The 136,392-nt window shown below is 41.1% G+C and overlaps 5 protein-coding genes across 7 annotated transcripts; 1 reads left to right on the top strand and 4 right to left on the bottom strand.

Annotated features, from left to right (window-relative positions):
- Window positions 1–8,222: 8,222 nt before the first annotated feature.
- Window positions 8,223–30,743, bottom strand: LOC309876895 (uncharacterized protein C1orf198 homolog). The gene is made up of 4 exons (XM_082757756.1): window positions 30,348–30,743; window positions 22,350–22,400; window positions 12,643–13,194; window positions 8,223–10,678 (listed from the first exon to the last, which is right to left on the bottom strand). The coding sequence occupies exons 1-4, from the start codon at window positions 30,693–30,695 to the stop codon at window positions 10,622–10,624; spliced, it is 1,008 nt and encodes a 335-aa protein (XP_082613882.1). The 5' UTR covers window positions 30,696–30,743; the 3' UTR covers window positions 8,223–10,621.
- A 5,387-nt stretch (window positions 30,744–36,130) lies between these two features.
- On the bottom strand, window positions 36,131–74,711 carry TTC13 (tetratricopeptide repeat domain 13). Of its 2 annotated transcripts, none has more exons than XM_082758079.1 (23): window positions 74,515–74,711; window positions 72,406–72,500; window positions 71,058–71,133; window positions 68,209–68,279; window positions 66,037–66,102; window positions 64,562–64,654; window positions 63,812–63,928; window positions 62,907–63,017; window positions 61,188–61,270; window positions 58,746–58,887; window positions 57,266–57,440; window positions 56,715–56,871; window positions 55,509–55,639; window positions 55,060–55,192; window positions 52,145–52,237; window positions 47,806–47,889; window positions 46,183–46,267; window positions 43,888–43,994; window positions 42,481–42,616; window positions 41,704–41,783; window positions 40,491–40,569; window positions 38,414–38,493; window positions 36,131–36,556 (listed from the first exon to the last, which is right to left on the bottom strand). In XM_082758079.1, exons 1-23 carry the CDS (start codon window positions 74,708–74,710, stop codon window positions 36,433–36,435), a joined length of 2,514 nt encoding a protein of 837 aa, XP_082614205.1. In that variant the 5' UTR covers window position 74,711; the 3' UTR covers window positions 36,131–36,432. The 2 variants fall into 2 exon arrangements, with proteins under 2 accessions (XP_082614205.1, XP_082614204.1); XM_082758078.1 differs by having other exon boundaries at window positions 43,888–43,997.
- A 162-nt stretch (window positions 74,712–74,873) lies between these two features.
- ARV1 (ARV1 homolog, fatty acid homeostasis modulator) lies at window positions 74,874–97,210 on the top strand. The gene is made up of 5 exons (XM_082757948.1): window positions 74,874–75,002; window positions 87,959–88,078; window positions 89,077–89,230; window positions 92,241–92,465; window positions 92,961–97,210. The coding sequence occupies exons 1-5, from the start codon at window positions 74,904–74,906 to the stop codon at window positions 93,065–93,067; spliced, it is 705 nt and encodes a 234-aa protein (XP_082614074.1). The 5' UTR covers window positions 74,874–74,903; the 3' UTR covers window positions 93,068–97,210.
- On the bottom strand, window positions 84,191–87,941 carry LOC309876996 (uncharacterized protein). Of its 2 annotated transcripts, XM_082757950.1 has the most exons (3): window positions 85,348–87,941; window positions 84,889–85,169; window positions 84,191–84,562 (listed from the first exon to the last, which is right to left on the bottom strand). In XM_082757950.1, exons 1-2 carry the CDS (start codon window positions 85,759–85,761, stop codon window positions 84,933–84,935), a joined length of 651 nt encoding a protein of 216 aa, XP_082614076.1. In that variant the 5' UTR covers window positions 85,762–87,941; the 3' UTR covers window positions 84,191–84,562; window positions 84,889–84,932. The 2 variants fall into 2 exon arrangements, with proteins under 2 accessions (XP_082614076.1, XP_082614075.1); XM_082757949.1 differs by having other exon boundaries at window positions 84,191–85,169.
- Window positions 97,211–107,982: 10,772 nt separating the features above from the next.
- FAM89A (family with sequence similarity 89 member A) lies at window positions 107,983–113,068 on the bottom strand. The gene is made up of 2 exons (XM_082758444.1): window positions 112,780–113,068; window positions 107,983–109,231 (listed from the first exon to the last, which is right to left on the bottom strand). The coding sequence occupies exons 1-2, from the start codon at window positions 113,029–113,031 to the stop codon at window positions 109,073–109,075; spliced, it is 411 nt and encodes a 136-aa protein (XP_082614570.1). The 5' UTR covers window positions 113,032–113,068; the 3' UTR covers window positions 107,983–109,072.
- Window positions 113,069–136,392: the final 23,324 nt, after the last annotated feature.

Here is a 136,392-nt window from a genome sequence, read left to right on the forward strand (position 1 = left end):
TGCAGCTTGTCCTGCTGGTGCTGACCTCCCTGCAGAATCATGTCCCACAACTGCTTCTCTGAGAGCACCATGGCAGAGCTAGCACTTGGCACTCGGGGACCCCCATTCACCTGGGTTGGTGCACCCAAGGTCCATTCTCCTGCCAGGTTTTTCTGTTTAAGAAACAAGGTGTCCCTTAAGTGACAACCCATTGGAAGAGTAGTTTTGCTGCTGGGATGCAACAACCTGTGTCCATGGGTCCTGGGCATGGTCCCACACTCCTGGGAAACCTGCTTGAGCAGGGGGTTGGACCAGATGATCTCCAGAAGTCCCTTCCAGCCTCAATCATTCTGTGAAGTGGCCTTTTACTCCAGCCACCCCAGTAAGGATGGCTTGACTGAGGGAGCAAAGGGTCTGGGAGGGCAATGACTGGATGACTCTGCTGTGGGTAGATGAAGAGGTGTATCCAGAATACCCACAGCACCAGGACAATGCGCGTGTTTAAGGCACTGTCCTTATTTCCCTCCATAGACTAGAGCAAACCATCATTTCTCCAACGAGGTGCCATTATCACCTAACACCTGGACCTAGGACATCCCAGAAGGCACGAGACAAGTGCCAGTGTCACTAGATTTTGTGTTCTCCATAAAGCTTCAGCTCCAGATGTTGCATGAGAAAGTGAGAAGTCTGCCATAAGGTTTGGCTTTTATGGCAACAGATAAAATCTAAAATGGTACTTGAGCAGGTTAAATGTTCAGAAACTGAATATAAACAAAGACCAACCCTATTTTATTACTTTTTGAAGTTCAGACCATGTTGATAATTTTAGTGGCCTTAACTCATGACTCATGAATGCTTTGATGTGCTGTTACTGCTCCCGGTATAAAATAACCCTGTGCTGGCTTTGTTTACAGACAGGGATTTCCTTCCCTAATAAATGATTGAAAATGTTCTGACAATTAAGTCTCCAGAGCTGTTAATTTTGTAGTTTCCCTGATTACTAACAAACAGCTCTTTAAAAACATTAACACCAAACAGGAATTAGTGATTTAAAGAGCTTTGGAGATGTAACATTAGTTTTATAACGCTGCAGTTCTGCACTAAGCAGAAACACATTCCTCCCTGCAGTCCTGTTGCCCCTGTGCATCACTCAGATGCATAAATGAAGGCAGAAGTGGAACACCATCATTTCAGATGCATATGAATATATACATGAACTTATGTTTATATACAATAAATAAAATCTGTAACATATATAAAAATTTATTTTATATACATGTGGGCCAGTTTGTGTAAAAGTCTTCAGCAAGAATCCCCAGCAGGGGAGTGGCTGGTCCCCTACACTGACTGACAGCCAACTTCTGACTCACCACACATGGATTGTACAGTTTTAAAACTAGCTGGCCAAAAAAAAAAAAAAAAAAAAAAGTTTGTTCTGCAGAGGCAATTGGCTGCAGTCACAGACCTATCTCTGTCCCAAGGGCAAATGCAGGTTCTCCGATGAATTCAGCTTCACTCAAAACTCAGTTTTGAGTGATATGGATCTCAAGGGCATCTACACTGAAGGCTGCTTGGGAAGCTGCAAAACTGCACGTCAGAGGGACATCCCCAGTTCCACGTCTGGCCTTGGGGCCGAAGCTCTGAGGTTGCTTTGTGCATTGGATCTGCTGTGTGCCTAGCTTCTCCCGTGGTCCAGGATTTTGCAGGAATTTGGGGGAATTTGCAGGAATCTGTTCAGGTATTTCCAGAAATTTGCTTTCCTGTCCCGGTGTAGTACTGTGGCATTTCTGTGCAGGACCCAGCATGAAGCCTGTTAGAGCATGGGGACATTTATTCCTCAGCTAGCCCATGCTTTCAGCTAGGGCTCACAAAGGCATCTTTCCCATCATCTCAAGTGCCTTACAAATGTCTGTTCCTTGCACTTCCCACCGTGAGATCGCTTCCACGTGACTTCAGCTGATGCTTTTTGCTTTTAAGGAGGTTAAGATGATGCTTCGAGCTGTGTGCAGGCATTCAGCCTAGGGGCGAGCATTGCCATTTGATATTAAGATCAGTCAATGGCTTTCATTCAAAGTCTCCAAAGAGGAGTCTCAGCATACTTTCTGATATCCAGTGAAAATCTGAAAGAGTTCAGTGTAGAAAACCTCTTTAGAATAATTTCAAAGCTGGAACAAAACGATGTCCTGTAATTATGAAACTTGCAGCTTCATTCATTGGGCTACAGTTCATGCAGTACAAAAAGCTGAAAGGGCGTCTTCTTTAGCTCTTAACAGTGAAGAACTGTGCACCATGAGCAATTTGTAAGAGGAAATTCCGCAGCCGAGAGTCTCGCCGAGGCAGAGAAATGCCACAAGTGGCACAAGCACATGGTCTTCACCATTGTTATTTGCAACCACTTTTGCAAGGAAGTTGCAATTTTATTTATAACAAACTGAAGCACTGAGCCGATGCACAGGCCCCCATAGTCTTTGTTTCACCAGTCCTTGAAAGATAACAACACCTTTGCTGACATACAGGGGACCTGCACCCCCTCAGGAAGTCTCATGAGGGCATCTCAAGGTGGCATGCGGTACCTGAAGTCACACAAAGTTTGACATCAGGCAATGATGCCCTCAGTAGAGGGCATCCACCGCGGCTGCGGAGCTGGAGGAGGTTCTGCTGTCGAAAAGGCCAGCAAAGAGTGGGCTGTGCCACAGTCTGCTCCGAAAAAAGTGTGACGGATGGAGCTGGCCCTCAGGGCATCCCTAAAAGGGGAAACACTGGCAGATCTTCAGGGTTTCGATTTCTGTTAGCAAGAGCCTGCAGTTTTCAGCCCCAATTTCTTGAATTTAAAAATATATGTGTATATAGATGTTTGCATCCAGTCCACACTGTGTGTCCTTGAGGACTTACTAACACCCCATCCCCACAACCACCACCAGTGCAGGGCCCTGCTGCCTCTTGCACGGACTGAGAAGGAAACAAAAACCCAGAAAAAGGAGATGGGTGCTGGGGAAGCAGTTTTGAAATGAGAACATTTTGTAGGTCTCTGGTTGCGAGTGCTGAGGCTGTTGAAGTCAAAAGGGATTTCAAACATGGCAGAAATAACTTGAAGCCTATGAATTTTTGAAGAGCAGAGCTCTGCATAACTCAAAAATCTTTTCCCGCACCTCTCCAGTTACAAGTTATTTGTGTGCCTCACGCTTTTCCTCTCTTTAATTAGATTGTAATTACTCTGTTTACATTGCTGTGCGTGGCGAATACATGTGCACGTCTTGCCTGCTCTCCTGGAGGCGAACCAGCCACTGGGAGCCTTCTCGGATGAGAAGGGGCCTCCCCTGAGGCAGGCAAGAGGCCTGGCTCCCCTGGCTCAGCATGGGAGGCTGCTTCGTCATGGGCAGGAAGGGCTGGGGCTGGGAAAAATGCGTGGTTTGGGTTTTACCCACGCCTGGACAGAAGGGTGGGCACAGCTGTGGCTGGGGGGTCTGGAGGTTGGTGGCCTTATGGAGACCGGGATGAGCTCCACTGACGAGAGGGTAGATGGGCGCTGCTGGACGGGCAGAGGCTCCCACGCGATGGATGCACTGAGGGGAGTGCGTCTGAAAGGATAGATGCAATGCATCCTGCAGTATGTTTCTTAATTGGAGGTTCCATCATTTCTTCCCTAAGTGTTTCCACTGCCTAGCTGAAAATGGTATCTAAAATTAGCTCCCCCAGATAAAGGCATTTTTGTCATATTTAGTACATTCCTATAAAAACACTGAAAGCCAGCTGTTTGCACTGGGTTACAGAGACAAATCTGTTTGTAACTATAATGATCTGGCATTGTTAGTGCTGGAAATAATAGTGTTTTTTTTGTTTTGTTTTGTTTTGTTTTGTTTTGTTTTGTTTTATCTGTCTACATCCTATGCTCATTTTTTCCATACTGAGGTAGTGCCAGAGGAAGCATTATAAAGGCTATATAATTAAAACCAGAAGTGCCTTGCAGTGAACTTAACAGTAAAAGCTAATGGAATTTCTAGCAAAAAGAAATGCCCTGGAGGACTAGTTGGGAAGGAACTCGGAAGGACTCGGTGCTGTTGCTGTTGCAGATTTTAGCTGAATCTGTACAGTTGAAAGGAGTCAAGATTGCGATTTTTCTCATGCCAGCTGAAGTTCTCTGTGAGTGCAGTCACCGACTGCTGGATGCGGTCTGTGAGGCCGGGGGCACCGAGCCAGGACCCACCTTGCCAGTTCCCAGTTCCCACTCCATCCATCAGTGCCAAAACCCCTACAGCCCAGGAGAGCCCAACCCATAACCCAAATGGACTGCTGTCTGCTAGCAGTGACCTAGACCAGGGGATGCCGGGCCTGGGAGACAGGTCTTGGTCACCAGAGCACAGCTGTAGGCCTGAGACCTGGCTCAGTGACTCTTTGGGCACTGGCTCCCTGTCCTGAGCTTGGGCAAGTTTCTGCCACACAGGGAGCTGGTGGGGAGCAAACTTCTGTTCCTCACTGAGCGGTGTCACTTGTGTCAGTGACAAGGGGCTACAGGGCCCTTGTTTGTTCGTGCAAGTCATAAGAAGCTTCACGTGCTCCTAGACAGGACTGGATTTGAACTGGCTGGTGGAAAGACCGTACAGGAACACACTTTGCCAAAATTGTTCTTAGTCATCTGTGCTCCTGAAACATTACTGCTGATACCTCAGTGGCCAGGAGCTTGCCTTGCAGGACTTTGACACCATCAGCTCAGCTGATATCAAATTTAGCCTGCCATCCTAAAGCTTGGGTCCAGGCTGGTGGTACAGATGTGGTACAACTTGGCCAAGAACTGGGCACTCAAAATGGTTTGATCTGTGCGGAAATACACAGGGGTCTGTGTGAAATTTAACATCAGGTGTGCCTCAGGGAAAGCAAGCACCTGATACGCTGATAATAAGACACTGCACGACTCTCAGTGACAGCAAGACCATTCCCTTGGTGAGACGAGAGCCAGAGCAGACAAAACAGAGGACACACAATAAAAAACACTCCTGTGCTGGCAGGGCAGTGGGCCAAGAACCTCTCATCTCCCTGTGGGATTGCTGTGACTTTGTCCAGATGCAGTTTGTGGGGCCAGCTGAGCGTGCCTCAGGCTGCGGGTGCAGAGCTCGGGGGCCGCTGCGAGGCCTCGGCAGCAGCTCACCTAGGTGGGCAGGAGCTCGGTTCCTCTTGGGGCTCTGGATCGCCAGCAGCAGCTCAGTTTCTCCAGAATCCAGGATGGAGTAGTGAAAATAAGCTGTAATTAGTGGCCACAAGTATTTGCCGTCCTTCTCTGCTCCAGAGGAACTGGGCTGCAGCCAAGCGAGAGTGGAAGCCAAAGGGTTCAGCACAACGCAGAGGCCCGAGCAGTTTCTTAAACATAGGCTTATAGGCACACACCAGAAGTTTCCTTCTTGGCAGATACAGACCCTGAAAAATGTGGCAAGGAGAGCAGGATGTTCAGTCAGCCCTTTAATAACAAACAGCTGTAATAAAATCCGGGCTTCCTGCAAGTCAAAATAAATTTTGCCACCAAGTTAGCTGTAGCCAATGCTTCAGCTCGTGTAGCTGGAACACGTCATGGTGGAGAGGAGCAAAGTGGTGAATTTTCTACTTCCATTTGGACTTTGCTCCTTCTTCTCTCATCTTTTTCATCTGGTCCTTTACGACGATGCTGTGTGCCACTGCACCTTTCCATAGCAGCTGGCATCTCGCAGCAGCAACAGCAATCCCTACAGAACACTTTGTGCCTGGCTGATGGGGGAAATTTTCAAAGGCTGCCTTCACTCTGCCTCTCTGACTTCAGAGCACAAACCCAGGAGGCAGATGGCCAGCTTGACTTTGGGGTCACCGGCACTCTTGCCACTTTTGGTAAGAAGGGAAGTCAAGGCTGAGGGCAGGCCCCTGTGTAAACCTCTGGTTGGTTACTGAAATGTTGAGCCATCCAAAATACACAGACGACTCCCCTCTCCCTCCCCCCTTATTTTTTTTCATTCCCTCATTCTTTCTGGAGACAAGCATTAAAGGAAAATTGCAGCATGCTATTTTCAGAGCAGCTACATGTTTTTTGACTCGTTGGCATCCCAGTAAAGCACCGACCTGCCAAGGGCATTTATCCCTGTATCTTGGCTCCAAAATGAGGTCCAAGTTTCACAGCGATTAGGCAGCAGAGCCGATAAATGCTGTGATTTAGAAGTTGCTTAATGGAATCTTTTGCCCCAGAAGACATTTGGAGTAAAACCTAGAGTGATGCTTAAGGCCAAACAGTAAGCTTTCAAAGCAGTGTGCTGGGCTGGAGGTGAGCAGGGAGAGGGCTGCCAGGCTTTCAACCAAGCTGGCCCGAGGGATAATGGGTGGCTGGCCAGCCCGCAGCCTGCTGCCCTAAGAGTGGGTACCCGTACTGTGTAGGACATGGGCGCTCGTCCTAGCAAGAAGTTCAGGGTGCTGGTAAGGAGCAGGATGAACTGTGGCCTCTCCCCTGGTGTCTTCACCTTGGACAGAAGGTATGAGGATGGGAAGGACCAATGCCCCTGGGAAGGGGATCCAAGGGGATGAAGGGCTGAAGGAGAGGGATGAGTAACTGGGAGATTTTCTTCTCACAATAATACCTCACAATCGACCTCAGATCAGCATCTCTTGGATGCTGTTCAGTGCTGAAAGGAACTGCTGGATCCAGGCTGCAAACAGATCTCATGGTCATCTCTCACCTCACTCTGACTCCAGAGGGTGCTGCCAAGGCTCCCCTGATGGCGGGAGGTCAGATGCAAGTGCCAGATCCTCGCTATGAACTACAAGGTTATATTAAGTACTGAGATGTAAAGCCTACTTGCAAAAACAGGACGATAACAGATTTTAATGATAAATCTAGAGTCCTGTTGCAAAGAATCAGGCATGCCAGGCTCGCCTGCTCTGTAGAGGCTTTCACTAACCCATAAATGTAGGACAGCAAATTATGGGCTTGTCTCAGATATGCAGTCATAATTCTTTCTCACTTCTGCTGCATTTGTACCTCATGGTAACAAGCACATACTGCTACAAGTAGGTCATGAGCAAACTTGGGCAGCGAAGTCCAGGGGCCTGTCTGTGAACGCCTGCAGAGCTGGGTTTTGCATCTCCTGAGCGTGACTTGCCAGCCCTCTGGGGGTGCTGCTGCTGAGCAGTGAACAGGACTCACTGCTGGGTGCTGCTACGGTACCCACAGCCGTGACCTGGAAGCCAGCTCTGTGCTGCCTGAAGCAGGGGTGCCACCAGGGTCCTCACTGACTCTCAGCAAATACAGCAGGAGTCACCAGTAGTTAACCTGATCTACAACCTGCTGGTCACAGGCAGATGGCCACAGCCTTTTCTATGCTGTCTTTATTCAGTTATGAGACCTGCTGACTCCAATCACCCAGACAACCCCCAGAGGCTGCAGATTTGCCCTTATTAGAATGGATTTTTTAAAGTTAAGATGGAGCTTAAGCAAGGCTGAGGTGAGCTATGTGTAAGCCAGATCCTAAATATAGTTGGAACACCACCCCTTAATTGGCTGTCGAGTCTCTCCAAACCAAATTCTTCTTCAAATGCCTTTTTAGTTGTTGATAGAAATTTAGCTCAAGCATAAAACAAATTGAGCTGCTTTTCAAAATACACTTCTGTGAAAAGTGGAGGTGGGCATGCAGAAGAACCAGCCTTGTAGCTAAGTGTTTGAGTCTCTTATGCAGCAGGTTCTCTAAGGGTAAGACAGAATGCAGCAAGTGAGGCTACCCAGTGGCCTCTGCCAGCATCTTTTTGTGACGTGCTTTAAAACCTGTAGGTAACCATCCACTGACAGCACAACTGCATGAAACAGTTGATGCTATTTCTGGTCATATCCACCAAGTATAGTTTTCAGACTCCTCCTACAGTATTGCTCCAGATACTGATTTGGACTACCTGAAGATACCGGGTTTGTGTGTTAAGTTCAAAGTCCATTATAGCAAAGTTAAAATAAATTACAGTCTTCACAGAAGTCCCAAATCTCCTGTCCCCAGCTGTCAGGTAAAACGATAAAGCAAATTATTTCCCCAGACAGTCTCACTTAGAAGTTTGAAAAACGGCTGTAGTGTAGAGATTTATTTTTTTATTTTTTTGATATGAAAAACTTGGTTTCTAAATTCTAGACCAGATTGTTCTTGACTGCCTCTTAGGGAAATTCAAGATGTACCAAACAACTCCAATGGCACTGAGGAGAGCAGGGTGCAAGCGACAGAACACAAAGCAGTACAAAAGCCTTGTATGTTCTATTTAAAGTGACTTTATTAAAACATTGTTAATATAAAATGTGACCAAGTACAATTTTTTTTTGTAAGAATGTTTAATAAAAACATATGAAAGAAAGAAGGAGCATCAACTCTTGTCAAAGCACAGGAAAAACCTACCAGGATAAGTAAAAAGTTCTGCAGCATGTTCTACCAGCTGGTCCCAATGTGTATTAGGGTAGAGTTAGCCAATGGAAGAGACAGACAGCCCAGGTTCTTCTTTAAGAAGCTTCAATGTAGTCAGCAGAGATTTAATGTAACGCTCCTCAACAGTAGGAGGCTTTGCTTTAAGATCTGCCCCTATCAAAGTAAGATTAGAATGCACGTCTTTACACTGGATTTAAAACTTTTCAGCAGCTGAATGCATAGAAAATTAGGTTCAATGGCAAAGGTAATATCCAGGGTTAGCATTCGTCAGCTTCGAAAAGAAGGTGCAAGTCAATACTAATTATACACCTAAGGAGGTTTTGCTGAAGGTGTTCTAAGCTGTATTAATGCCGGATGCTTGTAAGGAATCCTAAAAAAAGGGCAACTAAGAAAAAGCCAGCTGTAAAGCCTAGGCCAATAGAAACAATGAAAGTATTTTGTGAACTGCTGAATGCAGAGACAATATCCCGAATTACAGGAATTTGTACATCTCGAGAAGGATGTAAAGAAGCTTTCAGAATTCTATAAATAAGTCTGTGCAATGGCTTATACTCTGGCAATCTGCCCCCTTAGCTACGAAACCTTTTAAGAAAACACTTACTAGAAAAACTGGAGGTTTGGGGCTTCTATTTTTCAGGGGGTAGGAGGGCAGCTTACGGCATCTTCCTTGATCACCAAGCAAGTTTTTAATGCTCTATCAGCACACAATGCTTGTTAGGAGTAGGCGGTACAGCAATTAGAGGCGAGGACTCTTCCAGTACATTTCCAACCCTTCCTGTAACAGCCTCACAGCAGGCAGAAGGGAGCCCTGCAGCAGCCGGTTCTGCACATGCAGCTGCCACGGGCGTCCAACCAAATGCCAAGCACTAACCCAGGAGAAGCCTAGCACTGGTACGGTCTAGTAGATGGAGACCTTCTTAGGGCTTTGGCGGGGACCTGCTCGAGCCGTTAGAGCCCTGTGTTTTGCCTTCTACCCCAAACAAATGCTACGGGACTATTGCTGAGGTAAAGGGAAGGTCAGACCTTTGGCATCGGAGCAGACCACCCACTGGTTGTGCGTAGGGGAAGTTAAGGCTTCGAGGTGAGGTAAACACAGTGAGAGTCAGTGTGTAAACCATGCTGCATTTCAGAGACAACGGACTCACATGACAGCTAACCTTGTTCTCTACATTTAAAACACCACACGAAGATCATCCGAAAGCACAACTGCTGAGGGCCACCTTGAGATGCCTCTTTGCACCTCGGGAACAAATGTAACCCAGATGTCGAATGCTACCCACCAGGAGGAAAAAGCACCAAAGTTGATAAGTCCTTGAGACGATAAGCTGCTTAAAAAAAACAAAGAAGCCTCATACAGCTACGACCTCCCATAAACATAGTGGTTTCCTGACACAAAGGTAATCCACACTCCAGCAATCACCAATGCTGTGCATCCAGCACTACTGCTAAGAGTTATGCTCTAGCAAGGAGGCAGTGAAATCATTAGGCTTGTGTTCCCTGAAGACAGTTTGTCCCAATCGTAAGGTGTTGTCTCGTTTCCCTTCCACCCCCAAGTCTTTAATCCAAAGACCAGAAACACCCGTCATTTTCCCAGGTCATTTTTCTAACACTCTTCTGGTTAACTTAGCAGATTTGTAGGGTACAGACACAGTGCTTCTTTGGATCCATCATTTTGGCAATGCCTTTGCCCTCTTCAAAAGAAAAGTATTTTCAAAAAAGTGGTATAAAAGTTACTTTCAAACTAAATGAGATAGAGAAATCAATACAATTCTTCTGTAAGTGTATTTTTCATACTGTTTTTGCTAGTTATCTGAAGTACGGAGTTCTTTGCTTATTGGGAACCATTGCATATGCTATGTTATGCCATTACTTACAGGCCATGCTAGCAAAGTTTCACATGAAAATAGCAACCTGTTTCTGTAGGTTCCACTTCTTGGATGTGGAGACTCGTTTATTTCTCTTTAACGAGTATTTGGTAACTTCTCCCACCTTCTCAATACAGTGGCTACTAAAAAAATTTGACAGATTTTAAAAAATAAGTCCAAATGAAACCACACATCTATCACTGTTTAAAAAAACAAAAATGCATCTGGTATTACAAAAGTTTATACAAAGGCAACATTTAAGAGTTTGAAAGTTACTTCTAGAAAAAGACACAAATACTAGTAAATTAACACACAAGGAGAAAGATATTCCACTCCTTCCCAAAATTGGTTTGAACTATTTTGATGCATCTTTTACCAGTTGTCTAGAAAATCAAAGCCAGTCTTCAAGATAACATTGCTTGTACTAGTCTGCAAGAGAAGAGAAAGAAAATGAAATGAGATGTGGTTGTTAATTATGGTATTACAAACTCAGTACTTGACTGCTTATCTGCAAAAGAAAGCTTAAAATGTTGTCTGCCGCTATTTCAAGTCCTTCACCTTGCTCTAGCATGCCTAAGAACCTATGCCAGAAAATGCTAGACATGAAGATACACTCATGATGGCTAAAGAGGCAACTCCAGATAAGAAAAAAATCCTTGTAGTGGTCTGCAGGGAAAATGCTATTTTACTCATGAAGATCAATTTTCAGACTAGAGTGGGAATTGCAGAGAATGAAACAAAACAAAACAAAAAAACACCACAGAGCATAGGCATTACTAATTTAAATGGATTGTCTGTTACAGTGACAGGCAGCTGCTTCCAGAAAACTGCATGTTTTAAACCCTGCTGACAAGTTATTTTACCAGGCTTTCAAGAACATACTTGCTCCTGCAGCACTGCGCTGCCAGCCATGACATTTGAGGCGATTTCACCTTTTAGGAAGACTGCTCCAGGGACACGTCTGAGTCTCTGGAGTCTCTTCCTAGATCATGACCTATCTTCATTTCCTCTTTCTGGAATCACTTCCCTGTTTTGGGGAAAGAATCCAGAAAGGAAATGAGAACTATTTCATGGATCTTTCTCTGCTACTCTGCTCATATTTTGACATGGGAGGATTGTTTCTGCACGGAGAGGAAAACCAGGCTTTTCAAACTATTCCAGTTGGCTAGAAAACACTCACAGAGGAATTAACGCTGAACAAATCATTAATTTGTAGGAAATCATGGCAAAGTCCTTATCTAAAATTAAATAACTACTGCAGTCACAATTTGTGGCAAAACAGCTTCAGAAGAGTAATGCCTTAGCTCCAGGAAAAAAAATAATGGCTAAACATAGGGCTCCAAATGCTGAAGTGGCTTAAGTAATGTTCTCTCTTAAGTGCTGCCACTCACTTTGCTTTCAAGTATGTACCTCAGCCTGCATCTTTCTGACCTTACATCATCTTGTTTGGAATTTAAACAATCACCAGTGTGAAGATATGGTATGAAAAGCTATGTGACATGCTTGAGGTGTACAGCAATATGTCAGGCGTATGCCTGAGTGCAGTGCTACAGGCCCCAAACAGAACTGCACAGCTTTGTTTCAACCACGACTCTCCTTCTCGGCTTCAGTTTTTAGGCTTCACATCTCTTTCTTTTCTTTCCCTCACCATGTCATATCCTGTTGTTCCCTCTCTTTTCTCACAGGTCAGCATCTGCTTTTTAAATAGCTCCAACGGGCTATTGAGCTGCTTGAGGATATTTTTTGTTGTTGAGCTATTTGTTTTTCTTTAAGAAAAAGAAAAACACATTCAGAAGGCTAATTTTGGGAGCTCATTCCATTTCCATTTTGGACTTCAAGAGAAAATACTTTTGAAAGCTGCCCAGCTGCTTGGGACAAAACACTGGGAAGTGGCTGTCGGGCTACTGCTTAAAACAGCTGAGAAACAAGCTCACCATTCACTGCTAAGCTGCGTGTACCAAGAAAGTAGCCTAGACTCTAGCTGATCCACTATTCAAGTTGAGCTTTTTCCAATAAGTGTTCTGCTGTTTTAAGAAAAAAAATAGTTTTATTTATTTATTTATTTATTTGATATAGTAAGCTCTTTACCCTAAAGTGTTAGGTAGCTTGCTGTCAGTCAGCCAATGGATGCCACGTCAGTGTTTCTGTTATCATATCCAAATGATGCCCTCATCCTATGAATTTTACTGTATTAAAAAACACTTGACTGAAACAAACAAGAGCAGTTAACAGGTTGTTTATATAGACTTCCCTAAAGTTGCAGGTTAAAAAACAGTAAGCTTAGTTATGGCTTAATGCTTATGGAATTCCTGATCTTCCAGAATGACCTTATCATATTTTAATGTGCTGTATTTGTTTTCAAATTTAAGGATCATGGATACAGCAGTCCTTACCTGTCCAGGCGTTTGTGGATCTGAAAGTATAGTACCATCGTTATCTTCCTTGTTTGTCCTAGAAGATGCCAGGTACTGCGGCGGGTCAGGAAGAAAGAAATCATCTAGAGAACTAGCAGGGAGCTGAGAGGGTCGAGGTTTCTCCCATTCGAGAGATACAGAAGGTAGACTGGGGGCTACAGACTTCTCTGGTTTAGTTACGCTGGGCTTCTCGGCTTTCACCACCTCCTTTGGAGCAGACTCCTGTCTGCAGAAGGAGGGCAGGGGTTTCTCTCCTTTCTCCATGGACTTGATCTGGCTGGGGGTCAGGGACTGGAACTCAGACTTGTCTCCTTCAAACTTGGAGCGCTCTGCATTTATCTTCCAGAAAGAAGACTCCTCATCCTTTCTGGGTGCTATCAACCCATCAGAGCCAGGGGTCTTGGCAGCCTGAGAAGGTTTAGGGACTTGGACACCAGGTGCTGCTTTAAGTGGCTGCCTCTGTTCGTTTTGCAGCTGGGCGCCACCTTGCTCTTGTATGGACAGAGATGCAACGCTGAACTCCATCTGACTCTGTTCAAGGTTAAAGGAAAGAAAAAAGAGTATTTCAAAGCCCTTCATAACGTCAGTTTTGAACTTCTGATCTTGATGCGTATAGATAACACCTTCACCAACAGCCAGGCAACTCCCACACAGCAGAGCTAACTCATTTTTTCCATAAATGTCTATCTTCCCAGCTACATTATAACAACTAACAAAAGACTGAAATGCAAGCAAATGTAGGAGTCCTAGACCTGCTGTAGAGGAGTCAGGCAGAGAGAAAACAATCATACTTGCGTTGCTCAGTGCCATCCAAGGTAGGAGTGCATAGCTTGCACGGCTCTGAAACATTAGAATAGGTGGGGATGCATCTTGAAAGCTACAGATGTTTTACATGAGAAGATTAAGCAAAAACGCACATGCTTTACTGAGCAGCTGAAAAGGCCGTCTTCCAGTAAGGTCTTCAATATGGTTGGCAACATGTTACAACTCCATCTACTTCCAAGATCAAAAATTAGATGCAATGGGTGTGTGTAATAAGCAACTTTTATGATTCTAATGCCTAAAGTACATCTCTGAAATAAGAGAAACACCTCCAGCAGGACCAATTCAACACTTACTCCAGAGCTGTTTTGCTTTTACTCACAATGAGGATGGCTGTAATCATTTCTGAGAAGTTACACTGGGTCAAGGAAGCAAGTGACCAGAGTTGAGGCATGAAACAGAGCTTGCAAGAGCCGCCTCAAAGTGAACAGTACCACAAAACGTTCATTTTGCTTACCACCACTCCAATACTCTTGATGTCATTTGGCACTGTTTAGGCTAAGAAAAGTTAAGCCTTATTTCACTCTGAGGAACCCCCAAGTGTTCCTGTACATAGGAATACCACACCACAGCAAGCGCAAGAAAAGAGCAATGTCACACCTCGTATTTTGTATGGAAAATGGAACAAACAATGCAAAAAAACCCCCTGCATTTACAGTTAGAGCTGCACTGTTGTCATTATGGGCTTGACTAGTTTTCAAAAAGCCTAGAGGATGTTTCAAATACTGGATTTGGTTATTACCTGCTGATACTTTTGAAGTTCATTACAAATTTGTAAAGTTTTCCCAATTCTCTCTTTTTCTTGTCCCCTCCTGAATAAAATTGCAATAGCATCTGTGGACCTAGGTTTAAAACAAGTCCAAACTGCTTATCAGTTTTACTAGAAGTTGTTTCAGACCTCTGTTACTGAACATGTTAAGTTCAGATGGACTCTAGATCTGGGACTTGCACACCTAGCATTTAATAATCAGAAACTTCTCAACAAAGTCCAAATGTTAACCCTGCAACTCATTATTTATAAACCAAATTTGTTTTGAACTGTCAGCTGCGAGCTATACATAAATGAATCATGAATTAACTTCTGAAGTTTCTAAAGAATTCGATACCTTGGGTGTCTTTCCAAGGTTATGGGCAAGGAAGCAGCAGGTTGCATGCTTCCATTAGGAATATACTGTGTCATCAAATGAGGCAGAACATAAACGCTGTGAGCAATTACAGCTCGGCTGGAATCAGGTGCGAGTCCTTACCAAAGAGCTCAACTCCCTGCTCCACCCTCAAAAAACAGAGAGGGAAACCACAACGCTTTATTTTTTATTTGTCTTTTCAAACCCAAAGTCATGACTTAAAGATAAGAACAGGAGATAAATTCTGTGTTAAACCACCTAGGAGTGCAACGATGCTGAAGATGATTTGCAGTGACTGCCGTTCCCTGTATTAAATCATAGGGATTCATTTCCCCGAGGTCGCTTGGCAATACTGTTGAATTGAGATTTACCACCCTGAAATTAAGATGCATTAAGAGTCACAGCTGACAAAATCCAAGCTCAAAACAATACAAAACAAACAAAACCCCACAACGCAATATAAAGTAGACCTGCATTTCCCCCATATCAAAAGAAAAACATAATTTTTTGGGGTTTGTTTCTATTGCACCTTGTAAGACTTGATTCCTACATGACAATGTACTTAAAACAATGCTACTTTCTGTCCTTCAGGAGTAGCCTTTTCCTTCTTGTGAGCAGCCTGTCCCAAGGCTTACACAGGAGCTGACACTAGCTGAGGGCCATCACAGCAGCAGTTTCAGTAAAACAGCCAAGTGCCAAGAGCAGAGAGGGGCCACCCCAGCCCCACACCTACCAGATTGGTGTTGGAACCAAAATCAGGGCAAAACACTGACAGAAGGGCAGCGGGGGCCTCCTGGATCAAAAATAAGAAAAAAAAGCAAAACCACCAAGATGGCTTTGCTCTTCAGCAGTAGCTGGATACACAAATAACATCAGGTCTCCTGGAAAATCTCTGTGTTGTGGAGCAGAAGCCACTTCCTGTGGTCACGTCGTGTTTTCTTTCACAAGGGCCCAAACGTCAGCTGAGAGCCCTGGTTTGGAAGCAGCTGGCTGCTTCTGGTGAAGAGGAGAGCGTGGCACCACAGGAGAGCCTCGGGCAGTTTTACCCTCTCCAACCCACTCGTCGATGTGTGTCTGGGAGAAGATATGCTTTTGTCTTATAGATGGAAGACCTTGCAGTGGCATGGAGTCGCACACATCTTTGTATTTTCACAGGACTGTGGATGAAGCAGTCATCCCAACCCAAAGCTGCTTCTGGGGAATAATGTACCAAAATAAGACCACAGTTTGAGTAGCTGAAGTGTGAGATTAAATCTAACAAAAAATAGAAGCTTGGTTTGAGAAAGAAAAATATCTGCTTCTCGGTTTGGACACAGCTTCTGTAATTTTGCTCTCAATTCTTGGAGATTTTCATCTTTCATGTGGTGAAGGAACTTTTTGAATATTCATTAAATCCGTTTTCTGTGTAGATGTTCTGTCTAATTTAAACCAAATCTACTTTATCTACCTTTGAAATAAAAAAGAGCTAACCTCCCCTTTCTTGGTCAGTCTCTAATACCACATTCAGTGCACAGCTAAGGGTGACCATAACTTCCAGCTTCACAGGAAAGGCCCACACAACGTTTAAGATCACATATTTGTGTCACAGCCTGGTTTGGAGATCAAATAGTTCCTTCCCAGGAACTTCTGGGGATCAGTCACAAGTTTTCTATTTTCCTTGAAACATACGACATTTCCGTTTGACTTTATAGGTTATTTAAGATGTCTGAACCCCTGAGAAATGCTGCTGATGAAAGAAAACGACTAATACGTAGTATCTTTCAAGTCACAAAATTGGTAATATTGACTCATGGCAGCAGCTGTTCCAAAGAGAGCTGTGCTGTGCGTTTGCTCTCACAAGGCTGATGGTGCTGCTGTCAGCTGAAGCTGGGCAGTTGAACATTTAGCAGCAGAACTGCACTTGTGGTGGTCTACTGACAGTCTTTTTGGGGAAACAAACCCAAAACATTTTGGTAAGATTAGATAATCAATAGAAAATTGACATTGAGGCACAATTTGGAATTGTAGGGATTGGTTTTCAGTCTCTTTCATAGGCTTTGTATGATTTTGAATAAGCTACAATTTTTGGACTTTAATTTCCCATCTAAGGAATAAGATAAAAACACTTCCTTTCCTACCATTTGCCCAAATTATAGTTCTGGAAACTGTTCAGCTCAGAAAGTATCTCAGTAGTTTACAGACAGGCTAATACAGTCCCAACTGCAATTTCTATGTGTTATCAAATTCAAATAAAAGCTATCAACAGCAGTAGTATTTTCAGGATTGCCTGCAAGAGCGAGCAGTTCTTAATGCATGAGACAGGGAGAGAGGGAGAGAGAGAGAGAGAGAGAGAGAGGGAGAGAGAGCAGACACAAACACACAAAGTAGTATTTTGAGGAAGAATAAACATAGAAGTCTGTTGTTATTGTTTTTGTGTTATAAATCTTACCCCTCTGGTCCCAAACACCTGCAAGGAAAGGGTTAAAGTAAAGGATGCTTAGGTCTTGGATCATCTCTCTGTCCAATAAATTAAGAAGAAGAAATATTCAAAACTGTAGCTTTTAGGAATCTGTGTATCCACCTTTCCTTCAAAGGACCATGGAAAGGTATCTATCAATTTTATTTATTGGAATAAAAACACTGAGACCTAACTTCAGCATCCCACAGGGGGGAGGGACGATCCACCAAATCATAAAACCATCTGTGTATGCTCCTGGGAAACAATGCAGCCTGAAAGGGAGGAACCCCACACTTCAGGAACCTAATGATGATTTAATAACACTGTATAGAATCACGTCTCATTCCTAAGTCTATATTATAAACAAGATGACCACAAAGAACCCAGGAGCTTTTTGTTTTGTTTTTAAGCAACTTATTCACTCATCAGGAATGTGTAGTATTTTACTAAACAGACACGCAAACACAGCCAAAGCAAATAGTTTTGCTTGGCAGCCTGAAAAATCTCAATCGTTGGGACAAAGACTGCAGAAATGCTGTCAAAAGCAACTTGTTTCAAGCACAGCCTGATATATGCAGAGGTAAGAAAGCCAAGATAAAAATGATTTAGAAGATGACTTTGGTTTGCTGAATGGACAAAACCAGAATAAACATGGACACGAAGTAGTTGCAGTTTTTGCTTTGTTTCCTGTGCACACAGTGGGTGTTTTCAGGAGCTTTTCAGAAAGAAATCCTTAGGTCAGCAGAGACTAATGGCAAGGGCAAAAATAGAGCAAAAATGATCTGAGTAATTTTAGTCCATACCAAGAGATAATGTGGAAGAGGCACAGCACGTAGCTTCAGGGAAAATTTCCTGATCTGGACTCAAGTTTGTCACTCTTTCTGGTGAGCCTGAGCAAACTCTGAGTATCAGTACCTGGTATGTGCAAGGTTTTATGCTCAAAAACAGCTGTCCAAAGATTGATGCAGGTGCCTGAATCCTTAGCCAAGACCAACTGGCCATGCAGATTAAAATAAACTTTGAACACAGCTCCTATTATCACAGTTTATTTCTTCTGCTCAAGAATTCAAACTCAACAGTAGTCTAGCAGCGCTGTTTTTTTAAATATCTGTAGTCTAGATAAAAAAGGGGAAGCAAAAACCCCAAATCTCAGGCATCACACTTCTTACCTTCCAAGAAAGTATTGGCATTTATGCCAATTAGATAAAAATAATTGCACCAAATTATAGGTTGAAAAATTAATCTAATATCAGGCTACTAAGCAAGGAGGGAAAAATATTTTCTGCTACTTTCTTCCTATTTAAATAAATAAAAAAATTAAAAAAAAACAGCTAGGAGTTGTACAAGTCAGGATATTGAAGACTGCCTTTTAGTTTTAGCCCTTAGATACAAGAAACACAATTTGTATAATACCATGTATTTAATTTATAAGTAGTACATTTTTATTTTCTTTCTCAATCATTGCTGGAATTAGATCACTTCCATAAAGACATAAAAAGGTGAATTCAGACACTGAAATAGCAAACAGATTACTGGAGGGGATTGAAGCTTGATGCTTTTTTTCTTTATCTTTTTTTTTTTTTTTTAATATCACACCTTGAAGGCTTTTCTTTTCAACTAACATCTGAGGGGCTGTCATAAGTCGTAAGTAAAAGAGAGCTGAAGGAGGAAAAGTCAGGAGCTTTTTAAACAAACAAACACACAAAAAAAGCAACAAAAAAAATGAAAACAAAATAAAACAAACAAAAACCCCACACCTATAGAAAGGATGCTCTACAGCTACATCCAAAACTATTCTAGCTGTAGCAAGACCAACATTTTTTTCTGATGAGCATGTTTCTGTTTTAAACATCTGGAATGAAACCTATTTTAGTTAACAGCATGAATTAGAAATAGATTCCAACTTATTCCCATGCTGCTCTATGTGTTCGATGTGTTAGTTGAGGCAGCAGACTGAAATTATTTTTTCTGCCCACTACTAAATTCATTGAAAAACAACAACAGCAAACAACACAGAAAGTTCTGAGTTCAGGAAAAGTTTCACAAATTTTGTTTCCAAAACCAGGCGTGATTCTTGTTTTCCATTTCTGTCTTGAGGTCCATGCCGAGTTTCACTGATTTTTTTACATCAAACAGACCAAGAAACCTCAAAGCCTAAACTCAGCCAGAATGTCAGCTTTCATCTCACTTAAACCTGAAGCCATAAATAGAATGACCTAAATTCACAAACCTGGCTTTAGCTTCAGTTAAAAAAATGTAGCCCACATTTCATGATGTGTTATATTCACGAGGACTCCACCCATGAACCAAATCACTCTGTCCAACTCTGTCCCTAGCTTTAAAATGTCAGCTTATTTGCAGTGCCATGAGAACATGTTGCTTCCTAAGTGATTTTCCTTTTGAGAAGTGCTGCAGTTTTCTATTAAAAATATTAGATCCTTCAAATAGCTGCCTAACAGCTAGCTCAGAAATTTATTGTTTCTATTTTTTAACCTGCAAACAAAGCAAAGAGGTAAGACAAGAACTTCAAATCACTTCAAACAGCTCCAAATGCTAGAGACACTCATAGGAGTATTTGATATGTTATGAACAACTTAATCTTTATCTCACATTTGGGTTTAAAATGAGAGCACAGAACATTTACTTTTGACAGAAGAGGGGTTATCGAGCCCCCCAACTGCATTCTGTCCCAAACGAAAGCAATTTAGCACACCGTTCTCATGGCAAGTGGAACAGCCACAAAATCAGGGAATTTGCTGCACTAGCTACTGTAAGAAAAACGTGCCCATGCCTAATCAGCTGGAAGCAGCACTGTCATCACTGCAACAGCTGAGAGCGGCTCCAACCTGCAGAAACCATCCCCTCCTCTCTTCCCTACTGTTCCCACTACCCTCTCAGCTGTCCTAAAATAGTTGTCCAAAAGGCAACTACTGATTTCGTTACTTTATATTTTTCGTACAGTCTCAGTGTTAAAAATAAAAATCAAGCCTATTGGCTTTACTGATTTAAGTCTCTGTTTTCTCCTCCTCTGCAAAAGTAGACATTAAATGTCACGTTCCCTTCTGTAGGTAACCCAAAGCACATCGTACAAAGCTGCAAGAGAATGAAGGCATTCTGCCAGCACGGCAATAGTGTGGAGAAACAAAACAAAATAAAACAGAACAACTCCTCATGAGCAGGAGATCAGGGAAAAGAATATTACGGAGAGAACAGCCCATCCTGAGGTAGAGCTAATGAAATGGGAAGAGTCTGATAGGCTAAAAAACAGTGGGAGATCTGGCTAGCAAGACTCTGAGCATGCATCACAACACAGCAACCTTATTCAGGCTCATTCAGGCTTTTTTCTGTTTCCCCATGCTGGACTGACTGGGCAAGAATATTTTCTACTCGGGCACTACCTCACGGAGAAATTGTGTTCCAGTATTCTCCTGCTAAAGTACTGGTTAGGGACGAGATCAAAGAGTAAGCATGAAGCAAGACATCAGCCTTTAGGAGCAGGAGAAGCTGAAGGGTTGGGCTGAGACTGCCACAGCACGATGAGGCACTGGGAAGAAAACAAAAGGAGGAACCCACACAAAGCAACCAACCCACATGCCACGAGGCAGGACAAAATGGATTCCCTGGAGCTTTGCTCAAGGAAAAGGTTATTCAGCTTCTCACCCTGCAGCCGAAGCACAGCTTTTATCTCCCTCCGGTCAGCAAGGAGGGAAGGGGAAAGCCAGAAGCACGTTTTGATTAGCTGAGACAAATATTCCTAAAGCAGCCTCCCCCCACTTCACTTTTCTTCAGCAGTCACATGAAGGCTTGCATGTCATTCTGTGATCCTTTGTTTGTTACAGAAAGGCAAGAAACTGGAGCATCATGCTTTCCTCTGGGACACCAGGAGGACAGTAGAAAGAGTCAAAAACAAGACAGAGCCTAGAAATATGATTACACCTGCCATGTTCCCAAGACGGAGTTTTGGGGTTTGCATCAAAAAGTATGGGAGAGACAACATAACTGTCTCCAGCATACGATTCATTTCTCCTTACTGTCAATGAGTTCCACACTCTTCTCACCACTCTTCTTGAGAGATTCACCCAAGCACACACACATTACAACCCTCTACAGTATTCTCCTAAAAGCCCTTGGTTACTTCTTCTAAGAGTCCTGAAAAGACAGGAGGGTTTCACTGACCTAGCAGGCTCCCACCGCCAGAAACCCTCCTGACCCAGCTGGTAACACAGATGGGGTGCTAGCCAGAGGCAGTGACCTTGAGCAGGAAGGCTGACAACAATTTTAGGGCTGGGTCAACTGGATTAATTTAGTGTTCACTGGCATTTCCAGGTAATTACCCTGCATTAGCCTAAGATTATATACATAAGCTCATACATGATAACGACGTATTTCAAGGGCGAAAAAATGAAGGTGGGGGAAAAGCAGCTTTCTCTGGCAGATAAATCCAGAAAATGAAAGGTCTGAAACGTGCGATTAAATTAACACGGCCACCATTCCCAGCTGAGAAAGGGTGCACTGTGTTTTCCCACTGGAAACACGGTACAACTGTGTTTGTTTCCTCACACTTCAAGTTCACAAACATGGGGAAATCTGGCTCTATTTTAGCCTTATGAGAATCCCATTGTAAATGATGCTTTAACAAAATATTGGGGGCAGAGTAAAGTAAAAAAAAAAAAAAAATGTATAAATATATATACATATAAAACCACTACAGGGAAAAAAAATAAATAAATTTTGAAGGAGCTGCCTTTTGGAAAGAACACAATGCTTTCAGCACAGCCCCAGGTTAACCAGTTTCATTACACTCTACTAAATAACAAAAAGATGAAGCATAAGCAAGTCTACAAGAAAACAGAAAATGACCTTCTAATGAAGTTACTAGATACATGTACCCTTCTCACCCCATTCCCTAACTACTTAATTCCTGCCTTCAAAACTGAAATGCAGTTATGCTTTCCCAATAACTGACACGCATTTTCCAGGTTCAATTTCCTGTCCTCACAAAACATGGAAAATGCTTTTGAAAGTTCGCAGTGAAAAAAAATATCAAATAATTTGGAATGAATCAGTTGTACACCTGCACTTGAAGTCAGAACATCAGTGTAGAAAGTACATTTTGTGGTTTTGTTGCCGTAAATCAAAGTACACCAGCCCTGTCCCATTTGAGTACGGTCACTTTACATACAGCTCCCATAGAATCGAGGCGACATTGGCCTAGCAAGTACCAAAATGAAGATAATACAAAAGCAGAAGGACCAGCATCAAATGACAAACCAACATTAAAAATAAAAGTGCTGCATATTCACCTTCGTTTCCCAGGAGAATGGAGCCGAGTGTTCATCTTGCCAAGTTATGTCCTGAAATAAAATTCAAGAATGTAAAAATCAGAACAGCGTTACCTGCTCAGAGAATCACACAGGTTGCATTGTGCATCCATGTTGCACTGCTGGAAGCATCACCACCACGGCAGAACTAGCTCGAAAGTGAGAGCACTGCTTCTAGATATCACTGATCACATTTTAAGACTGACTGAGTTCTCAGAGGGAAGGACTACCGATTAGTATTCCAATTTAACCTGACAATTTAACCCAAGTATATGAAGATTTAATGTGGTCTAAACGTCTGGAAATGATTTCTCTATAAATTGCTTTGAAATATATTATAGCTCCAATTTTCTACTCTACATGCTCCTCGGTAGCTACTAGCAACACGCAGGGATAGAATTAAGCAGAGGAACGGGGGCCTTAGGGAATTAAAGTCCCAATTTCCCCACTCCACAGATGGATGGCGCATGTGCAAGCGGGCAGCCTCGTGGCAGCACAAGAGCTGCACATCCATCCCTCCAAGCCACAGCTGGGCCCGGCCCCGGCAAGATACAGCTTTATGCACGTTAAGAACAATCGTTTTGAAATAAGTATTTGGTGCTGTTTAAGAAAGAGTAAAATCCCAATCTGAATCCAAGCAGTGCCTCTCTGGGAATGTACGGTGAGGTTTCATGAGTATGGGAGACTCTGGCCATGTGCAATGCTGCAGGAGAGGGGTGGGGAATTCCTTAAGAGCTTTAAGTGAACTCTGCTCGTTTTGATCATTACCGTATTCCAGCTTTATTACTAGGGCCAGAATGAGTAATGGGATAAAATTTAGGAAGCTATTAGTATGAAAATAATCCCAGTTTGACAAATTCAGGTAATCTCTTCACACAGAGCATGCTCTCCAGAAAGACACACAACCCACATCAAGAAAGAAGGGGTGAAAAATAAATAAGTAAACACACATTGTGCACGTTTTTTCGTAACTTGCAATAAAATGGTTGCACTTTTAGTTCTAGTCATGGATGAGACTTATTTGTACACTGGATGCTCACGCTCGCAGAGGTAATGAGTTGCAGCCTCCACACCAAGTGTAACACTGCTTTGCTACCACAGGGGAGGCACAAGAGTCGGATGGATGGATGGATGGATGGATGGATGGATGGATGGATGGATGGATGGATGGATGGATGGATGGATGAAAAAAGGCCTGGAGTAACCATGCATAAGGACAGGACAGGACAAGACCTGGAAAGCTTGTTTCGCACTTCTAAATAGAACTAGACCGTGTTTTAAGCTAACTACTGGTCAGGAATCTGCCATCTAAACATGAAAATGTGGCGATCTCCAACTCTTCCTCACTTGTGAAGCACAGGGTTTCTAGCAGCAAAGTGTTTGTGGTATATGACAGTAACCCCTCACTCCTTTGTGAGGATATAAAAGCAAGATTCACCTGCCTAATTCTTTACTGGCCAAGATCTTAGGTGAGGATGGATGAAAATACTTCTGGAATCTAAAGAATCGGGCTGATCAGAGCCCACCTGAAAGGGAAAGCCTGGGCTCTGCTGGACGGGGCATTCTGACCAGAAAGGAAGTTCGACACAGGAAATTGCCACGAACACGGGTGTAACACTAGGTTCTCTCATTCTAGGAAGCGGATACTCTTATTTGTTACTGTTTAAGGGAAACAAAGTGAGTAGAAGTCTGTTTTTATAGTCTGTTTTATCAGAATTTGCCCTGGGCAGTGCTGCTGACCGCACGGGAATGCCACACCACTTCGGGGGGATGCCTTGCAGCAGGTGAGCTGTCAAATTCTTTCAAAACCCTTTCAGAACGGGATCTTTCGCATCTGAAACGGGCAGAGTGGTAACCCCTCTGAAGGATGCCCGACAGGAATCACGGCCCAGCGGGGAACACATGTTGGAAAGAGCATTCAGTGAGCCCAGCTGCCGGATTACGGCTCACGCACTGGAGGTAGGACTACAGTCCCTGTGCCCACGTGGGGTCTGGGCAAATTAGTTCTGGCCTTTAACCGCAGCACTAGAGGACAGGAACAAAGTCCAAACTCCCACATGCTGCCGTGGAGCCTCACAACTCCAGATGTTAACAGAGCTGTCGGTGTATTTTACCTCAGGAGTTTAAAGGAAGCTTCCTCTTCTTGTCAGAAGGCTCACAGTTCATGAGCACAAGCTAGAGAGCAGGGGAAAATAACTTAATATGAGACTGATCCCAATAATAAACTGGGACAGATTGTAGGTCAGCCAGCTGTACACGTATGGGTGGCTTAAATGAACTCCTATTAGCTGTCAGACATTTCCAGTGGAAAATAACAAAAGGAAATCTTGTGTTGGTAACAAAGAGGGCACGTTAAGTCCAAATAGACCTTGTAAAGGACTGTGATACAGGTCCATTTACACAACATGCAAAGCAGCCACAAACCAGCTGGCAACAAAACTGGCAGCAAGGCAGGACCATGTCGTCCTGGATCCAAGACAGACAGTTCTTTCTTTTCCTGTATTTGGGACAAGCATAGGCAGCGCTGAAGGAGACACCTCTTCACCCGAAGTTCTCTGCACATCCTCAACTCAGAGAAGATGCTGGTGCTGCCAGCAGGCCCTACTGACAAAACGCTGCCTGAAGAGGGACAGGAAAGCAGCACGGGGAAGACTGAGTGAACATATAACATTGTCATACACCAGGACAGATCAATCCCTACAGAACGGAGTGAGTCAGCTTTCCACTTACTAGAAATTGTTGTCTTCAACAACCACTGAACTTGTGGGCATATAACCTCAATCTCCAGTTTCAGTAGACAAAACGCTCCTGAAATGAACTAATGGTATCTTGGTGCTGTTGTTAAAAGGTTCTTATCAGAGACAAGACCTAAGACTTCACTGGGTAATTTCTAAAGATGTAAGTACTAGACACCTGCTAGGCTGGAGGAGCTCCCTGAAAGAAAAGCAGATTTTCCTTCTTCCACATACGGTTCATTGTATTTCAGGCTCCACTTCCCAGCACACTTGCACTTCCCAGCCAGTAAATCTGAAGAGCTTTGCCCTTATTGAAGAGGTCTTCCACTGGATCTAGCAATCTATTTCATAACACATGGTTCGAAGCTTCAAGGAGTTGATGTCTGTGGTTACCTGAAGTGTACCTGAAGCTAGGATTAAACAGACAGTTACCAGTTCTGTCCGCTGTCACAGAAGGGAAGGAAGTTTGTGGCCTCCATCTCTTGTGCCTCAGAGGACACACAGAGGACTGAGTGAGCAGCAGGAGAACAGCGCAGTTCTGCTGCTTCCTCTCTGATGTGCCTGATGCACGTCCTTCACCAACTCAATCCCAGAATGAATTTTGCTTTCTGTGCAATAAACAAGTTCTCTCATGCTTGAGGAAAACAGGAGCAAAACCATAAACAATTTTAATATTCACAAAAGTAAATGGAGATTTTTTTCAAAAAAAAAAAAAAAATCTTTGAGGCTATTTAGCATCAGCACGGATTAGAAGAGATCCATATCTGATCAGCTTTTGTTTTCAGCACACAAAGCTCTCTTCCAGAAAGAAGCCAAATAAATAAACTTTTGTTCACCAGTGTTAAAGAAACCATTTGTAAGAAAGAGGACCTCCTGCAACATATTTCATAGCTTAAAAAAAAGGGGGAGGGAGGGAGTACAGAGAGAAAGAGAGACAAAAATCTGGTCATACACTTGATTTCAACAACCAGCTGCAGAATATATTAAAAAGATTCATGTACTATGCTGGCTACATGTAGGCACTGCGTTGCCAAACAGCATGAGAATTTCGAAATGGAAGACACTGGGAGAAAGATGCCAGGCTGTCTGACATAAGCATTGCTCAGAGCAGCTGACAATGACCATGCCATCCCAAAACTACCATGAAATGCGTTCCTGTGCTGGCAGATGCATCTCAGAAGCATTATCGGAACAGGACTTGCTGGTTCTTGTGGTTTAACTGCGCTCAAAAATTGCACTGTGTTTTTTATTTAAAAAAAAAAAAGCACAGATCTATAACAGACATTACATTAGAGCTATTGCTGTCTTGAATACTTGCTGCTTTAAAGCATTTTTAAGTAGGAGATAAAAGGGTTGATCCTTTGGCTTGGTTTCAAACCTCTTAAGGCTAAGTAACACGAATACAGCACCCACCTTCAGGTAGGTAAGTCAAGCTTCCCTATTAAAAGATGGGATGAAACTAACAAAACTCTCTTACCTTTCCTTCGCATAAACTATTTAACATTTTCTAAATCACAAGGCATGTTCTTCAACAAAAAGTTTATTTATCGTTAGTCCAATTCTTTGAATTGCTCAGTACCTCTGAGTATTCAATATGCCTTAAAAAAAAAAAGAATTAAAGATAAAAATAGTCAGAATCTATGTGCACGTCACACTTGTGGATAAACAAGGATGGTATGGAGAGATGGCAGAACTTGCTGTAAGCTAAATATCTAAACTGTCCTCCACCAAACTCAAGGGGGAGGATCCAGTGGCATCAACTATCATCATGTCAGATGCTTAACACAATTTATGATGTATTTCAAAAATACCCCCTTTACATGTATATTACTTTTACATTAAATCCCAAATTCTACTTCCAGATTTTTCTCTGCTCAGTTACCCCTATTTTCTACCAGCTGGGGAAACATCAGCAATTGAAGCCTTCTTAGGGAAGATGAAGCTCTGCTTGAAGGTTGCAGCATCCAAAAGCCCTTGGCCAAAAGACGTAGACTGCCTGGACACAGGCAATGATGGTGAAGCAACAAACAGTTTTCTGTTGTGCCCACATGCAGATAACAAGTCACTAAATCTTCAGCAAACAGGATAGAAAATCTTTTGTGGGGGTGTAAATGACCCTGTTAGCCCGGAAGAAACAAAAATATATGCTTGACCTGGAGCACATGACTCTAGAAAACAGAAACTGAGGGGCAAGAGATGTTTTTTGCGAAGAGCAGGTGTTGGAAAACAGCAAGGTCTGTGACCCCATCAAGGATGTGAAGCTGGTGTACTCTGGAGCCTGTTTCAACTTGCAAGTCTTACTTGACATCGTGAAGCTGACGGCGGACACGTCAGTGGCTGGTGTTTTTGGTTACGTGCATCCTCACCATGAGTGTGGAGCACGCAGGTAGACGTCAACTGTGCTGGGTGCCACCCAGCCAAACTCTGTGGTAGTGAGACAGTAGAGTTAGAGAATCTGGTTCCTGTCCTTCCATTCCTTTCATCGAGCTTTTTGTAACTTTTTAAAGTACACTCAGTTCTTTGACAGCGGGATGGCAGATTAAAAAGCAGCACTTGAGATTCACAGAGCATGCACATCTTCAGGCATTACATTGGGGTCTGGAAGTGCTGCAGGGAGGGTGAGGTAACGAAAGGGAAGGAGCCGTGGGACTCAGGCGGTTCCAGGCATTTGCCAGCAGTCACACATGGTGCCGCAGCACTCTGGCACTACGACACAACTGGATCATGGCTACAGGTTGCTGTGGTCCTGCTACTGCGCATCTATTTTCTGTCACAGCCTTCCCACGCGGGCAATGTACTGAAAGATGTTTTGAAAATGTAAGAAATGGAAATGCTTATACTTTGAGAGCTTGCAGTCCTGCACTAGAGGTTCAGGAAATCGGTTTGGTGTTAGAAAAGATCTATGGGAAGAGGTGGGAGGAGAAAGAGGGAACAAACCGTCCAGAAATATAATATATACCACTAAATATATCCTCCGTACCAGCTTATCCAAGTGGCCACGTGCATTAAAGTGGGAAGGAAATGCTGGGGGTTCTGGATGGGTAAATCAGCATTTTCAGCATTCATCCTTGTTTTGCTTTCTCCCAAGTCCTCCAAAGAACACAAGGAGAAGGAGATTAATATTTCATGCTTGAGCAAGCACAGGTAGATCTCTACAGATTTCAGCACTAGTCACCAGGGAAGAAGAGCAATACTTCTGTGGCCAAATGTGACACCTGTGGAGAGGGCGTCACCAAGGACATTGTTGGACCAGCACGCTCATGCTGTAAGGGCTGCAATATTAATTAACAATTTGGGGGGTATGCAGGCTACTCTCTGCTTCTTTGCCTCAGGATACCCTACACCGAGAGACAGGGGCAGGAGCCAGCACCAACCTAACTGCCCTCTGAGCAAGTGCGAGGTGACCGCAGTATTTTCAGCGGCAACATCTTACGGACAGCAGCAGCACATTCGGTATGCTGTCAGCTCAGAAGGCAGCAGGGTAACAGAGCTCCGTAGGCAAAACGTTTGCAAGCCTGGAAAGTTGACCTGGAATGGCAAGGGACTGGCCGCGGTGGCTCTGTAACAGTAGGACGCGGAGGAGCAATTACTGAGCCAGGGCAAATGTCCAAAACTCAGGTCGGATGCCAGAAGGGGAGCGGGGGGAGAGGAAGCTATCAGATGAGGAGCCAGGAAAAGCTCCGAGGCTCAATAGTGCTATTGGAAGAACTAAAATGGGAATGGAGGATGCCAAAACAAGTGGAATCTCTTTCTTCAGAAAAGCAATTTATATTAACTTCAGCTTGGAAGTCAAGGAGGAAGTCAGTTGAGGCAGATGATTCCAAAATTAAACACTTTGCATCGAGTATTTTGATGAGCCACGATTTCTTTAGTTAATGGTTACAAAAGGGCTAAGAACAACATTGTTTGCTTCATAGCTGTATTTTGGGGGAAGAGGAGAAAGAAAACGACTTGCCAAATTTCAGATGGACTCTCTAGTTGTACTTTTGTTGAGCAGGAAATGATTATTTCCATATGGTGCAGCACAACAACCTACTACATGCTTGCTTTCCTTCTGGATCCACATAATTCAAAGCAGAAATCACAGCGGAGCTGTCTGAGACCGGGAAAGCTGAACGCATTCAGTTTCCACAGCCATTAACCTCAGTCCTTTCACAAGCAACTTCAAGTTTAGGTTTCCTTGCAAAGACTGCTTGTGCAAGCAAATTTGTCCGTGCCCTTCTGTACACTCTTTTTCACCAAAAGTGGTGGTTTATTACCAGAAAATATGTACCCAGAATTTCTGGTATCACTGGCTATATAAATTAAAGATGAGCATACGTTGTCTGGCTCTAGCTGTGATGTGTGTGCTGCACGTTGTCCTACCTTCCCGACACATGAGGCACCACAAAGCCAGCGAGGAACCACGATGCCTCGATCACTTCTTCCAAACCTTAGTGCACAAGATACCGGTGAGGTAGCTAAAAGAAGCGCTGCTCAATTTAGACTGGATGATTACAAGTGCAGGAGCAGACTGCCCTGTTCTGGCAGCAGTCACGCAAGTTGATGAACAATAGGTCACTTGAAGAAATCAAATGAGCAGGAGGGGAGATATGGGCTCTGTAATCACACCAAGACTTGAAAACAAAGCAAAGCAAACCAAAGGAAACCTCACACAAGGAGTAAGAGGGATACAGGGTGTGAAGAGATGATTGTTAGTCCTTTTTCACAGCAGCACTCTCCGTACGGGGACCAGACCGGGCTCCCCGTAGCTGCGCTCTCCGCCACACTCTGCCATTGGGTAGGTGGCTCTCAGGAGCTGCAAAACCCACACTTTTTGTCGCCTGTCTTTCCACACCCCGTTTTTTCCTGGCACGTCCCGCGGAAAAGGCCACATTTTCTGAGGTGTCAGAAACCCCAGGAGCCGGGATGTTTTCAGCGCTGCATTTTTAACCGCGTCTAAAATCAGGCGCAAAGAGGAAGGGACTCAACTCGGGGCAAACACTCCCTGCGCTCCCTTATCCAGCCGGGGATCACACCCAGGGCGGCCGGACAGCTTCGGGAAGGCCTCCTCTCTCAGCTTATTTATTTTATTTTTAATAAAATCCCCTCCGGGATGGCTCCTGCTTCTCTCAGACCAACTCCGCCGGGCCGCCTCCAACCCGCCCCGACCCCCTCAGCTTCCAGCGAGCACCGCGCCCCGTCCCCTCACACACACACAGCCCCTGCATGGCGGATCCCCTCGGGGCTCGTCCCCCTCGGCTACCTCGTCTCCGAAGCGCACCAGCTTCTGGCCCGTGTTGAGGCGGAGGCTGGGGTAGGAGGCGGGCGGCGGCGGCGGGCGGGCGGCGCCGCGGTGCGCGGCGTAGCGGGCCTGGACGTGCGGCTCCACCAGGCAGCGGTCGATGATCTCGTCCTGCTGGCGGGGCGGCAGCCGCTCCCACTCGGGCCCGTAGCGCTCGCGGATCCGCTCCTTCTCCGCCATGATCTTGCGCGCCATGGGGCTGAGCGAGGAGAAGTAGCTGAAGCGCTTGCGCTCCCGCTCGTCCAGCGGCCGGTTGCCGTTCATCACCGCCGTGCGGGAGGCGGCGATCGCCGCCGCCATCGAGGCCATGGCCACCCCGCCGCCAGCCCCGCACAGCCCCGAGCCGGCCGCGCTCGCACGGCGGGAGTGGGAGCCGCCTCCTTTCTCCCTCCCTCCCTCCCTCCCTCCCTCCCTCCCTCCTCCTCTTCTCCTCCCTTCTCCTCTTCTCCTCCCTTCCCTTCCCGGCTCCGCTCCCACAGACGCCGCCTCCCCTCGCTCCCTATAAACGCCGGCCGCCGCCCCCCTGCCCGCCTCCCGCACGCCCAGCGCTGCTGCCGCGGGGCTCCTGCAGGACACGGGCTGGACCCGGGCAGGAGAAGCGCCCCCGGCTCCCGGCAGAGCCCCTGCGGAGCCCATCCGCCCCCTCAGCAGCCCCCCTGCCTCCGGAGAGCCCCCTCCTGTCCCCCGCTCCCCCACACGCACCGGCCCCCTGGCGGAGCCGGCCTGCCCCTTTCGGCCGACCCAACAGGCTCGGCAGGTAGCCGCTGGAAAACAACCGTGTTATGTGGTGAAATAAACCCCAAAAAGTCGCAGCCCCAGTGTAAGGGACAGGGAGCGTGGCGGGGCTGAGCTTGGAGGATGTACCCCAAACACCCGAATAAAGGCATCGCCCACGGACTGAAGCTGTGGTGGCTTTTTGTTTTGTCTTAGGTGTGCTGCCCGGTGAAGAAGAACGATCTCAAAAGATCGATGAATTAGGATAAGCGTGGGGTGGAAAGTCAGGGAAGAACAGTGGCAGTAGCGCATGTTCACTGTGTCACAGCACTCCTGTTACTACCGCCTCTGTCACTGAGATTAAGGAAGACAATTGTGCACTGCTGAGTTTCCACGTGGCACTGGCCTCTTCCATAAATTATAAGGGATTTCTGACAGCCACAGCACAAGTCTGCTCATGAGTTTATTATCTAGAGCAGGAGTGCAGTACAAAACCATCATCTTAAAAAAAAATTACCAAACTGCCCCCCTTTGCTGAAATCTTGCCTTATGACCAGCTTGTGCCAAGAGCATGGTTCTTTCTAACCTCCGTTCTTCTCTCCAAATCTATGTTTCCTACTGCTGTATTTACAGGGACAGCCTGTGTGAAACCAGCCTTCACTCCAGCACCCTGTTTAGTGTTAGCCTCGCTGTGTGCTGCCGGCTGAAGTCTGTCGTCGGCCCCAGCTGGCTGGAGCTGTACACCAGCATTCCCCAATACATCGGTATCCCAGAGGGGAGCCCATCACTGTAATACAACATCTTCAAAATATTCCTGACATAATCAAGAATTTCATATGCCTTTCCCGCAGGCGGATGATAGCTGCAAATTGTAGGTAGGTTGCAACTAAAAAAGTTTGAAATTATAAGAGACTTGATTTTTGTCAATTATGATTTCCAACCTGTTTCAGGTACTTTCAGACATGGAGTTCTCCCTATCTGCTATTCTGAGCCTCATTTTGTTAACCCATCCATAGAACCTGCAAGTTTCATTGCAGGTTATAGATTAGACTACAAACCTGCTTGCCTACCACCACCTTATTTCTCCCTTCCAGAGATCTCTTCATCCTCTGTACAAGCGTACTCTGTATCAAGTCCTAACTGTGTGTGGTAACATACACAAAAAGGAGGCTTACCAAAGACAAGTAAATATATTGAGACTAAATCTGTTTTGCCTTTTGTGCTGGGTAGTCGCACAAGAAATTTTATGATCTTCAAAATATATTATGAAGTCTCACAAATGCTGAGGTTCAGATTAATGGGTTTCCATTGCTTAACCTATTTTTTCTCCTCATACGTTCTGTAATATTAATAGATAAGTGGTTGGGTTGGGCCTGCAACGCATCTGTGTTCCCATTTTAAAGCTCAAACGATAGCTAGACCAGTTGTCTAAGATGACACTGGAGAAGATGAAAAATGATAATTAGATTTCTCCACATATCTACTTCTAAGGAGATAATTACAGTTCTCCACGTCCTCACATACCAGTCCAGTTATATAATCTTGTTCTGTTTGTTAAACTTGTTTGAGAGCATTATTTGACTCCAGCTCACGTTCTTAGTCATATGTATCGCCCAGAGAAACAAGCCTTTGAAGCACCTATGCACACACACGCGGATGCAACACACGCTTTGCCTACCTTTGCCTTCATCTGCCACTAACAATCTTTTTGGCTGTCAGCAGGGGGATGGGTATGAACTCAGGCACATGGGTAAAAATGAATAAGGAGCAGGAAACCTGGACAGCTGTACACAGCTTGTTTGTCCAGGTGATTTTTCCTCTTCCCCACCATCAATTCTCTACTCCCTCTTATCAAAGCCATAAAGCAAAGCCATAAAACAAAACAGCTCTTATTTTACAGTTCCAAGAACTTCCTGGTCAATACCAAAACAGATTTCCCACTTGTCAGTGAATTATAATAAAACGTACAGGTCTAAAGGAAAGACCAGTGTTCGAATACAATCAAGGCATCAGTTTAGGAATCTTTCCCTGTTTTCTGAACCTTTCCCCATTATGTAGAAATGAAATGATTCTTTTCCCCAAAAATGGTATCTAATAGATATTTCTGAAGCTTTTAGACCTTTAAATAGAAGGCATCATAGAAGCAAACAGTGCTTATTTATAATGGGGCAGGGAAAGGTACTCAAGGAAAAGTTTGGTGAAATAACTCAATTCTTTCAATAAAAGCTCACAAACTTTACCCTTCACTTCACAAGCTTTACCTTTCACTTTACCCTTACTTAGAAAGAAATACCTAAGTTAGGCCTTAATGTAAATTCTGACCAAGAAAGTTTAAAATGCATTCCCATTAGTAACCATCAGACAGATGGTCAAATTTGCCTTTATTACAGCTTTGCTGATGAATTTTAGGTCAGCATATGAAATTCTTTTTTTTTTTTTTTTTTTTTTTTTCCTGATGAGTTTCACTTCCTTTCTCAAAGTTATACCAAGCCTTCCCGATGTTTAGCAATACCATGAAGTGCACTAATGGCTACTAACGTGGATTCTAGCCATTTTCTTTTTTTCCTAGATTTGCTTTTTGGATATACACATTTTGTATCCCATTGATCAAATATATGTACTGGAACGTATTTAGTACTTTACCTACAAACAAGCAGGAGCAGAGAATCCTAGGCTTTAAGCAAACTGTACTCAGATATGGGCAGCCTACTTGCCTTCTGATACTTGAGGAACAGATGTTGGCTTCAGGATACTGCACACTGGATTCTTCCCTTAGGTGGGAGGTGGGTCAGTTTTTCCATCAAATTTAACCTTGACATCTCTGTAGCTCCAGCACAAAGCTCCATGCAAAGACTGAAACGGATCCTAGACCTACCAACTCAGACAGACCCAAGTTAGGGTTAAAAAACATCTTTAATGCTACTTATTCCTTCCTCCTGCCTTCACACTTAATTTCTGCTTACATGTATAGTAACAATACCATAAGCTAGCAGAGAGTCACACTGGCCACAGGTACAGATTGAGAGATGAGTGGCTGAGAGCAGCCCTGCAAAAAGGGGGTGGTCAGACACTGGAACAGGTTTCCTAGCAAAGCAGTTGATTCCCCGTGCCTGTCAGTGTTCAAGAGGCATTTGGATAATGCCCTCATCAGTATGCTTTAATCTTAGTTAGCCCTGAAGTAGTCAAGCAGTTGGACTTGACCTTTGTAGGTTCCTTCCAACTGAACTAGTAGTTCTAGTTTGTTAACTAGAAGTTAATACTATAATAGCACTTGTTCTTGGAGACATACTTACTACATGGGCAGCAAAACGTTCTGGCAACAGATGGTAGAAGGCGCTAAGTGGAAGAAAAGCACATTCTTTCCCTACTCTAATATTTTCAATATGTAATCTTAGAATACAAGACTTAATGAAAAAAGTTCCTGTGGATAGATACGCATCACCATTTTAGTTTGACCAGGAGCACACTTTTGAAGTGGATCTCCTCATCTTCTCCACTTACCACATTTTTTTTCCCACCACAGGAAGGTCTCAGAATATGTGTTGTTTCATCCAAGAAGTCCAAACCAGAAGATGCATTGCTAACACGCATTCCAAATGTAGTGAGCAGTCAGTTCACAAAACAGACAAGTATAGAAAAAGACCTCTGAAATTAATAGTGTGGGAAGTGTTCTACTTATACTGGGTGGGATGTGCTGCTTCCTAATGTAGACATAGTACACATTCACTTTTCAGGTTTCATTTAGAAATAGCTCTAGGAAAACCCACATGAACATTCAAGACTCTAGCTACCCATGGTTGTCCTATGCTGCCAGTGATGAAGTTAACAAATATTGAATTTAAATCGAGTCCTCCAGCTGGATGTCAGTACTCAGAGTAGCTCTTGTGGCTTTTCCTTTTTTTTTTTTTTCCTTCTTGCTCCAGGACTTACACACATCTGAGCATACATACATACACAGAGCCCACTTTGAATCCAATACAGAATAACATTGTGTGGAATAATCAACAAGCACTTTCCCTTCAATAATCTACCCTATTTTCAGCCCCATTATTAAAGTAGTTCATGTATATCAACATCCTTGAGGCTTTGCTGCTTTTTTTTTTTTTTTTTTTAATTAAAGAGGGAATTTGGAATGCATCATGCTGTAGCCAGAAAAAAAAAAAGGTGTATGCAGGATATTTTCACCTCTCCCTTGGAAAATAACTTGTTCTTTACACTATCTTGTGCTGCATGATTGGGACAGATAGTTGCTATTGCACAAAGCCCTAAACTCTGGAAAATTGGAAGATCATCAATATTAAACAAGTTGAAATCTATATCTAAAACGGAAAAGTTCTGTACATTTTCAGAAGTGTTGAAAATCAACACAGAAAAAAACCTGAAGTCGCTGAGGAAACTACATATTTGTCCCAACATTGCTTGCCCTTTCTGAGTTCATTTAACCTGAGGAATAGACGTAAAGTCACAGAGCTCAACCTAAAACGAGTACAATACAGTTAAGACTCACTGGAAGTAATACGAGTATGACAATGAGAAATTGGTTCATGGTATTGTCCACGTTGTCTGAACTGAATTAGCTCTACCCTACAGGAAGTCTGTCTTTCCATCAGTCCCCTTCCAACAAAAACAACCCAGGGAGCCCTAGATTGTTCTCCCAACATGCTCTCAAGTTTGTTGATATCTTTTGCCAGATACCGCCACCAATGGGTATATGGAAAGAGAAGCTAATGCACTGCTGCTGTGTTTTTGACATTTACTCACCGAGAAGCTAACCCCGAATGTCATTTGTTTGTTTTTGTTTCCAAATTATGTTCTTCTAAAATCCGTTCCTTTAAGCTGACATCTGTTCCTTCACTGGATTACATTACATGAAATGCCTGTGTATTTACCAATTACTCACACATTTTCTCGAGGTCTTCCATGCAGAAGACAGAGGCTTTGGAAAAAAAAAATTAAAAGGGAAGTCGCACGATGGTATTTTCAATGCACTTTTTTTTTAAAGTAAATCTTCACTTGCAGAGCATTCAGAACATAAGTGAGATGGAAATTTCTTCTTGCTCTTCATTTTGCCCCCCTCCAGACAGCTGTATTTCTTGTTAGAGTATGTCAGGATACAAGAAGTTAACTGTTTTCCTTTTTTTTTCCCTTTTTTTTTTTTTTTTTTCCTTTTTAATATTACTGGTCACAAAGATTCCCTTTCCTAGTGATCATTACTCAAATAAGTTTGTGTACTCTATTTATCGAAAAAACAAACAATAAACCCAGTTTGACCATATTTTCCCCTTCAAAATAATTTAGGGAGCAGCATATCTTGGTCTTTTATTTGTATAAATTACACAACAGCTATAGTTTTTTTTAGACAATAAGACGAGTCTGTATTTAGTACTTCAATCATCGTTCTCAGGGTAGGAAAAGTCTCTGATACTGATGGTAGACTCTTGTAAGAAGGTGAAATACTGAAAAAGGAAAAAAAAATATATTAATTTTTTGCTGCACTAAAAATAATTTCCCTGAAAGTTAACATATTATCTTGTATTTCTGTTCAAATGCTTCAACACATTTGGGACTCAAAGCCAAGAACCTGTTGATCACCACCAGTTCTTGTTTCTCTTGACTCCTCACTTCAGGAGCTGCCCTCACTATACAGAATGAAAACAATCACTAAATAAGAGCCTTCTGAAATGGCAGAACTTAAAGCAGAGTTTTATTGCTCTAAATCTTCAAACCTTACTTACCTTACGCACTATAATTTCTATACCACAGACAAATTAGCTCCCCAGGTTAATTATCATTGTATAATTACTTCCAGCTATTTGGGCTGTGGTTCCACAGATACTTTTCTCAGTATCAAGCAGAACCAGCTTTAGCATTTTCTCCACTCTGGCTCATTCCTCACCCATCTCTCAGTTGAGCCAGCAAATCCTATGCTGTGAAACAGTCTCAGTTAAAAATAACCTTGTCAAAACCAAAAATTATTTTCCTGATCTGGTTTGCTATGAGATCCCACACATAATTTCAGCAGTACAACTGAGAGGGTCAGATACACATAGGTAGGGTTGGAATAGTTTAAGCTGACTTTGCTCCAACAAGAGAAGATAACTTTTGTGTGGTAAAGGTAGTGTGAGGAACTGGAAAGTTCCTGTTAGGCCAAAGCCTTCTCTTCTCCAGGCTAGGTAAGCCCAATTCCCTCCTGTTGAGACATGTGCTTCAGCCCCCTTTACCATCCTGGTGGTCTTCTCATGAATTTGCTCCAGTTTATCCTTCTTTACTGTACCAGCAGCCCCAAAACTGGATGCAGGTGTGGTCTAAAGTACTGAATGGGGCAAAATCATCCTCACAATCTAGGGCAGCCCAGGATGCTGCTGGCCTTCCCTGCTGTCAGCTCACATTTAGTTTGTTTGCTTTCCTAGGGACCAAAGTGTGGCTGACCAGCCTCTAGTTTCCCTGGGTTGTCCTTCAGGCCTTTTGAAGGCAGATGCAAGATTTCCTTTCCTGAAGTTACCAGGAACATCCCCAGGTCCACATGACCTCTCAGAGATTACAGCTGGCCTTGTAAGGACATTGGCCAGTTCTCTCAGCACCCTTTAAGTGACTTGACCCTGTCCTGAAAGATACTAAAACTGTTTTTTTTTTTGTTTGTTTGTTTGTTTTTGTCTCTAGCCCCATTCTTAGATTTTGTATGGGGAATATCCACTAAGGGACAAATCAAATGCAACAGTTCTGTAACACTGACAAGGAATTAGCATGTTCAGTAGTCAAAAACCACTCTAAGAAAAATCAAAACTTTTTTTTTGGCATAATACAGAAGTCATACTGTTATATTAATGTAATACTGCATATACAAAACTTCCATTTACTTTGAAAATACTTATTCTTCAAATTAAAATAGCACCAACAGATAAGTACATCACTTTCAGTGTATAGGTTAGAGATCCATAAGAATGGAAAGAACCACCAAGTTGAATCCTCCCCCCTTTTTCCACTCAATCTCAAGATTCATTAATAATAACTACAGGAAAAAAAGGCAAATGATACCATTGGACAAAATGAAGAAAATATTAATTCAAGGAATTTTCTCAGTGGTAACACATGATGACTGGATGTGTAGACAAATGTTCTGTTAGCCTAGGAAACTGTTTACAAATTAGGATTTGTTAAGACAAGATTTGAAAGTTAAAAATAGACTGGATCATTTGTTAAATTCATAATGTCTAAGTCACTTCTTCAGCATAGGCTTAAATTTGACTTAAAGTCTTTCATATTCTACTACCCCACACCCATCCTCCTCCACCATCAGAACAAAAAAGATTTACCTTTTTAGGTTCATCCAGCTCCTTGCTATTTTGCTAAAAGCCTCAGATCCTGGTGCTGTCATTGCTTCAAAATCAACAAGCTGAAAATGCAACAAAATTGAAGAGATCTTAAGAAATGAGAGAAGTTTCAAGTTCTCTAATTCCAGGAAGTTAATCCCTGAATATTCTTAATAGATAACTTCAATTTTAAAAAAGCGTTTTTCCTTTTGTGACATAATACAGTTTCTCCCTCTAAGCAAGATGTCTATACTACTCAGTTGGTGACAGAAAATACGGACCATCTTCAAAATTATTATAATGTCCAATTAACAAATAAAACTGGGATATTTCACATTTTCACACACTGTATCTGCAAAATATCATACCATAGGAATGGTAGACTTATACTGGATTTTCCAGGCATTCTGTATTATTTCTTTCCACAACAAGTTTTTAGAGTTTAATCACAAACAGCGAAGAACTCTGGAAACTTCATATCTACAGCTCATAGCAAGTTTTCAGCAAAGCAGTGCTCGAAGACGCTGCTTCGTTAAAATTGTTTAGTGAACTCTGGCTGAATTTACGGAAGGGTTCCAATCAAATGTTTCCTCTGTTCCTGGTGGGACAGGAGTAAGCTTGCTAACTAATCTGTGCCCAGGCTATTTTCTCCCTCATCACCAAACAATTTGGAATAGCAGCATGCATGCCAAGCACTGAATCTGACTGTGGGTTTGCATTCCTGTCCACAATAAATAATACGCAGTCCATGGCTACTGCCAGACCTTCCAAGGCAGCAACAGGACGCTTGACAACTACATCCTTGGCTTCAGAGCAGTCTGATATTGCATGCTGTAATAAGCTTGGGACCAGAAATCCCCCTCTAAGAAATCTGTCAATAACTCCAGGTTTCATTCGACTAGAAAAAAACAATTTCTTGCAGCTAGTGAAAACCTTCCTAAAAATGGTTTTGTTTCAATTCAGGTGCTATTTCAGGAAAAAATAATTTTAAAAAGCCTCAAACATAAGAATTGCCTTGAAGTTTTCCATAAGACAGAAATTCTGGTTTTTAGTAAACATGAAACATCGCTTGACCACTTAAAATTGGTCAGCAAAATGCACTACCTTATTAAGTCCTAAGAATATGCATTAAAATAAAATAACAACAAAAAAACACTCCACATAAGTAAATATTCAACCTTAGTTAGGGCTCCTATAAAATACTGAAGATATCAGCTTAGCAGCCCCCTGAAATTGAAGTTTTTTTTGCTATCTGCTCTTAAAAGCAGCTAGGAGTACAGTACACATTCTTTTCATGTCCATGTTTATGTTTTTGCTGTTGTTTTTAATATTATCAGCCTTCTAAACTCAGTACTAAAAGGACAGACGTTATTGTTTTCAGGATTTTCTAGAATAGAAAGGAAAGTTGCTCTTTCTTCAGTTATCCACACAGGGTATTTCCTTCAACACTGAGTCTCACTGAAATTTTGCTGATTCTTTTGACAATACATTAAAGAAACAGAGGTGCTCTCTCTCCTTTCACGCTGAGGAGGTGATACAGCTAACAGACCATTAGCTGAATAAAGAAAGGAAAATGGAGCAAGGTGTTATAATATTTAAATGCAATCCAACCTTTCAACTGACTACATTTTAAACTGCTTTCAGAGGAGGAGGAGGTATTACGAGAAACTGCAAATACGTTTTTTGATTGCTAAGCCCTAAGTACTTAAGAATACATTGAGAGTAAAGAAAGAATTTCTGCTGTGTGTCCAGAAGAGCTGCTCATTCTGCCTAAGTATTCTCAGAATCCTTTTCAAAGAAAGCTGGAAAATGCAGCTCAGCATACAAGAACTGCTTCCCTTCCAAAGGTGTAATTACTGTGGGACACAAGCTGCTACCATTTGACTAAGCAGAGTTACTGTATATACAATTGCTAAATCTCACCTGCTCTCAGTTCAGCAGTGGAATCTTTAAAACTCACTAAGTCTACCTCATCTCCAGTAAATAAACGTGTAACTTCTGTTCATTTTACAGCTCCTTCCTCAAGTTTACATGCATTTCTTCCTCCACCAAGGCTGAAGCAGTGCGCTTTGATACTTGCCTTTCCTTTAGGAATTTTTCCTGATACTTCTTTTCCACTTGCCATTAGTGCTCCCATGATCACTGAATAAGCTATTACACTAAAAAAAAAAAAAAAAAAGTCAAAGATTTCCATAGTGTTATACTAAATAATAGCTTTAAGACTACAAAAAGCACAAATTGCGTATATTGCTGTTTCACAGAAGGTTAGCAAAAGTTACAGATGTGGTTATTTCAGAAATAAAATAAAGTGCAACACACTTAAGAAGTGAAATCACTTATTTTCCAAAACCATTGAAATAAAGATCCTATGAAGTTTAACTACTAAAGAACACTGTTTCTACAGTAGTCAGAATTACAATTTCAGAATTGTGAGTTCTTAAAACTCCACACAGCTGAATACAGAGCAAACTCCTGTTTCCAAGAAGCTTAACTGTAGCCCAGAAGTTTATAAACTTTACTGCAACAGAGCTAGAGGCACTGTAGGACCGAAAGGGATTCCCCTGCCCCATCTGTTCAACTTTTTTTTTTTTTAATTGTGAAACTCAAACAATTTCTTTAATCTTTTCATTCTGCAAGCTAAAGTAAAAGGCTGATTAAAGATACGAAAGTCTCTTGATTATTTGTTTATATTCTACTGAACTGTGTTTATCAATAAGCTTAAAACTCGTAAGTGCTCTGTGGAAAAGAGATTAGTAACATTCAAACCTGGCTACGTGTATGACTTAAACTAGAATTTCAGTTGAAGAGATCAATTAAATATGGAAAACTTTATTCTAATGTTTCATTTGGTGACCCTAACAGCTGAAAAAAATATTAAAAAAAAATGCAAAGTAAATATTATCTTAAGTTATACCAAAGTATATTTCATATACAATACATGTTTCAGTAAAGCTTTGAATTAAATTACAGTGGCCTAACAATGTGGACTAAGAACCCAAATGTTACAATTTTAAAAAGATACTTTTCAATCCCTGAGCTGAAGTCCATAAATACTACTAGCCATTTTAAATATACATGCAGCTATGAATAGTTACTATCAGCAGTTACGTACTAGCTTTTAAAACACTACAAAATCAGTGTTCATCATCATGGCAGCTAAAATAAGAAATGGTACAGGACAGACAGTCCAACTTCTATTTTTTCATATTAAAAGTATATTAGGATACTGTAATACATGGACATTTTACAGTGTGCATCCAAGACAACAGATGTGATAAAAAACAATCACTAACCTAGATCCTCTTGAAAGTGGCATTAAATTATAGAAGTAATAAACTAATGACAGGATCAAGTTGCACACAGCATCTGCTTCCTAAGGAAAGACAAAAAGAGAATTAAAGATGGTCTAATATCCAGATGTTACTATATGTATGAACATATATTTGGAAAAATCTTGTAGCACTTTTAGAATAACTGTTTCAAATGTGAAAAATATCAAGCTGAAGCTTGATTAACATATATACACAACTTATTTTATTATACCTTTCAAATTTAGGTGAAACTATTTACCTATACTGTGTTAAAGGATGAAAAGTGGAAAGTGCAAGCTTAAATCTGGCCAAATTCTCATTACAACAGAAATCAACATGAACACAATTTTTTTTTTCCCATGACTCCACGTTACTTCTCATCTTACATCCAGCAACTATAAACCAAATCTGCATATGATCTTAAGTAGTGCTTATCAGAACAATGAAACAGTGATGACAGACCCGTGCAAACGAAGGAGAAAGAAATATCCACTACTTCTGTAGCAGAACACATTGTGATATCAAGACCTTGTCTGGACTCTCTCCAATTACTGCAGCAAAGCAGAGCAAATTTAAGTAGCAGACAGAATGATGGCAATTTCTTATAATATTTGACATAACTGGATTTAAAGAAGCAGTCTATTTTATTACTTAAGATCTCTGTCAAAAAGTATTAAGACATTGACTGTTAAACACAAGGTATAAAAACATAATAGAATTTTATCAAGGAACTCATTGTTTCCATTAAAACAGTCTTACCCCCAGCTCTGCAGACAGAATTAAAATTTTTCCTTTAGCTGTTAGATCCTTATATAGAGCGTCTATTTCTGCATGATACAGCTGTGTTCTTTCTTCTGTTGTCTGAGTTTCTACTGAAAATAATATGTTTCCAACTCTATCAAACAGATTAAACAAGAACATAATTATTTTTTTTTGCACATACACAGGCTAAGTAACAAATGTGTAACAGTTAAATACTACATCATAACTTTTTCCTATATTTTTCTTTATATTATGTGCATTGTCCCCATTTTAGTTTAAAAAAACACAAACATTGAAATTAGAAACATTTTGCCATGTTGTAAGTTTATCTGAAAGAATACATCAAGATGCTATCCAATTTTAAAACATATTCTTGGCTTTGAGACTCCTGTATAGAATGCAAAATACAGTTTTACAAACTTAAATCTACCAAAATGGAATTGTTTTGGTATAAAAGCATGACTTCAAACTATGGATTAAAACAGATTAATATAGAAGAATATTTGTAAGAAGTAAATGGTATACCATTTTACTAATACCAAAATATCTTTCTAAAATAGTGAAGGCATGTTTTGTTTCATTTCAGCGTATACAGGCTTATGATTTAGAATGTAAAATTAGAAGTTAGGAAATATGTTAACACTTCAGAATAGAAGTTCAATTTCCATGTCCCAGTGTTAGAAGCACTCAAGTTCTGGGAAAAAATCCAATGCACAGAATTTAAAATCCCATAATAAACCAACAGCACGAGCTGTCTAGTCAATCTTTCAGCTGGTAGTTGGAAGGGGTTTCTGATTAGTTCTAATTAGATTCAGATTAACGCTCTTTGAGAAGACAAGGAGTCAGTATCTATACAGTGAGAAATTTGCTATCTCACTCATTGAGATAAGCCCGAGGTCCCACCTGAGCATATCCTCATATAAGAATAACATAGTCTAAACTGGCAGAAATAGGTCTGCAAACATCTCAAAAATACAGAAAATTAAAAGGCCAAAATCCAAATAGAAGAGTCTTTTCCATGCTTTGGTCAAAGAAATTTCCATTCAGGACTTCTCAGCCTCCATAAAAGACAAGGTCTCACAACAAGAAATGTATTTTGATATGGATAAAGAATGGCATTTTTCCTCCTTTAGGCTTTTTATATTTTAAAATGAATAACAAGGTGTCTCTTCACTTATGTTAGAGAATCATCTCAACTGAATTCCACAATTACTGTCCATATTCCCTCTCTGTCAGGGGACACAAGAGGAATCAGAAGTGCTGAAATAAAATTTAAAAATATGGTGGCAAGAACGTCACCAGTGAAAAACAAAAGCCACTTGATGCAAGTAGAAATGGCATTTGCGAAGATAAATTGCCAATACTTCATCATTACTTAAGGTATTTGAGCCCCCGAAAACATACTTATCTCCTGTTATGGTAATCGTGAATCCATCATATTCTTTTCCTTGATCCTTAAGGCTGGGGACTTTTGTGTTCACAGTAAACCCATCTCTTGTTTTACTGTTAAACTGCTTTCAAGAGAAAAAGAGAAGTAATATTAGAGTAAATGCAAAGAGACAGTCTGCCTCTATTGTTTTGAAACACTTAAAACTGGAATAGAAATGAAAGTGGACAAGCTGGGTGAGCAGTACAAAGAGTTACTGTCAACTACATTATTTCATTCATTCTTCATTTGCTACTGGATGGAAATCTTAAGTACCGAATGAGGCATTTTGCCATTCAACTTTAACTATATAGTGAATATAAAACTGCCTCATGTGTGAAAAGCAACTGTAATTTGAACTGTACAGATTTCTCCCCAAGTTGCACGTTGACAGTAACCATTTGGTGTAACAATGTAAATGCAAAAGCAGGAATCTGAAAGTCTGCTTTTTATGTTTACACTAAGAAGTAGTTGTATTAGTTTAACTGTGGATTCCAGAACACAATCTCATAGCAACACTTTGTTAACTATGATCCAATTTCAATTAATGTTTATCCTCATCAGAAGGAAAAATATCACAGAGTTTAAGAATTTTACAAAGCTACATTATCTAAATGTAGCACTGTAGCCAAAGAATTGTATAAACCAGGCAAAACTGTATTTAAGTAAAGCCAAAAGCCCAGCTTTTGACATAAACATTCCTCAGCTATCTGAATAACCAAACTGCGTCAATATTAGCAGGCAGCTATTTTATACAGGCACTATTAATGACTATTGTGCAATAGTGTTGAATGAATTACTAGGACAATTATTTATTTTAAGATAGAACTTGTGATCCAGAATGTTATGTTTAAAGAGAATCCGCATTTATTTTTAAAGAAACAAATCTAAAAGCCTCTAATGAGAAATAGCATTCCACTTAGATGCAATTCAGAATAGGATACAGTTGATTCAAACCAGAGCAAAATGTACAGGTTATGAAAACCAGGAAAAATATTTGCTGCCAGTTCTTAGAAACATTTATAACAAACTAGGTTATGTATAGTCCACTATGTTTATACATTTTCATCATTGTCTTGGAGTAACCTGTATTTTTAACTCCAGTAATAGGATTTCTTTTCTCTTTTTTTCTGGCTTATGATTCTATAGTAGCCATAAGAAGTGCTCTACAGGGCTGTTATTTGCACTTTCATATGGCAGTAGGCAACACAATCACCTATCCACCCCAATATCTACAGTCTCTTCATCACAAGTTTGTTTAGGTTTAGCTGGTATTCATGTGGATTCCTCTTCAAAGGCCAAGGACAAGACAGGAATCTAAAAAGGACAGACTTCCAAAACTATGAATTTTGTAGACCCTTATATTTGTAAAACCTATTAAAAACGCCACAGAAAAATTCAGTGCTTGAGCCATGTGGCTTCTGTGAAGATACCTATATTGCACAAGTGAGGAAATTCAAAACCAGTGTATCAGCAGTAGCAGCAAGGTAAACAAATCTTCTGAGGAACTGTTCTGTGGCAATCAGTCAGAGTGACTGATCAGCAACAGCTTGGTATCTGTCCATGAAACCACAATGCAGACGTACCAACAGAAAGTTAGGAGTTGGTCTCTATTTGGAATACATATTCCTTCCCAAATTTTATTCTATTCTAAATGAAGCTCTGTTCAATCTTTTAGCAATATATACTTTGTAATGGTGTTTCCCCAAACCCAAATACTTACATAAGGGTCATCCTAGAGTAATTTGAAAGGATTGAAGGAAGAGGGGAAAACCTGTTACTTAAATCCAGCTTAAGTCTCATTGCTTAAGTTGAGATCATAATATAACTCATTTGGCATGCCTTATGATCCACTGTCTTTCTGCAGATACCGTCACCAGCAAATAGTAAAAATGCAGGTTTCCCTCACTCCTTTTCCAGAGCACGAGAACGTAAAACACAGTTTCAGGTTGGCTATCAGTGACTACAGGCAACATTAGTTGCAACAGTTTCACATTAGATTCACCAAATGAACTTGTTCCTTCCATGTTGCTCTTGATCTTTCAGACATATCTTCAATTTTTTCCTTCATACTGTACACACATGCTATCAGACCATTACAAAAGATCTGACCACAAACCTTTCTGGCTGGTAAGGCAGAAATACCTTTAATTAGTGTTTCCAGTTTGTCATTTCTAAGTTTATACACGGTTGTTACATTCTGGGGAACTAGATATGTCCCATAATATGCTGTATTATTTTCAGCATATTTTGAAATGTTTTCTTTGATTTACCTTCATTATGGGAAGAAGATCTTCTACTTTATGTACCTTTTCCAAAGCTTCTCGAACCTCCAATAGTCCTTTTGGATTATTAGCACTAGAAAAAGAAATGATCAAATATGGAGTCACAATGGTTGAACGTGTAACAATTCTGGAAATCCATCTAGCTTTAACTTAATTAGCCATACCAATGGTTAGTACAATGAGTTATTGAAAGGTATTTACTTCTTTTCTGAAAAGGAGTTTCTTCATACTTGACCACGTGGTCACCTATTCTAGCACAAGAGAGTCACTTTCTTCAAAAAGGATTTTCCACCCTAGATCATCTCAGCTTATTTTTTCAGTTTCAATCCTCAACTTCAAACTTCAAATTTATCTTATTTGTGGTTGGCCACTCTGGAACACTGAACAGTGCTTGTGTGTATGTGTGGGCAGGAGTTGTTGATGAGAGAAGACAGAAGAAAAATAGTTTTGTTAGAAATGCTCTTCCCAATGTTAGAAATGCTCTTCCCAAAATGAGTGCATTTGTGCAGCCTCAAATGTAACATATATATTACAGGTGCAGGCACAGATGGATAGTGAAGAAACCTATTGAACCAGCTCTCTAAAATTTATCACTGTACACAGATTTTAAGAATTGAAGTATATTTTAAAACCACTGCACAAACTGCTCTGGTTCAAGGTCAAAGGCTACTGGCTCAGCCTGAAAAAGCTTTCAATAGAAGGTAGACTTTTCAGTTAGGACAAAGCTTATGAATCAGTAGCTATCAGAAATGTTCTAAAACTTAAATGTTTTCAACTGTTAAAAAGCTTTTCTGTACTTTTATTTTTGGTATTCACATAGCACAAAGAATAATAGAATGTAATATTTAACAGAAGTTACCAGGCCAAAGAAAAATTAGAAGACCTAAGAGCTTCTTAATTTTTTTAAACTTTGTCAGAACATTGTTGCCACAAATAAGCCACAGGTTGGGAAGACATTTTACGCATAAGAGAGCGATCAAAGTTTGAAATTGATATAAACACCAATTTTAAGATTATCTACATTCTTCTGTTTAAGGTTCTGCTACCATCTTCTGCTTGAGCACTCTACAAACCCATCTATGTAACAGGTAGCAAAGATTTTCTGTTCTGATAAAACTACTTGCCAAACACCAGTTTTATATAAAATTGCTTTTCATATCTTCTATTTTTCCTTCTCCTCACTCCAAAAGGTGGGATTTATCACTCTATTAAAAAAATTAATCTCAATATCCAGAGGAAATTATAGTCTATTTTACCAGGAACTGTACTCCATTCTACCAGGGGGGAAGACATCTTTAATGAGTCATATTTTATAGAAAGAATTAAGACCCACTCATGCAAAAGCTGTGGGTAGAAATTTAATACCATTATTTAATTAGAAGTATACTATAACTGACAATATTTTTCCGATTAGGTTAAGTGGCAAATAATAGGATTTTGCATTTCTATTAGGAAGTATAACAGCTATAGACACTAAGAACACTAGAACATAGAATTACAGAAATGTCACTTGGACTTTCCGAAATTAATCACTATGTAAATTTCAAATCAGTATTACCAGGGGAGTGAAGCAGCAGGCAGGGAGAAGTGAAAAAAAAATCAAAAGCTTACCCATGATAAACAAGGATCCTATCTTTGATAAAATGCAGAATTTTCTCGAAGTACTCCAGGTAACGCATGTTAATGACCTGGCCCCTACAAAACAAAAGAAAAGTTTCTCTTTAAAGTCCTGTTTTTCAACCCAACATTCCAGGGCTAAGGCAAACATTGTTCATTAAAATTTGACAATATTTTATCCACAGATGCTCTTAGATCAAAGTAAAGAATTAGAGTTTTTTTCTGAAATGGCAAATTGCCCATCCACAACTTTGGACATAGATTCCCAATTGAACTTGCAAAAATTCATGTATTATTGGTACAGTTGTTCTCAGATAAACTGCATTTCATGGGTATTCTCCCATTTTTAGTATATCCATTATCTATATGATAATTATCTATTGTAATAGGACAGAATTTTCTCAGACAGTTGTTTAGACTAGTAGAAATTGCAGAGCTGAGAGAATTATCAGTGTGCACACTGATTTACTTTGAGAACCAACATTCCCCATTTTACTTATTTGTGAACAGATGTGTTAATATGCTCTAACATAGTTTTCCATGTACAGTTTTCACATTTCCAGGTACAGTTTTCTTTACTCACCTGAGCACCTACTTACTGAAGTAATTTTGCTTTGACTCCTAACAGGAGTAGTAACTGTTGAATAAGGAAACAAGTTTTTTTGCCCCCATAGAACACAAAGAAAAATTATAAATAAAAACCTGATAAAAACCTGCTAGTATTATAACCACTCTGAGAGGAAAAATTACATACCATTATTGCATTTGTAGGAGTCCTTCCTCTTCTCCCAGTCTACAAAACAAGATTTTATAAAGCAAACGTTATCGCTCTCTGAGGAAGCAAAACCACTGTCAATCACAGGAAGGTGTACACACCTAGCTTTTATTCACTCTGAGTAAGTGATTTTGGCAGCTTAACTCCCTGTCTCACTCCACCACCTCTCACTTCAGCAGGCCTGGTCTCAGAGTAATTGCAGAATCGGTCTTTAAAAACCCGAACAGAATTAGAACACATACATAATCTGCACATAGGAAAGGGAGGGAGAGATAGAAAGAGAAAGGATGAAGATAAATTTCTGTGCATAATTTGCCCTTGTTGTACGTCCCATCATTTTCCATCTGTATAAAAAAAATCTGTACAACAGGCAGAAGCATGTCAGAATAAGGAACTGGATTTTTATTAAGTGGCATCTTGGAAAATGCATCCAAACCAGACCTATCATTCCATAAGGCTACCACCTAGAAGCAGCAGTACTGAGAAAAGACTTTTGGTGGGTGGTCAGCTTTAATTTCTGTATATTAAGCACTACTACCAAAACTTCAAAAGCAGCACTCTTCTAGAGAGTGTCTTTACTTTTTTTTTTTTTTTTTTTTGGTAAGAACACTGAGTGTATCATTAATGTTTAGCTGATCCCAAATCCTTGTTTTGGAAATAATTCAAACTTTCAAGAACATTCACTCTAATTTAAATAAAACTTGGTAACTTTAATCATTTGCCAGAAAAGAGATCAGCCAGAGTTGTGCTTGTGTATAGACCCACAAAGTAGCAGCAATAGCCAATATATTTGTATCTTAAGATTGTTAAGATCTGGAAGTCCATTAAACACAGTGAAGTACAAGACTTCTCTTATACCCTCTATTAAAAGCTCTTCAAATGAAAACAAAACTGTTTTCTGACACTCTTCAATCACTATACCATTCTGGAAAATAATTTTGAATTCAGAACTCACTGAATGCTAGTGCCTCCACATGTAAACATTTTTTTTTTCCAAAAATCATTCAACAATAGTGGACTGTAAATGCAAAGAATTCTGAGGTAAAGAAAAAGCATACGCTAAAAGATATCTAATCCAAGTATTTTTGCACACAGAAACTACTGGTGTACAATTTATATCAAACAAGCTAGAGACAGCATGAGCTCAGCCTGACTACATCTGTCATGAATACTAAAACAATGAAAGAAAGTTCCACTTTTCAAATCGTTCAGTGGCTAGCTAGTTTAAAACATTACTCCTCTACGCTCTCCACTATCCCTCCTAGAGCTACCCAGCCCTAATTTTTGCCAAATAAACTACACAGATGCATGGCAAAATAGGAATACTAAATGTTATGTGCAGTAAGACACTGAATCAGCACAACTGAAGAAATGGTAGTTACCGGTATGAACTACACGGAACTGCACCCAGTACTTGCAGTTATATTTCTTACATACTTCCAAGACAACGTATGCCATTAGCCGGAATGTCAAAATATTACTAAGTTCATATTCTACTAAGTATTATTTGAGCTTCTGTCAGTAGGGCCCATAACAAATTAGAAAGTCAGGAACCGTTACCTATCCTATTCCCTTGGAACAAAGAACAAAAGGCTGGTGTTCTATTGTTAGATAAAATCGTTTTATTAGAGAAAGTAATTTTTATTAGACTTGTTCTAATACTTTCATGTCTTTCTTGTGCTGGGGGCCCTAGAGCTGAAAGCTGTACTCCAGATGGGGGTGAGCCCCATGTGAAGTCATCAGGAGGGAATCCAAAAACAGAAACAAATCACTATGGGAAGCTAACCAAGGAAAACAGCTATTACTTGGGGTGTAGAATCATCAAACAAGTATTGCTTCCTAGAATCAAAAAGGATGCAGTCAGCAGCCAGTACTGAACCATGATCAGCTCTTAAGGCTGCTTCAAATCTAGTGTTCCCTCTAAAAAAGCCCCTAAATGGTAACTCCCTCATAATCATTGATTTGCTATCAAAAAATGCACAACCAAAATGCTGATGAGATCTCCAAAAGTCAAGGCTGATCCAAAACCAAAAGATTAAAACTGCAGGCCTATCATTCTCAAAGTTCATAATGCTTATTTTAAGTTTCTACAGAACCACCACAATAACTGGAACAGTAAGTTGTCAGTTTTGTTTTCCTATCAGCAGAGCAATTAAATGCAATTATTAAATGCAATGAGCAAAGCAATTACTGTGCTTTGCTCAGTGAAAAACAGTTGCTGACAGAGATCTTGAACAAGGGTGCACTCTTCAGAATATGCTTTCAGCATAGTAATCAAGTGTTGTTATATTAATGTCCTTGCATTCTGCCACCTTAGACTACCTAATAATTAAGTTTTCCCCTCTCCCATTTTAAAATAAAAACAGACAGAAACAGATGAAGTATGGGAGACACCCTTGTCTCAAAGAATAGATTGTTGTGATTTCAGCTGAAGCCTATGTGTGTAGAGAGGAATGCAGTAAAGATGGACAGAGTTTGGAGCCCAAATGTAACACTTGACTTGAGGGAAGACAGAAGCCTAAGCCTAAGACTGTCCAATAATGAGTACATCCCTGAAGGGCAACCACCTATTGCAATTTGGAGTTTAAAACTACATTGCCATTGCTCCTTAAAGTAAAGGGGAGCCTTGTAGAATGGTAGGACGAGCGTGGAGGAATTATCAGTAGTGATCATCATTTGTGAACATCAGACTATCACTTTTTTTACTTTAAAATTCTTGAGAAGGCTTTGCTTCCTTGTCTTGCTTTTTCCAAGCACATTCTCAAAAAAAGGAAGAAGTAGATATGAAAGCAGAATGACAGATCAAAGATTCAATACTTCCCATAGTGGGGGAGAAAAAAAAAAAAGATGTAATCTGGCTACATATTTAGTTACAAACACTCTGCTCCTGTGATTGACAGTGATGTTGCCACATTGCCACATTGAGTCTCTCACACTTCTACCACTTTGTGGGAGGTAGCACTACCTTGAGTGCAATACTGAGTCTTGCAGAATGGGAGAAGATGGAACGTACAACAGTGGTTCAATCTTTAATTTGAGCTTTGTTTGAAAATGCACCTATTACCTTTGATGGGTTACTTATTTTGTCACCTTTGCTTTAATTTGGTCTACTTTGAGAACAACTAAAGAAACTGTTTTCTCCCTATTATAAATTGGGAATAAAGGCAATAAGAAAGCTCTGTTTCATTATAATTGCCACTGTCTTCAAGAAGTATCATCTGCAGTAATAACAGCTGTGATTAACTTTACATTAAAAAAAGATCATTTGGGAATTAAAAACAGTATGTAAAAATATGCACCTTCCAGGTACTACTTTTTATCTTGCTGTAACTCAGTTGTACAGTTGAAATCCAGGAGGAAGAGAAAATGTCATCAGTGAAAAATAAGAGTGCACAACAAATAAATATTCCAATAGAAAATAAAAAATACACATTAAAGTAAATAATATAGTATTGGACACATATGTCCTTAGCGTGCATGCTGTTTCATGAACAACCAGTAAGTTTTGGTACAGTGCCTTAGTGTGTGTGAAAAAGCTGTTTGGCAAAACTCTCATACCTGATTAAATTAATGTGATTATTAAAACCTCTGCTAAGGCTTCGGGCGGGCATTTGGTCCAACCAAAGCACAGGCTGGTCAGGGTCTGCTATCCTACAAAGACAAAGGATGTTAACATTGGCACGTTTTACTCCATGTAATATTTCTAATTGAACTTTGTTCTCTCACACAATTTTTCACAAAAGCTATAATTCAGAAGTCACAAAAAATGCTTTTTTTTTTTTTTTTTTTTTAAAGAAATGTACATAGGGTTTTCATAAGAAAAGAATTTATAAGCATTTTATGTAGCTAGAGGTTGGCTCACAAAAAGTAAGGGTTTCAAACAAAGTTGCAATATGTCCTATGGTCTTTCAAAGCTTTGCATCAACCGGAAAACATAATTCCCAACCCTTCCCTTCTTTTTAAAGGGGGAAAGCAGAGTATTTTCAGAAGTGCACTCCTTGTACCTAAAGCATCCTCTTATTTTATCAGAATACTTACTTACAGAATGGTAGCTAGTATTAGTTTTTGCCTCGTTTTAAATTCCATAGTGCAAAAATGAGGCTGCTTGCTTCTCGTGTCTTTCATTTAATAAATTAAGAACAGTAGCACAGGCAGTGAAAACAGAGGTTTTCCTAGTGCTGTTCTGTTGATATACTTCAAACACCTTTTTGGCAGATCTATTTTTAAGGAGTGGCTATCAGTCTGATTTCTACTAATAATTGGCTTATTATATCTCACTCATCTGGACAAGAACTATTAACACTAATGTTACTTTATTTCTTCCTCACTCTCTTGTTTGTTTCACCTACCTGGTTTAGCCTTTTATTAGAAAATAGAACCTTTGCAACACAACTGTTTTTTACTTTACAAAAGAAGTAAGTATAATAGGGACTCCACTGTGGCCCCTAGCTGCTACTATCATATAAACAAATAAAATTAGTTACCCTACAGTAATTGGGATTCTTCAGTCAAATGTGCCTACAATTATTCCATTTTAGGGTACATAAAACAAAAGAAAAATCTGATTCTCATTGCCAACAGAACCCATGAAATCCACAAACAAGTATGTCTTCCTACTGATAAAGGTATACACAATTCCTCCTACGACAGCCTTCACTTGCATCAGAATTGCTCACCTTAAGTATTAATGAGTTCAGTATCAGTGATGCTTTAAGAAAAATAAATCCCAACACAGCATAAGACCTAAAAATGTGGGCAAGTCTAGTACCAGGTCCTCTGAGTCACCTCTGCCTTAACTGCTTGGAAGGTTGTGGGAATCTTCATGTCAAAACTGAATACTGTGTCTGCAGCAGGGAGCTTGACGTTGCACAGTATGTTAGTTTATAATGCACAGGTGTTAACTAAGGAGAGATTTTTAAGAACCAAAAACCTATAAAGAATTAAACCAATACAAGTGAGGTGACTGCTGTATTTTGTCTTTCTGGACTCAAAAAAAAAAAAAAAAAAATTCAAACACGCCTCGATTCCGTCTTGTTCTTCACAGATGTTACTGCCAGAATAACAGCAGAAAAATGCTGCCTCATTCTACGATTCTACAACTCTGAGTACATTATTGGTCACTTCTGACTCAATAAAATGCACAAGCCACAGAAAACTATGACAGACTGGGAAACCATTCTGGATGATTGCTTTGTACTTGTTTTACTCTTACACTTTTTCTTACGAACCTTCAACTAGCTCTTGCTGTTGACAGGATGCAAAGTTTTATTGACCACTGGTCTGAGCTATAGAGTTCAAGATAGTAACTTTTCTTACTGAGGAACCTGATGAGATGAGCCCAATCTGATCAATGTTACATGGCTATATTACTGCATTTTTTGTGAATTATTTCACGTGAATTAATCACGCAAAAAATAAAAAGTTCAAATGTTGAGTATTTCAGCTGACAAGATTGTCACAGACTGCTATTAAATGTCTGTTGTTTTCAAGGCCAGCAGTTTCAGACACAATACTCTGATAACTTCTGCTCAATCAACTGGACTGCATTTGAAACAAAACCAGAGCAATCCTTTCGCCAAACCTATCAATCTCCAAATGGGAAAGCAAGACATTCCAAAAGGCTGTTCAGAAAGGCAAAATACTATGAAGTATTTTGCTAATAACTTCATAGAATAAAAAATTAACAAAAATGAATTTATTCGAATAAATAATTATTTATGCAAAAAAAAAATAAAAATGCTAGTTGTACACTAATGAAAAAAAATCATTGATATTTACAATGGCAAGAGATAATCAGATTCAGGTCTCCAGCAATCAGTTTGTGCAATTTTTCCATAGAGATGGGGTAGAAAAACCAAGTAAACATTAAAAAAAACAAAAGTATTCAAGATGACTAAAATATATTCTATAGAACATTTTAAAAAAAAAAAAAAAAAAAAAAAAAAGTATTTCTATTTCTGATAACAATTTAATGTGAAAGTAATTGAGAATTAATAGAAGATACAATAAAGTATTCAAAAAAACACACATTATTTGGTTTGGTCTTAATTACCTTTGAATGATCTATTTGTGTTTACCTACCAAAACACTCATCCATCCTCTCTACATTAGCAACACACTTTTGCTTTTATCTACTCTTTTTCCATGAAGAATGTAAAAAAACCAACAACAACAACAAAATGAAACAACACACCAAGTAAAGAATCCCTCTAACCCCAGAATGCCTCAGTCTGAGCTCTTTGTTTAGATTACTTATTGTTATGCAGCCCTTTATGGAATGCATTGGATTTTTCACAAATATATGCACAAAGATACATTCAAGTATATAGGCTAAGATTGACTCCCTTTAGCTTATTCAACTGTTTCTATCACAGAAATAACAATTGTTCTACCTGTTCAGACTACAGCCCTTTGGTTAACTGAAGCATGCACCATTATTACAACTTAAGGCTTGTTTTCTCTCTTATCATTACCTTCGCCACTTCACAGCAATATCAAACATATCCCTCCACTGCATCAGTCTGGTTTTCCCATTCATCCGAACTTTTGAGTTTGCCCACGTCCGCTGCACAGCTTGCATTACTTCTAAAGTAGCCAATCCCATTGCTGGGAGAAGGAGGAGAGAAGGACAAACAACAAAAACAGAAAAGCAATCAGAACCACACACTTATTTTTGTACAGACAGGAAAACTGAAGCAGGGAAGTGATGTATTTACAGAAAAAAATGCCCATATCATTAAAAACTGGCAGATCATCTTTTCCAGGAAATTTGCTGATATAATTATTATTTTCATTTTAACTTTTTATATAAGTATTCAAAATGAGTAGAGCTTAAGACCAATTTGCAGGTAGTAAAGGCATGGCATTAAATTGTAACCACATTAATTTTTTAATTCTCAAGTTGAGAGCTTTTTCAGTATACCTCTATGTATTCTTTTATTTGGAAGAAATCCTGGTGTCTCATACTGCATCATGGAACCCAGATGATCAGCTACACATATGAGTTCTTGCACATCAGTCTTATAGCTTTCAAAATTCTGAAATAACACATCTCTTACAGAGGAGAAAAACATACATCAGACATAACTTGGCAACATAGGTCTTGGAAGTTATAAAACAATTTGTTCATCTGGTAATCCATACTGTTCATGTGGGAAATACTCAAAAACTGACTTTTTGACACTCGTTTCTTTTCCCACCTCACTAAATATACATAGTATATGGCAGTTATACTATCTCAAATCAAATCCTCATTCTACTCATCTTATTATTACCAAAAACTATTTCATCTTCAGACTTTCTCATAGTAATTGGCACTAAAAGTTAACCAATAACACACCTTCTTGAAATGCCACGCTTACCTGAGGAACCTCAACACTAAGTAAGGAAAGAATACATATAGAAGCTGGAAGTCTTATTCTGCAAATTATCCCTTAATTCTGTAAAAGCTTCTTGCATGTATGGAATAGAATCCATCTTTTTAACACAAAAGCCATATATTTTTAACTCAGCATTATTTTTACATAGAGGAATTAAGTGAGAATATATCTAGAAATTCATTTATATCAGGAGAAACTGCTATCCTTCCTTTAAGTACATATTTCTGAAGACTAGTCTAATAAATCCCGTGCTCTGTTAGCTGATATTATGCTGCCCATAAAATATTGGTTATCTAAATTATTCTGGAGAATATTTTTCCTAGTGAAACCCATCTGTTATTAACAAATCTACTTAATAGTTGAGAAATTACACCTCTAACAAAAATAAAATAAAATAAAATTTAACACATAGCAAGAAACTAGTAAGGGTGCTACATAGCATTGCACTCAGCATCTCAAACTTTTCAATGCCTTAACACTGATTGCAAAGAAAACAAAATAGAATAGTAAATCATTAAAGCTGTATGATGTGAAACAATATTGCTTATGTGAAAATCAAACTGAAAAAAAGTCATTGTAAGTATCATTCTTCCTCTTTTATGAACTGAATCAACTCCAGTTGCTACAGTTTTCGAAAGAACCTACACTCACTGGATTTCCACAGTATAAGTGCCTCAGAATAGCATTTTTAAAAGTCAAGCAGAAAAAAAAGCATTGTGAATAGGCTTAAAAAAAATAAAATTGCTCACTTTATATGTGGCTGTAACCCTGGCTGTTCTTCATAATTTTCTATAAGAAAAGGAAGATTTTTGGCCCAGTGGTCCTTGAAATTTCCAGGAAGATCTATATCAATATTATACTCTGTAAGAGGGGTATCCAAATGTGCATGCAAGTATCTAGAATACTCTGGAGGAAAGAAATAAAATTAAATACTGTTCGCATGATTATTCTACTTCTGTAATTATATAAGATCAGAAAACAGATTATACATTTGTCGGTTATAAAACATAACTTAAATAAGGTATTACTCTTCAATAATCAAGTTTTGTTATTAGCTAATTTCCAAGACAGACATAAGCCTACTTCAGCTAAGTACCACTTTACCTTTTCACAGAAATATGCATCAGGTTTACGGTGCCGACTTTTAACTGCATGAACAAACAAGTGTGTACATTTTCTGGATGACACACTCTATCATGCTCCTCAGGATGTACAATGTTTCCTTAAAATTGACATAATTATAACCACACTTGCACTTTCAGGGTTCTTACAGGATTTAAAGCGAAAAAAATCAACTCACCTCGGAGATATTTCACTTTCAGATATTCTGGACTGGCTTTCTGGCCTGGTAGTGGATCATTTAACATAACTTTAGTCTGAGCTTTTATGCCTTCATAAAACTGTCCCATTGCAACATGGCTGAGTCCTTTCATATACTGGCATACTTCATTGTATGGTTCTAGCTGTAGACACCTCTAGAAGGTTAAAGGAATAAAGCATTCACAAATCAAGAAACAGAGAATGAGAATCTTCAAATAAGCTAACCTGTTTTGTCAGAAGGCCTTCCCTACTGAAAAGATTTACTGATTATTAAGAAGCACTTTCCACCAAAGTTTTCTTTCAAATTCTTCCTGGCACTTAGATTGCTAGCAAAGAAAAGTACTTCTAGCTTTACTAAAGAAAAGGAATTGCCAGTGCAAATATGCTTTTGATCGCACTAATTGTTATGAAAGTAGACTGTGTTTGCACTAATGATAACAGGTTTAGTTTCATTAGTTGAATTAAACTACAAAAAAAACAGTCATTACATTAATGTGATTTTCTTGACTAGTTCAACATATGGATTGAAGAAATGGTGTGATATCTTCATTAGTTCATGCATTAGTACACTTCATTATTTTAGTCAAATATTTACTGTATGTTAAACACATAGCAAACTGATATTCATTCATTTAAACAATGCTCTGATTCTTTTTCTAACAATTACATCTCTTTAGAGGAACATTTCTGTCTTAAAAGTTAAATCATCCTTTCAATTATACCAGTATCTACAAACTGTGTTCTACAAGAGGAATACATAATGACTAAGGAAGTGTTCTCCTTAGAATAAGCACAGTCGCATTCAAAGGGGATATAGTCATGTCCACATCTCATTTCAATTATTGTTTTAAAAGCGATTGTTAACCACATGTCTATATCATTATTGTTCTGCCTGCAAAATGAGGCTGTTACTTAATGTCCATGGAAAGAGGCAAGATTTTATTTACCTAAAGAATTATGTACTTTTTTTCCCCCCAAGGTCAGTGGCTTCCTACATAGCATGAGTTGTTTCAAAACACGGAAAATGCCTCAGAAATTATTGTTCAAAAAAATGGAACTTTGTATGCATATTTTAAGCTTAAAATTACAAAGAAGACTAAATCCTTTCTTCCCCCAGGTACAAATAAACATTTAAGTTTCAACCCAAAGTAAAATATTAGCTAGAACACAATTACCAGTTTCAAAAAACTGATAAATCATTTCAACCAGAGCATGATAAGGAATTCATGAAGTAGAGGAAGTATCTTAGTTTTAGCCAAATTTCATTTTTAATTCTAAACTCCAAGCTTTTAATAAATCTTTTATGACAGACTTAAACTGTATTTAAATTCAAATGCACATTCTTCTTAGCATTCAGAATGTAAAACTTGGAATTTGTCTTTTTTTAAAACAATTCTTGTATACTCATTTTTGTTAAAATATTTTGATTTCTTATTTAAAGTGGGTCTTACACTACATACCTTAAAATTCTTCAGTGCTTCATCTAAGCTACCATGATGATAAAGCATCATTCCTTTGAGCTGTAATGTCTGAACGTGATTTTGATTTAGCAGCAAAGCCTTCTGGAAGCTCTCTGTAGCAGCATCGAAGTTGCCAAGTTCCCTAGGGAATTCCATAAAGTATAAAGTGAAAAATACATGGTGACAGCAAATTTACTTGTTAAAAGTTGTTTTCATGTGTCCACAGGGGATATCATCAAAATGGAATGCAATACTAATAGGAAATTTCTTCAGCAAAAGCAGTAATTCTCTAACTGTTCTTTGGTGGTATTAACAGCTGCACAAAGTTTTTTACTAGCTGAAATGTGTACTCTAATATGCAATGCCACAAGACCACAAAAATTTTCCACAATTCTATATGGACATAAACCATTAAAAAAAATAATTTAAGTATGGGTTTCAGAACCTAACAGAACCAAAATTTCTAAAAAATGCATTCTTAGAGAATGCAATCTCTGACAGGTCTTTTAACATTTTATATAAACACTATTTAATATACAAAATACTTAAAATGTTGAATAAGAAAGTGCGTGGTGTTTGGAAGATGAAACTAAAAACATACTAACAAACGTAGTGACTTACTCCATGGTCAGGACAGCTTTTAGTTTCTCTGTGTCTGTTTTTACTATCCAGAATAAATAAAAATAGAAATAGTACACAAGTAATTTTTTCCTCAAATATTTGTCCAGGAGACTGATTTTTAAAATTTAAGATCTTGAAGTTCTTTCTAGGTCAAGTTACATTACCTGAAATGAATCCAAACTAGCAATGCCAGAAAAGACTAACAACATTAACCAGTTTTAAGTACATTTGCCAAAAAGAATTTGTAGACAGATCAGTGATTAACCACAGCTCTTCTGTTTCAAGCACATGCACGAACACAGAAGTCACTAGACTCAAAGCAGAAATTAAATAAAATGCCATAACTGATGTTGTGCAGAAGGACAAATCGGAGACTCAGAATTGCCTACTTCCACTATAAAAAAAAAAAATCTTTAAAAGATTTTTTTTAAGCACCATATTTGAAATGTAGAAGAAAGAAGGTGTGAACTTAAAATATCTAATTTTAGAAAGAAAGAAGCATCTGTCAGCTGAAGTTAACCAAGGGCTGTCCTGGAGAACTTAGGTATTATTTCTGCCTCTCATAACACCTGTGTGTTTATGGGAAAGTATTTCAGACTTTCCTAGTTGGCCACTAGTTATAGCCCCCTCTGTTATTAAACAATATTCCATTCATCTTCTGGTTGTTGGCTGAGATTCCTTATCTCACTGCTGAGCATTTTAGATGAGCCAACAGTAATTGTGCTTTGCGTATTAAGTGTAATAAAACAAAAAACAAGCAAAACAAGAAATGAAGTTTCTTTTACATTCCTTCTGCCATTATTTCCTGAGGACCAGAGAACTTTGAGTGTGGTGGACAGTGAGAGGGGAGAAAAGCAACATACTTCAGCTGATTGGAATGCTCTGATTTAGTGACTTTTGCTTTGTAAGACAACAATCCACTGCAAAATGAAACTTTAAAAAGCTTGTTTCCCCGTCATCCCCATCCCTCAAAGCAAAACTTCTTCAGACTGAAGTTTCTTGGACACAGGATAGAAAAGATGAGAGAGAGAAAGTCTCACATCCAAACACAAAACACATAGTTAAAGGATTTATTGGAAATGTAAAAAGGCACCTACCCACATTCCAGGCTAAATTACTGACAATTCATTAGCACCTGAAAAGTATTCACACACCACAGTAACAAATACCACAGAAAAACTCATGAGGAAACTAACCATTATATTGAGTTCAGAACGCAGAGACTGTAATAAGGCACAAGTCCACAAAGCTAATAATAAAAACTTAATGTAATAAATGTAATTCACTGCTTTCAGTAAATACTGCATGTTCTGTATGCTGAAGGAAGCATACAGCCTGAAGAGAACATGACCACATAACTAAAATCTGTATGAAATGCTTGTGTACCATCCCTACCCCATTTAACCCTTGATAAACAGAATATGCTTCTGCTGCAACAGCATTTCTGCTGCAGATCAGTACTTTCCAAAAATAGTAATGTAAAATATGAAATAGAAAGTTGACAAGACACAGCAAGTTGGGAAAAGAACTACAATGTGCAGAGATACTCAGTTGATGACTATGTTATGTTCCCATCTTACTGATACCTGCCATTCACCTAACCTTTGATCCACAGCTGCTGGGGACTGAATTAAAACTACAGAGCAAACCTGAAAATTATTTGTCTTGAACACATGCTCACGTAGCCATACTGGCCACAGGAGCTATCAAGGACACATATGATTCTGCATGGTTTTGTAACAAATGTGTGAAACTTTGGAGTGCATTTTAAAGAAGACAATCATATAGAAGAAGTTTAAAACTATTTCTGAATGTCCTTACCTGTAGGCTTGTCCCAGACTTTTATATGCATCTATGAAGTCTGCTTTCTGCTTCAGAGCTTCTTTGAAAGATTCAATGGCTTCCTATAGAGAGATAATAACAAAAAAGTTTGTCACTTACTACCTCCGTACCATTTTAGCATCAATAGTTACTTGCCATGGATTTAGTTATTCATCAGAACTTTGTAAGAAACTTAAGTTACTTGTACAGAGCTAGTATAAATCCTGTCAAGATTCTTATTTAGAATAGGCATCAAATATATTCTGAGTACTATCTCCTAGAAGCACCAAAATACTTATTGAACAAAAATATAAGATAGTCATCTACCATTACTGACTGTCTTGTATACTCTAGATAAGTTTTAGATGCCGGAAGATTATCCCCAAAAGCAATGTCTTTTCACTCAAAAATTAACACCCCCCCCAAAAATTAATACCCTCTCAAACTGAGCCAAAGCTCAGTTTCCAGCAAGCCTAGTAAAACCTAAGAGGTGACCTGTACAGCCTTGCTTTAAGAACCACTCCTGACAGTAATTTATTAGAGGATAAACAGGAGTAGAGGTATGCTTGGAAATGCAGAGCCACTCAGTAACAATCTCTCCGAAACAGAATATTAGAGAGGGATGAAAGGGCTGTAATGGGTAAGATACTTCCTCCAGGAAAAAAAAAAAATGGGGTAGAGGAAAGCAAAGAATTGTGTCGATTTGCAAATCTGAAAAAAGAAAGCATTGTTCCCATCTTGAAGATTGAGGCATTATTTACTCTTGTCAGTTATATTTCCACGTTCACTTTCTGGGCTTTTGGCTGTCTACATCAAAAATCAGAAATTCAATCCAACTATTATTTGCAAGTACCTCACTTGACTGAGATAAGATACAGACAGTAAGTTCAGTGACATCCTGGAGTTCTCACCTTGTACAGTGAGTGTGCGTGTGTGAGGGGAAAATACCAGCATGGATACAAAAAGGGTAGTGATAAACTATGAAAGATACTGGGCTGAAACCCAGGAGTTCTGGGTTGTCTCCTGGTTCTGTCAGGCTTTCTTCATACAACCTTTACTGAATTCCAAGCTGTTAGTAAAGGCAAAAAAAAAAATCCACTTTCTTGAAATTTAAGAATCACAGTTATATCTTTGCATCTCAAATTGGTTTCAGTTGATTGAAAAAGGAAACAACTTCTCTGCTCATTTTAGAATCTGAGGGAACAATTATGTCCCCCCTATTTATCTATGAGCACTTCAGAATCAACTTATATCACAGGCACTGATGTAGGGTTCTCTATTCCTGGTTTCTTTGAATAATAGCTTGATTCTAGCTCATTCAAGAAAGAATCTAATATTATTTTCCTCTTCATCCCTTTCCCATTCACAGGCTCCTCTAAGGAGTCTCCATTTCATGAAAAAAAAAAAAAAAAAAGTTTAATACAACCATGCAGATCTTAGCAGAGATGCAAAACACAAACATCTTTGAAAGCACTACATAAACACATCATCAGTTATGACTGATTTACCAACGCCCATCAAGACCAGCAGTACTTATATGTCATATTATGAAGCATTACATTGTTAGAATTGGACTAAAAGCATTTTCATTTTGCTTTTACTCCTTTGCCTTAAAGATTTTATGTGAGAGAAATATGTATGCCAACACCAAATGAGATTTCTACAACTATTTTTTGGAAATAACCTCAAATAGAGAATTGTTATTTAACATAACTTTACCTTCAAGAGTCCTCTGTGAAAAAAGGTTAAGCCTTTATAAAGCATAGCTATAGGCTGATTTTTGTTCAGTTCCAGTGAGTGCTGAAAATCTTCGTGGGCTGTTGCATAATCCTGTGATAAAGTAGATTTCAGATGACAGAAGAAACACTATACAAATAAAGAGTAATATATATTTGTATTTTCATAAAGTTAAACTACAGAATTTTCTTTGATATATGAAGTTACCCTCAGGGCCAAACAGCAATGATTGTAAACTGCCACTCAGAATATCAACAAATAAGGAATGAATAATACACTTTCAACTTTTTCAGTGAGTGCTGTAATAAAACAAAGTAAAGGGAAAAAAAGACTAGACACAGAGACAGATCAGAGCAAAGTGAGCTGTCAGCTACTAGAATTCAGACAATCTTTAATGTCAAATGAGTAACTTATCTTCAAAGTGTAAGAAAATCAACACAAACTGATTACATAACAAAACAGGATATTAGTTTTGTTTTTTAAGCATATATAGTAGTTACTGTGGTGGCCATACCTTCTCCTTTTTAGACTAGTATTTAATAATACTCCTTAAATGCAATTGGAGGTTATAAATCAAATTCTTTATCCATATCCTATTCCTCAAACACACACAATAATTGGAGACAAGCACGCAAGGTAAACCATGTAGTTGCCCTCTGCTTCTCTGCATTAAATAGAAACGCAGATGAAATCCTTGAATAATATCTTTGAACTGCTGGAAAGTTAAATACGTTAAAAACAAGGCTTCCCCCCCTCTGCTTAAATAGTAAAGATGGTCTTGAACAAAAGTAGCAATTGGTATAAAAAAACACACAAGAAAATGCCAAACAAAAACCCAGCAACACCCACACAACCAGAACCAAACAGAACCATCCAAATCCACTAACCTCAGATATGAAGTACAGGGTGCCTCTATGCCTGTAAAGCCGTGCCGATGGCTGTAGCTGAATAGCTTTGGTGAGGTCAGATAATGCTTCACTTATTCGTCCTAGAGGGGACAGTATCTAAGAGACCCAACGAAAACATCAGTTTAGAGCATGCAGGCTGAATGGATTAGTTTTAGAAATATGAGAATTATTCTTTTTCATGTTCAGCTGTAACAGAATAACTATATTTTTTAGAACAGGACAGAAAATTCTCCTTTTTCGAAGCTCTTATGAAATAGAACATCTTAAAGCATCTTTCCCTTGAAATACCAGTGTACTTTCAACCATCATCATTTTTAGGAACTTAATATTTTGAACAGAAACAAGACAACCAAAGCAAAATACTGTATTTCAAAGTAATTCCAACATACTCAACAGAAAACGTAATTAAAACCTTCTCAAACCTCTTCAGTTTAGGCAAAGTATTCCCCCCAACCAAAATTTGCCCATTTCCCAATTATATGAATGCCTTTCATATTTTTAGATCAAGATTACTAAAAAAAAAAACATATTTATAAATATTTTATATTTTATAAATAATTGTACACTTAAACATAATATATGCTCTACTATTGTCTATAGTAATTCCATTCCATGTATGTTTAATTTTAAAAGTAAACGTTCCAGAAATTACATGGAAAATTATACTTGAGAACACTGTGCAATTGCAACAACTTCCAAATACCTGAAAAGACAGAAAAAAATACTCACTTCTGCTCGTTGTTCAAATACTTCAGGATGATCTGGTTCTAGACTAATTACCCTACTGAGCTCAAAAAGAGCAAGTTCAGCATTTTTCACATCCTGAAAAGGAGAAAAATAAGCAAGGTAAACAACTGTGTGTACTTACAGTAATACATTCTGAGCGATGAAGAACAATTCATTTGGCTAAGACTCTGAAAATGCATTGATTTACATTAAATGCCCTTCACACCTCCGCTAACAAGATTAAGATGCGGCATGCTACAAATAGCTGAAAAACACCTATTTGCTATAAGAAAATGAACTCTGCTTGTAAACATCAATTTTGTGTTGCAGCTCTAATAACTTATTCTTGGCAGCAAAGCTGGCTCAAGTTCGCACACGAACTCCAACACACATGCACGCGCACACACACACACCAGTGCGTTCATCAATACCATTTATAACCTGATCTGAGGAGTTCTGGCAATCAGTTGATGGCATCAGTGTCTTGTCTAAGTTTTTAGATTTTCCTCAATAAGCTGTAGGATGGGAGCACATACTTCACCTACAAAAACATGGTTACTTAGCAAGCTGCTATATAACCAGTTTTAACATGCTAAACACCATCTTAGTGTCTCAAAAGAGGTGTTGACAGAAACCTCATTTTTTTGAAGCGAAACTGTAGCAACATCTAACAAAACTCGGGAAAAAAATCAGACTGGTGTTAAAAATATGCAAATACGAGGGACTTTAAGCTCCTGTCGGCACCACTAAAGAATTAAAGATCCTGCACAAGAGACATTTTCAAGAAGTTATTCAACTCTTGTTCCCTCTAGAATACTGAGAGACCACTCAATCATGAGTTAACGGGCTACATAAACTATATCTATTTTAAAACTTATTTTTGCTCAGGAAAATTTTGAGCAGTCAGCTCTAAGTAATTTAACTTGAAATGTATTAATTTGTTCAATAAGATTTGAAGAAGCATGTCTGTCAAGAAGCAATATAAAGCCTACTGGACTGCAAGAGCTGACGATTTTCCATGCTGAAATAAAAGACTTTTTTATTTCCAAATACAGACCAGATACAAAGATAAATTCTGTGGGGCTTCAGAAACCTGCATTTTAGAAGACACTGCTCGTTATCTTATCTGATAACTCTTTCAAGTAGCTGTAGATCCCAGCGCTAAGCATTACAATTCACCGCTCACAACTGTTCCTATATTCTCCTTTGGCATCCTTGCTTCATGTTGCTTTACTTTCACAGTCTCACAAAGAACACACCCATGGGCTGAGCAGCATGGTCCACTAGATCACTAGGTTACAGAGCACCTACCAAGGGAAGGACATGGGACACTTCTGCATCGCCTATAGCAGGAGAGCATGAGTTTACAACTTGATAGGTACATACCGTTCGATCTAAGCTCCTCCTGTAAAAGGCCTTCTTATAGGTTAGTTTCAAATAATTCAGTCACCTATAACTTTAAATAATCATCTACTTACATGGAGTCCTTTTTTTCCATATGCTATCCCTCGTCCATAGATTGCGCTAACCAGCTCCGGTTCTTCCTGTTAGATTAAGAACAAATGTAGTAATCGTTTAAAAAATACGCATCTTTCTTCAATAAATGTTTAATTCTTGTTGCTATCAACTAGCAAGCAATGAACAACCACAGCTGCCAGGCAAAGATATCACATGGATTGTATTACATCCTATACTTTCATATGGTCACAACCTTCCAGTTTAATATACTGGAATTAGTGGGCAGGATTTGTCTGGAAAAAGAGCTAAACATCTCCAACAAATCTGATGGGAGAGAAGAGAATTCATATGAGAAATGCTACCCACAGCATTTTTAACACTATTTTATAGCAAAAGCACTCAACAGTGAGATACAGAAAAGTTTCATGTATACTTTTTATTCCTTTCTTCTGGTTGTATTTATGATTTTTATAACACAAGAGGGAAGGAGTTTAGACTCTGAGAGGTTCTATTAGTTAAACAACATCTTGTGCAATAAAATGTAATCCGGCCATGGCTTCCCACCCAAATATGAAGAACTACAACTGCAGAGCTGGTTTTCTTGGCACAACTTTTCTAGGCAGTTAGGGGTTCCCTGAAATCCAGTCAGAAATTGCCAATTTAAATACCTGCAACCAGGTACGTAGCTGTGCTCATTTACCTGGGACAACTGCCAGGAAACAAATTACTGCATTGACTAAACAACAGATAAGTGGTGTAACCAATGCTGACAGTTTGCCAGACTTCAACTGATCCCAACTGTACACGTGCCAATGTCAAGTTCAGGTAACTTCCCTACTTTTAATATAATGACTAAGCATGAATGGTTTGTTCTGTTAAATGTTCCAATAATCATTTTAATAAGTGTATTTAAAATTGTCTTACGGAAGACAGAGTGAATGATCTCAATGACTCTACATTCTTTGAGGCATCTAATCATGATATCATGATTTCAGCTGAAGTGTGTGCATTACAAATCTGCTCTATTACATGCACACTTTTCACAGTAACTTTCTACAGTTGATATATCTCACTTATCTTCACTTTCTATTTTACCTTCTTACTCAAGAGAAGGCAGGAAGAGCTTTATAACTTAATTTTTAGAAGCAGGATTTTTCATTAGAAAAGTTAAATCATTCCTTACATTAGAAGCATACCAATGACAGATCTCTAAATAACTGGAAAAAGTTCTGATTCGTAGCTTGTTTGTCCTCTGATAAGTTCCCTATAATAATGTTGTTATTATTTTTAATAAAAACTATTATTTATAATAGTTTTGTTATTATACTTTCAATCAAAGTATGAGCCATATGCTACCTGAGTCAAAACATGCATGATACTTGCAGTACTACTTTACCACTTCCATTTGTGCACTACAACCAGTTTAGAAAAAAAGAAGGCACATACTTCTCATAGTCACAGGTTCTTGGCCATATAAACACAGTATTTTGATATCAGCTTTAGGTATTGTTTTTTTGTTTATTTGTTGGTTTTGTTGTTGTTGTGTTTGTTTGTTTTTGTTGTTGTTGTTTCAAAAGTGGTTACCCAGGTTCATAGAAGATTCTGAATTCTTTACCTTGATCAGAAACAAATATCCTGAAGTATTAGCTAAGTTTTACTTACAAACTCATCACATGTTTACCACTGAAGAAGGATAAATCCATCATACAAAAGTATTATCACTAAGAATGCAAGGTGGAACTTGACACTAGCAGTAAGTTATCTTGCTCTGTTTTCTCCTGATGTTACTAGGAGCATCCTAACTGCAGCCCATCTCCTCCCATACACAGCAAAATTAAATGATCTCAGTCTACACACTAAGACAGGAATTAAAGGAACTTCAATCTTGCACAAATCGGTTTCTGAAGATGCTTTTTTAAATCGAAACATCATAAAGAAAATTATTCGTACAGATGAGAAAAATACTCACCAACTAACCAAGATATGAATCACCTGACTTTAAGAGCATGCTTATGCTTGGACAAAAAATAAATATCAGAGCTGTTATTCTCATTTTTAAACCCTTAATTCAATATGGTTTAGTAAAAGCCATAGGTTAGATCGGATAATTTCACAAAGTGATGTGTTTCTTTTTTTTTTTTTTTTCCCTTAAATACTACATTTAGCTTGAGGAGTCCAAAAAGAAAGCTTACCTGAAGCATTGTTGAAAATTGTCGTATGGCTTCATCATACAGGCCGTTGCCAATCAACACATAAGCAATTGCTAACAAGAAATTACAAGCATAAGTAAAACATCAAAAAACAGCTGGCTTCCTTCACACATACATTTTACAATTTGGTTGCATTTACAGGAATATACATAATGTACATACTAGCAACTTATATTAGTTGGTCAATTGTTTTCTAAACTGCCACTGAAATTGCCTTCTTCAACCATTACCTACCCTTTGTTAATTATTTCAGTTTGGATTATGCTCACCTGATTTTGGGTTTTGTCCCTCGCTCCTCTCTTTTTTTGCAAGCAGTTTAAGAAAGAGTTCATGTTAGAAAGGTACCACGACCCTATTTGGTAGCCCTATGTGAACTCTCAACTGTAAGTGCGCTTGGCTAACACTGATAGTTTTTTGATACTCCTATTAGAAAGCATCTGATTTTATTTCTTTGCATACATTTTGCTAAACTTTAATAGCTCACATTTTTTTCGTTCACTTGAAGTACCTAGAAAAACAAAAGTGACTCTGTTGTTTATAAAACTGAGATTGAAAAACACAGAATCCTTACCCATTTTAAAACACAAAAAGTTTTAAAGTTCTTGTACCCTGCCTTTGGAGCAGAAGCTAAGTATTTGAAAAAGAAACAGACCACTGTTTTTAGTAACATGTTCCTGTAATCTTCACAGGATACAAAAATAGTCAAGTCACAAGACTGAAAAGCTGTGGTTGTGCTTACGCGACTGAAGTTCAGTTTTGACAGCTGAATACCTACAACATGCTTAATGAAACAATCTTTCACCGGTCTTAGCTCTGGACTAAGATCTGCCCACGCTGCCCACAAAAAGCAAGCATCTTGCAAACTAGAGCTATGAAAGGTAAAGAAAAACATTTCCCCCAGCAGTTCACATGAACAGTTGAGAGCAGAACTGGGCACTGGAATTTTACTTTTCCTCACTCTTATACTGAGTTTTAGCAGTCATCCAAGCAGAATGGATGAGGTCTATCAGCTTAATTATTTACTCAAACATAAACAGACAAATAAAGCCAATTAGAACACAAGTATTTTTATAAGACACAGAGATTTTTCAGGCAGGCCACAATCTTCAGGCAGTGTCACTAAACTCTGTTCATTAAAGGAAGAAAAAAAGATAAGTGAAAGAAGTGAGAAATGTGTTTAACCCAGAGACTCCTTAATTCTTGGAGCATTTATTTTACACAGAAGGAAGTGCATGTGCAATATAAGCTTTTTCCTCAATACATAAAAAGCTTCACTCTGTGCAGACATATAGCATAGCCACCAACTGAAAGAAAACAGGAAGAATCAAGGACAGTTTGAAGAGCTGTTGAGTTTTTGTCATTTCACTATCCTCCAAGCCTACAGGTTTCTTGGTATCATCTTTATGGTTCCAATCCCCGCACACAGAACAACCAGCAAATAAAAAGAAGATGAATTCAAGCATGCTATCATTAAACAAAAAAGCTGAGGAAGCAAGAAAATGGAAACTACTTGTCTTGCTGATAATGAGTTTCAGTTTTATCTTCACTTAAGACTCTTGGCAAAACACGAGGCTGTAGACCATGTCTGTAAAGCTATGGCAAGTGATTGACAGTAGCTGACAGAATATCAGCATTTTCAATTCCAGCTTTCCAATTAATCTTCAAGTACTAGAAACATTACAAGTAGATTTTTCATAATGACATACAAGGGTTAACAATGATCCATTTGTCCAAGTATCTGCATACTAAGTTTCTTCAGAATGCAAGATACATTCCATGCTACTTTTCCTCAGACAGTTACAAGCAGTAGCACAGAAACAAGAGGGACCCAGGCTCCTCACAGCAGGACATACTTGAAATAAAGTGGGTAGCTAGATGTCAGCCTACAGGCAAAACATGATAATAGGGACCCTCTGGCATACTCTTCAGTCTACAGTGCAGATATTAAAGCATCAAATATTTTCTGCTGGTTGGAAGTTCAGCATTCCCTAAAAGAGTCTGGAAACATGGTTAGGTATGCTAGCAATATGAAAGATTAAATCCTTAACTTTTGCTGGATAAATCCTTGAAGGCAGAAGTTACATCAACAAATAACTACCCAATTGTTTTTACTTTGTTACACAAATTATGAGGAAAGACTCTCTTTGCTCTTATACAAAAGACCCTTTGCTGTCTTCCTTGAAACACATTCTCACCAATCTCTTTGCTGCCTCGTAGTGCCCACTGCTTCCTTCACAGGATACCATTTTGGAGAAGCAGTGCAACTAACTTCTTCCTCAAAGCTTTTGAGAAAAGGATTTCTTGTCGCTTTATTTGAAATGCCTCCATCTTCTGCCCCAAGAGTGCTTTGAAAAAACATCAACAAGTAGTGGACTGCAGAAGGACACAAATTCAGAAAGCCTTCTTACTGCCTGTAAGCACTGATGAAAAGAGTGTGTGAAGAGCACAAAACAGGTCCAAGACCTATACTTTTCAGAAAGCACATCCCACTGATATTTTTCTGGATGCCTGAATAGTTTTAGCCATCAATAGTGACAGAAAAGGGAAGCAGAAAGTAGTTGAGACTGTTTAATAGGATTTAATCACAATGATTTCTGAACACCTGCTTAAGCAGACTCAGGGAAGAATTCCAGTGAGCATAGCAGAGAGGATTTTTAGGAAAACATAACTGTTTTCTCTTTGCGTAACCATTGAAAATGAACTGGGCTTTTTAGGATAGTTTTTAAATTAATGTATCACATAGGAATCAATAGTTTAGTTTCAAAGCATTCAGTACTACTACTCGGCATGTACTTCACCTGCACAAACAAACCTCATATAAGACACCTTACCCAGTTCTTCATTTGTGCTGTCATTATCAGTAGCAAATGGAAATCTTTTCTGCTCTGCAAGTGACTTCGCTTGACTCTGTAAAACATCATGGTTTGTAGTGTTTAGCAAACAGCAACAAAGAATTTAACAGAACTTTAACAGAGAATGCTTTAAATCAAAGCGTTAAGACTACTGTGATTGCTCTAATTGAAAACAAATTCAATCCTAGTCTTTCACAGGGAAAAAAAATTGTTTTTCAGTCAGATACTGCCACTATCCTCTCTAACAAAAGGCTAACTAAAGGTTTCAAATGAAAGAACATTGACAGTATTCCAGGAGTGGTTGCTGTTTATACATTACACCTGTCTAACGTGAAGTTTTAGAAGTTTAACACATATGTTACTTCATAGGAAAGTTTCAGTTTTTACCCCATCAACTATTCCTTTGTCTCCTACAAAGGGAAGAGTACTACAGAAGAGTAAAACACAAAATGAAATACCAAAAAAGCATAGCTCCAGCAATAAAGACAAGTTTAACTTAGTAGTGCCATGCTAAAGAAAAAAAGACTGTCCTAAGAACTTTAAATTGGTTACAGCTGAGACTACAACAGGCTTAGCAAAGCCTAAACTATTTTGGGAACACAAATCTTATCTGCACAAACTGATTTTGCCTGAGACAGCCTCCCATTTACTGACATACTCTACCCTGTTCGTTTTCGTAAGTTTTTTCCAAAGATAGCTATAAGCCTAGCAGAGCAACACACATTAGAAAAACGCAAAACTCTCATTCAGTAAACCTTTCAAACTGGAAGTAAGAATGGAAAAACTAACTTCTCTCACTGCTCAGTTCTCTTCTTTTGAACTGCACATCTGTACATCTTTAACTTTGCAGAAAACAGCTTAACACTTTAAGCTTCAGATGAGATTTTTAACTTCATTTCCTCTACTGAGAGGACTGTGCTTTGTCTTCCTGCCTTCTGGTTTTGGTTTTTATTTTTGTCTTGTTCAGTCAAAAGAAGTCCCATCACTTGCACCCATGACAAAGATATTTCAACCACCTACGAGTGCAACAGTAACCTTCCCAAACCCATTATACACTTTTTGCTCTGTTCCTATAGTGAAAAGAAAGCTTCAATGGTTTATACTGCTGACAGCCCTAAAAACTCATGCTGGAGTACTACGAAGCCATTCCTTCATGAGCAACTTTAGTTCATTTGTACTTAAGCCCTTTGGGGACCTGTGGCTGCTAATCAATAGATGCTATTTATAGTTATTTGCTGAAAATTGACTGCATAACCAGTTGGAATTAAAGTGGTGTCACTTCAATCTACTAAAAACTGTTTTGTACATTATATTCTTAACAGCTTACCAGAATTTTTTCTGTGTTGAGAGAAAGCACAGACTCGCAAGATGAAGTCCCTCTTATGTCACAATCTGATTCACGGAAGTGCAAAAACGATGAGTCTAGGGGAAAAAAAAAAAAAAAAAAAAAGAGAAAATTAATACCTTTAGGAATTCAAGAAGTCACACACATGCTCTGCCAACACATCCCACACTTCCTCATGTTTATCTTAGCTTCCCCCCAAAAAAAGAGCAGGGGAGTAATAAAAGGGGGAGGGAAACTGGAATCAAGAAAGGGAAAAAAAATGGGGTAGGTTGGTCCCCAGCTAGCACTGTGATCCTGTTTTCTTGCCCAACAAATTGAAGACCAAATCATCATTCCAAACCTGCGGAAGAAAATTAATGGAAGGGATCACATGGAGGTGGGCAAAGAGTTGCTGCTGGAAGTCCAGGACACAGAGCTAACAAAGACTGCAGAAAGTAGAGAGAACATGGCAAACCATAACTGACTACCGTCACAGGTATATTACTAAGGATAATATTACATTCAAATCTAGGAATGATACACAGCTTGTTAGGACAGCAAAGAAAAAGATTAACAAAGTAAATAAACAGCAAAAACAAACAAACAAACAAAAAGCCCCTAGACTGACCACAGGAGTCACTATCTCACCTACATGGTGCTTTGACTACTAGCCCAACAGAGCTGTGAGCTTTCCAATCTTCAGATCCTACAGCTTCTATCAATTTGAAACACCGCAAAAGCAAAAAAGAAAAAGCAACAGTATTACTTCCTTGATTCCATATCACAAATACCAGGTATTTTATTTACAAACAAGAGTGGAAATAAGCTTGATGCTAAATTTGAAAGGGGGGAGGAGGGTGTACGTGCATTCTCATTAAGTTTGGCAGGCAGTGCTATTCTTGTAGTTTGATGACATAAGGCCTGCAGTTAGCTAACTCCCCATTTCGCTCAAGTGCAGGGGAAAAACAAAATGAAACAGCCTTCTTATAAGGAAGTCAAAGAGTATCTAAAACCATTTGCTGTAAACAGAAACTTGGAACTAAGCTGAGCCATAAATGATAACTGGGTGGGAGAAGTTTTACAACAGAAGCAGGGCTAGTGAAAAGCAGAAGGTGAAAGTCTGAAGTCACAAAGTCCTGTAAGAACAGTGGCTCACCACCCACAGCTCCCAGAAAAATCATTGCTGGGGAGAGGTTTCAGCACCGCCCTGTTCTTTATGCTGGCCAAAATGTTTCTCTCCCGTGCCATGGGCAGCATCATCAATAGGTTATTTGTTCTGTGCTGGTGCTCTTAAGTCAGTGATGGGGAATTCAGCGTAGGCTCACTGAGCACATCTGACTTCACGTGTCAAAATAAAGAGATGCTGGCAGGACCTGCTAACTCCAGAATCCTTTTCTGCATAGCAGTGAAAATTTAATGAACGAGTTTTTGAACAAGGTGGCAGGGCATGGTAACAGCCTACCTGGTGCAAGGCAGAGGGGGCAAAGCACCCCTTCACCTTTGCAATTCTCGGGGCAATGAAGATGCTGTGCATACAGGAGGAGTGGAGCTGTCTTTGTCTACAGGTTAGATACACTCAAGCCTGTATCACCCTGCTTTGTTAGCAGCTTTCAGCGGGATCAGCGGAGACACTCCTGGAGCTGGCGGCAGGCAGCAAGAGGAACGCCTGGAGACAGCGAGAGCCACGGCTCCTGGGAGAGCTGCCCAAGGAGCTGGGAGCTTCAGGGACTCCTCCAGCGGGCGACTCACTTGGCCACAAGATTTGAATAGCAAGGAGCGGAGTGCTGCGCTGCTGTTTTAGGGCAAGTAGGGTGAGCGTGTATGTACATATATTAAATTAAAGGCTGTCTCATAGCACCCCGTACCCCGCCAGCCACAGGGCTCTCCGCCAGCCCTCCCCACCACATTGCGCAGCTTTTATTGATCTCGGCGCCGGGTGAAAGTCTGCCCGGCCCTCGCAGCCAGCCGCGGCTCACGGCTTTGCGAACCCCCCGATCCCCCCCGGCCCTGAGCGACCCCGGGGCTCCCCCTCCCCGGCCCGCTGCCGGTCCCAGCCCCATCCCCGTCCCCGTCCCCGTCCCCGTCCCCGTCCCCGTCCCCGTCCCGTCTCACCGCACTCGGCCGCGTACTGCTCTGCCCACTCCGCCGCCGGGCCCTGGCGCTGCCGGTGCAGCTCCTGCTTGAGCAGGGACACGGCCGGGTAGCGCTCGCTCAGCGACAGCGCGGCCCGCACCAGCGCCGCCGCCACCGCCAGCGCCGCCCGCAGCCCCCGGGCGGCCCCGCCGCCGCCGCCGCCGGCAGGTGCCATGTTCGCAGGGGGGGACGCCGAGGGACGGGCAGGGAGGAGGGCGCCGCCGCGGAGCCTCCTGGGATACGGAGTCCGGCCCCCACGCTGGTCTCCCCGGGGAGAGGAGCGGCGAACTACAACTCCCGGCACGCCCCGCGAGGCGGGCCGGTCCCAGCACCGCCTCCGAAGGCGGAAGGGAGGCGCTGCGGGCGCCATGGCGGAGCCGGGCGCGTACCGCTGCGTGGAGTGCAGCGGCGGCGCGGAGGAGCTGTACCGGGACTACCAGCGCGGGGTGCTCCGCATCGCCCTCTGCGTGAGTACCGGGGTGCGGGGGGGGCTCAGCCGCCTCGTCCCGGCTGCACGGCCCTGCCTTCCCCTGGAGATCGCACGGGGAAGTAATAAACAAGCTCTTGGTGCTTTAACCGGGGCCTTCGGATCGTTCCGAGTTACTCCTGTCAAGGTTTGGTGACAGTTGGGTAGGTTCTCCTCCAGGGGGTAGTTCTGAGGTGGTTTGGGTTTTGGGGTGATTTTTTCTTTTTTTTTTTTTTTCTTTTTCTTCTTTTTTTTTTTTTCCCTTTTTTTTTCTTTTTTTTTTTTCTTCCTTTTTTCTTTTTTTTTCTTCTTTTTTGTTTTTCTTTTTTTTTTTTTTATGTTCTTCATTTTTTTTTCTTTTTTTTTTCCTTTTTTTTCTTTTTTGGTAACGTGGAAAAGCTGAGCGACCCAGCACCCTATATTTTAACATGGGGAGGAAGATCTGCCACGGAGGGATTTATTAATATACATCTTCACTAAGCCAATTATCCGCATTTTTCACAATATGCTATACTTCTCCTTATAAACTCTGGGAACCTGGCACGTTTACACATCACATAATACCCTCTAGTAAAGCTTAAATTAGTTGTGTGCTGTTCAGGCCTCGTTTGTGTTCATCTCACCTGCTTACGCAGCCCTTGGCACTCGGAGAACACTGCAAGAAGTTGGGTGAGTTGGCTAACTGTGAGGCTGTGGCCAGGTTTGTGCTGAAATTCCTGTACACCTGTAAAATCTGGGGTCATTCAAGCGTTTCTTAAATCAGAAATAGAGATTGGAAGCACACATTTTGTAGAGATCTGTGGCTGATTTGTATTTGGATAGATAGTAAAAGATCAAAATGTTAAAATGGGTTGTTACTGTAGAACATAAAATAGCTAAAAACATACACAAAAACCTCTACAGATTGATCAAAAACTGGAGAGAGCAACAGTTTTTCTGAGGTGGAAGACAAACTAGGTAATAGAAATTGGCTTCTGCTGGCTGTAGGCTTGCAGGGAAAGACAGATTTTTAGTCACTTCTTAGCATTAATATTATATATCAATCCTTCAGTTTACTTTGGAGCTTCAAACTCGTCTTTGGAATCAAGGACAAGTTGGATGCGAAGGGACAAGTGTAATGTTTATGCCTGCAGCCATATCCCATGAGACTTAGTACATCTTGTGAACCCGTGTTATCAATTACAGTTTTTATTTGGCTGTGAAAATCTCTAAGGGAAACCGGGATCCAGTAGATGGCACTCGCTCCTCTTAGCATTTAACCATTTGATGACAGAGAACCCTGTTCTCTTGGAGCTCTGGCATCCCATTAAGGTCAGTCAAAAGTCGCAGTTGCTGTGTTCATCACGAATGCAGAACTGTTTGAAAGAGCAAATAACAGTGTAAAAGAAAGAATAAACGAACCACACTGTCCTAATGAATTGGAATTGAGTCTACCTTTCTCCATACAGGTCCAGATGTGTAGCATTCTTCTCTTATTCCTGTCAATCATTTTCCTGCACCTATGTTGTGGGTTGTCATGGTTTGATTTGTTTTAGTCCTAGTGGCCCTTACTTGGTGTTATCACATAATCTCTAATCCTTTGTCTCCATTTCTGGCCACCCAGGATGGGCTGAGAGGAGGAGCAGGCCATGTGAGGAACAGGCGGTAAGAAGCACGTCGCCTCACAGTTTATCGAGTGGAGATCAGAATGTTAGAAAATTGTTAAGATCAAAAGGCTCCTTGAAGTGAGCTGATCTAAATTCAGCTTTATGTATGTATTGCAGGAAAGCACTGTTGTCATCTTCAGCTATCAAGAACTCATGGCAATTATAAAAATAACAGGGCAATTCTTGTTTCATTTCTGCCCTTTAATCTGGAAGAACGTTCTTGTCACCGCAGTAACATTCAGCATCGTGCTGTTGACAAGAACTATCCAAGCACGGAATGTCACTTGATACCCTTCACGAAATTCAAGAGCAGTGTTAGAGTGAGTTTGTCATTACCCTGAAAATTGTAATCAGTAGAATTTTCTGCACTTCAAAAAATGCAAAGATCCTGCTTACCAGAATGAAATATCATTTAGATCAGACATTTATATAGCTTGGAATGTAGACCCTAAATTACAGTGGGAACTGTCATGAAAATCTGAATGTATTTCAGAAATTTTGGAGGACTAAGGTGAGACCAGAAGGCGTATTCACTTGACCTGGGAACATCCTTTGTGAAATCAGAGCATGGAGTTAGACTGCTAGTCCTTTATGGCATAAAGAACCAAAAAATGAAGAATACCTACCTGGAAAAGACTGTATAATCATACTCAAAGTGAAAACAATGGACATTATCCAAATATTTTTTTTTGTTAAACAGCAGTGGGATACTTGTATCTCATTCCCATTTTCAAGTAGTCCTTGAAATAGTGACACGTAAAGGAAAATACAAACTATCTGTTTCATATTAAAATAATATAAAGTGTAATAGGCTCATCTACTTAGTTTTTATCTCCAGAAAATTAGGAGCATGTAGAACATTGTCACAGCTATCACTATTCTATATTGACCCTATGAACTTGCTCCAATCCTATTTTAAAGTGCTCCTTGATGAGCTAATAAATCAGCACCTAGAAGGTCTTTGCCATTGTCAGAATGGTCCTGTCATGCAGCACCATTTGGAACATCATCTTGAGGTTGAAGAAGTTGAGTTCTCCAAACATGATCTTCCATCTAGCCCTACATTTATTTTTAAGGTGTGTTTAACATGATCTGGGACTAATATTCAGGTGGAAGATTTGAATTTGTATATCCACACAAAATACCACAATTCTGTATTCCATTCTTAATGCTCGAGAGAAGAATGGATTTTTTTTTCCAGAGGCAAATACTAAAAGCTTCCACTATGGCTCATCTGTTTCCAGGCCACAATAATAGAGTGCAGTTTAGGAAATTTGATCTAATATGGCACTGCTTCAGCTTAGTTCCAGTAATAGTTTCTATTGCTCTTACAAAAAATAAGTTTCTTAGAGCTCCATGGTGTAATTCTGATGCAGACAAGCAGACCTCACAGGTGTTAATACGTACTCTGGAAATAAGTTTGCAAAGGCTACTGAAAAACTTAAGGAAACATTTTTCCTTTATCAAACATAAAATTCCACTTAGTGCCATGAAATTTGGGATGGAGGAGTCATGTCTTTTGTTAAAAGTCCTGTGGGGTGGCCAACTGCTACAAATTTTTCAAATTCTAACTTTTTTTTTTCTTAAATCTAATTTGTTTAATTGGTATTAGTTTCAGCAGAAGCCAACCCCAGACCTCTGAGACTGTGCATTCATTCTTGAGATTTGCATTTAGTGAATGAACCTTTTTCTCATCTTGCACGGATTTTGCTGTGGAAATGTCATTACAAAGAATAGGTGGGCTGTTGCTCCTTAAAAAGGACTTAGCGGTATTTATAAATGGATAGTATTTTTTTTGAGGAAATTCACCTCCTCAGCAAGAACCTGTTCAGTGTGTTTTTTTGATTCAGTGTGATAATTAGTGAGGCAGACGGGGTGGATGTGTGAGAATTGCCTCCAGTGAAGGTAAGGTTTGGTGGCTGCTGTGTCTGTCACTCATCAGTCCGGTGTGAGTCCTTCACTGTAAGCTTGCTGACATTTTCCAAATTTTTACCCGGAAGTGATGGTCAAAGTAAGTGTAGGTGTTCCGTTATAGAAATGATTTTTAACACTCAAATCCTTAACACTGAAATGATGTGTAAGTAACATAGCAGAATATTCAGTTAATAATATTCTGAACCAGCTGTTAACAGCAGTAACAAAAGTACTGTTCTGATAACGTAGCCATTATAGTATTAATGCTATAGGAAAAAAAAAAAAAAAAAAAAACAATTGGGCTAACCTCAGATAAATTCTGCAGTTGAAGTGGAAAGAATATAAAAGGGAATTAGTGAACTTGATTGATTCAAAAGCAGAAGGAAAAGCTCTTTTTTTTTTTTTTGTATTTGATTTTAAACCACTTTTTTGTTTAAAAAGAGTTTCAAAATTGTTAATAGCTTCAGACCCTAACAAAGGAAAATAAATTATCCATTGCAATGCATAGCGTTCAGCCAGGATCCCCCTTGTGTTTTGTAATAAGAAAGCCAAATTGCCTGAGCAGGGCACACTTCATTTAGCTTTTCTGCAATTAAAAAATAATTGAAAAGCTCTTTTATTGCAGCAAAGCAGAGAGACTATAAATGCTCTGAATGCAAAGCATTTATGTGGTAAGGTGAAGGATCTCCCGAGAGTAAAAAGATCATCCTGGAAAATAAAGTACCGTATTTACATAACTCAATCTGCAGAGCAATTCACTGCTGCAATGTGTTTCATTTAGGAAAAATATTATAAAAATATATTTAATTTTAATTTTGTGAAATGGAGTGCATTTCAAACTGAACTGTTTTATTTTTTGGCATATTAATACAGCTGCATCCCTCATAAAGAACCCACTCCTGAAAGCAGCACGGCTGATTACGTTTTATTGTTTAAGGGTGCTGCTGGGGTTAAGGGTAATATCTCAAAATAATGGCTGCATGTTATTTTGCCCTCTGAACCTATGTAACTGAACCTGTGTTCATGTTGAACCCATGGAAATGGTAAGATGTGCTCTACGGGTAGACCAGCAAAAAATTGTAGCTTCATTTTGCCAAACTCTAAACACTAGAAAAAGCAATACTAAAATGAAACTGTTGCACTGGTGTTCCTATTATCCACAGATTTGCAAATATATTCCTGCTGTGGTGTAGTATTCATGTTGTTTTTAATTTAGGATGGAGCCTGGTTATTCAATACATGTATTTATTTTCTGTAGTACGCTCTAGACTCTCTTCAAGAAGAATGCTTTTTCCTTCTCCAGCCCCATTCTCAAATGCTTTTACTTAAAAATCCAGTATATTTTAATGTTGGAGAGAGCACTCTAAAAATGTATGTTCATATACTTCAGGAACATAGCCCTTCGGTGACAGTAGGTACTTCCCCAAATATTTATATGCCATCGTTTATTTTGCATAAATCTGTGGACTGTGTTCACAGCTGAGTATCTCTGATGAATAAAGAATAGGTACACCTTTTGAACAGAATTTTATAAAAGGCTGGTAAAAATGCAGTAATGATTAGCATTTTAGTACTTTATTCTTATTTAATAAAACTTGCTGTTAAAATATATATTGCTTTTCTGATCTTTTTTCTGATTGTTTTGATCAGAAAGCATCTTGTAAGCTTAACTGAAGAACGTGGTTGTACTGGTGTTTGAAGAGGCTTACATCTTAAAGATGTCTTTTTTAAAATAAAATACTTTGATTTAAAAATGTGCCTAGTTATCATAGAGTAGAAATTTGTTTTTTGAAGTAACAGACAAACCTACTAAAATACTGTCAATAATTCATAAATTAATATTCATTTTAATTCATTGGAATACTGAAATACATTCAAAATAGCATTTTTTAGAGGATAGAAGTATTTATTGGACTTGAGTGTGTTAGTATCAAGCGTTCCTATAAACTGAAATGTAGCAATTTAGAAGAAAATCTGTAAGTGAAATTAACGGTGGCACATTTGACCTGTCTCTTCTGCAGCATAACCTGAAAATAGCTTGTAATCCAAGTCATCTATTTTTTCAAGAAAACATACCAGTTATGTCCTGTTTATGACGTGAATTGCATGTTTAAGGAAGAAATTAGAAACTGTTTTGAAAACATGCCGAAATCCAGATACTCCTTTCAGTAGGTTTAGATCTGGTTGTGATAAATTACTCATTTATTTGAGAAAGACCAAAGAAAGCCGAAAAAGCTCCATTTTGTTAAAGATATACTTCACCAGAGATGCTGAATGGGCTGTTGTCTACAGCTGTACAGCGGAAATTAGACATGAGCACCAGTATTTTAGCTCACTCTGAGCAGCCTGGCTGAAATCTTAGAAGGAGGCCTGCCACCAGTTCTGCATAGCTGAGCTGCTCCTGCTGATCTGCTGCAGAAGAGCTAGGGATTATCGATGTTCATAAAGTTACATCATTTTACCTAGCTAAAGCTGTCAAGATAAACATACATGCACTTGAACTGCATTAACCTTTGCTTGCATTGATTTTGCTGAAGTCAGGCTCTAGTCACGAGTTTCCTTGCTAGGTGTTTAAGGTTAGTGGCAGATGTTTTAGTATTACAGTGGGAAAAGGGGTAGGAAAAAAGAAAAAAAAGCAAAGCCAGGCACAGAGAAAATTTGATTTTGGAGGTTTTACTTACTCTGTAACGTCCTCATGATATAAGAAATGTCTTCATTTTGTCTGGTAAGTCTGTGTCAGCACACATACAAGTCTTCAGTGCGACGCTTCGAAGATCTCACAAGTCCCTGAATCTCCCAAAAACTCACTTTGGCTAGGTCAATGGCTGGATAAGCAAAAAGGATTTTTCCTTTATATGGTTAATATGCAAATAGAAATTGAGTACATTAAGAATAGGATTCTGGTCTAACTCACAAAGACAGGCAGACATTAATGTAGGTTCCTGTCTTCGTATGAAATGTCCTTGAAAGATGCTGGGTTTTGTGATATGTCAGATTTTCTTTTTGCCATTAAAATAACGCAAGGGAAATAGGATTCTTAAATGTTTGGTGGTGGTATGCTGAAATACTGAATTAAGCATCATCCTTACAGCTGCAGAAGATTTGTTTGGTTGTGGCAGCCAGAAGCTCTGGAGGAGAAGCCCCATACTCAAGGCTAATGCTCTACTTGTGGCAGTCACCCTGTATGTTTGTGGTAGAATTTCCAGATGGTTTGTTTTGCCTGGAGGGTTGGTCTGATATATTTTAATAATCTAAAATGCTTCTCAGCCATCAGTGAAAACTTCTCAGTAGATTTTAGCCGTAGGGGTTTTGATGGGTGTTTGGCCAGGACCCCTTCATTTGCAAAAACGGTTCTTTACTCCTCTCAGAAAGGTTTTGGGCCCTGGTGTAAAAACGTTCAGTTCTAGGAAGAGTGGAGAGCATTATGAATTTGTGGGCATGGAGGATATCCTTCATCCTTAACCTTTACAACACATGCTGTGTTGAAGAAAAATCTTTTGTTTGTGCTTGTCCAGTGCTTGTGTGAATAAACTTACAAAAAAATTGGAGTTTACCTGTGCTACATCAGCCCAGAGATTTGACATAAGTAAATAGCTGCCTAAATGAATGTGTTCATGATTTTCCTGTAGAAGGAAATGAAGCAAGGCATTGCCTTTAATTATAATTAAAATTTCTTCTGTGGTAGATTTTTCTCTTTATTAAATGCTGTAACTGTGGTCTTCTGGTAATTACATCCTTTCTTCCATCACTCTGACTTTAACGTTAGACCCTTCCAACGGTTGGATAATTAAGTTAATTTTTAAATTAACTTTAATATTTGAGTTCTGCACTGTTGTTATACATAGTATTTTCTTTTCTGATCCAAATAAGTTTGTTGTTGTTTTTCTTGAGCTGGACCAAGAAGCATTGATTAGTGGTAGCAATGTTCCTCAGACAGTCTATTTGATTTACGAAACATTTGTTCAGATGCTTTTCTTGATATGGAAATCGGTCTTCTGAGTCAATTTGCTAGTGAATTTTTACCTGCTCAAATTCTCCAATAATATCTTTGCCTTTATATTTATCAGAATTAGCTTTGGACACAGGGAATACTCTAAAATGGCAGAAACCTTTTGCTCTTTGCTGAGAGTTTGTCTGTAGGTTCACGTTGTCTAATGTTGATTTTTCTGACTGTGGCAGCATTTCAGAAAGCTGCTGTGCAGATTTCTGTGTTGGCAATGCATAGCTGTGCGCTGATTAAAATGGAAATAGGGACCGTTTCTGTGACTTTGGTACTCTGAGGATGGCAGCCGATATTTAGGCCTAGGGGAGTGGGATTAGCTCAGGAGAGGCTGGAGGATCGGTGGCAGGAGAAAGCCGGCCCACAGGTGCACTGCCTTCTGCAAGTGCCCTTGTTTGAGCTGTGGTGGTGGCTGTGACCATAGAATTATTAGGGTTGGAAAATCCCTTCAAGATCATCTGGTCCAACCATCTCCCTACCACCAATGTCACCCACTAAACCATGTCCCCAAGCACCACCTCCAACCCTTCCTTGAACACCCCCAGGGACAATGACGCCACCACCTCCCTGGGCAACCCGTCCCATCCCAGTGCCTGACTGCTCTTTCTGAGCAGAAATGTTTCCTCACTTCCAACCTGAACCTCCCCTGGCACAACCTGAGGCCATTCCCTCTAGTCCTGTCACTAGTTATCTGTGAGAAGAGGCCGGCCCCCAGCTCCTCACACCTTCCTTTCAGGCAGTTGCAGAGAGCAATGAGGTCTGCCCTGAGCCTCTTCTTCTCCAGACTAAACACCCCCAGTTCCCTCAGCCGCTCCTCACAGGACTTGTGCTCCAGGCCCTTCACCAGCTTCGTAGCCCTTCTCTGGACACGCTCCAGGGCCTTGATGGCCTTCTTATAGCGAGGGGCCCAGAGCTGAACAGAGCACTTGAGGTGTGGCCTCACCAGAGCAGAGCACAGGGGGACGATCACCTCCCTGGTCCTGCTGGCTACACCATTCCTGATACAAGCCAGGCATGCTGGATGTCTTTCTGGCTACCTGGGCTCACTGCCGGCTCATGTTCAGATGAGTATCTACCAGCACCCCTGGATCCTTGTCCTCTGCTCAGCTTTCGAGTCACTCTGTCCCAAGCCCGTAGCGCTGCATGGGGTTGTTGTGGCCAAAGCAGAGGACCCGGCCCTTAGCCATGTTGAACCTCATCCCTTTGGCCTCTGCCATTGATCCATACTTTCCAGGTCCCTATGCAGAGCCTCCAAATGTACAGTGTTGTGAAGTAGGAGTGGAGTTAGTCTGGAATTAGTCCCCAGGGCCATGACTCTCGGGGTCCTGGGCACTCACCAGCCACTGCCACCTCCCAGGGCCATGGGCACCCCCAGGAAACCTCAGTGGGACACGGGCACCATGCCAGGATGTGGTCTCTCCTCCTGGGGCATGGGCGCCTGGGCGGCACCTCGCAGCTCTTCTCTCCCGGCCCAGCTCCCTCGTTCCTCTGCAGGTGTATTCTCTACACCCCACACCCAGCAGCCCTCACTTGCCCCACTGCCTCCCATGTGGCTGCTGCCCCAAGCCCCTTGGTACCAAAAGGACGGACACAGGTTGTGTAGGGATGATCTTTATTGAGCTGGGAGAAGTGGTCTGCTACCAACAGAAATTTTCCTGAGTCTCCCAGCCAGCTCTGCTGCACACGCGTGCTCCTGCTGTCCTCTGTGGAGCAACAAAGCAGAGCCACGTCCTTTGGGATGCCAGCGGCACCTCAGGGAGGATGGAAAAGGAGACTTCTCTTCAGAGGTCCTCATGAGATGAATGGCGAGTCCCCGCTGGCTGTTGTTCTGGCTGGGCGTGGGCAGCCCAGCAGGGGACAGCTGGCATTGTCGGTGGTGCCCACGCAGGGAGGAGGTGTTCAGGGCGATGTTGGCATCCAGTTGTCAGGGGAGATGCCTTCAGCGCAGCGAGAGCCTTCGGAGGGCTGAGGTGTGTCCTGCCTCACCGGCTCGCTGTCAATCTGAAGAGAATTGACTGTCAGGTGGCTGAAAATGCTGTGCCACAATTATTAGCCAGGCACTTCCTTCCACCTGCCCCTTTTCCCAGTGCGATGCCTACCCTCTCACGGGCCTGAAGGTCCTAAGCCCAAGGGCTGCCCCAGCAGGTCATGGGCATTCCCTGGCCACTGCCATCTTACAGGGCCGTGGGTGGTGGCCGGGCCACGCGCCCCTTTCCCTGGGTCATGGGCTCCTCCTATGGGGCAACCCCCAGCCACGGGTCCCGAGCTCCTCTCCCCCCTTCTCCTGGAGCATCAGCCTCCCCAAACCCATGGCCAGCAGCACTCACTCGCCGCGCTGCCTTTCCTGTCACCGGTACACGGGACGCACGCTCTAGATGAATTTGCGGAGGGGACGCATGGGGGCTGTTCTTCTCCCGTGCTTGTTTTGCGCCTTCTTCCTCCGACGTGGCAGCCCAAGCTGTTGCAGGCGGAGCTGGTAGAGGCGCTTCAGGCACCTCACCATGATGGCAGCGTTGGCCTCCATCCGGCAGAGCAAGGCGCCATCATCCAGAGCGTCCTTTCCCCGGCGGTCTGTCCAAAAGGAAGCTGAGGCCCGCCGGCCCGTGCCCTGGAAGCAACAAGAGAAGCGGCACAGTGAAGGGCAGGGACGAGGGCTCACGAGGTGGCGAATTGTCCTGCTGGGCTCGGCTTCCTCTGGAGCTTTCAGCCTCGTAGGACTGCTCCGGGCAGCCGTGGGGGCTCGCCACAGCTGGCCCTTTCCTGCACGCGGCGTCTCCAGCACTCACCTGTCTGAGGCGTCTCTTTACTCTTCTCCAGAGGCTGTGGGCAAGCAGCCCCACGCCAAGGAAGCAGATGGTGTCCCAGCGAGTGCACAGCAGCCAGAGCCTCCCGCCCAGGGCAAGGTGTTCCCAGAAGTGGAGCAGGGGGTAGGGCAGGTCGGAGGGCTGGCGCTCGGTGCCGACGGGACGTAGCTTTGGGCCCTCTGAAGGGTCCACGGAGTTCAGCCTGAGCCGGATCCAGCTGGGGCAGCTGGAAAGGCCGAGGCTGCAGGGCCAGTTGGAGACCTGGTGCTTGGCGCCTAGGCTCCGGCTGACCCTGACCCTTTCCCAGCAGTGGTGGCCGCAGAGGCCAAGGCCACATGCCTGGAACACAGCCACGGCCAGAGCCGTGACCAGGAGGAGAGCCAGGATGAACTTCATGCTGCTCTCTCCTGATGAACACAAAGCAACGCAGGGATGGCTGTCACGCTGAGCAGAGCTCCAGCAGTGACCACCAGCGCTAGCAGCAGAGACCAACAGCACTAGCGGCAGTGACTACCAGCACTAGTAGCAGTGACCAACAGCACTAGAGGCAGTGACCAACAGCACCAGTGGCAATCACCAGCAGCACTAGCGGCAGTGACCAACAGCACTAGCAGCGGTGCCCAGCCGCAGCCTGCTTTTATACCCAGCCCTGTCTGAGGTCACAGGGCCTGTCACCTGGAGACGGGCAGGCAACAAAGGCCATGGTGAGGCTGGGGAGGATGCGGGCAGCTGGGCTTCGAAGCCTGCTGCTGCCACTGCAGTCTGCAGAGGGGGTCTGTCTGACCAGCAGGGCGGTGGGCCTGAGCCCCCTGTGTTTGGGACTGTGCCCTGGATTTCTCAGTGAGAGGGAGCCGTGGGCCGAGCCACATCCGAGCGGGGCAGCCGTGGCACGGTTCTCCTCAAAACCCTCTTGGGGGCAGAGTGGAAGCCCCTATCAAGAAGAAAGCCCCAAAATGGCTGTTGGTTGAATAAAATTGTAGAATCATTAAAGTTGGAAAATGTCTCCAAGATGATCTGCTCCAACCACCCCCTACTACCACTGTTGCCCACTAAATCATGTCCCTAAGCACCACATCCAACCTTTCCTTAAAACCCCCCAGAGGGTTTGTGATGCCACCACCTCCCTGGGCAACCCGTCCCATCCCAGTGCCTGACTGCTCTTTCTGAGCAGAAATGTTTCCTCACTTCCAACCTGAACCTCCCCTGGCACAACCTGAGGCCATTCCCTCTAGTCCTGTCACTAGTTATCTGTGAGAAGAGGCCGGCCCCCAGCTCCTCACACCTTCCTTTCAGGCAGTTGCAGAGAGCAATGAGGTCTGCCCTGAGCCTCTTCTTCTCCAGACTAAACACCCCCAGTTCCCTCAGCCGCTCCTCACAGGACTTGTGCTCCAGGCCCTTCACCAGCTCCGTACCCCTTCTCTGGACACGCTCCAGGGCCTTGATGGCCCTTCTTGTAGTGAGGGGCCCAAAGCTGAACAGAGCACTTGAGGTGCGGTCTCACCAGAGCAGAGCACAGGGGGACGATCACCTCCCTGGTCCTGCTGGCTACACCATTCCTGATACAAGCCAGGCATGCTGGATGTCTTTCTGGCTACCTGGGCTCACTGCCGGCACATGTTCAGATGAGTATCTACCAGCACCCCTGGATCCTTGTCCTCTGCTCAGCTTTCGAGTCACTCTGTCCCAAGCCTGTAGCGCTGCATGGGGTTGTTGTGGCCAAAGCAGAGGACCCGGCCCTTAGCCATGTTGAACCTCATCCCCTTGGCCTTTGCCATTGATCCAAACTTTCCAGGTCCCTATGCAGAGCCTCCAAATGTAAAGTGTTTTGAGCAGCACTCACTCGCTGCGCTGCCTTTCCTGTCACCGGTACACGGGATGCACACTCTAGATGAATTTGCGGAGGGGACGCACGGGGGCTGTTCTTTTTCTGTGCTTGTTTTGCGCCTTCTTCCTCCGACGTGGCAGCCCAAGCTGTTGCAGGCGGAGCTGGTAGAGGCTAAACACCCCCAGTTCCCTCAGCCGCTCCTCACAGGACTTGTGTCCCAGGCCCATCACCAGCTTTGTAGCCCTTTTCTGGACATGTTCCTGGGCCTCCATGTCCTTGTAGTGAGGAGCCGAAAGCTGATCACAGTACTTGAGGTGCTGCTGCTCCTCTGCTTGCTCCTACAAGTTATTTCCCCCTCAGGTCTCCTGGTTGAGGCTCTTGTAGGACTGTTCATAGCCATTCTGTTAACTGTTAAAAGAGCCTCTTGTCAGGAGGATCAAGCGTCTCTTTAAAAAGAAGGAAATGGTAACTAAGTACATCCTTCATAATTTAATGATCTGTGTTAATCTGAAGCCTACAAAAAGAAATGGTGTATCTTTCTGGCTTACAAAGGAAATCTTTGTATTAACCGTAGTGTCAAAGGGGGAAAGTACAATTTTTGTGGATGAATTAAAAACCTTTTGAAAATTAAGATTACACTAAGGAAAGACTAACAAGAATTGACTAGCTACTTTGTATTTCTGCAGTTGTGCTAAGCTCAGAGGAACATTTCATAAACTTTTTTCTTTTTTTTTTTTTTCCTAATTCTTGTTATTTTATGATTTTCAGAAATCCTGCCAGAAACCTGTGGACAAATACATTGAGTATGATCCTGTTATCATCTTGATTAATGCAATTTTGTGTAAAGCACAAGCATACAGACACATTCTTTTCAATACAAAGATAAATGTAAGTTGCCATGCCCCCACTTTCTGACTTTTTTATGTTAAAGACAGTATTTAGGTTTGTTAAATCGGTTGGAATAGCTGTAAAAATCAGGAACTGTTCCCTTTCACAGCTATGAGCAAGCTGAACCAGTTCGGTTCTCAAACAAATAAAGGGTCTAATATTACGAATGGAACATATGAAGTCTCAAACTCTAGCTGTTACTGAGAAAGTTACTTTCTCTACAATACCAGTAAAAACAGCTATCATCCTACATATTAAAAAAGAAAAAAAAAAAAAACAAAGTATTCATTCACAGAAGTTGCATTGTTTGTTAAATCTATGTAAAATCAAAGTTCACCCTCTCCCCCATTGGCTTATAGACCATGTTTAATGTTGAAATATGTGAAGTATGGACACTCATGACGTAATTTTTGCATCACTTCAGAGGATACTTTAAGTTTAGTTTGGTTATATTGCTCCTTTTATTGTTGATTCCTCACCCTTGTCTGAAGTAAAAAATATTTTTGGTCTAACTACACTACCAGTTTCTTCTAATGGAGATACAGATTGCCACAGGGAAAAATAAAAACAAGGGTGCTTAAACCAGTTCATTGAATGGAGTAGATGCCGTTACACTGAAGTTTTTGACAGTATAGCTCTACTAGCTACAGCACAATTTTTGTTTTTATATTTCTAACTGAAAGAGTTTTAACAATTTAAAAAATATAAAAATAAAAAGCAGGCTTTAAAAACTACTTATGTATTTTCTTCTGTGCAGAACTGTTAACACAGTTTTCTACACCCTCTAATTTGCCTATCAGATTAATTGATGTTAAAAAGATGATGTGCTAAACTAGTGGCTCAACAGAAGTAATTTGCTTATATTACTAAGCAAATAGAAAATAACTACAGAGCTTGTTTGTTTAGAGATATAGAAATGTATATCAAATACTAATTTAACACTGATTTAATTTATGCTGATTTAACAGTAATGATTTTATTGTTCTTTCATTTACCAGATTCATGGTAAGCTCTGCGTATTTTGTTTGCTCTGTGAAGCTTATCTCAGGTGGCTCCAACTGCAGGATTCAAGCCAAAATACAGATCCTGATGACTTAATCAGATATGCCAAGGAATGGGATTTTTATAGGATGTTTGGTATTGCTTCTTTAGGTAAGATCAATAATTATTTCATTTAACTATCAAGTGTACATTCTAAGCATTCAATAATTTTATGAGTCTTTCAGCAAGCCTGTATTGAAAAAAAAAAACACAACATATTAGAATAGATGTCATGTCCGACCCAGCATGGTTAAATGATTATGCACATGTTCTCTAATTTACTAGCAGGAGGGTTAGAACTAGTTGATCTTTTAGGTCCCTTCCAACCCAAGCTATTCTATGATTATGATTCTATGAAATTCATATCTCAACATTGATTACAATTTAGACCAATATTATCAGCATTATTGTCCTGGTTTCAGTTAGAACAGAATTAATTTTCTTCCTAGTAGCTGGTGGAATGCTGTGTTTTGGCTTAGGATGAGGAGAGTGCTGATAACACCCCGATGTTTTAATTGTTGCAGAGCAGTGCTTATACCAAGCCAAGGACATCCCAGCCTTTTGCTCTGTCCTGCCAACAGGCAGGCTGGGGGTGCAGTAAGAGCTGGGAGGGGACAGACCCAGGACAGGTGACCCAAACTAGCCAAAGGGGTATTCCATACCATCTGACGTCAGGCTAAACAATATATAGGGGTGGCTAGCCGGGGGGAGGGGGCCGGACTGCTCGAGGTTAGGCTGGGCATCGGTCAGCAGGTGGTGAGCAATTGCATTGTGCATCACTTGTTTGTACATATTATTATTACTTTCCTATTATCACCATTGTATCATTATTATTATTATTGTTATTATTATTTTGTTATTATTATTTTCCTGTCTTATTAAACTGTATTTATCTCAACTCATGGGCTTCACTTTCCATTTCTCTCCCCCGTCCCAGAGAGGGAGGGGGGAGGGTGAGCGAACGGCTGCGTGGTGTTTAGCTGCCAGCCGGGTTAAACCACGACAGTCTTTTTGGCGCCCAACGTGGGGCTTCTTCAGCACGACCCACCTCCTCCTCTGATGATATCCCAAAGTATTTGCCTTCTGGCCAGTCCATAATCACTTCCAATATTCCTGGGCGACTGGGGTTTCCTATTCGAGCCCGCTGAGTAATCAGTGCAACCCACTTGCTCCATGTAGCATCAGTTGCATGATGCGTAGAAGAGACCCTTCCCTTGAACATCCAGCCTAGTACCGGTAATCGGGGTGCTAGGAGGAGCTGCGCTTCAGTACCGACCACCTCCGAAGCAGATCGAACTCCTTCATATGCTGCCAGTATCTCCTTTTCAGTTGGAGTATAGCGGGCCTCAGACCCTCTGTATCCCCGGCTCCAAAACCCCAGGGGCCGACCTCGAGTTTCCCCAGGTTCTTTCTGCCAGAGGCTCCAGGTGGGGCCATTCTCCCCGGCTGCAGTGTAGAGCACATTCTTTACATCTGGTCCTGTTCGAACTGGCCCAAGGGCTACTGCATGGACTATTTCCTGCTTGATTTGTTCAAAGGCTTGTCGTTGTTCAGGGCCCCATTCAAACTCATTCTTCTTACGGGTTACTTGGTAGAGCGGGTTTACAATCAGACTGTAATTTGGGATGTGCATTCTCCAAAACCCCACAACACCTAGGAAAGTCTGTGTTTCTTTTTTGTTAGTTGGTGGAGACATAGCTGTTATTTTGTTGATCACATCCATTGGGATTTGACGACGTCCGTCTTGCCATTTTATTCCTAAAAACTGGATCTCTCGTGCAGGTCCTTTGACTTTATTTTGTTTTATGGCAAAACCGGCTTTCAGAAGGATTTGGACTATTTTCTTCCCTTTCTCGAAAACTTCCTCTGCTGTGTCACCCCACACAATAATGTCATCGATGTACTGCAGGTGTTCAGGAGCTTCCCCCTGCTCCAGTGCAGACTGGATCAGCCCATGGCAAATGGTAGGGCTGTGTTTCCACCCCTGGGGCAGCCGATTCCAAGTATATTGGACTCCCCTCCAAGTGAAGGCAAATTGTGGCCTGCACTCTGCTGCTAGAGGGATGGAGAAAAATGCATTAGCGATATCAATTGTGGCGTACCACTTGGCTGCCTTCGATTCAAGTTCGTACTGAAGTTCCAGCATGTCCGGCACTGCAGCACTCAGTGGTGGCGTCACTTCGTTCAGGCCACGATAGTCCACCGTTAGCCTCCACTCGCCATTAGACTTTCGCACTGGCCATATGGGACTATTGAAAGGTGAATGAGTCTTGCTGATCACTCCTTGGCTCTCCAATTGACGAATTAGCTTATGGATGGGAATCAGGGAGTCTCGGTTAGTGCGATATTGCCGCCGGTGCACAGTTGTGGTAGCGATTGGCACTCGCTGTTCTTCGACCCTCAACAACCCCACAACAGAGGGGTCCCATAATCACTTCGAGCAGTCCGGCCCCCTCCCTTTTTTGTTAGCTGGTGCATATCAAATCACTGAAAAGTAGCAATATTCAAAATTGTGGTCTGAACCGTTCTCATAGTTTGAAAACTAGTATAGAGCTCAGCCAGTTGTTGTGAGAGTTGTTTTGACATCTGCATGAGTTCCAGTGTTACACAGAGAGAAGGTGTCAAGAAAAGTCTAATAGCTCAATGATATTTTCACTTCAGTGTTTCTCCTGGTGCTGCATGGAAAGGGTTCATTGCTGGTGACCTTTTCAAAAATAAAAAGTATTGATGATCTTATTTTACAGATGAACAGACAGCTTGGGGAAAAAAAAAAAAAAAAAAAAAAAAAAAAAAGCTCCTTTTGTTGAAAAGTAGAGTTTTAATGTATTAAACTGCCTGTGCTGTATGGTGTCAAAAATTACAAGTATGACCATGCTACATACAGAAATCTGTGATAGTTATTTTGAATGTAATGATACAGAATTAGCTTAGGTAAGTAATAGTCACATATGACTATTAAAATGAATGCAGGAGCTGGAGGACATGTTCATGTTTACATATGTCTTTTAAATAGCAGTGTCTCAGTTTCATTTGACACAAAGCATTTCATTAAAATGTTTCAAAAAAAGACTTGATTTTGGTGCTTCATTCTCTCTTTCCATCTCCTCTTATATCCTCTTAGAACAAACTTCATTTCTGGTTGGCATCTTTATTGCCTTGTGGTGGATGAAACCTGAGATGCTAAAAACCAAGTCTGACTTCATTTTACTTCTCAAAGCACTGCTGTTGTCTGGCTATGGAAAACTTTTGCTAATTCCAGCTGTTATTTGGGAACATGACTATACGCCTTTGTGCCTTGTGTTTATAAAAGTATTTGTCTTGACATCAAACTCTCAGGCAATTAGAGGTACGTTTTTGCTTTGTTACTACATGATTTGTGTAGAACTTGTGTGAGAATGCAGCTGTTAGTCACTTTTGTCACTTTTAAAGTTTTTTTAAGTCACTTTTGTTGTTGTTGTATCAGTATCAGACATCACTGACATAGCTTCAGCCTAAAACAGTAATATTTAAACTTTCATATCAAGTGAATTTTAAAAAAAAACTTAGATAAGAGGTTCTTTTTCTTTTTTTTTTTTTTTATCCACCATCTCTTTGTATATGTTACATTGTATACATCAGTTACGGTTTGAGACACCTTAGCGTGGATCATTGAAACATTAAATAGAATTCTTTGTATGTCTGGAAGATGAAAATTTCATGTTAATTTTATGCATGGCTTTGGAATTCAGATTTTAACACACTGGTGTGATTTCTTACACGTACAAATTAATATGAATTCTCACATGGTTTCTGTGGACTTCTTAGCTGGAAATCAATACATTTGTTTTGTTTTCTTTTGCAGTTACATTGAACTTGAACCGAATGCTCTCTTGGTTGGCCATCGTCTTTGGATTAATTCTGGAAAATGGTGTGGTTTGCTTGGTCCAGAAAATTGGATGGGATGTTTGAAATGTCAGCGCAGACCTAAGGAAATACAACGTGGTGATCATTTTCTGAGAATGATCTCTGCCAGCAGGCTCCGAAGACACTATTTTTATAGTGATAAAGAAGATGATGGATAACAAAAATTTTCATTAGTGGTGTGAGTGGATGGTTTTAGGATGAGTTCGAAAGAGAAACTTCAGAAGGTGTCCTGTTTAATTTGATGAGCCATAAAACTTCAGCCTTAGTTTTTTGCATTAAAAATATGAATATGTCGCTATCCTAATAGCCTTACAATTCTGGCTGTATGGCTGTAATAAAAAAAAAAAGGTACACTGAAAAAAATCAGCACTGCTAACCATCACTGCATTTTGTCAGAAAGATGGGGATGAATCCTTCCCTTAAACGGAAGGAAAAAAGTTAGTGGAAAAATATAAAAGGCAAAATTGACATTTCCACTAAACCAGATTTTCAGAGAGAAGTGAACACATACAAACAGATTTTTAGAGAAAAGGCAGCTATTACAGATTGAAACTGCAGTGGATAAATTAAGTTGCATTCTCCTGAGTGCTTATATAACAATCCAAAATAATAAAATATTTAGTTCTAGAATAATCTCTAGGACGTATAGTTTTAAATGGCTTTGAATTTTATGTGATCTCATCAAAAGTGAAGTATGAGGCTGCTCAGCAATGTTCTTTTATGGAGTATTATTTGTTGGAAAAGAAACAAGATTTGGACTGTATTAATAAAGAAACGTTTATAGAAGTTCTGCATCCTTTTTCCCCAACAGGCAAGGAGAATGCTAGATGACCCACAAGAGAACTGGCAGAATTGGTTTTCTCGAGGCAGCATTTAGGACACTAACCTTACTCTTCTGCAGATCAGTTTCCATCATGTTTCATCCAGTGTTTAATTTTCCTGCTTCAGTTCTAGAAGGCTGTACTGACTCAGATACTACTTCCCTACTTCATTTTTCCCACATGCAGTCTCCTATCTCTGTTTTGGAAAATGCATTAACAAAATTAACATTTTGCAACATCTTCAAGTTAATTATGAACAGGTTTAGAGTAAATCTAGATTATGAGCACAGAAGACATCAGACTTCTTAGAACCCTTGCAACAACACAAGCCATGTTAAGTTACTCTGTTAGAAAAGCAAATGATTGCTAATTCTTTTTTAATAGGTCAGAGGTTGACACCACTCACATATGACTTGTTAGATTTGTTATCTTTCTGAGCATGTGACAGTGAGGCCAGAGAAAGCACACAAACAAACAAACAACAACAACAACAAAAAACACAGCCTCTTTTAAGAACACAAGACAAGTCAACACTTCAAGTACTCCAGCAAGCACATAGTTCTGAAGGAGTATGAGGGCTCCACCTTGCTACTGGTGTCAATTAATGACCAGACAACTGATTGTGGGTGTGCAGTTGTTCATTGGTTGAGCAGCAGCATTGTCAACATGGTATCTAGAACATGCTTTGCTTTACATAATTACTTTTGGGGCGATACTCCTCCTCCAAAAGTTTTTTTTTTAAGAAGAGTATGTTGCATAAGGTGCATAGATTAGTGTTTGTTGTCCTCCTACAATACCAACACACATCATTGCAACAGATGCTGCAGGTTGAGATGATGCAAAGGGAAAGAGCAGTAGATCTTTTAGAAAACCTTGAGGGGTGCTGGTTTGGCCTGCTTTCATTTTCTTCTTTCTCCTTCTGCCAATAGTGTAAGAGGGAATGCAGTTCTGCTGCAGCAGAGAGGGTGACAGACGAATAGGCACTAGGAAGATGCTGGTGTGTGTGCTGAGCTAATTCCCACTGTTACTGTAGCTGTCATCTGGCATTTAGTCAGCTCTCTGTTCATCTTAGAAGTACCTCAGCATTGCAACTGATAAAGTTTCTTACCGTTCTGTATGTCCCTCTTCAGGAATTGCTTTCTCCTCCCCACCCACCCACAATTTATTTTTTTCTAATGATGTAAAAGCAATGTTTTTGTTTGTGTTCCTGTTATGTTTTTTATTATTATTAATCTTATGCATCATGGGTATACACAGAAGATTTTTTTGTTTCTAAGGAATGTCTCATCTGCTCTGGCACTGATTTCAGTCAAAAGGCTGAGTGGAGCACATTTAATTGCAGGTAATAGAAAGGAAAGATTTTGTGTGACATGTAACATACATATTACCTATTCAACAGCAAAAATGTAAATACAATGTATGTAAATTTTGGGGAAAAACAGTTTTCTTGAAGTTTACTTAGAATTAAAAAAAAATAATAATCTTTGGGACAGTTTGAGTTTTATTTAGAAGACCTAGAATGGACATGAATACATTCCAAAGGAAGTGCGTAATGTTGTATCACATATAGTGATAACATCTCAGCGTTGTGCTCTGTAATGTTATCAGGAGCCACCACTATTCTTAGGCAACTAGGAGGAAGGAGAAGAAAATTAAAACTACGCAGCTGTGGAACAAATGTAGGTGTTGTACACATTTTCATTCTTCAAGAGGCATCATCATGATCTGGGCGTTCAGCATTACGTGGTTTTATGACTCCTAATTTACCAGAACTGGAATGACAAATGCACTAATACTCTGTCAGTCCAGGGGGGACTTGAGAACTTCCTCTGCATATGTGTGTGGGGTGCACATTGATGCCTTTGGGAAAGGATTCTGTATGGTGCTTCAGGGAGAACCTAGATTATTTCAAAGGCTTGTCTGTTTAAAATAGTCATGTCTCTCATATTTATTCTTTTTTTTTTATATCCTCTTTCAAAAAATTTTTGTAATAAAATAGTCTTCTTTGTTAGAAGATATATTAAAAATAGCCTGCCCTTTCTACATATCCTCATATTGTTTCATTGACTTATGTACAAAGGATTATTTGGGCTAAAAAAAAAAAAAGTCAGCAAATGAAGCCCTGTAAATAGTAGTGAGTTTTGCTTAGAATCTAATGGGATTCTGGAGCCTATAGAGGAAGGAGATAAGTGGAGGAAAGGTCAGAATTCTGTTGGATTAAATGCACAGAACAATCCGTGATGTTACTCAGACTTGGATTGAGCAAAGGTTTAGTGACTATGCAATGTGAACTTTACTGGGTCCATAGGTCAAATAACAAGTATTTAGAAATTATTCGGTACAACAGTGAAGAAATGGCATATAACCTAAGAAGGAAGACTTAAAAGATGGTAGCAGTTGGGCAGACTTCCACCAAATTAAGAGTTGAGAAGATTATAAAAACTAAGGGGATAGGGGAATAGTCCCAATAAAAGTTAACGTGTAGGAAAAAAATTAAGCCATTACGAATGTGTTATAAAACAGTATGAGTGTATGACTTAAGTAATGCATGAACATCATACTCAAATTTTCTAAGGGTGAACAGGAAGGAAAAATGTTGTTTGTAGATATTTTTGTAATAGTCTAACTGATAACATGAAGTGGCCAATGATGTTTTCAAAACAGTGAAGTCTATGGTTTTCCTTCAGAAAAGTTGCTGGTAACCTTATTATCTCGGTGGTTTGCACCCCATCCTTGAAAACACACTCCTACAAACAGAATTACCAATTATACAGAGATAAACAGAATTACATGCTGTGAACAGGAAGGGGTATGCCTCAGCAGGGATTCTCCCTTGATTCTGCAATAGTGCACGTTGTTCTAGGTTTTGCTGGTGAGGAAAAGGCTACTACTACCCTCGTGACCTCATTCAAGTATAGACAAGTAAGTCTTTTCTTACACAACAAGTCCTGTTTCTGGCATACAAGCTGCCATTTGTTAAGCCAGTCTTCACAAAGTTGAAAGTATAATATCACATCTGCACTGGAAAACTATTAGCAGCTGATTTCTCTTAAAACAAGAAAGCTTTTGTTTTTCAGGAACTTGTGCGCTTTTGCAGTCCGTCAGCTCTCACCCAAGTGGAGAATGTTAAGCACCACAGTGCCATCTGGAGTTGAAGAGTGAAGCACTATTGTTTCTAAAAACTGGAAGGAGCATCAACACACTTTTCATCTTATTTTTTTGAAAATCACTAATTCAAGCTTCTGAAAGTATTACTCATTTTCAGTTTGGAGACGTGTTAAAATGAGCTTAGTGATCAAAATCAGCCCACAAAATAATTGTTTCATAACTTGTATAAAAGTCCATTCTCTATTCCACCAGGAAAGCTATGAAATGCAAATTATTTTAGTGTGGCATCATCCTGTTTAAGACAAACAGTCATGCAAACTAAGATTATTTTGAGTAGTCTCACTGATTTTAGAGAAAATCCATGTGGTAAAAGGCATAGTGAATGCATGCCTTCACTGCTAAAAATCAATAGGAATTTTGACACTGGATTAATTTGAAACCCAAGTTGCTGCAGTTAGACTTTGCAGGAAGGAGTATATGACAAGATTCCTGAATTCTCTTCTGGCTCTTTTAAAATGCTGACCTTCTTAGCCTTTCCAATAATGCTTACTATATTACTTACTAGAAAGAAGATCTGAATTTGAGGAGCTTTGTAAAATCTTTTTCCTAAATATGATCTGTGGTCCTAAATTTGCAAAGCTCTTTTGAGCACTGTATAAATAAATGGCAGGCCTGGAAAGTGCCTAGGAAATACTGCCAATTATGTTTTATTTGCTCCTCAATAGGATTAGAGATACTTTTTTTTTTTTCCTTGGAAAAACTGTGGTTTAAATTCCTTCACATAATATGAGTGTGAACTTGTATAGTTTGTATATATGCTGGCTGCTGGAGAAATAAATCCAGATGCCTCCCATAATTTTTTTATAATCTGCAACTGTAATTCTGAATACATTTTTAGGCAAAAGAATTGTCCATAATATGCACAGAAGTGCATGGCACAGCTATCTGAGCACAACAGTAGGGGTCTGTATCCTCATTCTGGATATGAGACAGTGCTGCTGTGACCTTGAGCAAGTCATGTACGTATCTCCATGAAATGACTGTACCTCCACCACCACAGGATTTGGGAGAGGATTAATTTGTTGATGTCTGCTTAAAAAGATGAAAAGCATTAAGTCCTCTCAGCTGCAGTCAACACCATGTATGTCAGACATGGAAACAGAGATGCCAGGGGGCAGAGAATGTGAATATCAAAGTTGATGTGTTTAAAGAATTCTTCTTTGTTATGTCAAGGGAAGTTTTAATTCTGACCTTTGCTGGCCTACAGTTCTATAACATAAATATCTGTAGACTTTTAGGGGTATATACAGCAAATCATGAATCCCTTATCGTGAATTTTAAGTTATTACAGCTGCTACGTGTGCCAAAATAAAACTGAAATTAGTTAAGAAAATTGGAGGGGTGGGAGCTGGCACCTTAACTGATCTTACTTTCAGCTATCTGAAAGGAGAATTTAGGTATCCTGTTTTATTTGACAGTATGAGACTTTGAGGTAGAAAGCACAGGTATGTCTTTCATAAAAATGTTTTTTTGAAAAACATATTCGTAATTACTAATATCTTTTCAGTAAATGACTCCATTAACATTGCACAAATTTATACAAGAAAGCAAAATGTCAACACAGAAGCACTTGTACTCACCTTGCATTTTCTTCTTAGGACTGCTAATTCCCTGCTTGTAAGCAGCCATGGTTATTACCTTTACAGTGATTTCCTGCCCCACATGCCTGTAGCCCATCTAATGCTGTCATTCCTGCATCACTCCCAAACTTTGATCCCTTCTTTGGTCTCTCACTTCACTTTCAGTGCAAGGGTTTGGTTCTTACCTTCAAAGCCACAGGTGTATCATGTCTTGGCTACAGCAGAGATAGCATCTCTTTCTCTCTGTACAAGTACAGCATTCTTTTGATCAACAGAAATCAAAAGCCAACAATAATGTAATAATAACTAGGAAGAAGAGAGCACACACTGCATAATGAAGTGCCACATACCAGAATCAGGAAAAATGGTTTGGACTTTGCAGGATTGAGAGCAAAAGTAAATATATCAATTTGAGTACACTCCTTATCATCTTTTTCAGCATCAAAGATCTCTGTTTCTCTGAGGACAATTCTTCTTTGCAGTGTGGAAGAGACAGGCGAGTTGCACAGCTAGGAAACCATAACCCATCTCTTACTCATTCTGTCCTGGGAGAGAGCAATATGACAGTAAGACAGTGCTGATCATTGAAGTATTTGTTCAGAAAGGGCAGACAGATAAGTCAAAATCTTTGCTAGGGAAAAACAAATGATTTTTGCTAGGAATGAATGCAATGGTTCCTTACATATACATTTCCTTACATAAGCACATGAAGAGACTAGTTTTAATGAAAACTCAATTCTGTTCAAATTTTGTTTTATACTGCTTCCATTTTAAGGTTTTTTTTTTTTTTTTTTTTTTTTTTTTTTTTTTTTTTTTCCAAAAAAAACTTTCCTACTCAATTGAACTGTGGAATTTATCTAAATCATATGTGCGCACGTATACACAAAGAGAGAAAGGGAAGGTCCATCGATCATCTTCTTACAGCCTGTGCATTTTCTGCCTTAGTATTAAATTGTGTAACTTCTATCTATGCCACCTTGCAGATATGATCTCAGCTGCACCATGTGAAGGTTCTTCATGGAAAGAAAATGCCACCTGGGAGGAAGGCACCTTATCCTCACAACAGTTTGACTATGCAACAATAACAGATTGTATCATTAAGAAAAAAGTCCCTGATAAAGCAGCATGAAAAATGTATATAGATCAGTTCTGCCTTCTCACTGTTACTCATCTGTTTTCATTTTAAAAAAATGCCGTCATGGTGATGCTAATCTAATTCAGCTGCAGGAGCTCTTTGATAGGAAGTTCAGAGAGGTTTTTTAATCCTCTACATTATGTCCTGATAGAGGACAGCAAAACAGGAAGTTCTCATGCACAGATCCTTCCTCTTTCTAAAGGCTGCGTGGAAGATAGCCATCTGCAATTTCATGCCATTATACAGAAAAGTGCTGGCTCCTCTAAACTCCTCGCAACAGCTGTTCCTGAGCACTTGGCTCTTTGTCCTGAGCTGGCAGCTGGCTCTGCCACTGTCAGGGAGGGAAGAGATCTGTTTTCACAGAATCAGATAGGGCTAAAAGTGAACTCAGAGATCATCTGGTCCTTCATCCAGCCATGAGGCTGGACTGGCACTCTGGACAGATGTTTTGGCTGGCAGCCGGAGATCCTGCCTCAGAGGAGCCAAAGTTCAGCTGTCTTTCCTAAATTAAGAGACCTGCTGGATTTTGCTATGTGCAGCAACAGTTTGATGTCCTGTTGTTCTTCAGCTTTTAAACCTGGACTTACTTATTGTGAAGATGGTGGCTTGATCTCTTAGCTATGCAGCATCCTCTATTTTTATTCTCCTGGTTGCATGCTTCAAAAACTCTGCTGCCCCCTGCAACAGCCTTGCTGAGCCAGGTACATTAAAATCCATCAGATTCCTTAGCTGTAGAACTGCAAAGTGTAAAGGACTTTAAATAAGGCAGTCTGTACCTCTTCAAATCTACTACAGACTTCTCATCGGGACTAACACATTGGCTTACACACAGTTAAGTTTAAACAAAAATATGATCGCTGCCTGCAAACTCAAGTATTTAATTCAGAAGGCAATGAAAGAATGGGTGAATTGAGATCTCTGTTATTGAATAATAAATGCATCTGTACAAACACCCATTTAATTTGTAAAATAAGTTGTCATCTGAATTTCTACAGTCAGCACAGTTTTAAACAGACTCTTACAAAGTAGCGTATGCAGTAATAGCGAGATATGCTTGGCTTCTCTAATGCTGATTGACATATTTTGTCTCTCCACACCTGCATTTAAAGGCATAGAAAAGAGTTTTATTCTCTGTGAGAAGTTATATTGAAACACTAGAACAATTCTCCATTTGCAACAGAAACAGAAAGGACTTTCTGAATGACTGGCTAGTGATAAGTGGCACAGGGAAAAAAAGTCCCATTGTATAATCATATAAAGCACTAAAGACAAGACAAATCTATTTACATATGAAAACTCAGACCTCAAGCAAATCCTACAGAAAAGAACATGAGGCAAGATAAAAGAAATGCATAAAACAGATAGGAGAATTCCTTTCCCCCCTAGAGATTACCACAAATTTCTACCTCACTCATTTATCATTAAATTTTAATCCTTTATGCAAGCGCAACGACTGTCCCCAAAATACACTAGAGCTTTGTTCATAAATGTCTTTCCTCCGCTAAAAATGCCCAGAAAGAAAGGTATAAATGATATACTGAATAGGTGCTACATATTCTGTTTCTCTCTGCAGGAATAATATATGGTGTGATTGAATGTATTTATGGAAATCCTTCGCCAACTTGAGCAGTGTGGCTAAGTCAGTCAGAAAAAGCAAGGGTAATTGGAAGATATCAGCAAAGAATCTGCATGATTTGTACAATAATAAAGAGAAGAACAAAGGAATATCAAGACCCTTAGAATATGGATGTGCCGTGTTCAAAACACAGAAAGGTAACAAGTGATAACAGGATTTGGGTATGTTTGTACTATGAGAAATGAATTTTCATCCTAACAATGTACTATTTCTCTCTCAGCTCGTTCTGATAAAATGTCCTTCCCCTATACCAAACAAGTGTTTAAATCTTTAGGTAGTTTACTTTTTGTGCAATGCAACACAGAAAAAAATCATTTTATTCCATGATACGTGTATGAGCAGCCTATGATGGTATTTAGTAGTAATACAAGTGACACATGTGGTCCTGTTTAAGCTTGTACTTCTATAGAGAACGTTGCCTCATTTCTTAGTAATTCACGCCTGTATGCAATGCTTGAACTTTCCAATATCTTAAGCAACCAGAATGAAATTGTAGGCTCTGGGGGCTTTCAGTACAAATAATTGGTGCTACAGTTCCTTCTTAAATTCCGGATTGAGTTAACTGAAGACACCGTAAAGGGTTGAGGTTAGAGGAAAAAATAAATAACAAAATTTACTGTCTGCGTGGTACAGGTGCTTCTGTAAGTGAGGTAATGACCTTACTATGTTGCCCTTTTGTAAATGATTTAAGAGGTTGTGCTGTTTGACGAGTCAGAACAGTTTAAGCAATAGCTACCAGGACGCAGACAGGCACCTTTATTGTTTGTGACAGTGCTTGGTATCCTGAGCCAAAATGAGCTCTCAAACTATTACTCATGTGTCTAGCCAGATAATCACAGGGAAGTTTCTGACCCATGGAAGAAATGCTTGTGATTTCTGAAGGAGAGAGTGTTTGGCGCTGCGAGAACAACTGAAATACTTCTGCTAGCACCAATTTAAGGCAGCGGTTTGGCACCCAGCCAAACTCTACACCCTTACACTTCCAAACAGCAACCTACGGAGTCTGCTCTGGTTGCATCTATAAAATTGTAATAATCCACAACTTGCAGGTGATTTCTCCTCTCACTTTAAATTGAGGAAATCTCAAAAAATTATGTTATCTTAAAGACATTATCTTAATACTGCTGCAGCATCAATGCATTTAAAACCATGGCAAAAGTTCAGTGAAGAGTTGAAGCAGTCACACACCCGTGTATTTCAAAAGGTTTTGTCTCTTTAAATTACATACCAGCCTTATCTGAAAAATGTAAATTCTATTGCTAACAGCACATTCCTCTGAAATCAGATGTGGGCTCGATTACTCAATGTTGGTTGTTTCCACATTCATCTAATGAATTTTCCTGAATAGGAAGGATGAAAGGAAGCCAAAAAAGTCAGAGCAACAGACGTGCAGTGAATATTCATCCCCTCCAAAATAACCCTGTCATTTAAACACAAACAGCCAAATTTACTGCTGGTGATCTGAAGTGAGAACTCCTTTCTTATGAAACCATCACTTTCTTATGAAGTTTAATTGCCCTGCAAGTTGCAGGCGCCAGTCCAGCACAAATCGAGACTCACCTACAGTTCTAATCTATTACATCTGCCCTTAAGCAAACATACATTGTGGGCCATGTCTGCTCTTCCAGACAATCTGATCTGGGGATAACTTATCACTGCATGCAAACCATGTGTACAGATTTCACAGATTCTTTCAACCTCGGAATACCAAAGAAGCCAGCCCTTTGCAACAGACCCTACGCGTTTGCAGAGCTGATTACAGGGTTAGAGTAGCTAGGAAGCCAGTTGGAACAGCTTGTTAGGAAGCTTTACCACTTAGCATAGCACATGGAGCATTAAAACTCACCAAAAAATGTTCAAATTAATGTAAAGATGGCTTTGTAAATAAGACAGAGCTGTAGTTCATACGTATGCATATATATATAAAATAAAATAGTTATTTCTTGAGGTCACGCAGTGTTGTCTAGAGTTAAATTTACAAGATTCAAATAAACCAACAAATATAATGGACAGAAAATATACACATGAGGAGTTGTTTTCTCAGAAAGTGTACGTACTATATGAAAAGGAATATGAACCTGAAACTGCTGTGGTGATGTGTTCTCTGCAGGCAGACGTCAAGAAAACAGGAGTAAATTTTTTCGGAATGGCTCAAAGACACAAAGCTGCACATTGGACAAGAAAACATACCTGTTGGTAGGAATCCCTTTGGCAGGTACACACCTATGAATCCACCCATTTCATACTTGTCACCAGCAGTCAGCTGAATGACAGATCGGGGAAATTAGTTCCCCTTGCCCTCAGAGCAATCTAACTCCTTAAAGACAATTAATGGTTTTAGTTAGACAGCAAGGCAAGTAAAATGCATTCTTTCCAGTTACGCAAATCTATGCATCTGCAACAAATGACTTTGACGTTAGAAATTCATGACAAGCAAGTAGTGCATACCCAGATTTTAAAGTCTTTTGGAAAACAACGAAACATCCCTCAAGCTGCGAGCAGCAGAGCTAGTGAAACACGGGACCTTCAACAACTTGTGTCCTGGGTACTCGGCATCTCCTTCCAAACTGAACTTACCTCTGTCCTCTGAAAGCACTCGTATTCTTCACCACAACACTCACACCTCCCAACACCCCATTTAGTCCAAAAGGCAATATCTGAGTTCTCCCCTAAGCCTCTTCCCCCGTGCAACATACCCAGTTCTCACCCACGCTAACAGACGCGCTGAAGTCTCTCGCCTCCTTCCCACACCACCTACATTTATTTTGCCTGGCAGGCAAAACTAGGGAAGACACAGCAGGCACGGAGGCTGCTGTAGAGCTTTTGCTTTTTGGCTGCTGGTGACCATAAAGAAAGGAAAAGGTGAGTTTTACCTGTGATTCTGGCAGCCGAAGCACCAGCAAGCCTCTCTCCTCTACCAGCTGCTAATTTTTACAGTTTCTAGAAAGAGAGCAACTTTGCAAATTTTATCCAGTCAGATTTAGTTTATTAGCAATAAAAAATAAAATAAAAATGACGTAAAATGCAGGGACAGAGTCATTACATAAGCTGTGTTCCCTGAGGAAGTAGACTAAATGCACAGCAAAGCCTTCAGTAACTAAATAGACACTGAGTGGATTAATTGTTAACTTTTTATAGAGATTCTGGGAGTTTTGCCATTCTCTTTGTTGCATTTAAAAATTTGCAAACCGAATTCTTTACAACGAAATATAAACAATTTTTTAAAAATCAACATATTTTAGAAGACCATCTAAGACAGTTTGGTTAACTATAATTAGGAACTTAAGTATTATTTGCAAAGATAGTAATTTTGGATAATCATTCTTCCCATCTTTTGATTTCATGACTATACTAGATTTTGGATTACTTTTGTATTAAGAACTCAGCTTTAGAAAGCACCTGAAAGATGAGTCCAAGCTATCTGTAAATAGAGAGTGCAACTTTGTTCCGCCTTTATTGGAAAACTTCTGTGAACACTTTATTTTTTTCTTTTTTACAAGTTAATGGAATGATCATCTATGGCAAGTTTTGATGCATTACAAAGTAGCACCTTTGAAAATACTTGGGCTGTTTATTTGAATACCTCTTGTATGTTAGCACAGGTGGCTGGAGATACCATGCAGCTCTTTCAGTTGTGGAAACAAACGATGCTGAGCTGCAGTTCTGATTTCAGGAAGAGATCGTCGCTTCCAATTCCATCCCATCAAAATCAACAGGACTGATGGTGAACCCACCAGGACTTGAAGCTAGACCTAAACGCCCATCCCTTAATGCTGTTAGAGCATCATCCATCTATTTTTGTATGACGCTTGCGTTGCTGAGCAGAGCACACCTTCTGAAAAGATTTTTCTCTCTTTGCAGACTCAGAGCATTTCAAAACAACTAGACTGTGATTTAATTACAACTGGTATGACTCTGCAGTTGTCACAGCAATAAAATGAATGTATGTTGTTCAAAAGCCTTCAAACAGCTAGCACAGACCTAGTAACTCCCTATTTCTAACCACTGTACTCCACTGGTAGGCGTGCTGGAAAACGACTAGTGAAGACTTAACGATGGTAGATTACCAGTGGTGGTTAAGGGATGGTTACAATTACCTTTTTAACCACTTCACTAAGTTTTCCATCTCTGAACAGCAGGAAATTGTCCCCATTTTCTTGAAAGCCCGTCTTTTCCATCTCTTAACGCCGTGTTGACTAAGCTGACTGTGCTGTGTGGGACTGCCAGTGGCATGGTATTCACATGGTACAAAGCCATGTATCTGAACAGTCTGAAACAGAAGAATCTTCCCTGCATTAGCTACTTCTCTTATGTGCTCAGAAACATCTGTGAAGCCTTCCTTTGGCCGAGGTCTCCCATCTGCCCCACAGACCCAGCGCCCTTCCTCTCACCACGATTCCTGCATGCAGCACAGCTTGGTCTGGTGGGAGAGCATGCTCGTATCATGTCACGAGCATGGTGAGACAAACAGACAGCTGTGCTGAAGGAAGGAGACAGAAGAATCGAGAGGTATGTTGTACACTCCATGATTGTGTAGTTGACTAAACATTAACACTCATTCACTTTACTGGAAGGGAGATACCACTGTGAGTCAGTTCTGGACTCCTTCAGTAAGTACTCAGCAACATATAATTCATTTTCCTTGCTTAAACAGAAGCTGTCCCCATTTTACTACTGCAGTGGTATACTAGCTGTGGACTCAGCCCTTTTCTAGAATAAACCAACTGCTAATAAGGCCATAGAGTCTTTACAGAAAACAAATTAAATCAACTGCGTTGGTTCCAGCTTCATTCATACTTCCTGACAAAGGAAGGAAGGAAACTAAAAGGTATTAGAGTCCAGCAATACAGAAAAAGTTTCAAGAGTTTCTTGTGTTATATCCTTAAAAGGTTATATGTAATTTAAAGTGGGATTGCAGAGGGAAAATGGGAAGTGTTATTACCGGTACGTGTTTTGGACTGAGAGCAGCAAGCATTTGTAGTAACACAGCTTATTCTATCATGCACATAACTAAACTCTGACTTGGAGCTGCATGTAACCATTACTCAGTATTTAAGCTGTATTCTCCCACCAAGCATCTGTCTCTCAAATCAATTTCCCTACCTCATGTTGTTATAATGTGGTGAAGAGATGCAGCTCAGCAGCCAAAACACCAGGCAGAGAAATATGACTCCGCAACAATTGTTTACTGACTTAAATTTATTGTTTTCAAAACTTCTCACTAGCTAGCCAGTCTCCACTGTGTTTGAATTTGGCTTCAGAACACAAACCATGACTTCTCTCCCATGCAAGGTAGTCTTAAAAGGAAGAAGGTGCTGAAAACTTAGCAAGTCGGAACAATCCATCCTTTTTCCAGTGTAAATAATGTTGTGGAATAAAGCCTTCAGACTTCTATGCTTCTCTTAATACAGTGAGTATCAGCCAAACATTCCACATTCCCTACCTCACAAGCATGAGGCATTAAAAATAAAATAAATAAAATTTAAAAACATTTATTTACCTTGACAATCTAAAGTTTCATTTATACAAGAAAAAAATACTGTGAATTTCTCTCAAGACCATTCTCAGCAGTGGGACTGCTCATGAATTGCACTGTGTATGGATTTGTAAATCATTTTTAATTCTTGTGGAGACAGATTTCCTATGCTTAATTCAAAGTAAGTAAAACACAAAACAGAAGTAGGAAATTCCCACTCCAAATACAGACAGACAGAACCTTTTCCATTCTAATTTAAAAACAGCTTGCTTCACTGCAGAGGTCATGACTAGTGATAGGCTGTTTTGTTTTTTGTGGGAAGCAGGGAGCAGACAACAACAGTTCAGATTTAAATAATAAATTAAAATGCACACGACATTAAAATGTTATGCTAAGCATCATGCTTTTATTTTTTTTTTTTTTGAAAGAGCAAGAAAATAGCAGTATTTCAACAGACTAGAAAAAGCCTCATATAAATACCAAAAGCACAGCAAATTATATTCAAAACGGATACATTCCTAGGTCAAAGCATGAAGTTGTACGCTTGTGTGTCTGTGTACGCACACACATTTTAAATGTAGCCATTTGGATTATTTGTGTTTGCCTTTTCATTTTAGTTTTGTGAGTGAAGTAATTAGACCAGAATTAACAACAACAAAAAAATCCAACCATTTTCACAGACTAGTTTAAGAGCTTAAGCACATACACAATTACAACACAGTCTTTACTCTTGTGGCCATTAATTTCTACTAAAAGAAGCCAGTTTTAGAGAGAATACACAAAAACTCCACCCTGGAAGTCTCTTTGCTTTTATCACTGCAACATCCTAGCATTTGCTGAAAACTAAGAGAGGAACTACCCCAGAATTTGTCTCCAATTCTTTCTGTAAACTGTATGCATGCCAGACATAAACCATGCAAAAACCCTTTGAGATTAAAGCCCTTAATTATTAGCTTGTGTCAAGATTCAGGCACTGTGATTTACAGCAATCTTTAAAATGAAGGTTAGAAATGAAAAAAATCGCTTTGGGAGCTGATTTTATTTAAAACAGAGTTGGGGGAAGAGCAAAATTGTGGCAACTCATATATTCCAAGCTAATGAAGCATTACAGATACACACTACGAAATTAAAAAAAAAAAAAAACCACAACTGACTGCTTTAGTAAGTTCTGAAAACAAAAATAAGTTATACTTCAAAGAACAAGTTAGTATAAAAAGTTTTAACGTATGCAAAGTATGTGCTCAAAATACTTATTCTGCATTTTTAAAAAGAGCTGTAGTCTACCTTACAGAAACAAAGTTCACCCAGTATAAAATATTGCAATTTGTCCCATTTTGTCATATGAGAGGTTTCCTTATTCTTCATATGATCGAGAACACTTGCACAAGAGTTCACGTTATTTCCAAGCCACACAGTGGCAGACAAACTATGTTTGAGTCGGTGCTTTTACTACCCAGTGTAGCAAAAGCTAAGCAAACCATTTGAGAACAGAGTTTAGCAGGTCAAAGAACTGTGTTTATGCGAGAAATCCAGACAATAGTATAAAAGTTAATGCCAAGTGGCAGTACCAAGAAAGTGAATTAGATCAACAGGAAAAAAAACTGCTGATAGCATTCACTGTCACACGTACAGCTTGTAAGCTCGGTATAAGGAAAAGTCAAAATTAGCTTAAGAAGAAAAAAATTAAACTGTGTAAACAATCCACCCAGTACAAAACTGGATGCAGCTGATAAGAGCAGAACTAGCTTAACAGAGCTGAGGATGTGAGTGCATCCAGATACCTGTTCAAAATGCATTTATCAATACTGTTGACAAAAAAAAAAAAGAAATAAATCACAGCTATTTACACCACAGCGGAGGCTTCCCTCCCCCCCCTTAAGGAGTTATTACAACTCAGGAAGTCACTGCTGTCTTCTATGGTCAAAATTCCAGTTATAAGCTACCGATATTCGTAAGTTGAAAACACCCACCTTGCAAATTAAACTGAAAACTCTTGTCAAACATGCTTGAGAACTCTTCAAAAGTTATAGTACAGCACTTTGCTCAAGTGGTATTTGCATGAGTAACTTGTACTGACAGCCTGTTAAAATAAGTGAATTTAACACCAGTTGGGGTAGCTGGGTGTTCCTCCTCAGGAAGAGAGATCCGTAGAGATTCCAGTCATTCTTCGTGATGTGTAGTACAGGGAGAGAAGGACAAAGGAACCTAGGCCAGCCTGGAGATTAGTCTTCTTTCTAGAAGTATTCCTCCTCTTCATCAAAAAAGCCATTTTCCATAGCATACGTGCAGTCTGCGTTAGAGTCAGCTTGGCAGGCACCTTTGTATTCTTGAATGGACTCATAGAGGGAGTAGAGCTGACACAGTAACGACATATCTAGCTGCCGAAGGCCAACCTGATGGGAGAGGAGCAGGAGAGAAAAAAAAAAAAAACAAAAAAACAACCAAAAAAACACCATTATTACAAGTTCAATTTCATTGGCAGCATAATGCTTTTACTGCAACAATGCCAAAGACACACTTTTCCAGTACCACCACATCACATACAGACGTATCTTTCATACGTCTGTCTGCTTTTGTTTAAAACTGCCTGGATAAAGATTTGCAAATGCAGCTCTGACGGGTGTCCCACTTCATGGTGAGGTCTCTCTCTACTCAGTTTTCTTTTCTATACCGACATACACAGGCAGCTGACGTGTTTGCCTCGACAAGGCTCACTGTCTAACACAATACAGCACGCCACTTGAAGGCAGCAACACTAAAGCTGAATCAGATAAAAACACTCGGCAGGTTTGCAAGCAGTGACGTGTGTCTTTGTGTGCCACTCAAGAGTCCTTTTGGTACTCCCAGAGTTTGACGTACACGGGCTTGCTTTGTAATGAAGACCCTAATATTTTGTGTCCCCCAGATTTCTAAAATATCAGCTCCAGGTCTAATTAAAGACTTGGAGCAACAGCAAAGGAAGTTACCTTGTGGTCTGCATCTGTATTTCAGGCATAAATGTGTACATTACACTGAAAAGTAAAATAAAGCTAGTCATTTAACTTGAAGTAGTTTCCCTCTGTGGCAGCAGAACAGAGAGTTCCTTTGACATTTTCACCTACGCAGGCGAGATCAAATTAAGTGTAGGTTCCCTCTTGCAGTAAATTTAAACCTCTACCCAAAATAACGTTTTTCAAGAAGCAGCTGTTATGCCTAAATTTTAGAATAGGAAGTGTTAAGCTAACAGGCTATACCAAGACACATTTTCATAAAGTTTTGCATGGTTTTTTTTGCTATAATTTGTATTTGAAGATGAGGAAAAAACGTAGTCTTTACTGCAGCCTCGCAGCCAGGTTGTGCGTTACACAGAATGAGAATTCTTCTCCAAAACCTTTCCTTACGTGTTTAAATTCTAAGAAATACATCCAGCACATGAGAAAACCACAAGGGGTTAATATGAAGATCTTTCTCTGGCATTCCTCAGGTCCCTACCAGCCTGAATTATCCTACGAGCTCCTTTTTCTAAAGGTGGTAAGAGGGAAAACAAGCATCACACACAATGCCACTCCAACTTAGATAGGATACAGTGTCTTTCAGAGCCAATGTGCATTACCTGCTCAGGCCAGGAAGCCCAGACATCATGTCTCCTACAGACCAGACCATTAATGCTTTCATGCCTTTTAGGCCAAGACTTGGAGCAAGCTCAGGAATGTTATGCTAGTGGCCAGCAGATTACAGATGTGCCTTTCAATACCCTCAGACCAACACTGCTATTCTTCCCCATCTCCATTTTTTTTTTAATTTATTTATAGAACACTACTGCCTGCTTTCTCTCTCCTCGTTTAAGCAAACAGTCTGCAGTAAGCAAAGAAACAAAATTCACTTAGTGGTGTCTTCTGAGTCTTCCTGTATTCTGCAAGAGGAAAACAGCACCTGGGCAAATCCCCTTTGGCAGAAATTTGTAAAAAAACAAAACAAAATAATACAAAACAAGAAAGACTACACAAGGGAAAACGAAAAGGAGGTATTTGTACCATATCCAGGCCCCTCCATCTATTCAAGTCCTACTGAGGTAATTTCTTCAGAGGTGTTAAGCTAATGAATGTTTACCTGCCCAAGAATAAAGTCTGAACGTCAGCCTTTATGGCTGGCAGTTAAAGGGGTTTGGCTTGCCCCATCTAAACAAACTGCTCACCTCAGGTAAGAAAGAACTCTGTGAAGCTGGGCTTAAAACTATTACTTGTAAACATCCGAAAGATTAAGCAAGCTTGCATCAGCGCTGAGGGCCAAGGCTGTGGTGAGGAATTTTTCAAAGAGGGATTAGGAATAAAGGGAATGGGTCGAGCAAGGAAATTCAACCTGGAGACAGAAGAGAGATTCCAGATGCAAGATCTTTGTCTCCGAAGGAATGCACGAGAATTTCCTTCTTGGTGAAGCACTCCAGTGAAGAACAATTAATTCTACACCTAACTCTAATCTCAGAGCTAGACATTGCTCAGCAGAATTAATTTAGCAGGCCTTAACACCCATAGCTGTCACCAGCATCAAGCACTCAAACACGAACAGTAGATCTGCTGAAAAAGAAACACAGCGTCTAGCGCTTCACAACTTTCAGGTACAATCTTGAAGGTAGCAAAAGCCCAAAGAAACGTCTGGGCTTACTAGCACAAGCATGAAGTTTTCAATCCCAGTCAGGCTGACTCTGACTCAGGTTTCCTCACAGCACCTACCGGGCAACCCACTGCACACTCCCCTGCTGTCGACTCTTTTCCTCATGATCCAGTCCCCCCGCAAAGCATCTAAATCTAACACCTTCCCGTCTTAAAAAACCCACACAGAGGATCTTGCAGGGGAAGATGCTGCTATGCATAGCTTCTCCATTTGGTGCTGAATTTTTGGGGTAAGCTCATTACCCAGTTGTAATGCTATCTTTGACTGGTGTGAGGAAGAGCGTTCAACATAAATAATAACGTGCTGTTACCCGCTTGATGAAAGACGGGCTATTAGGATGCGAGTCTCTCTCTAATTTGTACGGGCCACAAAAAAGCACACCTGGAACTGCAGAGACTGTTGCTTGAACGCCTTTGATGTGTTTGGAGGCAAAGTGTTTTTTTTCTTCAGAAGGGTTTTATCCAGTTATCATCAAGGATAACTGAGTATCAAAGGGGAATGCGGGTGTCAAATGACTTTAACCAGCATCTCGTTTGATTTTCCATTAGGAAAAATAAATTAGACTTTTTATAAGAGCTACCTTTGCTTTTTCAGGAAGGATTACGATGAGTAGGATCATATTTTTGTGTTCCTTTATTAGACTATAGGGAAAAAAACAAACTGGGGTGGACGGCCACTTGTGCTGCCTGTGCTCCAGCACAATTTTAGGGCTGTCTCAAACTTTATCTGAATTACTTGTTGGCGGCAGACTAAGGCTGCACATCCTTCTGAAGCTACACAAAGGTTTCTCAACAGTATCTCGCGTTCAAAGCATGTTTTTTTTGGCATGGTTAGGAATAAAAAGGCCTTGGAAAGGGCAGATTTTAGCCGTCCCGTGCCTTGTTTGGGAGCGCAGGGCGCGTACCGCCCGTCGCTTGTTAGTCACTGCAGCCGCACCTGGCACAAGCCACCCCAACCCGCCTTTAATCGCTGGTTCAGGAGGAGCTCTGCCTCTCTCACGGCTCTACGGACCCAACACAAAGCCCGAAGAAGAGCCCTGCCGGGGCTTGCTGCCCCTGGACGGGGCGGGACGGGCGCTAACCCCCAATAGCGCTGGGGGGGGCGCCCCGCTCCCATGGCCGCCGCCGCGCACCCCGCAGCCGGGCACCCTCGGGAGGGGGCACAAAGCCTCTCCCCGGGCTCAGCGAAGGGGACAAAGCCCCGGAGGCCGAGCCCCGGCCCAGACAGGCCTCGGCCTCCCGGAGGCCGCGACGCGGCTCCCCCCCGCCCCCCTGCCCCCGCCGCCCCTCACCATCTCCTTGCGGAGCAGGGCCAGCGCCGCGTCCAGGTTGGGAGGCTTGGGGGGCCGCGGCGAGCCCCGGCCGCCGCCGCTCAGCTCGTCCTGGATGCGGGACTTCTGCGCGTACAGCCGCTCCAGGTCCCGCCAGCGCCCGCCCTGGCCGCCGCCGCCGGAGGAGGAGGAGTTGAGCAGCCCGCTCAGGCTCTTGGGCAGCGGCGGCAGCCCCGAGCCGCCGCCGGGACCCGGCAGCCCCGGCCCGCTCATGCTGCGGCGGCGGCCAGCGGCGAGCGGCGACGGGAAGGGCCGGCCCGGCTCCGCGCCGGGGAGGCACCGCCCGCTGCCCGCCCCGCCTACTGGGCCGGGCTGTACTGAGCCGTACCGGGCCGTGCTGTGTTGTACCGAGCCCCGCCGGGCTGTACCGAGCCCCGCCGAGCTGTACCGGGCCGTGCCGTGCTGGCGGCGCCGCCTGCAGCGCGCAGCAGGTGCCTCCCGTAGCGCTGCCCGCGGCAATTAGCGCCGCCGCCTCGTTAGCGCAGGCCCCGGGCGGTGGGGGCAGCGCTGGGGTCGGGCAGCTCTCGGCCAGACCTTTGTGGTTTTCCTCCCCCCCCGTCTGTCCCTATCTGTCCGTGCATACCCCTGAGGGGCCCCCCTCCGGAGGCTGCTGAGCACTCGTGGCAGTTTGGGGTCGGCAGCCTAACCTGCGCGCAATGGCAAGGCAAGAGGGGTTTTGAAAGCTAAATATTGAGCAGTAAAAAGCTTCCTGACTTCATATTGAATAATTAAACGCTTCTTGACTTTATACAGAGCAGATGCTTCCGTATTGTATATACCCCACCTTATCTCTGACAGCCTCCCTACCTGCCAGAAGGACCTTTGCCTTTGTGCAACAGCTGGAGACCAAAAAACCAAACCCAAAGCAGTTTGGTAAAGGTGGAGCTCTGGGAGCACACCGCCATGGCCCGGCCAGACTACTAGGAGCAGATGGTTAGAGGTGTAGTCCTGTTGCCACAACCTCGCTTTGTTTGTGCAATATTTTGTTAAAAAAAAACCCTACCACATACAGGGATTTTTAATATCTGTATTATGGAGTTGCAGCGGAGTTAAGCCTCCACACCGTTTTGTGTTTTGTTCGCAGATTCATGTGGCTTTTTCCTGATTTCATTCTCATCAACCCCCCTGACAATTGTTTTAAACTGGTTTACAATGGAGGAATCTTTTTCCAATCCTTATTTGTATTTATGTGCTACTTCGGGGATTGGTTTTTAAGATGATCTGCTCTTCATTTTAATGCTTTGTACATTAGAGTCAAGAGGATTTTTATTTTCCATTTGTCATGTTGTGACTTCTGCCCCAGCTGATTGTGAAAAATGAAATAGTGCTGTTAGCATTTATAACACTGAACGCGTTTCAGACCATTCCTGTTGTAGATTAAAAGCATTAAGAAAGCCCTTGTCCTTGCAGGCTAAATGTGTCTGACAGCAAAAATATTGATTCAGTTTGCTGACAATGTAGGCACATTATTATCTTCCTGCTTTCTATAAGCAAATATAGCTTATTTATTTGCTTTCCTTCCAATCCCTTCATCCTTTTTTTTTTTTTTTTTTTTTTTTTTTTTTCCAGATGACAGCAATTTGGAAAAGCTCATGAATATTCTTATTTTATCTAGACCGGCTTATCATAATTATTTTTTTCAGCTTGCCTGATCCCATTAGATTATAAGTGCATTTTTTTCACACTCAGGGCCTTTAGGCACCTTATTGCCATATCATTACTATTAACAATCTTTATGCTGGCTTGCTGTTTAACTTTGTCAACCGAAAAGTCAAAAAATTTACTTTCTGGGTTCTCATCTCTCGGATGGCAACCTTACCTAGCCTTTGTTCATATTACACAAGGACATGAAGCTGTTAGAGAGTGCCCAAAGAAGGGCTGCAAAGATGGTGAAGGACCTAGAGGGGACGATGCCTGAGGAGCCCCTGAGGTCCCTTGGTTTGCTCAGCCCCGAGCAGAGCAGGCTGAGGGGAGGCCTCATGGCGGCTGCAGCTCCCTCACGAGGGGAGCGGAGGGGCAGGCGCTGAGCTCTGCTCTCTGGGGACAGCGACAGGACCCGAGGGGACGGCATGGAGCTGGGACAGGGGAGGGTCAGGCTGGGGGTTCGGGAAAGGGTCTGCACCCAGAGGGGGTGGTCGGCACTGGGACAGGTCCCCAGGGCAGTGGTCATGGCACCGAGCCTGAAGGAGTTCAAGGAGTGTCTGGACAATGCTCTCAGACGTATGGGTTGATTTTTGGGTGGTCCTGTGTGGAGGCAGGAGTTGGACTCAGTGATCCTTGTGGGTCCCTTCCAGTTTGGGATATTCTGTGATTCTAAATTCTTAGCTAGCCTTTAAAATCTAAACCAACTTCTTTATTTAGTCTGACCTAGTTATAACATGGTGACAATGGAAGCTGGAGTCTTTCACAGTTGTCTGTTGTGCTTTTGTGGAACATGCTTTCTTTAGCTGTATAAATCTCTTAGTCTGTGCTATTTCCTAGGACCAAGATGCAGAAATGTTACTCACAAGTGTCCTTTGTTAAGGATACAACCTTAAAAAAGAAAACACATTAAAAATACATCATGTAGTTTGTGTCATAAAGAACTAGGAAGTGTCCGAATAGAGGCCATTTCCTCATGCAAATGCATTATGGTATATCTTTAATTTTATATTCTTATGTGATTTTTTTTTTTCCTTTCCTCATTCATTATGAGAATAGACGATACTCGTGTATCATTTATACCTCATTTCTAATACTCTTCTTTCTGGATGTGGTGATATATATTCACTATAGAGCACGTTGGATTGATAAATTATGAGGGTTTCCTGCAGCCTTTCCTATAATGCTCTCCCCTGTAATAACTGACTTATCTACAAACGCTGATGAATTCTTCTTTATGACACCCCTGTGATAGCAGATGGTATTATTATTTGTTCTGTGGATAGGGAACCAGGACACAGAGCTAAAGGTAGGTCACGGTAAAACATGTTTACTAATTTTAAGTGCCTATTTTGTGATTCTTAGGGATGATTTTCCTTAGAACATAAAGCTTTTTGCAGCAGTTCAACGTGTATTGTAGCAACCCCAAAATGTCTTTATGGCACCTTTAATTGAATGTTATCCCACCCTTCTGACAGAATGACGTGAGCCTCAACTTTAAGCTACCCTGTGCAGGGCAGCACCTTTGCTCTAAGCCTTTGCAGTGATGTGGCTAAGGTCACATTTTGTCCACTGTGCTGCAGGGGTATCTTAAACTTGCCAAACAAGATGCACCAGAGCTCATCTGTCACTGCCATTGGCATTTTTAAGTCCTGTTTGTTTGCAAGATGTCTCTCATTGGGTCAACTTGCAGCCATGACTGCTTGTAAATGACAGGTCAGGATCCAGATATCACGAACTAGGCGTATGGAAGACAAATTAATAATTAGTGACGCGTGGTTTACTCTCCCATTTCCTCCTGCAGTCAGAATGCCTTGAATATACTCTATTTCTCATGAGGCCTCTGGTTTTCATCACTGATGTGGAGGAACAGAGATCAGATGATGCTGTTCTGTGATGCTCTGGGAATGCTACAGATTTTGGTCCTTTGGCTAAGAGAATGTAGAAGTTGCTGGGCATAATTCACACATGATACACAACTCCACATAGTGGCATAGCCAAGCAGAAATTAGATTTTCAGCCAAAGATTGTTCAATTCTTAGGTGTCATAAAACCACATCAAAAAGTGTTTTTAAATAAAACTGTAAAGAGTCCCAATTTTGATACTTGTTGCTGTTTTTTTGTCCCATGTTGCTGTTTTTTTCACCAGTTCCTGCCCTTGCAAGAACCCTGTCCGAACCAATGACTGCTAGCTATGATCTCTGACCCCTTAGTTCCTACACCCGCCTTTTGCTTTTGTCCCTCTTTCAACAGCTGCCACACATGCACTCTTGCTGCTGCCTTCCTCAGCTGTTCTTTAATATGTAACTCTGCCCTTTATTCTTCTGTAGAAAAGTCAGACTGCTAGCTCTTCCTTTTTTTATAGAGAACTAGAAAAGCAAACTTTTGACAGCAGGAGGATATATATATATAGGGATATATAAATATAGGGACTGGTATGTAGAGGTTTGTGAGTGTAGATGAGTAACAATTTCTCCACTGAAAGCATCTGCCAGCCAGCAATAATACGCACGTAGGTCCATTTCTCCTTTTTGTTCACAAATAGCAGCTACTCCAACCAGAGCTCTGTCCTCTCTCTCTCTCCTTTTCACAATGAGGATGATAGGGATTTTTGAAATAATTTATGCCCAGCAGAAAGCAGTAAGAAGCAGTATGAAAATCCAAAGGCTGGGTGCATATGGCAAATAGCCAGTTAAATTTCTGTAATCACTACAGGTCTAATTCCTCTCTCAAACTGTTTTGCTTTTCTTTCTTTGTTTCACATTTTAATCTGTTAGCAAATGCTACTGGTTTGTGTTGTGGAGAGAAGAGACACAATCGAAGTCCGTACTTCCATATCAGAAATTCTGGCTTAGGATTATAGAAGGATCATACTCAGGATAAACATTGACTTGACCTGATAGTAAAATTGATGGGAGTTAAGATAACCGACCATTTATTTTCCTGATGATGCCAAAATCTGGCTTGTTCATGTCTCTGTTTAACCTTAGATCAAACTATAAATCTTCTCCATAGGACATCACTGTGCTCTGCAACACCAGTTTTAAAATCTCCTGTGTCCTCTCACTTCATTAAATCAGATGTAACAGTATCAGTCTATTCGTCCTACCTCTCCAGTCTCATGGATTCTTCCCCATTATGTTAGCTAGCAGAAAAGAGAGTTGTCATTTAGACCCCACCAAAATCATATTGCTGCAACACCCTCCTCTTCAGAACGAAGCTTCTTTCTGTTGTAATTAACAAAGAAAGTCATTTTAGGATTTCATATCAGCTGGTAAAAGCAAATCCACCAAAATGAAATGAGAAACAATACTATGTTGTAGGAATTAATCATTCCAGTATTATGTAGAAATTCATAGGCATAAAAGAACACGACAGAGTTTTGTGAGATAATTATGCAATAGACGAGCCTCATGCCCGCAGCCCTCAACGGCATTGAACATCTTCCCTTAGTCTCCTTCTGCATCAAAAATACAAAAGGAACTAAGGACTTCAAAGGGCCTTTTGATTTTTTTCCCCCATGCTTCCTAAGAGCTCGGTATAGTTCTGATAAGCTTTGGGCTGAATCATTTGCCTCTCCAAAATGATGGCTTGAGCGGGCCTTTATTACTGCTGCTCCAGCGTTGGGTTCAGTTTGTTAGCCTCCCAACAACAGGTTGCTTGCTCCTGACTTCCAGTAACAGCTTTCCAGAATCTGATTACTGAAAGTAGATAGCCAGGGGATCAGAGCTACAGGCTTTGAGGGTATTTGTCTTATTATCCCAGTGACACTGAGCAGACTCTTTCCTTCAGTGAGACCTGCATCGGGGTCAAACCCTGAGGATGCTGCCTAAGCCGTGCCGAGGTCATTTGAGGTAAAAATGACGGGAGGTCTAAATCTGCAGGCAAAATTGCAGGGCAGAAATGAAGTGCTGCTGAAAAGGGATGCCTGCTGATGTGCACAAGTAGTAAGAATGATTTGTGCTTACGGATTGCAGAATATTGCAGATTCTCTAGCAGTTTGATATCTGCCTTGCAGTATTTTTGAGTGGGGAGCCGTAGTCAATCACTTCTAAAAAGAATTATTTCTCTGCAAGGCGTTCAGTTGTAACCGAACATGGAAGTTTCTGTATATTACCATGTTCAACTAATGTTAATAAACATAATTTCTTGCTTCTTTCTTCTGCATTCTCCCTTAATAAATCTACAGGTGACATTTTTTTCCAGGTTGAATGCAAAAATCTGTGAGATAACATATTTCCGTGAGATGGATGCAGGTTACACTGCTCAGAAGATAAACACTCTTCAGCCGTGTATAGCTATAATGTTTGCTCTTAAGGAGGGGTAATTTTATACTCAGACATACCTGTGTTCCTGAAAAACGACCTTCCTCTTCCACCAGTGCAAGCAGACAGACAAGTGCTGAATAATTAAAGGCAAAACTGAGGCCATAAAAAAAAATACATATCCTTCAGTTGAGCCAGGCTAAATTCCATTAGCACCTAGCACCTCCCGCCTGTGCTGGAGTACTGCCTGGTGGTGAAAACAGCCTGCACGTCTGTGCAAGCTCTCGGAAGGGGAGAGTGATGAGCAGATGTCAGTGGTTGCTCTACCTCCCAGCAGCTCAAGTTGCACAGGGTTCATGAGGTCAAAGTGCACGCCTGAGAACAAAATCTGGTTGCTGAATCGCGGCTGCGACAAAGCCTGCGGTCAGGTATCCTTCCATATACCCAGATCTCTTTGTCTATTACTGAGATAGGTCAAGGACAGTAATTTAACAGTGCATAACATTATTTCTAAATAGTTTAGAGGAGAAAAGTACTCTTTGTAATTGAAAGTTCATTTAGGTAGATAGAATGTAATTACCTGGCACACTTAGAGGAGCAAAGCTATTGTGAGTCTCTGATGAAAACTGTCATCAGTTATTTAATGGCCAACAAGTGATTAGAATTTTTGTTTCATATTTCATACGAGAACAGCACATTCAGCAGCCCAGTGACCCCTGAATTCAGTGCAGGGGCACTCAGCAATTACTGACTCAGAGGCAGATGTTCTGCTAGCTGAGTTATGTTCATTGCCTCTTGCAGCATTTGAGTACGTGGCACCCAAACAGCAACAAGACCGAGCCTTATTTAGTATGGGAAATCAACTTTTGTAATGGTAGAGGTGAAGGAATAACTTTGAAATATAACCAGCATTTAAAACTGAAATATATTCCGTACAGCAAACATAAAGCTTGAAAATAACTTCTTGGCTTGAGTACCTGCAATACCAGATTTTTACCCGAAGTGAACCTGTCAGAGAAATGCCATCAAAGCGGTTTACATATAAAACAGCAGGAAAACAATTCACGCACACACACCACCAAAAAAAGCCCCCTCTCAGGCTCTCCAAACTGAGTGGTTGCTTCCCTGACTTCTACCCAAGAGCTTTAGCTGAGCCTGCCAAGAGGGAGGCTCTGGTGGGGGATCCCCCAGTGATCCAAAGGCTCAGCTCAGCTCACCTCTGTGAAGTCCCTCTGTTTTTCTTTGCTCCTCAGAGCTGTTCTTCCTTAGTAGAAATGCTGGGGGAGAAGAGTATTGGCAAGAGCCGTATTGCCAAGTGAAAGCTGTTCTGGAGTGCAATGATTCCTGCCCGTACCTTATGCACCTGTTGTATTGTTGGAGACAACGTGTGGCAGGATCAAACCGTGTGACAATTCAAGTCACTTCGCCATGTTACAACTAGGTGCCATCTGGAACATCACACAGAGCCTTAAAAAAAAAGAAAAAAAGCAATCTACAGTATATATTATAGTTGCAAAAGGAAACAAAAAAATAAAGCAAAGCAAAACAAAACAAAAGACCAAAGCCCTTCCAGGGGGAAACGTGATAGCAATATCCGCAAAGAAGGGAAGCTGTGAAAACCCGACATCTGTGCTGGAAATGAGATCAGATCAAGCCAATCACTGCTGCACTAAGCAGCCCCTGACAGGAACAAACAGGTGTGCAAATGAGTTAAAAGGCAAGAACATGGATTTTTGAATTTTTTTTGGCAAGTTTGCCAAAATAAGAATTGTTCTGCCAAGGCAAAGATGAACTAAAGCATCCTTTGTCTTTCTTTGATAAGTCAGCCAAGGAAGATGGAAGCCTACAGAGACTGCTTGAGGAGGAACCACCAGAAGTATGGTTACTGACAGTGCCTGCACTTGCCACGAAAATGAGCTTTTGGTAACAGGACGTTGGTCAAGTTCATTGCTTCAGAGCCTCCTCTTTCTTCGGGTGAACTTTGTGCATCAGTAACTAGCAACTTTGTGCTGATGTATCCATGTAGTTCAGAAAAACTACATTGCTCAATATGTTTTTGAGTGTAAGTTATCCTAAAAGTCAGTTCTAAGGCCCATCAATAACTTGATTTCTGCTTCCGTCCAAAATGAACACTAATGAGGCAAAAGCGGTGGAGATCTTTAACAGACCTTGAATTTACAGATCTGAAAGGCGAAAGGAGCACAGGTCTTCTCACTCACCTTTCTCCTTCAGCATTTTTTTAAAGAACTGTGACAGGTTAAAAACCATAATTTTTGCAAGGCCATAAAGCCACTACAATATGAAAAATAGGATTTAGAGTGCAACGTTTACTTGCTTTGAGTTTAACTTATCATTTTTACATGGTCGATTACTGGAGTACAATTGCTTTTTAATTAATGAGGAGTTTTCAGAACTTTTTGGAATACCAGTGACCTGAAATAACTTTAATATCCTTATCAATTCTTGCCAGTTTTCAACTTCAAGCAAAAAATAGCAAGAACTAGCTCTTTTATGTTCCAAAAATTATATAAGTGTTCAGAATAGGATCAGCACTATTCTGTCAGTGCTGCAAGAGCAGGTGACGTGCACCCGGAGGCACCTGCACCTTTGATGAAGCTGTTTATATTTACCAGCTCTCTTCTTGCCGAGTCATTCTTTGCTCTGACACTGCTGTGAGACAGCTAGGGAGAGACATAAGATGATAATTTTACATTGCTTTGGTGAATTTTCATGGATCAGAAGACAAACAAGTGCTAACTTAAAAATACCATCATTTTTTAATCATTTCAGACCTTATATACTTTTCTGTCTCTGCTCTGGACTTGTTTCTGAAGATGAATTCAGTTATGAAGGGAGCTTGGTGAGGTCCTTGGCTGGGATAAGCTCCCTGTAGAAGGCCTGCACATGTCCTGCTTGTTGTGGATATAGTCCCCGAACCCAAAGTGTTAGGGTTTTGCAGAAGAGAGGTGGCCAAGAAACTCGGGAGCTGGCTGAGGAAGCCAAGCAGAGATGCTGACTGCTCAAAGTGGATGCTAATGAAGTATTGGTGGAAGTTGATAGGTGAGTGACAGCCCCATAAAGGAAAGACTGTGTCATTTGTAGTACCGGCCTGTGTAAAGCACGCCGTCAAATAGTTTTATCACAGAAAATGTAGGGAATTTTAGGAGGGATTTCATTAAACTAAATATTGATAGGAATGTTTTATCACAATTCACAAGCACCCACTAAATGTGTTGGGTTTTCTTAGCTGAAGGCACTTAACATGTGCTCTGCAAATGTTCCTGCCCAGCGGTACCAGACCGTCTGAAGGACTGCAGGCGACCCAGCCCTAGGCTGCTGTACAATAGCACTGTTTCCCTGCCAAACCCCCCAACTGTGCAGATAATCTGTCTTTAGCATTGTCCTGACCGGTTTTCAAGCATTAATCCTCGCCCATACAATTGAGTGCACCTCAGCCTTTCTCAGTTTTAATCTTCTTCAGCTCTCCTCAAGCCTTTTTTTTTTTTCTTTTTTGGTCACATAGGAATATCTTTACCACAGCAGACTGAAAAGCCTGGTTTGAAATAACCGCTCCTTCTCCTCCAAACTTCTCCTCGAAGCATTAAGTGTGCTGCCGCATCCATTTGACCGCCGGCATCGCAGGAATACAGCAGGTTGCATAACGCATGTCTCTAAATCAACTTGAGCAGATGGGAAGGCAAATAGCTTGAGCCAGCAAAGCGCAGCTCCCCTTGGGCACATCTCAGATGGCGGTGGAAATGGCAATGCCCTGCTGGCTCAGTGTTGTCCTCTCAGGTGACAGAGCCAGCCTTGCCTGGAGGAAGCATTGTCCCCCTCTGGCTCTTCTTCCCCTTCGCATCCACAGAACTGCACAACTACATTCTTTCAAACATTGCCTGTGTGGTAATTTTTCTGAGCCACCATGCGCTGCTTCATTTTGACTGGTATTTAGATGAAAAATAAAGGATAAATAAATAACAGCCCACTTAATTAAACACAAAAGTAAAATATAAACAAGAACAATGTAGGTTAAAAGATGACTAAAAGTAGTGGTATTATTAAGTCTTTTAATGTTTTATGCTCATGAGGTAGGTAGCCCAGAGCTGTAGGAGAAAAGGAGACCTTGTTTTTTCTTGCGTTCTCAGTTTATTAAAAACCCACAATCACAACTGATTAATTGATCAAAACCAGAAATATAAATATCAGAGGAAGGAAGCACGACAAAGCTAGCCTGAACACATCACTGCTCTCTATTGAAGTCTTACAGAAATAAATTTCTGTTTAGCTCTCATCATCTGTTCTTTGGTGTAGAAGCAGATGGTTATATAAAAGCAGTTGAAAGATCAAGCTAAAGCTGCCTGTTGTAATGGACCTGCAGAAAAAACATGCTATATTTTAAGACAGTTGAAACTGAATCCATTAGCTTTGAGCAGAAGTTTGACCTGCAAAATTTGCTAATGCAAAATGAATTGCATACGTGAATGTCAGCGGTGGTGTCATGGACATCATTTTAAAGCACCGGGTGAGCCAGGCAGTGAAGGAGGCATCCCTGATGTGGCTGGCTGGGTGTGCTGTACATTCATGCTGCCTCACGCTAAAAGGCGGAGGAGCTCAGGACCGTTTAGCACCCTTGCCCCAGACAGAGCCACGTTTCATACCTAAGAACCTGTCGAAAGGCTGTAAAAAGATCGCAGACCATTCTCCTGTCCCTGCTTTGGTAAGACAGCAGCGGTATCTGACCTCGTTTTCTTCTCGCACTTCACCCAAAGACTGAACTCATTTTAGCCTGCTTTCCTTGTATAATTTATTTATGTCAGTGGCTGGGAAATTGCTATCTACTTTAAGCTTTTAGGATTTTCAAAAAGACTACAGCCCCATCTGCAAGGATATTCCCTTATGTATGCCCTCTGCAACTTAAACCACGCTAGACCTACTTTAGGATGACTGCAATATGGGCCAAAGAACTAATAAAGCTGCAGAGGGCTTAGAGTGTCAGGTACTTTATTGTCAAGGGACAAACACTGAGACAGGCTGGAGTGGCAAGGTGCTGAGACAGACCTGAGTCTTTCCAAGCTATCTTGGTCCTGATTGCCTGTATATGCAACAGTTGGGTTAACTGAACCTTGAATTTCCAAGCTCTGTTTTCTCCCTATCTCCTGTTTTTGCTCTGAGGTTTCCTAAGTTTTATACCACCCTGTTCTATGTTGCCCTTGCATCTTAACCCAGTGCTGTGCATTTCCATTGCATCCCTGAACCTCCTTTAAATGAGTCATTCTGGAGCATTTTGCTGTACTTCCTCGTCTTGCGAAGGTTGAATGCATTTATCTGTATCTTTTTGAAGCCTCAGTGTAATATGAAGCACCAGGGGAGCCCTTCTGGCTTTTATTTTCTCTGTGGGAGTCCATGCTCAGTTTATCATCTTTGCAGGATGCCATGTGAGCAACAGAGTTCATAACTGACACGGGAGGCTTGAAGGGGCTATCGCTATCTGTGCAGATAGAGCCCATACATATTTCATCACTTTGGCAGGGCTTTCTGCAGGTCTTGTGATCTTTGCAGGGATCCTTCTGGGAAATTCAATGAGGAGAGTCTAAGGAGGGGTTGGAAGATGAGAAACATAAGGGCAGCTTTGTGAAGGTTGCGTTGGTGGTGGAAAAGAGAGATAATGACATTGAAAAAGAAGTAGTGAAGTAAGAACAAGGTGAAGAGATAAGAAGAGCCTCTCCTAAGGTTAAGACTTCTGCAGAGAAGAAGGAGCTGAGCTCAAAGAACATCAGGGATTTGGCTGGAGCAAAGAAAACGGGGTAGAATAAGCAAATGCCAAGTGCTTGTTCAGGGGATATCACCCCAACAGCTGGGTGAGGTGTGTAGCAAGGGATAATGAAGGAGAAGAAGTAAGGAAGAAAGATGTGCCAACAGGAAATGAAAAGTTTGCTGGAAACAGTGCTGAGAAAATAGGACCCCCAAAACAGTTATTAAAAGGGTCACCGAGGAAGAAAGGAGAAGCCAAAAGGAGGGGGGGGGAACAAGAACAGTTATGCTGAAATGCATGCAGGGAAGAGGGTGCTCTGTGATTCCCCTATTTTCCCCAAAATTTCAGTTAATGTGCGTAATGAAGACTTGTTTTAGGGACATGGTTTAGTGGGTAGTAGTGGTGGTTGGGGAACGGTTGGACCAGATGATCTTGGAGGTGTTCCCCAACCTTAATGCTTCTATGATTCCGTGAAGAGTTCTTATTTTCCCACTCACATCTCTTTGTTTGCATCTTTGTGTGTAGCTTTTCCATGCCTACCTGCTTATACGTGACTTATCTGGCATTACCCTGCAGCGTTTTCACAGAAGTTGCAGCTGCGACAGGATACAGCTGTCAAAACCCTCTGACAGCTCACAGCGTGAGCAGTCTTTGGTGGACAGAAACTGATGGACATTTCTGACAGCCTCTTTCCCAACAGCTGCAGAAGCTTCTTGTTTATTGCTGCGTATACCTCAGGAGCTGACTTCTGACAGCTACGGAGTCACTTCTGTCCCTGAGAGCTGATGGGGGTTTCCACAGCACGTGCCTGGAGCTAATGTGCCGTGGCTATACCACAGGCCTGGTGGAGGCCTCCTCTGTGCCAGCCTCTGTGGGCTGCCTGTGAGGGAAAGCTCAGGATTTCATCTGTTTCACCAGGTGTTTGTCTGGAGGAGCACAGAAAGATTGGATAGCTGGGGTTGTGTTTATTTTGGGAAACACTGTGTTTTCTGTCAGTGAGAAGGAATACATTTGGAGATGTGTTAGTGTTAAACTGGGGATGTGCTCTCTGAAGAGTCTTGTAGACAGCGTACCTTATCTGCCTGTGAAAGGAATGAGCAGGTACATGCTGGTACTGCACAAAGCCAGCGTCTGCAACAAGAGCTCAGCTCTGCATTGACAAGCAAAGTGCAGCTGACATTTGCACAGGACTTTGCAGCAGTTTCTCACACAGTATTACACAGATTGGAAAAAGCAGTCCCTGAAGAAACAGATGAAGACACGTTCCTTGGGGATTGCTCTGCGACAAGACTTCAGAACACGTCAAGGAGCAGCGTGCAGTATCGGTAGCCAGATCCAGAGCAATAACAGCTCTCTTGCCCAAGGCACTGCAGTCACAAACTTCAGCCTGCCTCCGTGAAACTGGGGTGGAGAGAGAGTTAAAGGCAAACCTTGACATTTGGAAATTAGTCAGCCACTCCGTATCACTCCTGCTTGCCTGCCTTTTTGGCAGCAGAGTAGACTGGTGAAAATGTTCTCCGGCTCACAGACAATTTGGAAGCAAGCTGGCAGATCTGTAACTGGAGCATATGTCAGCATTACCTTCGATCAAAATGCCTCATGGAAACATTCATTTTAGTATCACAAAAAATAAAGGCATGGTTTATCATTTTGCCCCACTCTTTCTTGTCTTGCTCCTTTCCCTGAAGGAACCTCGAGCACACCTTGGTGAAGGGGAGGCAGACTGAAACAACATCTCACAAAACAGACACACCAGCCTCCCAGGGCTTTTACTTGCCTCCCACCAGTTCAGTTCTGTCCCAGAATTCTCCAAGGCAGCCAATTATTTTAAGGATAAATCAATTTCCACCCCAAAATCCATTTCATATAGCCCAAATGTGAACTCATGGCTCTCTCTTCTCTAAATTGCTGCCCGTCTCTATGTCAAATGTTGCCTTTGCAAAAATTCTCATCCTAGTTAATCTTTCCCTTCTCCATCCCTGTTCCACTCTTTTCTCTTTCCAGTGTCACATGTGGCTCAGGATCTTAGCTCAGCCTCCTTCCCCATGGAGGTCACAAGTCCTGCGGGCCAAGGAAACTGCTGCTGAGAGATGAGGGAGAGCTGAGAAGCAGTGAATCCCCCACACAGGTGAGGTAGACAGGGCTCTTCTCAGCTTTCTGTTTGCTTTTGGATGTGTTTCCTGTTCATCCAGCAGCTCTTGGGTGAAAGTGAAGGCAGGGCTTTTTCCATCTTGTTTGGTGAGGCAAGCAGACAGTCAGGTAGGGCAGAGGAGTGAGTGGCTACAGACTAAGAAGCAAATAAAAATCTGAAGTCACTGCAATTGAGTTGCACAAAGCCAGAGACTGACTGTGAGAGATGTCAGACAGCTTTGTGCTACAGTTAATGTTCAAAAATAGGTTTTTGCCATTGTTATGTTAGAACTCTTGGGCTTTGACAAACACATCTTTCAGCTTTTTGTGTCTTCTTTCTCTAACAGAGCTCTCTTTCAACAAATCGGATAAATTCTCTTTGGGAGCTGCATTTCTGTACTGAAATAATTGGGATCTTAAATTATTCCCATAAACTGTTAGACAGTGTGGCATCAATCATGTCTGTCATAAAAATTATGTCTACCTTAGCATTAGGAATATTGTCTCAGGAGAGGTCTGCAAATGCAAAGAAGCAACATATTTAGGGAGACAGGATGCTTTTTATTAGCTCAACTGATAGACCTGAAGAAAGGCCATCAAGAGTTGTCTGTGTTCTCCAGTACTGCAAGCTGGTCTAATAAAAGATACTGCTTCTCCCCACTAACCTTATGCTGCTGACAGTACCTGTGCTTTGATCAGGGTCTGCAGTTTGCCTCAAACATCTCCCCAGGACATTTGCTTGTTGTAATCACCACTGGCTGTCTCTTTTGCTATCAAAGGAGCTCCTTTTGCTAGCTTTTGATATAGGGAATGCATTACCCTGTAATCAAAGTGATGTTAACTCATCCCTGGGCATCTGGAAAGAAACCCTGAACAGCAGTTAGTGGCTAAATGTAAAATACATATTTCTTAACAGTTGTGCAGGATGAGCTGTGTGTGTATATATATGTGTTTGTATGTTGCATTTGTATTGCTGGAATACAAAGACAGCTTCTTTCCTGTAATCCGGGTGCAGGGCATGCTATCTTTTTAAATAGAGACGTAAAATAGAACATTTTAATGCACAGGAAAAATAGTCTGGATTTCTTATTATATAACACCATTCAACTGAGCGTCTTAAAACATCACAAAACCACACCTGAATACTTTCAGAGATCTTGTGACTATTATTGCAGTTATTAGTAGTGGACTGACAAATGGCACAGTACAAATACTAGACATTTTAAATATCAAAGTGGAGGAAACAAGTACAAGAAAAATCATAAAATCACAGAATCATTAAGGTTGGAAAAGACCTCTGAGATTGTCTGGTCCAACTGTTCCCCTACCACCAATATTGGCCACTAAACCATGTCCCTAAGCACCACATCGACCCTTTCCTTACACACCCCCAGGGATGGTGACTCCACCACCCCCCTGGGCAACCTGTTCCAATGCCTAACCACTCCTGAGAAGAATTTTTTCCTAATATCCAAAAAAAGAGCCATCCTGGTCTGTGTTGGGTCACCTTAGTAGCCTCTTCCAGAATTCCTGCAGACCTTGTTCACCCCATCCACCTTCTCTAGGTTGTGGTAGAGCAACAGAAAAGCAAGCTGAATAAAGCTCAGAACTGACCAACAGGTATTTCTTATGCAAAGATACTCAGGTAGAACATGTTTACATGCATTTTAAACAAGTTTCAGCTTAGAAAGTCCCATCTTTTGCCTGCATGGGGGACTTTTGTCAGTGGTGGTTGCACCTTAGTGAGGGTCTGTCATACAAACTGTTTTCTCATCAAAACAATGATGCACCCCTCTCCTCCCTGTCCTCCACAGCACCACTCCAGCTCCTGGCCAGAGGCTTTTGCTGTCGCTTCAGCAGGCAGAGTCCCCAGAGGTGGCATTGGGACCATCCACCGTGGCCCACCTGAGGGCTGGCATGGTCCTGACCTCGTCCTCTGGGCTCCCTCTGCTGTCCTTGGAGAGGCACAGCCCGGGGACTCACACACACCTATATACGTGTTATTTTATATATATAAATAAATGTAGAAATGCCTGCAGAACAACTGAGGTATCTACCTGAGCATCAAAACCCTTACTGCGACAGTCGCAGTGTGGTGAGATGTGTCCCACGCTCGACCACTGAACTCCAACTTGCTGACCTGTGTCCTGTGCACACCACAGATGGAGATTTTACCAAATAAGGACAAAAACAAAAACAAAAAAAGGCCTAAAGCCAGCGGCATTCAGATAGGAAACATTCCAATTATTACAAGCAAATGTAAATCACCACACTGTCCTCGTACAAAACATGTGCTGTGCTGCTAAATGAGCCACTGCAAATTCTTTAATATTCCAGTGATTTTCGTCACTCAGCAACTACTGTGGTGGTTCAGCAGTGAGTAGGCTAAGCTGCATTTTCCTAGCAGAAAAATAATGAAAGAAAATGCAGAGATAGAGATGTAGAAAGGAAACAATGAAACTGGTGGCACAGCAGGACGGAAATGAGGAGAAAAAAAGTTTGGCTGTCTGAAAAGGTTAAGTTGCAGGCAGCACTCCTGGAAAAGCGATCAGGGGGTCACCATCCTATTAGGAGATCAAGGGCAGGCAAAGTTGTGAAGCAAAGTGGAATAATTTAAAAGAAGAATAGCGAGAGGGAGAGATTAGGACAGCACAGTATAATTCCGGGACAGAGATCTGCTGAGTTTGTGACAAAGGAGTATGGTGGGACTGGTATAATATCTATCTTCTGACCAACCGGGTGGTTATAGAAAGATGCCAGCACATACTTTGAGAATGCATGAGTTCTGCTTGCATTTAAAACTGGTTGTGTCCTAGGGGAGATAGCTCAAGTGAAAAGAAATAATAATACAAATGACTGGTTGGGCAAACACCCACTACTCTGCCCTGGCAGCCTGGCCAGACGGTCTTCCCTCTCCACAGCCAGATATTGGAGTGCCCCTGAGCAGCAGAGCTGATCTCGACACGTGCTGCTTCTGTGCAAAACTGCCTCTGTACAACACATACATGCAACTACCTACAAAACTGGGGGAATTCTTTTAGCTCCTCCACCTGCCTTATTTTTTTTTTCCTCTTCCTCAGATTCTCATGATTTTTTTTTTTCCATGTCTGTTTTGTTACACTCTTTTGTATTCTCTCGGTATCCATTACTGGCTATTGTTAAAGACAAGAGGGACTGGGTTCATCTTTGGGCTGCTGTGATACAGTCTTTTTTTATATTCTTCCTTGAGTAATGCCTCACTAAAAAAATAAAACATTTGGTAAAAGGACGAGTGAAATAATCAGCTGCGTTCTTTTTTCTTAGGGTAACATAAAAGCATGCATGTTACATTTTGTTTGAATTAAGGCTATAATTGTATACACATTGCCCGGACTGTGATGTTTCGTAAAGTGGCCACAGTATTTCCTGTACATTTTTCTTTGTGTGAGGAGTTTTTTCGTTCTGTTAAATTGCATATCCATAGAGGATTTTGGGGCACTCAGCCAGTCAATCCAATTTGGAGTTGGATAGTGGCTGTTGTGGACTAAGTCCCTTATCTGTCCCCTTCAGCTGTCTTATTTCTCTGCTATTCATGGAAACGTAAAATTAAAAGTGGAATCAACTGAGAGGCAAGAGCCCAGCAAGAGACTTAGGAAGAAAAAGTTAAGGGGGGAGATCTCTCTGCAGCTGGGATAATGTGCTGACAACTTTGTTTTTAAATATGCGTGCAGAAGATTTTGTATTTCACATATATTACCATTTCATTTATCTTTGTGGGTATCAGAGCCAGTATGAGGAGAAAATTGAAATCAGATTGATAATGCCTTTTTTTTTTTTTTTTTTTTTTTAAGAAGTGGGATTTATGGAATTCTGTTTTACCACATGCTGTGTACTGAGAAATGATTAAGCTAGAGGAATGAATAGGGGGCCTGAAAACGGCTTGGCCATTCCTACGGGGCTATAGTAGAAACAGAAGGAGGAACCGGTTTGCGTATATACTCAATTCCATACATACTTCATATTCTGTCCACACTATGGTGAAAAAAGGATCTCCTGCTATTGCAATCAGTGGTTACAATGGTGCAAAATCATTGTAAATAAGAATTTAAATCTGATGGACCAGACTGTCTGGTGTGCTTTATAGGATTCACAGCTGTCTCTGCACCCTCTGACTCTGGACCAGAGAGGGCTTTGTGTTTCTTCTATCCTAATGCTGCTCAGTGCTGTAAAAGATGACAGCTTCGTATGTCCCTCGATGGCCTACATTGCAGGGGATGCAGAGGGATCTGCTCATACCAGAAGGAAAAGGGAAGCAGCATCTCTACTTATTTAATAATGTGAAATATTTATTTTTTGATATTATTTAAAATATATTTTATATACTGTATTATTATATTATTTTATATATAGTATGTATAATTTATATATTACATAAAATAGATGAAAATAAAATGTCGCAAAGGGAAAGAAAGCACAAAGGCAGGAATAAATTGTTTGTCAAATCAGAAAATGTAATGAAGCCATAAAGCCCACTGCTGACGTGAGTGTGGTTGATTTCGCTGGTTTCCACTTCCTCCCTCCTGCTGGGCACCTCCGCTAGCTGCTGAGAGAGAGGGGACATAAAACTCAGGTACGTGAGGTGTTGTGTTGACGAAAACGAGTATATCAAGCTTGGCATCTTGTGGACCTGCCTCTCCACCTGATTAATGCTGGTGTCTCAGGCCATGGCCACGCTGCTCTTTGAATCACCCTCAGAGCTGCTGCTAGGGGCCACTCCCTTCCCCTCCTGTCCTTGTGGAGTCACCAGTATTTGGGGATCAGAGTGCTGATGCTGGAAACGAGCCTTTCTGAGCCCTTCAGTATTATTATCTTGTGGCTGTGAGAACGAATGGGTAAGGGCGGTGGCACAAAGGACCTCCCTTTACAGCAATGACATGGATTTGCACCAGATTACAGTGCTCGTCTAGTCACCAACTGATGAGGCATGAGTCCAAGCCTGGCCCAGGCCTGTGCTCACAAGAGAGCTCTTCTGTCTTGACTCTCTGATGCATACAGATGTATGAATTCTTGCTTGCTCAACAGAAACCAAGCTAAAAAAAGAAGGGCAAGCCCAAGGCAGTCCCCACACCTGCAGCCTGCTCTGAAGGCTCTCCATCTGTGCCTCAAACATGATTATCTCCTACATTTCTTCCTCGTGATCCTGCTTCCTTGGCTCTTACTCCTTGTTTCTCCATGCAGCTTCCAAGTCTCCTCCTGATTTTCAGTGCTCCTGGATGATATTGCAAAGGATAGAGGAGGCTTTGATCAAACCCACTAGAACTTCATGGGAATTTTGTCCCAGTAGCTACAGCCAAAGCAGTTTGTACAGGTCTCCAGGTCTTTCTCCAGTTTCTGAAGGCCTTGTGAGAAGGTCTGATCCCTAGTTACTTCCAGAATAGAAAAACAAAGCCCATCTGCTAGGGTATTTATAGATTCTTTATGGCTCAGGGAAATTTCCTCTCTACCTGTTATCTTTTGCTAAACAATGATAACATTTTCTGTCTTTTCTTATGTACATTAGAGCTGGAGAAAAGCTACTTAGGAAGGGAAGCCTCTGTTCCTGATAAAAGACCTTTCTCAGTGAGTCACAAAGCAATCAGCTCCCTAGCTCAGTTCACAGTATATTGCCTGCTCTTTCAGGGACAAAAATTCACTATCCCCCTTATATAAGTATTTTCTTTGTATGTGGAGAGATTGCCACATGGTGGCAATTTACATCCACTTTACAATTGTATACACACAATACCTAGCCTAGCCTTGTTTCATTTTCAAGTGTTTGTTGTTTTTTCAGCCCATCTTGTGCTCTTATGAAATGTTAGCACTTCATGTTAAGATCATCTGTTCTTCTTCCCCCGTTTTTGTTGAGGGTGTTTGTCCCTCTCCTCTCACCCTTGCCCCCCTACTATGCTTTGAATACCATAATTTCCCGCTTTACTCTGCCGTGGTGCGGCCTCACCTTGAGTACTGTGTGCAGTTTGGGGCACAACGGTATAAGAAATATAGAAAACTGTTAGAGAGTGTCCAAGGGAGTGCTACAAAAATGGTGAAGGGTCTGGAGGGGAAGGTGCCTGAGGAGCAGTCCCTTGGTTTGCTCAGCCCCGAGCAGCGCAGGCTGAGGGGAGGCCTCATGGCGGCTGCAGCTCCCTCACGAGGGGAGTGGAGGGGCAGGCGCTGAGCTCTGCTCTCTGGGGACAGCGACAGGACCCGAGGGGACAGCATGGAGCTGGGGCAGGGGAGGTTCAGGCTGGGGGTTAGGGAAAGGGTCTGCACCCAGAGGGTGGTCGGCACTGGGACAGGCTCCCCAGGGCAGTGGTCATGGCGCCGAGCCTGAAGGAGTTCAACGAGTGTTTGGACAATGCTCTCAGACGTATGGGTTGATTTTTGTGTGGTTCTTTGTAGAGCCCAGAGTTGGACACGGTGATCCTTGAGTGTCCCTTCCAACTTGGGATATTCTATGAGTCTATGATTGTTTTCTACCTCCTCCCAGTCTTCATGCAAAAAGTGAACACACAAACACTTTGGATTTTACGTACTCCTTGGCTAGCTTTTCAAAAAAGCCAGATAAGCTTCTTTTCCTTTTAGCCATGAGTAGGATGACCATGGGGGCAGCTGGGCAGAGCAGGGAACTGAGGCAGATCCAGGGCAGAGAGTTGAGACTGACCGCAAGTACATGCTCAGGACAGCTTTTTGCAGCCCTTTGCTCAAATGGGCACAGTGAGCATGAGTTTGTGAAATTCAGATGTCTTTTTAAGAAATTCGCACAGTACCTTAAAAAAAAAAAAAAAAAAAAAAAAAAAAAGGAAGAAAATGCTACAAAAGCTCTCTATAATACTCATGTTGTGAAGGCACTGATGATGCTCCCAATGTCAATCATGATTTCCATTAAACGTGGAGGTGCAGGGTCCAGCGCTCCCTTCTCTCACCTCTCAAGAGCATCGTTCTGAGGTCGCTGCCCGCTGTTTGAATTCTAGCAGAGAAGGAAAGGACCTCACTCCAGAAACAGCAACAAAGAGAGGGCTCCTCACATAGCAGAAAAGCCAGAATGTCCCTGGAGTGATTCCAGAGGCTTTTAGTCTGAAAGATTTTTACAGCATCACTGAAACATGAGATCTTACTTTTCAAGAGTCCTGATTATAGATTAGTGCCTTTTGTTTTTCCTCATGATTTCTTTTCAACAGAAATGTGTTAAGAAGTGTTGAAATGGACCTCTTACTGTAATTTGTGCCAATTTACCTTTTTTTGTTGTTGTTGTTGGCATGTGTTTAAAGCAGCATTTCCTCTATATCAAATTTAATTCATAGATTGCCAGGGTACACTTAGGAGTGTATTTGTCAATAAATATTTAGGATCAAGCGTTATTTTTTGCTATTTAACCATCATAACAAACATACACTCAGTAGACAGTCTGAATAAAATTGCATTGTATAGAATTGTTCTCTGTTTTGAATTATATTTTTTATGGCAGATTTAATCCTCTGACAGAGAAAATTCAATACGTAGCTGCATTTATATTACAGATACAGTCTTCTGCTAGCCAACAGATAAGCTTTTTATCAGCAGCCATGCTTCTGTGGCACTCTTCTGGGCTGCTGCCAAGCTCTGCCTTCTTTCCTTTCATGAACAGATCAATGTGCAAACATTTAAAAACCCTAAATAGCATAATAGATACTTGAATGCAAGCTGAAAAAAAAATCAAAACTGTTGCACCTACATATTGTAGCTAATGCAAATCTACAAAAACAGGTAAATAAGGAAGAGTGGTAGCACATAGCTACCTTTTCCAAAGCTGCCCTGCCCCAGAGACTGCATGCATCAGCTTTTCCTCTAATCCCCAGCGGAAGCAATCTCCCATGCCTCTGCCACATCACCCCTCACACAGAACATACACCAGCCTCAGCTGCGGCTAGTAACGCTGGAAAGAGGAGAGGTTACAGCGTGGCGTGTTTGTTTATGAGCAATGGCAAGGTGTGATGTGTGTGTGTACCAAAAACACACATCCACTGGTTAGTACTCTAGCCTAAAATTCAGAGATAGCAGCAGCTGCAACTGCATTGTCCTCGGTGCTTGCTGAGGGCATCCTCCCCTGCTAATTGAGCAACATGCATTTATAACGGTGCAGCGAGACTCTTCACCTTACACTGCCAGACACACGCTGGCATTAGCCCAGATGTGTTTTGTCATCTTCTGGTTTTGTGAACTCTCTCTCTCTGTAGTTCTTTTTGCAATGGAATAAGTGCCTGTGGAGAAAAGATTTTTTTTTCTCTGTTACCCTTCAAACTGCAGGACGTGTGCTTTGAGTGATGCCCCTTAGTGGGAGTGATGCTGGAATACTGGGATCAAAAAGTTCCCCATGGGTGGGGAAACAGCCGTGGTAAAAGAAGAAAACTGAAGAAAGTGAAGTGACCTTTATGGACAGCTTTAGAAGAAAAAAAGCTGAGAAAAATAATAATAATAAAAAAAAGGAACACTAATTGGAAAGGGGTTAATGTGTGAGGGCATTCTAAAATATAAAGAAGTACAAGAAAAGAAATGGGGAAACAGGAAAAAAAAAAAGATGTAAGCAATGAAACAAGAGAGGCAAAAAGATGAATCAAATCTCTTTACTGAGGGCTTGTACTTCAACCTGCCTCATCATCTTTTTAATACATTTATAAATAAACTTAATTAGCTTTTTTTTTTTTTCCTGCCGGGAGGATATAAAAGATGCTAATGAGTTCTTACAAAGGGTAAATAGTTTAAGGGGATGATATTAGTGATACTGAAGTATTAAAATAAAGATCAAAGCCGTGACTGCCAGAATAGGGTTTCTAGGTTATTCTATGCAGTTACAGTTCTAATAGATTAAAGACTCATTTGAACATGAAAAGAGGAAAAATCATTGGGATCATCTCTGTTATAAGAATGGCTTGATTACAAAACATAGTAAAGGCCCGATTCTATCAGGCTGATCGGGCTGCGCAGAGCTTTAGGAATAACTCCATTAACATCAGTTAACATCAGTTAACACCAGTAGGTTCTCTTTCTTGGCAAAACTAAGGGTGCCCAAAGTTAGTTGGTGGGGTTTGCAGGGATCACTCATGCTTGGTGCCAGTTTTCAGTGCTTAGATCAGTTTCTGTTCTGGCCTCTGAGGCAGCAGAGATGATAGCGGTGTCTTGATTGCTCACCCCCATCGTCACTTGCCTTTGGATAGATGAACACTTGTCATGAGGAGGAAAACCTGTGCTCTGCAACCTAAACCCCTCAGAGCAGTTAGTAGAGCAATCGTAGGCGCTAATTTGGTCAGCAGCCGATGGTGCCACATGGCTGCATGTTTCTGTGCTCGCCCTCTGCAATCGCCTGGAAGCCAGCACTGCCTTGACAGATGAGCTGGGACACCAGCCCACGCGGCTCTCCCTTCTTTCAGAGCCAGAGCTCTCCTGGACAGAGACGTTTGAGGCAAGCTTATGAAGCAGGTGGAAAAAGATAAAGGTCACATCACACGGCAGAGAAGACCCACTCAATTTTTTGGCTTGCATTCCAAATGTCATCTCTTATGGATGTACACTCTGAGGCCACATTGGGCTTGTGGAGGAGTTCGGTTTGACTGATCACAGTGGCACTTCAGAGATGCTTTCTTCCCTCAGTAGCCAAGGGCAAAAAATATTACACTTTTATGTAAACTGTAGAGTAATGGTCAAAATGGAAATTTGAAATTCACTGTATTAGAAGTCTGGAACTTGTCAGCCATGGCTAAAAAGCTCCTGTAAAGGTGTGCTGGTAGGGTTTGG

The sequence above is a fragment of the Aythya marila genome, assembly GCF_965140915.1.
Source record: "Aythya marila genome assembly, chromosome: 3".
Lineage (NCBI taxonomy): Eukaryota > Metazoa > Chordata > Aves > Anseriformes > Anatidae > Aythya > Aythya marila.

What these genes read in the sequence shown, in the direction of transcription:
- LOC309876895 (XM_082757756.1), bottom strand. Translation starts at nt 30,695, where the DNA reads ATGGCCTCGATGGCGGCGGCGATCGCCGCCTCCCGCACGGCGGTGATG. An exon ending in CATTCTCCTGGGAAACGAAG is followed by an intron (nt 13,195 to 22,349) that starts GTGAATATGCAG and finishes AACCTTGAACAG; the next exon opens with AGTCAGATGGAGTTCAGCGT. An exon ending in ATCCACAAACGCCTGGACAG is followed by an intron (nt 10,679 to 12,642) that starts GTAAGGACTGCT and finishes CTTCTCTTGCAG; the next exon opens with ACTAGTACAAGCAATGTTAT.
- TTC13 (XM_082758078.1), bottom strand. Translation starts at nt 74,710, where the DNA reads ATGGCACCTGCCGGCGGCGGCGGCGGCGGGGCCGCCCGGGGGCTGCGG. An exon ending in ATGGAAAAAAAGGACTCCAT is followed by an intron (nt 64,655 to 66,036) that starts GTAAGTAGATGA and finishes TCTCCTTTTCAG; the next exon opens with GATGTGAAAAATGCTGAACT. An exon ending in AAGCACTGAAGAATTTTAAG is followed by an intron (nt 57,441 to 58,745) that starts GTATGTAGTGTA and finishes TTAACCTTCTAG; the next exon opens with AGGTGTCTACAGCTAGAACC.
- ARV1 (XM_082757948.1), top strand. Translation starts at nt 74,904, where the DNA reads ATGGCGGAGCCGGGCGCGTACCGCTGCGTGGAGTGCAGCGGCGGCGCG. An exon ending in TGCTCCGCATCGCCCTCTGC is followed by an intron (nt 75,003 to 87,958) that starts GTGAGTACCGGG and finishes TATGATTTTCAG; the next exon opens with AAATCCTGCCAGAAACCTGT. An exon ending in AAACTCTCAGGCAATTAGAG is followed by an intron (nt 92,466 to 92,960) that starts GTACGTTTTTGC and finishes TTTCTTTTGCAG; the next exon opens with TTACATTGAACTTGAACCGA.
- LOC309876996 (XM_082757950.1), bottom strand. Translation starts at nt 85,761, where the DNA reads ATGAAGTTCATCCTGGCTCTCCTCCTGGTCACGGCTCTGGCCGTGGCT. An exon ending in TAAAGAGACGCCTCAGACAG is followed by an intron (nt 85,170 to 85,347) that starts GTGAGTGCTGGA and finishes TGTTGCTTCCAG; the next exon opens with GGCACGGGCCGGCGGGCCTC.
- FAM89A (XM_082758444.1), bottom strand. Translation starts at nt 113,031, where the DNA reads ATGAGCGGGCCGGGGCTGCCGGGTCCCGGCGGCGGCTCGGGGCTGCCG. An exon ending in CCCTGCTCCGCAAGGAGATG is followed by an intron (nt 109,232 to 112,779) that starts GTGAGGGGCGGC and finishes CTCTCCCATCAG; the next exon opens with GTTGGCCTTCGGCAGCTAGA.